This window comes from Centruroides vittatus, unplaced genomic scaffold, assembly GCF_030686945.1.
Source record: "Centruroides vittatus isolate TY-2023 unplaced genomic scaffold, ASM3068694v2 contig_355, whole genome shotgun sequence".
Taxonomy (NCBI): Eukaryota; Metazoa; Arthropoda; class Arachnida; order Scorpiones; family Buthidae; genus Centruroides; species Centruroides vittatus.
Genome location: NW_027122178.1, coordinates 138,336 through 282,514, shown reverse-complemented (window position 1 = coordinate 282,514; position 144,179 = coordinate 138,336). Strand labels below are relative to the sequence as shown.

At 30.9% G+C, this 144,179-nt stretch overlaps 6 protein-coding genes and 1 pseudogene across 6 annotated transcripts; 3 read left to right on the top strand and 4 right to left on the bottom strand.

Annotated features, from left to right (window-relative positions):
- The first annotated feature begins 10,356 nt into the window (after positions 1–10,356).
- Positions 10,357–11,620, top strand: LOC136974749 (uncharacterized). The gene is made up of 2 exons (XM_067269694.1): positions 10,357–10,520; positions 11,112–11,620. The coding sequence occupies exons 1-2, from the start codon at positions 10,429–10,431 to the stop codon at positions 11,437–11,439; spliced, it is 420 nt and encodes a 139-aa protein (XP_067125795.1). The 5' UTR covers positions 10,357–10,428; the 3' UTR covers positions 11,440–11,620.
- A 10,789-nt stretch (positions 11,621–22,409) lies between these two features.
- LOC136974710 (tripartite motif-containing protein 2-like) lies at positions 22,410–47,849 on the bottom strand. The gene is made up of 2 exons (XM_067269652.1): positions 47,555–47,849; positions 22,410–23,280 (listed from the first exon to the last, which is right to left on the bottom strand). The coding sequence occupies exons 1-2, from the start codon at positions 47,741–47,743 to the stop codon at positions 22,597–22,599; spliced, it is 873 nt and encodes a 290-aa protein (XP_067125753.1). The 5' UTR covers positions 47,744–47,849; the 3' UTR covers positions 22,410–22,596.
- On the top strand, positions 34,118–35,086 carry LOC136974748 (uncharacterized). The gene has a single exon (XM_067269693.1). The coding sequence runs from the start codon at positions 34,375–34,377 to the stop codon at positions 35,026–35,028; it is 654 nt and encodes a 217-aa protein (XP_067125794.1). The 5' UTR covers positions 34,118–34,374; the 3' UTR covers positions 35,029–35,086.
- LOC136974735 (uncharacterized) lies at positions 35,337–36,465 on the bottom strand (annotated as a pseudogene).
- Positions 47,850–73,690: 25,841 nt separating the features above from the next.
- On the top strand, positions 73,691–88,134 carry LOC136974747 (acidic mammalian chitinase-like). The gene is made up of 8 exons (XM_067269692.1): positions 73,691–73,780; positions 73,864–74,061; positions 74,638–74,894; positions 75,774–75,877; positions 85,823–85,940; positions 86,479–86,664; positions 86,747–86,869; positions 87,924–88,134. Exons 1-8 carry the CDS (start codon positions 73,735–73,737, stop codon positions 88,050–88,052), a joined length of 1,161 nt encoding a protein of 386 aa, XP_067125793.1. The 5' UTR covers positions 73,691–73,734; the 3' UTR covers positions 88,053–88,134.
- A 737-nt stretch (positions 88,135–88,871) lies between these two features.
- Positions 88,872–118,747, bottom strand: LOC136974746 (Kv channel-interacting protein 4-like). The gene is made up of 7 exons (XM_067269691.1): positions 118,463–118,747; positions 104,158–104,288; positions 102,513–102,582; positions 100,242–100,315; positions 97,030–97,242; positions 93,911–93,973; positions 88,872–89,037 (listed from the first exon to the last, which is right to left on the bottom strand). Exons 1-7 carry the CDS (start codon positions 118,482–118,484, stop codon positions 88,990–88,992), a joined length of 621 nt encoding a protein of 206 aa, XP_067125792.1. The 5' UTR covers positions 118,485–118,747; the 3' UTR covers positions 88,872–88,989.
- Positions 118,748–124,505: 5,758 nt separating this feature from the next.
- On the bottom strand, positions 124,506–142,927 carry LOC136974703 (uncharacterized). The gene is made up of 3 exons (XM_067269642.1): positions 142,762–142,927; positions 135,728–135,952; positions 124,506–125,251 (listed from the first exon to the last, which is right to left on the bottom strand). Exons 2-3 carry the CDS (start codon positions 135,939–135,941, stop codon positions 124,854–124,856), a joined length of 612 nt encoding a protein of 203 aa, XP_067125743.1. The 5' UTR covers positions 135,942–135,952; positions 142,762–142,927; the 3' UTR covers positions 124,506–124,853.
- Positions 142,928–144,179: the final 1,252 nt, after the last annotated feature.

Below are 144,179 nucleotides of genomic sequence, written 5' to 3'. Positions count from 1 at the left end.
GCCCGGATAAAAACTTTTCGCGAGCCGTAGCTGGCCCGCGGGCCGGGGGTTGCCCGCCGTTGATCTAGTCTACTCATGATTCACATAATTGGGCGAGGGCGGCCGAATATCTAGCAGGCAGACGGCTAACAGCCCACAACCGGTCCGGGATATAAAATTAGAAGCTTTATGTGTGAAGCATCCACCAGCTAAACCGGGTGACGTTGGTGCTCTGTAAAGCGCATGCGCCAATGCCTATAATCCGACTGCTTGGAAGTTGACAGGCAGGTGGCTAACAGCTCAGAACCGGTCTGGGATATAAAATTAGATGCTTTACGCGTGTTGCTTCTACCAGCAAAACCGGGTGAGGTTGGTGCTCTGTAAACCGCATGTGCCAATGCCTATATAATCTGGCTGATTGGAGACTGACTCGGTTTCGACACTCCTTCCGCCACTGAATTATTCGAATATACAATAGCAATCTTATCGTTTTTTTCACAAGTAGTATAGAAATTTGTAAAAGATACATAATGCAGTTATAATAAAATATTACTTTTAATTAATGCAAAGTAGGTTAAAATATGAAAATTTATATTTTATAAAATACAAGGGAAGGTCATTGGAAGGTGGAATCGGCGCTTCCATCGCTTCCAATGACGGCACGCCACTGGTCTGTTATATAAGGCCGCGACTCCACTAGCCGTAAAAAGAGTTTCCGTTTCGGTTTCAATCGGATCGGACGCCTTTCTTTTGTCTCCGCTTTGTTTTTGGTTACTTGCGTTTCCAGCCCGCTGACCTAGCATGCTTTCGACGGCCAGTAGAGTTAGTTTTCCTCGCTTCTGTCCTCGCCCCCGCGACAGTCAGTGCAGGTAGGAGTTTTCTTTTCTTTTTCGGCTTTCGCTCAGCGTGGAGGTCTTGCAGGCCTCGGGAGAGGAGCCGACACCGCCGGCCGCGGTGCCAAGCCCTCGTCCACGCTGATTTTCGGTTCTTTTCTCCGCTCTCAGAGCTGGACAAACTCAGATCCATTCATCCAGATTTTCCCCGGACCACCTCTATACCGTCTTTTTGGAGGGACACGATCCCCTCCATCGCCTACGTTTGGCAGACTTGCATGCGGTGCTTTAACCGCACTTCCCCCACCCAGACCTACTCACAGACGTCAGATACTCCCGAGGGGGATTTCTCATCCTGAAGACACGGGACTCCCACACCGCCGAGGTGGCTCTCCAAATCGACACCCTCGCCGGATTCCCAGTCCACAGTCGTCTGGCCCCGGACTCAGCCCTCACGGCATACCTCCTTTGGGGGTCGACCCCTCAATTACAGTACAGGAAATATACGAGGCCCTCACAGCGGCCAATCACCCGGTCATCGAAATTCGCCGTTTCACGCGAACTGAGGACACCACTACCCTCCCAAGTCCCACCGTCTACGTGTCGGTGGCCAGAGCTGCCCCGATCGACTACATGACAATATATTATCAGCGCTACCCCTGTACGCGTTACATCCCCTGGCCGCGCATGTGTGGACGTTGTCTATCCTTTGGCCACTCCGCCCGTACTTGCCGGGGACGTCGCTGCTGTCCCAACTGCGGGGCTGACCACGACCCAACCAACTGCTCCACTACAGACAGTGGGTGCATGCGCTGTGGGGGGAAACACAGCGTCGATTCCCCAAACTGCCCGATCTATCGCCATGAAGCACAACTTCTAAAATTCAGTGCCCTACAGCGCGTATCATATGCCGAGGCTAAGCGAACCCAACGCGGCCCCCCCGTACCTTCGCCCAGGCGGCAACCACTGCCACCAAAAATGCGCGAGAGGTTGGTGGCCAACCTCCTCGCCAGGATCGCGATACAACCGGTTCCTCCAATGGCTTGCAGGGGGACCTAACAACCCTTCTACACCGAGTTAGCCAACTCGAGTCTACCGTGGAAGCTCTCTGAGAGGAGATTCGGAACCTCTGTCAAATTGCCTACCCACAATCACAAACGCCCATCTCGACATCGTCCCCACCTGAACGACCTCTTGGTCCGGAACAGGCAACGGCCACACCAATACCAAACAAACGCCCTTCCCTCACGGTGGAAACAACAGCTGACACACAGCGAAGCAAAAAGAAGAAAGGAACCAAACACAACCCACCAACCACAACAACGACGCCCGACACGGATGACCCATGGTCGGACATGGAATCTCAATCAACTCCAGGTCCATCCCATGCCCCTTCCCACGAGAACCTCAATGTGCCCACACCAGCTGAGTCTGCAAAACTCCATCGTTGCCAACAAAAGACACAACATTCAAATGGCTAATTCTCCGAACAATCAACACACTCTCCGTATCGTACAATGGAACGCGCGGGGGGTTCGCTCAAAACGCGACCTCCTCCTAACCGCAGAGTGGTACAGCGATGCGGATATCATCATCATCCAGGAAACCTTCCTGACGCCAGATATCCCCTTTTCACTCCCGGGGTTCACTCTGTTTCAGGCAGACCGCACTTCGGCCCAGGGAGGCGGTCTACTTACAGCTATAGCCCACCGTTGGCCAGTCCGGTACCGCTCGCAAAACCCCACCATCCAGGGCCTCGAATACCAAGAAGCACTGATCTACGCAACGGGGACGCCCCTCTCCGTCATTAACGTTTATGCCCCACACGGGGACCTTACCGAGGATATGCTAGATGCTCTCACACACAACCATCATCGGCCGCGCATCATCGGCGGAGACTGGAACGCACATCATCCCCTATGGGATGAAGAGTGCGGGCGCCCCGACGGGGCGGGCCGAGCCTTATCCAACTGGCTTTTGACAGCCGATTTCAGCTGCCTTAATACGGGGGAACCCACCCATTTTCGCCAAGGTGGCGCCTCAGCCATTGACATAACCCTATGCTCACCAGATCTTATGGGGACGATTGCCTGGAGCACCAGCGCCGATACACTCACCAGCGACCACGCTCCGGTGCTGCTTAATATGTCCCTACCAGGCACCATCGGCACCCCGGCCGTTTCTCGGATACGCTGGCACACGAATTGGGACAAGTATGCTACTAAAATCAGTCAAAGCTGGACGGAGGGGAGCCTCACCCCAACGACTACCACTCGCTGATCAATAAGATTCGCGCGGCGCTCACAGACTCTACCGAAGGTCGCGCAGCCCCTCCCAGGGGACTACCCCCTTGGTGGACCCCAGCATGCAGCCGCCTACGGGCCAAGAAACGCTGCGCCTTTAGGCAGGCCCGTCAGTTAGCATTGATCACTTGGTGGAATACCTACAAAAAACTGGAGGCCGAGCTTCGTCACAAGGTCCGCCACTCCTGCCGCGAGTGGTGGAACAGAATATGTGCGTCCCCTCCCTCTCACTCTACACTTTTTCGGATCTTCTGCCGGCTGCGAGAGCCCACCTACAACAGCGGATACCCAGAACATCATCCAGTCCCCCACCACCCTCCTAACACCGCTTCAACAGGCGGAGGCACTGGCCGACTTTTTCGGGAGGAATCGCCCAATTGGAGCATTCGCTCCCCTCTCGGCACCCCACCAGCCCACAGCGATAAGCGACGACCATCCTTTTCACATCCGGGAACTGGCCCGCGCATTCCGCCAGGATTCGCAACACCACGCCCGGCCTGGACGGCATCAGCGCCCGGGCTTTAAGGGCGCTCCCGATCGCCGGCCTCCGCTCCCTTCTAGACCTCTTCAACGAGTTCTGGATTTCTGGGACCTGTCCCCATGACTGGAAAACAGCTACAATCATCCCCATCGCAAAACCAGGCCGGCCCGCCACGAGCTGCGGCTCGTATAGACCAATATCCCTGACGTCTCATCTCGCCAAGATCTTTGAACACCTTATTTTGCACTGCCTCCAGGTGCACGCCATGCACACAAACCACTTCCATCCCCACCATTTCGGCTTATTACCCTATCGCGGCGTCCAGGAAGTGCTGATCTCCATACATCACCACATAGCTGTAACTTGGGCACAGCGCCGTTGGACGTACCTGATCGCCTTCAATCTGGAGGGAGCGTATGACTCTGTCTGCCACCATGGCCTTCTGGCAAAGCTGTCTTCCATGGGCGTCGGCGGCCGGACGTCGCGCTGGCTTTCCTCTTTCCTGCTCCAGCGCACTTTCTGGGTTCGCTGGAGAGGTGCGCTGTCGTCATTCCACACTCTTACGCAGGGTGTCCCGCAGGGCAGTGTCCTTGCGCCTTTCCTGTTTACCTGCTACAAGGCTGACCTTTGGGAGGACTTCCCTCCGGGCGTCAGGGCAGTCCTATACGCAGATGACCTCTTTCTTATCGTAACGAGTACCAACCCCACTCAAGCCACCATCCGCGCGCAAAATGCGCTTGACCATTTGACCCATTGGGCAGCCAGATGAAGCCTCTCCTTCTCTGCAACAAAAAGCGCTGTCATGGACCTGTCACCCAAACATAACTGTCCGCCAGTGGCGCTGACTCTGCCTTCGGGGAGAATTCCGCAACGCACCACCATACATGTCCTGGGCATGCACTTTTCTCATATGTTCATGTGGACGGCCCACGAGACCTTCACACACACAAAACTAACCAGAGCGGGATTTTTCCTGAAATTCTTCGCATCCCGCCGTAACGGCGCTCGTACAGCGGAGCTCCTCAGGCTTCTCTTTGTGGTTCTCAGTCCTATGGCAGAGTACGGAGCGCCGCTTCTGGATGGCGCCCCGCCCACAGCCATAAATCGCATTGAGAGACCGCTCCACGCTGCATTACGAACGGCGCTGGGTGTGCCCAAGACAACCCCTCTCTTATCTCTTTACACAGAGACTGGTTATGTGCCGTTACGCACGAGGCTACGCTTCAGAACACTCTCCCATGCGGCGGCTCAAATTTCGAGGGGCAGTTTCAGCCCACTACACTACCTCTACCAAAATGCCTCAAGTTTGGACTTTTATCGTTGGCGCCGTCATATCCCGATACCTTCCCGACGGTACCGGGTCATATCCCGATACCGTCGGGAAGGCCAAATGACGTCACTTATTTATCGCCAGCGTTGCATGCCACCAAGCACTGCCAGCGTCCATCCACACATCAGTCTAGATGACTACCCCACTTCATCCACCAACTCACCAGTTGTCATGAGCGTCCGTTTCCGGAAGACAGTCACCGCAAAATGGCCGGGCTGGCTCTGTCTAGGCACGGATGCATCCAAAACCAGTACGCGGACCGCCCTTGGCATTGTCTTTTCAAACACCAACAAAACTAAGGCCTGGTCCCTGCACAACTACTGTAGAGTCTTCGGGGCAGAAGCCCAGGGCATCCTGCGCGCAATCCACATCAGCGCCCCGCTTGCCAAACCTACCGTTATCTTTTCTGACAGCCGCTCGGTCATCCAAGCTATGGCCAACGTCTCATTCTCTTCACCACCTATCATCATCGATCTCGCGGCTATCGTCTGCGCCCACACGGCGCCCATCATCATCGCTTGGAGACCGGGCTATACCAACATTCCAATCAACGAAACAGCCGACAAAGCGGCCCGCCACGACTTGTTCAGTGGATCCATCTGGAAACCCCTCATGCCACGCGACCTCACCCGGGCCATACGGGACACCACCATCGCCACCCTGACGAGACGCCTGGTCAGCGGCGCTCCGCAACAAAGGCCGGAACCACCTACGCCCGTTTGCCCCCTGGAGTTACAGTTGTGTGTCGTCTCGCCATGCGGAGACGCTCTTGGTCCGGCTCCGGACCGAGACGGCCCCGCTTAATGCCTTCCTTTACTCACGACACTTTCACGACTCTCCAGGGTGCCCCCATTGTGGCACAGCAGAAACTACTCTTCATTACTGGCTACACTGCCCCAAATATGCCTTAGCCCGCAAGGACCTAGGCAACACGATGACCCTAAACATGTCTCTGGTGCGCATGCTGACGCCTATCTACTGGCCGCCGGCCTCCATCACTCCTAGTCACCACGTGGCGGCGCTGGAGCGCTACATTAGCCTCACTGGTCGTTTCGCTTAGCAACTGGCAACGTCGGTCGGAGAAAGAGCCGCAAAGGCTATAATCTCCATATCAAAAAAGTGAAAAAGTGAAAAAGTGAAAAGTGAAAAAGCTGTAAAAAGGCCGTAAAACCCCTCGCCGTAAAAGCTTTTAATCACGTGACCATGATATTTTACGCCTGAGCAGGCCGTAAAACCAACGTAAAAGCGAGTTGAGCAGTGTTCAACTTTCGAAGCGAATACTACCGTAAACCGGTACCATCCACCAATCAGAAGTCAGTTAAATCTAGGTCATCGTGACACGGTGCGAAAATGGCGGAAAACGAGCTTTTGTGTACGTTCTCTCGTGGCTACTCTAGAAGATCTGGAAATATTGATCGAAAACATCCGAAAGTATTCGTGTATCTACGACAAGAGGTATTCCGATTATAATAATGGATGCCTAAAACACGCGATATGAACGGCCAAAGGAAAATCCTTCAATTTAGAGGAGTATATAATAAAAAAGCTAAGCTTATAAATGCTGTATATTATCTTAATAATATAATAATAAAAGTCAATATATGAAAGTAAAGATATTACTTTTGCTATATTTGTAATTATAGTATAGAGAAAACTCGTAGAATATAATTATTGTCTTTATATCGATATATCACGTATACACCGTAATAGTACTGTCGCCGTAAAAAGCTTCGCTAGCCGGACCTCCACCGCAATCCGAGCGCAAACGCAAATAGGTCACGTGATTAAAAGCTTTTACGGCGAGGGGTTTTACGGCTGTTTTGCGGCTAGTGGAGTCGCGGCCTAAGTCAATTATACGAATTATTAATTTGGCTTTTTTTTCTCTTTTGAAAAGTTTCTATAATATTGTGAACAAAAAATTTTTCAGATAAAGTCTCTAAATGTTTAGTAACAAGGTTTTAGAAGGAGTTTTAAAGCACACAGATGGATTCAGTGTTCCGTTTTTTTCCTCGACAAGCTGTATTGACAGGCGACTTTCTCACAGTGCATATGTAGGCTACTTACAAATGTGATTTATTCTAGAATTATCCTTCACGAATCTTTAATTTACATGTCTTCCACACGAATGTATAATGATTACTGAAAACAAAAAAACTTTTACAAAATTAATAAGCTTCAAAGTAAGTGTACAAAATTGTGTTATATGCCTATATAAACAAAAGACAGATGTCAGCAGATCATTAATAAATCTTTATTCACATTGTACAGAATATGTTTATAAGTTACAATATGTAGAGTTAATGTGAATGAATTAAGAAATGTAATTTTTTATGTCAAAAATAGAAAACTATTTCATTCCTAGTAATATATCTCACTGTACTGAATCGAGTAAAATTGTAGTGTACTTTATGTACTGTTAAAGTTAATAAAATATTTGAAAAAGACTACCTTTATCTGGATTAAATTTCTACGGTTATTTAAATGTATCAGATGATAAGCTATTGTTTTCATAATTATATTGTCATACATATGTAATAAAACAAAACAGTAAAATGCAAATTTATTTACTTATTTTACCATTATCTATTTATTAAACAAATATATTATACACAGAACATTATGTACAAGACCTTCATTCACAATATATAACAATATAACAGTTTTAAACATTATAAAAGAGCTTCTTGTTTTGAAAGTTGTTACAAAGTAGTGACGTAACTTAAACACTGGGCGAATTTTTCATCCTTTTTATTCGGTTGGAACGCTTTTTTATTACATAACGCGTTTCGGGCCGATGCCCCTCTTCAGCCAACTTCTAAATCCTGGTAAGAGCTTGTATACCGTTAAAAGCTGGTCCGTACCTCATTCGGTAGTTTAGACGGATGTAATAGTCCAAGGGTACGAATCTTTTATCCTTTGTTGGTATTTGTTGTCTTGGTATTGGGCCATGTTCTTCTCTTAGGTGATGATATTCGCCGTTTCGATAATAATACAAAACGGCGAATATCATCACCTAAGAGAAGAACATGGCCCAATACCAAGACAACAAATACCAACAAAGGATAAAAGATTCGTACCCTTGGACTATTACATCCGTCTAAACTACCGAATGAGGTACGGACCAGCTTTTAACGGTATACAAGCTCTTACCAGGATTTAGAAGTTGGCTGAAGAGGGGCATCGGCCCGAAACGCGTTATGTAATAAAAAAGCGTTCCAACCGAATAAAAAGGATGAAAAATTCGCCCAGTGTTTAAGTTTACGTCACTACATTGTGTCTTCGAAAGAAAAGAAAAGAAACGAAAATACAAAACACGGTTTCCTCAAGATAGAACTAAAATATTATTATCGAAACGGCGAATATCATCACCTAAGAGAAGAACATGGCCCAATACCAAGACAACAAATACCAACAAAGGATAAAAGATTCGTACCCTTGGACTATTACATCCGTCTAAACTACCGAATGAGGTACGGACCAGCTTTTAACGGTATACAAGCTCTTACCAGGATTTAGAAGTTGGCTGAAGAGGGGCATCGGCCCGAAACGCGTTATGTAATAAAAAAGCGTTCCAACCGAATAAAAAGGATGAAAAATTCGCCCAGTGTTTAAGTTTACGTCACTACATTGTGTCTTCGAAAGAAAAGAAAAGAAACGAAAATACAAAACACGGTTTCCTCAAGATAGAGTTTTAAACATTATAAAAGAGCTTCTTGTTTTGAAAGTTGTTAAAACTAATAACTTAATAAAACCCGAGGCAGGCTTATAAAGTAAACCGTAAAAGTTTGTAAATTAAACGATTTCGAGTTCGTACATACCTGGTACATAGTCGGGGTCTCCTGCTGCCCCTAAATTTTTCTATCTGGTCTCGTCTTTCATCTATTTAACTCCGTTCTCGAGATAAGGAAAAGACAGGCGGAATTTTCTTATTGCCGCCCAATAAGCGTCTAGTTTGCTTGTCCTATTATAATTACGTAGCTTAACAGTAAAGTAGAGAGTGTCAGTAAACTCAAACAGTAAACTTATCACAAAATTCCCCTAAAAACGGTATTGAACTTATAGAAAAAATAAACGGTATTGAACTTATGTAAATATTTGCTTTGTGCAATAATCATTTAACGAACTTTTCATTTTCCAATTTTACAATCAGTCTTAACAGAAAACAGAGTCTAACGCATAGTTTAACACATCTAGAATGAAGTTTCTAATTCGTCATAAATGCAAAAATAAATCGTTCTCAAGAGGGATGTTTAGTCACTTAATAGATGTCTTAATCTTTCGTATATTTCAGAACGTAACGTTCTGAAATATACGAAAGTAGTCCGTAGATAGAAAGTAGTAGATCGCTCCGTAGTCCTTATCATGTATAAGCTTTAATCTGTAATATTCAGACACCTCGATTTAACAAAGGTTCAATCTTATTAATAGACTGTATAGAGAACCACTCAAGTAAATCACAATATGATAGATAAAAGGGGGTTACTGGACTTGAAATCTATTCTTTTTTTCATTCGAAGGATCATCATAAAATCGAAATTTTTATTCGTCTTTATATAGACGCGAAACACGAGAATATTACATTTTCGAATACATATTACCGTTAACATGAATGTATATGCAAGGAATGATCCACGGTAATCCGTCTCTTCAGCCACAGAGAGGCGGAAAAGTCACGAAATTCGGTCAAAAATCCAAACGTTTTACATTAAATTTCGACGCGATGAAACAATAAAACTCTGACGATTTGTTGCGAGCGGTTGTTTATTGTTGATGAGAGCGGCCGAATTTTCAGTGAGCGAGATTTAAAGTCATTGATTTCAAGCGTTTTTCTGAGTTTTGCATCATTTGCAGTTATTGTATTGGTAAGTTCAGACTACGAACTTTCTAAATTTAAATATTTTTGAACATTGTTAAGCCGAATATCACAATTATTGGCTATGATTTTCCGACAAAGATCCACTTAGATAACAATTGATCGGTTTCGTCACAGAGACGACGAATGGATCTTTTCACTTATTTTAGGAGATACTTTTCACCCTCTTTATTGTTAATATTCGTTTAGCCCAGATTTAATCGAATTGTTAGAGTTCTTAAAGCAAAATGGAAATAAATAAATACATTAAATTGTTAATTTTCGCTATGGTTTATATACACATTATATCTCATATGAAATTCACACCGCTATACTCTAAACTTTAAAGCGCCCTCCAGCTGCTTAACTAAATTACAAAGGTAGACAAAATTGGGGTTTCTATACTTGAAGTTTATTGTTTTTCCGGTTGTAAGGGACATGATAAGATCGAAATTTCTATTCATCTTTATACGAGAATATTAGGTTTTTGCGTACATATTGACGTTAACATCAATGTACGAGTATATGCAGGGAAAATCACGCAATTTGGCCAAACTCTTAATATTAACTTTCGTGGCAACGCAACAATAAAACTCTGTGTACTAACAAATTGTCAGAGTTTTATTGTTGCGAGCGGTCGTTGATTGTTAATGCGAACGGTTGGATTTTTAGTTCGTGCGGTCAAAATTTTCTCGTTTCGAGTGTTTTTCTCAGTTTTGTTTCGTTTGCGTCGATTTTATCGGTAAGTACAGACTACGATGTTTCTAATTTTACGTATTTTTTGAACATTGTTAAGCCGAATATCACAATTAGTGCCAATGATTTTCCGACGAATCTCTATTTCCATAACAATTGATCGGTCTTGACAGAGACGACGGACGGGGTCTTTCCACTCATTTTCACTCTTCGTTAAGCCCAAATCCAATGGAATCTAAATTAATAAATACATTACATTGGTATTAGCACGCTATAGTTTATATACGCATCATATCCCATATGATATTTGCACTGTTATAGTGTGAACTTTAATTAAACAGAATAATTCGAAATTATTCGTCTAAATTTTCACAAATGTTTTGTGTTAGGCAATGGACAGAACTGTACAATTTGTAGAAACTGATTTCTATAGCGAACATTAAAAATCGTTTGAAAGTTAAAATTACTATATTTAACAGAGATTTTATTATAATATTCATTTGTGACTTTTCGTTATAATTAAGACGATATTTTTAAAATTATTTTTTTCATTAGAAATCTTACAATTTACATAAAATTAAATTAACAAAACGAATACGAGTTGTATTTTCATAATAGTCGTTTCTTTCTTTTGCAGAATGGAAAATTTCAAGCAATTAAAGAAGTGGCGCACCTCGGCAGATGGTGAGGAGGAGGAGGAAGGCTCTTCGTCGTCTTCCGTTCCGTTTCCGGTGATTCGGGTGCTCCCGAAAGATGTCGAGGAGAGCGGAGAGTGCGTCAAACGGGTGGTCGTCATTACTCCCGACGATAGCGCCTCGACTGTGGTCGACTACCTGGGACTGCGATACCCGGAAGTTGCAGAATGGACGGTGGAGTGTCGAGGGGAGTCCAAAGTGGTCGTGGAAACATCCGTCAAGCAGAAGAAACCTTGGTGGAAAAGGCTCTTCTTCTGCTGCATAAAGTGAACCCTCTCTCTTCCGAGGTCACTTCCACCCACGTTCCACTTTTCACCGGATATGACTCTGCCACCCGAATACGACTTTGTCACCCGGAAATGACGTTTCACCCGGCTACGACTTAATTTACTGGACTTGACATTTCATCCCGGATTGGGTTTCTTCGTTTTCAATTGACGGACAGACATTTCTGCACTGGTTGTACAACTTACTTCGATTAGATTAAAGTCTGATTATCTGCAAAGTGACAACCAAAACATAAAGCAATGTTTTTACCAGCTCAAAGACTCTGTTAATTGTCTATAAATGGACAAGGCAACTTATATTGTACGGACATTCACACTGTATTTAAACCGGTGTTCGACTGTCATTGTAGTCCGAACCAGAATTATAATTACTTCAACAATTAAATTTGTAAATCGAATTGTCTGAAGTGTATATAAACTTTCATATTTAATAAATTTTAATATGAAATTTAATTTTAAAGATTGGCTATTTATCAAAATAAATATTAAAATTGCACACTTTTAGATTCATTAAAACGTTTCTACTTTTATCAATATTTATTTCCATCCTTGTCATCGTTTAGGTTTACAATAACGTGACTATTTTTAATATAGAAACGGGCGATAAAGTAATTAAAATGAGTACCATAGTTTTGCAATGAATTGGAAGATATCGGGAATTCACCAACAAAACTGCTCTCCCGCTTTTACAACGCCGAATTAGTGAATTCCGAAGCAAAAAGGCCGTTCTGCAGTATCACACACAGCGCCAAGTGGAAAATTCACTGATACACGAATCAAAATTGCCGATCTTTCCCTCTATTAAACGTCTGTAGTAAATGTGAATATCTCGTTCGAAAGATACTTGTTTTCTTAGATAGCGTGCAAAATTTCGGGTTTTTCTGTAAAGGGATTGCCGAAATATAACCAGTTGAAAAGTGCAAAGATCTCCATAAAAGCTGTAACTTTTCTCTTTCTTATTCATTTGGCGGTGCAGATGCTCCTAGAGAAAGAACACCGCTGGCTCTAGAGAGGTCATATTTATAAATTCGGTCACCGCTGGTCCTTTTCATTTATAAAAATTCAATTTCTTCTCTCAATTTCCAAAATTTTTTAAGCATTTTCCACCACTTAATTAGCAAAGATAGCTAAACAGAATAACTTTATTAAAAATGGCTGCCAGGTCAAAGAAAACAAAACCAGTAACTAAGTCATCCGATTTTGAAATGACTTACAGAACATAACCGTTATATGAGGTGCCGCTCTGGTGGCTGACTAAAATCAAATAACTTGCACAGTAAAACATAATTAAACTGGTTAACAATCTAAACACGGAATATTTTGAAATTTTAAATCTATATACACGTGTAAATGTGTAATTCTAACTGAAATTTTATTAGGCTTATTTCCAAAGAATTTAAAGAAAACAATAAAATTTCTTATCGTTTATTGGAAGCACAGAAGACCGTTGTAACTTAAGAATGTGTCTATTGTTTGACGTTTATTACACATATAGAGTAAATTTAAGGAAAAATAATTTCATTATACCAAAACACCAATTTAAAAATATTTGTTGTTGTAAATATACTGATTAAATATATTTAGTCTGTACTCTACCTACACATATATGTAATATATTTGAAGCTTTGTTAAAAAAATTTAATATTGTTTTAATTTCTGATTGTACGTGATTAAGTGTTATACATTATAATATAATGATTATATTAATGTATTTAACTATACATGCGATATTTCATTGTAATAAAAATCTATAAAAGATAATTACTGTTTTAAAAGGGCCGCACAAAAACATTGAGTGTGCCGCATGCGGCCCGCGGGTTGGACATCGCTGTTCTAGCTAATGACTCGAGATTCAGAGTTGGCGAATGCCAATTTAGCAATAACTCGAGCAATTTAGCAATAACTCGAGAGTTCAGCCCTAACTAATTCTAATTTGTATTGGTGAATACGGGGGTTAGTGTAGGTACACAGTATAGAAAATTTCGATGTATGGTTAAAGAAAACCAGTAAATTAATCCTATGAAATCAAATTTGAAAAGAAAAAGAAAAGAGATGCTCTCATCGACGAATAGTGCTTGATCGTTTTTCGCTGCTTTGAATCAACATATTTTAACACAGGGATTCTTGCTATAAAATAATAAATAATTCTAAAAACTAATTAGTTATTAGTTGTGTTTTATTCTTCCTGTTATTTTTATTAATTTCTTTTTAATGACGGCCATTAGTTCACCAGGTTACCGGAGTGACAGTCCAATTCTGCTTTCAATATTTATCTACATGCTTACAGAAAAATGTATAAATTCAAAAATTTTGATATTAAAGCATGTGTCTATTGGTCACGGCAGATTCTAATAGGTGAGCGCATGCACGCAGGCGGCCAATAGTGCATTTTAAAAAACAAAATTCAAATATAATTTATTATTATTTGAATACAGCGGTCGGCGATGAAACAGATTGATGTTTGCATGACGACTGATGATATAGCTGTATAGTTTATGGATATATTAATAAATGTCGCCGATGCATACGTGTTAGGTGTTTACATCAGAAAACTTAAAAAGTGTAAGCAACAGGTGATGTAAGATTCATCCGTTGAAATTCAGAGAAAAATTCGTCAGTAGGAATTCTATAACCACTACGATTGTTTCTCGTTTTAATTCACGTAAAAAACATAAAAACTTGGCATTTGTAAACTTTTAATTTAAAGTTTGCAAATTCCAAGCTTTATTCTAACGTCTTAGGTAAGTGCAACTTTAAACTTAATAACTCATTGTCAATGGTTGCATTAAATAACATAGGAGCAAGGTTTTATGTTTATGCTTTATTTCATTGTGAATGGACTTTTATTTCCATACCGTTAATCTTAAAGCGATACTTACACCATTGTTTTAATTGTTAACACAACCAAAAATATACTTAAATGAGTACGAACGTTATTAATATAAATATTCATATTTAATTTTTATATACACATACGTATATACAGTATACTGTATTTATATATTAAATAAGAAAAATTTCAATTTAATTTAAATTAATTTCACTTTAATTTGCAAATTCTATACTTTATAGAAGCACTAAAATATAACTTTGAACAAAGGCGCTTCTTATCCAGGGGCGGCTTAATAATTTGAATAAAATTAAAAGATATCAAATATTTTTATGGTTTCTTTTTACCCGTCAACTATATGAATCTGTCATAAAACATACCAGTAGGCTCTCATGGGTTGGGTTCGGTTATGAATTTACTCGCTATTAGTATTGATACCGGGAGGCCAAATATATATATAACACGGGCTGCTAAATCCAAAACTAGCCATGCTCTTGATATATCTATTATCACTAGAGTTGATGCATTTCTCACATACAACAGAAAAAACAATTACGTAATTTTCTCTAGTGCATTTATTTCTAACTTAACACTTTATGGCTTTAGTTCAAATTATGAATATCTTTATAATTAACAGGGTTTCCATCTGCACTTTAATTATCATATTTGTACGATTATGTCAGGGACCGTACGATGTACGATAATTTCAGAAATACGCCTTACTCTCAAAATAACCGTTAACTATTGATACTAAATTTTCGGAAGTTTTTACTTAGATTATTCTGTATATTCTCGATTATAAGGCGCACCTTTTTTCATACTTTTCGAGACTAACTGCTATACTTTTAGACCGACCGATAAAATGCTGAAATTATGTAGGGGAGAGCGGGGCTACAAGTTCCGTTTTTTAATCAACCTTATATTTTGTTAAGGAAACACAATTCTAGCATAAGTATTAAGAGATTAAAATTTAGTAATATATCTAACTTTGCTATAAATACAATTTTTGGGGTTGATTTTTTGTAAGTTTTTTTATAATTAATAATACAATACCTAAAGTCGGAAAGTAACAACTTACCCCGGTTCGGGGCTAGTTGTTAACAGGGTGGGGCAAGTTGTTATAAGATCTATGGAAGGTGTAATATGTAAAAAAAAAAACAATAATTTATTTAACTAAGTATGTATTTAAAGACTAATCAATAATATCTTATCAATAATTAGTTGTTTTTCTTAAATTTATTATAAAGAAAACATTTTTACGTTTCAACATTTATAACTTTTACTTAAAGAAAAGGGGAGAAAGGAACATCCTTTCCAAGTTCTTGTATAACACCAGAAGTTGCAGGCAAATTTACAACTCCTGATGACCCTGGCTGATCCAGGATTTGTCTTTCGTTAGTAAAGCTTACATTTAACAAATACTCTGCTAACTTGTTTTCCTGTTCTTCAATAAAGAACAATCTTACTTTTTTGTAGCCAACCGCAGCGTTTTCTACTCCAGATTTCAACTTCTTTACAAATCTATATAACGTCATATGACAAATATCTAATTCTCTGGCAACAGTTTTTATTTTTTAACCATCTTTAATAACTGCATCTGCAGCTCTTTGCATCAACTCCTGAGATACAGAACCCCGTGTTGTTTTTCGAATATAAGTCCGCATACTGCAAAAGGAAAAAAACATTATTTTTACTGCATTACCGGTACAGATGAACTGGGGCAAGTTGTTCCAAGGTAACAACATGCCCCCAAAGAAGGGAACATCTAGCCCCGGAAACACGTGGGTTCAAAACAGCAACTACTAGATTAGGTTACGAGACATATACGGTTTTAGCGTAGTATATCAAGATACTCGATATATTTTTGAATAAAACTACCAAGCAACTAATCGCTAATTATTTAAATTCGCCAGATATACCAAAAATATCAAACACGAAAATATTTACTTATGTGGATCAGCGATGTACAGGCTCTCTTTCCAATGTACCGGTAGTCACTGGCCTGATTAAGATAGCTGCCGTCGGTGCGCAGAAACGTTCGATTTCATGACATACTTACTAATTATATACAGCGGTGCCTCATATAACGTACTTAATCCGTTCCAGGTGCACGTCCGTTAAGTGAAACGTCCGTTATACGAAACGCATTTTCCCATAGAAATACATGTTAAAACATCTAATTCGTTCCGCAGCATAAGATAACCGTACTGTATCATTAAAAAAAATGAACATGGGGTGCGTTCTTTTATTCTCTCCGCGTAACTCTGCGCGAGCGACATCCGTTTAAAAATTCCTGCGGAACGCGTTCCTAAATTCCGGTGGGAGTGCGCGCTGTCGAACGGCAAAAACGGCCGCTTGTATCAGTAGTTTACGGTGCCGGGTTCGAATCCCGACGGGTCGAAAAAAACTCCAGAAATTTTTCGGGGGTTGATCCGTCCGGATTTGTCGGTCGCCCCCATTGTGGGCCTGGCCGAACCCATAATGGCTTGCAAAAAGAGGCCCTCTTAGTGCCCACAGGGCGGAAAGAGTTAAAAAAAAAAAAAAAATAGTAGTTTACGGTGGAAAGCAACATGGCGTCCTCTATGGCTCAGATAGTTTCGTTTCCGGGTCCATTATGTGGTTTTATGAATGAGAATTTAGAAATTGTGAAAGCGCGAGTTAGCGCACGCGGTGATGTAAGTGTCTTTACGAATTTGTTTTTAGGCTATTTTGAATGCTCTTTCAAAAAATAATCCATTTTATGGTTAAATTTTACAATTGGGACCCATCTTTTGCCTTTTAAAGCTCTTATATTAGAATTATAGATTCCTCCATCACGATACTATCGATAGTGCGGGCGCCGCCATCTTTCTTTCTTTCACAGTCGTTCCTAAATGCCTACAAACAGCAGCGCACTCCCGTAATAGCAGAGACGCAGAGCGACCGCTATTAAAGAACGCACCCATGGAGCAGTCACCAATTATGCCGGAAAGTCCGCTGTTCGCAGCCAGTCCGTTGCTCGAGTCACTTAACGGCCAAACAGAAAGTCCGTCGTTCGCAGCGTCCGTTATTCGAGGCGTACGTTATACGAGGCACCATTATATATATTTTTTCTTTGTGGAGCTATTTCAATCGGAACAACTTACCCCGGGAACTTTTAGCCCCGCTCTCCCCTACAAAGAAAATTCGTGCAAATAAACGTTCTGTCGAAATGCCATTACACTTCTACTTGTACAAAATATAAGTACTACATTAATACCTTTATTACAGAGTAGTTTCCATCTAGTGAGTTTTCTAGAACTGAACCTTTCTTGACACAGGGCAGCGTTTCTTAAACTAAGAGGTCGCAAGCACTTGAGGGATAGGCTAAAAATTTTAGAGTCGCAAAAATTTGGAAAAACTAAGGTTTTACCGTAAGGTTTTACATATTTACTTCATATGTTCAAGGTTTTACATATGAAGTAAGTACGGTATATAAAAAAATATTACATATTTATTAATAATTATTTGTTAAAGACAAACTTCAATTAATGAACACCAAAACATACTTTACCAGATTTTTAAAAAAAATTTTTGTATTCTTGAATTTATTTCTCACCAAGGCTATTTCGTCTAACTTTTAAACACTCCTTTACATTATTTAAGTTAAATTATTTTTACTAAAGTTAATAGTTAAAAAAATTACGATGAAAAATAACATACATTTACAATTTAAATAATTTCATAAGGAAGCATAAATTTTTGAAACAAAACAAGTTAGGTCTGGATTCTGGTAATTAACTCTGGCTTCCTTATGCGCTTAGCCCATCAATGGTTGAGTGGTTAACCGCTTTCCTTATCTGATATCATTAAAAGAAGGCATCATCTGAAAACACTAAAAATCTTTGCATTGTGATAGTGCTGAACAGTACCAAATTTTTATATCCAGGTATTTGAGATAATTTAGATATCAGAATTCTCAATAGTGTGTGGTTCACAATCTCTGTGGATCTGCAAATATATTGACAGGGATCCTGGAGTCATAGAAGAAAAATAAGCATATCATATTGTACAAAGTAAAAAAAAAAAAATAATAAACATTCCTTGTAATATTTACCCTTAATACACACAACTTGACACAAATTTAAATTAAAAACATAAAATCATTTAAATTAAATGTTTAAAACAAAAACATTATTTTAATAAATACTTATTAACATTTATATAAGTTATATTTTAAAATCTACTCTAGGGAGTCTATTGGAAGAGGAAGTTTGAGGAATACTGAGTTAATGCATGCCATTGGGGTGTTTTGTACTTAAAGGTATGTAGTTTTTCCAATTTTTCAATTGCATTAAGTTTTTTCTTAAACAGATACACTGTTGATAATAAGAAAATTGACACTATTAGTGTGTGAGGCTCCAGAAGTGGCCTGAACCACACATACAGAAAAATTAAATTTCTTTTCTTGTGTAAAAGGAAAATAATAATAATTTTTGTAAAAAAACAGGCAAAAAACCAAAGGGAGAGGAAAATAGAAAAATTTCATGTCCATAAAAGGACACGTTTGATGAAAATCCTTAGAAAAACGTACTTCTCAAATTACGACAAAAGAATAATGTAAGTGCTAAGATCGAACATCTTCGATGGGGATAGAATTTTCAGTCGGTGTTGACTCATCCCGCGATGTGGGTTCTGATCTCGTGACGTTTCATAACGAGATCAGAACCCACATCGGACAATTGGAAAGCGGAGGTGAGTCGGAATCGACCTATCGGAATGTTAGATCTGGAACCCAAAACAAAAGCTATAAAAATCCGAATTCAGGGGGGAAAGAGAGCTTCTTTCTCGTGCTTTTGAATGTGCTATTCCTGCGTTTAAAGGATTATTCTCGTTGCGGACTATCCTTTTTGAACTTCCCAGTTACGCCCGGGGCTATCGACTCCTGAGAAAACATCGGAGAACTTTCCTCTTTGGACTTGCGTCATCCGGAAATAGGGACCCAGAAGATTTGGCCTCCTCCACCCGTTAAAAGTGTATTATTGTTGTAAGATACTTTTTGTTACAATAAATCGGGACAATTATTCTTTTGTAACTGGAGAGAGTTGTCTCTGTGTCCAATGCTCCCATTCATGTTCGACACCGCTCGGGCATCCTGTCGATAAGCACGGTTCGACGACCTTACACAGTGAAATATTGACTTTGTGTGTGTATAATATAAATGTGATGAATACACAAGTGCTATTCATCAAACGTTTTTATTTGTTACTATACTTAAAGACCAGGTTCTTAAGCAGTTTTTTAAACTTTGCACAACCATATCAAATCAGGTAATTTTAACTTTTTTTACAATTTTAGATCTAATAAGTTTTACTTATTAAATCTAAAATTGACATTCTATTGCATTGTAAGATTGTATATTAAAATCACTCAACACTAGATCTTGTAAATTGTGTATTTTTTATTTTGTTCAATGTTCAGACATCTACTTCTTTTACTGATAGTGCAGATTACTGTAATTTTAAAAACCAATATTGATTATGTGAAGAATTATTATAAAATGCAACAGGGAGCATTGCAAAATGCCAGGGAACAAACTAAATCCCAGATATAACATAGAGCAATATCAATTGTCATTTTTAAATTTTAAAACACTTGTAGATTTTAAAATAGCTGTATTAATTATGCAGTATTTTGAATTTGAGAAAAAAATTTATAATACTCTTAATAATCTAACATTAATAACATTAAAAAGAAATATTTTAACTCTCTAAATGCATCACAATTATCATTTACATCAAATTGAAGGCAGGTGCTAATGAACTGATAAAAATGTTAACAATGTACAAAAAATGTTAAATAATAGCATTTAAATTAAAATTATTTATCATTTTAATAATTTTGACAGCACAACAACAATTTTTGATTTTTTTCCAGTTTATTAATATTTTATAAAGCTCAAGAAATTTATTAAGAAATAAATTAAATAAACCTATATAATGTGTACAAAAGGATATGATTTGTTAATGAATAATAAATTTTTTATTTTTTTCAAAGCTTTGTAGATTTATGGTTGTGGATCAATAAGAGTAAAAACTACTGTAATTTAATTTAATGAAACATTTTACTTTTAATAATAATTCATCAATATTAAAAATATATATAGATGTTAATTAGAAAAAATAACAGTAAATAAATAACTAAAAAGTTGGAAAGTAACAGCATAGGTGCATAGTAAGTCAAATGCTGTTTTATTTTGTCAATGTGCCAAACTGTAAGGGATGTGAGTCAGGAAATTTGTAAAAGGTTGGTCAAGAAAGTCAGGAAAAGTCACTGAATTTAAACAACACTTTGAGTAGGAACACTGAATTTTAAATTACAAGTAGTGTGTCATGTTGGTTAAATAAAAGATTAAATGTTTTCCTTATTAACTATAAAATTTGTTTCCCGTTGTTAATTTTAAAGCTTATCTGCTGTACACAGAGGTGAGAACATACAGTACATATGCAAAGCTTTCAGGTTAATTTAAAAAGTTATATATAATTTATTTGAATTTTAAACATCAAATCAACCAACATTTAAAGTCAAATTTACATTATAATTAACAAGAATTTCTTTTTAAGAACATCAACTATTTTTACCTAGTGAATTGAATGTATTTATTGCATATTAAATTTGAACATATAATTGTTTCTTTTTACAATTATTGCAAAAATATTTGTTTTGAGACTCCAGATTTAAAATTTAGACAATGGCCTACAAATGATTCATAAAATATTTCATATTTTTAACCTGAGCTATCATATTTCCATATAAATATTTCAAAAGTAAAATTATGTTTTTTGTATAGGCTATGTATCAATATAATTTTACGCATGTTTTTTAACTTTTAAAAAATTACTTTTATTGTATTTTATATATATAAAATGGGCCAATGTATATCTTATGATGGAAAAAACTTAGTTTATTACAAATATAACCTGACAGCATTATATCAGTGCTAAGGGCCTTTGGAGGTGCCATTAGATTGGTATGTATGTCCTGATGGCTGGAAATATCAATTGTAGGGGGACTAAATTAATGGACAGAAAGGGAACAAAGAGACTAGAAGATGACTTACACTGTAAGAGAAAAATAAAGACTATCACTTGTATTAAAAAAAATGGCCTTTCTTTCATTATATTGAAATCTTACATTGCAATTGAAAAACCTGCACTATCGTTGACAATTGGCTTACTATTTGGAATATATAGGATGATCACAATATCTTATTACTACTATTAAATTTTCAGCTAACGGAAGTTTGTTTTATTTGCAGGTATGATTGTTGATTACATAAGCATGTGGTCAGACACAAAACTCAGGGTTAACAAGAGGATGTAATGATATTGACAGATAATTAATCTGGATGTGGTTTTTCTAATCAGAGACAATCTAAACATTTTTAAATAATAATATACTTTAAAAAAGCAAATAAATATTCATGCATATATGCTAAATTAAACATTCTATCATCAACTATTATTATTTAATGTTTAGCAAAGGCTAATCAATGCTAATTCATTCAATATTGTAAGAAATTATGAGAAAAGAATGAATTAAAAATTGGTTTCTGTCTAACTTTTGTAAGTTTCAAGAGAGAAAGAGTGGTATTTTCTTGTTTGAATTATGATGCAAGTTTTAAACTTTTCAATTCAAGAATTTAACACAATATAACTTATTTAAAATATACATATTTTTCACTTTATTTGCAATCAATTATTGCACCAAATTAACACTTTTAATTTATCAGATGTACAAAAAAATAATCAACATCAAATCAGATACTATTAGTGGCACAATTTGTGATAAAGAAATGAATAATAAAAAAAACTTGAATTAATTATAATTATTGCAAGTACAAAAAATTTGTTGAAAAATTTATAAACTTATATGATAAAATATAAACACTTAATTTTGTTGAGTAATTAAACAAACATGTATACTGTATACATATAAAATCCTTTACTTAATACTGTAAAAGGTACATTACGTATAGAACAACCACATTTTGATTTTGCAATAATATAAATCAAATTCCTGACAAAATTAAAATAACTATATTTATAATTAAAATTTTATTTTAATATATATGTAATATGAATAAATTATTTTATTCATATAAATCCAAAATTTGATTGTATGCTGTCATATAGATGGGTATATTAAGGAAATTCTAATACAATGATATTACAGTTGTTGCAAAAATTTTTAGTGCATGTCTCTTTAGAACTGTCAGTTTCTATATTCATAGTTACAGGCTGACAGCAAAGTTCACCACATCTTATACAATAAATTCTTCCATAATCAAACTTAGTTTTCTGGTCTGACAACCGAAACAAATATTTTACTTTTCTGAAGTATTTTCATTTCTTCTAATTTTTGTTCAAGAAATTCTTCTATGCTACAATAATATGTCAGAACTTCTTCCAAGTGATGCTTCATTGTTACCAATGATTCTGGATTACATTTAAATTTTTCCGACGAGCAAAACTCATTAACCGAAGCCAATATTTTTTCTGGATTACGCGATTCAGTAAAAATATCTTGAAAACATTTAAAAGGTGTTTTATACATGCCATGTAAAGTAGCTACTGCAGTTTCCATATTTTTGTCTGTCATTTCTGCCTGAAACTGTAATTCTTGAATTCTGGAAATTTTCAATTTAACACCTCTGATACTCATTAACACATCATTTTGAATACTTTTTATGGCTTCAGTTAAATCTTTTACATTGTGACCTTTAGCCACATTATGATCAACACCCAAACAATGAATACAAATCTTCCGACTACATGTTACACACCAAAAATATTTTACAGTATTACCATGTTTTTGACAAATTTCTGGACTAGATTGGTCTGATGACGATGCATCTCCTTGGTCAAGTTTCAAATTGTTCAGCAGGTCTGTAAACTTGTAAAGGTAATAATTTGTACTTAAACCATCAATTCCTTTCCTTCCAATTCTGCATTCTGCAGAACAAACTGGACATATCTGTAAAAAAAAAAAAAAAAGAATAATTTGCTTACAAAGATTTTCCTAATTAAACTATGTGATTTTCTATAAAATCATATGCCATAACCAAACAAATGTTAATAGCTGAATTTACTTAATTATAATTAATTTTAATGAATTTGGTTATAAATTCAATAATTATTACTAAAATTATTGGATGTATAACCAAAGAGCTTGTTTGAAAACATTAAAATACTAATATTAAATATTTCTAGGTTGGTTGGTTGGAGTTTGTGGCACAAGAGCCTAGATAGGCCAAAGACTGCCAGGTCTTTTAGGTCTTAATATTTAAGTTCTTGAATTCTGTATGTAAGTTTATTGCTTTTAGATATGCCATTGTAGGTTGAATTTGTTGGTTATCATCTAGTATATTCTGTAGAGCTTGGTCATCTGAAGAAGTGTTGTTGAAGGTAGCATTCTCTGACTGTTTTGTACTGAGGGCACATTATTAATATATGTCAGATAGTAAGTTGGGTTTGGCAAGTTGAGCACATTGGTTGGGTTTCCTTTGTTAATAAAGTTGTGTGTTAATCTTGTGTGTTCAGTTTTCAATCTGGCAAGTAATATTTCATCTTTCAGGTCGTCGTATATGTACTTGTTGATACAGCTGTATAGATCTTTATAGTAAGGTCTGAAAGTTCCTGCTTGGTTTCTGTTGTCTTGTTTTGTGAGTTTATCTGCAGTTTCATTTCTTTGGAATCCAGTATGTCCAGGCATCCAATAAAAGCTATTGTATTTCCTGCATGTTTAAGATGTTGGAGTAGGTATTGTATGCTGTTAAGTGCTAGGTGGTCTATTATCTTACAGTGATTAATTGCCTGTAGTGAACTGAGTGAATCGTTATATATTATAGTCTGTCTGTGGTTGTGTCTTTGTACATGCTAGAGAGCTATGAAAATTGCAAACAGCTCTGCAGTATAAACTGTTGTTTCTGCAGGGCTGCCTGCAGAAACAACAGCCTCAATACAGACAAAAGCTGCTCTTACAGTTGTTGATTTTGAACCATGTGTATATATGGGTATTGTATGACTAGATGAGATCAGTGCTCTTTGAATTGTGGCTGTTTGCCATGTTTGTTTTTGTATATAATTGTATATAGGAACTCCTTTCTTCTTTCCTGTAATTCTTCTTCCTTCTGTCTTCAATCCTTTCCTGTCACATGACAGGAGCCTTACTATTTGTGGGTCCTGATTGTCCAGTATGCAAAAGGGAAAAGAAAGGGTCCTGCTTGAGGGGGACCTGGGTAAAATGGGAGTTAAGGAGAGTCACTTTTGAGGTTGCCACCAAGAGAGAGGAGCTCAAGTGAGAGAGACCGAGTGAGAAGCGACCAGGATTCAGGCCTAGAAAGATAAGATCGATTTTATGCACTCTTTGATTCAGTGTTGGAATTCCTGGACAGCAAAGACAATGATTTGAGGTTCAATTTAATTAATTCAAAAAATGACCTAGCATATATGACTGACTTATTTGCCAAATTTAATGAAACCAATTTGAATTAACAAGGTGATCGATTAAATTTAATCAAAACCAGAAGTATAATATCTGTGTTTGTTGCAAAACTTTTTTTATACAAACAAAACTTGGGGAGAGAAGAATGCTCTGTTTCCAAATCTTTCAAAATTGCAAAAATGAGATGATGATTTGCTTGTTTATTGTCAACACTTAACAGCTCTTCATTCTGACCTGAGCCAAAGCTTTGAAGATATTCTTCACTTGGGCATCCCCGATTGGGTGTTGGACCCTTTTGCAAGTAGACCACAAACTCAGATAAAGCCATACTAATACAGGAGAAACTTATTGAATTATCCACAAATGAAGAGCTGAAACCAATGTTTGAACAAGGATACCACAAATTCTGGTTACAAAAACAGATATCAATTTTAAATCCTGCATTATGGTCCACTGTAAAGAAGCTGTTGATTGCTTTTCTGTCTGCCTATTTAGTAGAACATGGATTTAATGCAGTTATGAACCTCATTACGAAAAAAGGAAATTGACTGCAAATTAGCACTCGCGGAGACTTACGAATGTTACTCACGAACATCGAGCCGAACATAAATAATCTCATATCATCCCATCAGATTCACTCATCTCATTAAAAAATAATGTGCTTTTGTATTTTAAAACAAAATTTATAATTTGAATAAATACTATTTTAAATATAAAAATGTTTTATTTATATTTTATTTTTATGTCACCATTCACCATCCAAGACATCAAAGTTAAATTTGAAATTTTGCTATAATGCAGTTGTATAGAGTTATTTCACTTGGAGTTCATGGTCAGGTTTTGCTACGAGAAGGGGTTCGTGGGCATAATAAGTTTGGGAACCACTGGTGTAGACCGTGTGCTAACAGTGACTTGAACTAAGTGAGTGAGCCCTTCTGTACAAGCTCAAGGAACCTTCCTTGGCAATATTTAATGATAACTGGTTGTTATTACCCCAGATGTGAATGGATTGAACATTCACCACCCACAAGGAGACTATAGTCCATATTATCCTGTTATCAGAACCCCCAATCTAAGCTACTGGTACACTATCCAACCATCCTTCATTCTTCTTTCTCCAGCTAGTAGTAAGTAGTAATAGTATTAGGTTTAAGTTGAATTGTAATAGTCTTGGTTTTAAGGTGAACTGTATAATAATTAATTGTTGCGGGAAGATCAAGCGAGAGCAGGGAACTAGTGTAAATACTATAACTGTTGTTCAATAAAAATTAAAACAATGGGATCAGTAAAATTTCTATAAAATATTTGTAAATTCTAAAAATAAAGATTATTCTCAGATTAAAAGTACGAGTAAGAAACTACTCTTTTATAACTGATTTCTAGTGATTGATATTAGCAAACAGATGATTAAAAAAAAGAGATACATTACTTCAACCATAACCAAATTCTTGTTGTTTATTAAATTCAAAAAATCTAAATGCATTTTGCTATTGTAGCCTCATCAGTGGCTAGATTTCTAGTGATTGATATTAGCGAACAGATGATTAAAAAAAGAGATACATCTGTTCGCTAATATCAATTACTAGAAATCGATTATAAAAGAGTAGTTTCTTACTCGTACTTTTAATCTGAGAATAATCTTTATTTTTAGAATTTACAAATATTTCATAGTGTAAATACATTTTTGTTCTCTATAACGAGTAGACTGATATCTGTTCAGTTATTTTGATTTAAATAAAAATGCGATTTGACTGATATTTGCCATGTCTCATTCTAACGCGTTTTCACAGAATAATTGTTGGTATACAGAATCTGGAGGCATTGCTCTAAGTCGAGATGTATATCAGCAGTTGGATAGAGCCATGGCAGGATATTGAGAGTCCAGGGACTTGGATGTACAAGTGGAAGGTTTATTGCTTGTAGGTTGGTATGCAAATATATAAAAATTGGAGGTTTGTATGAGGGTTGCTGATTAAAGAAAGCTTTTGGAATTGTTGGGATTGCTAACTGATGTGAGAGGGATACCTGATGGTTTTAAAGTTTCAGGTATAATTATAATGAGAGATGTAATCTTCTCAGAGACAAAAGTAGTTCCGTCGATTCTGCGTATAAGCTCGGTATTGGTGCAGTTCAGAACAATCCTGTGCAATTATTCCTTTATGGTGAATTGGATCAAGCAGATGTAGTCTTGATGGACTTGATTATATACTACATACACTTCCATAATCTAGTTTTGCCAGTATAAATGCCTGATAGATTTTCTGCATGGTTTTCCAGTTGGTTTCCCAAGAGGTATTGTATAAGGTTTTCAATATATTCATTGCATGTGTATACCAGTCCTTTAGGTGGGTAATATGAGGTTTAAATGTAAGAGATTTGTTAAAGATCATACCCAAAAATTTGGTTTCTGTTTGTATATCTCTGAGGCAGATTGACAGATCTGGATGTAGTCCTCTGATTATACAAAAATGTATGCAAATTGTTTTTGTTGTTGAGAATGTAAAATCATTTCACTGTACCCAGGATTCCAATTTATTTATTATCAGTTGTAGTCAGCATTCAATTGTGGTCATACTTGCTGCTGCACAATGTATTTGTAAGTCTATATATATTGACCCTTTTATATGGGATGTTATCAGTTTTAACATTTTGTTAACTTGTAAAATAAAGAGTAATGGTGAGGGGATGGATCCTTGTGGCACTCCTTGTTCTTGCTAGAATGTTTTTGATGGGGTATTTCCAATTCAGACTTGAAAGGACCAGTTTGTCAGGAATCCCTTTATAAATGCAGGTAGGTTCCTTCTTAGTACAATATCATATAGGTTTGTCAATATGCCATGCCTTCATATTCTGTCATATGCCTTTTCAATGTCAAAGAACACTGATACCAAATGGTGACAATGAAGGAATGCCTCCTGAATGTCTATTTAAAGGAGCTGTTCTACTGTTGAACAGTGTTGTTGAAAACCTCCCTGTATTGGGGATAGGATATTATATTCCATCAGGTACCATCTCAGTCTAGCATTTAACCTCTTAACAGTGAGGGATGATTATAATCGTCCAAGGCGATCGTGTGTCAATGTTGAGGGACGACTATACTTGCTAAATTCTTTTGGGGGTATCGCCAAAAACTACCGCAAAAAAGAAATTCACATAAAAAATGAATTATGTAACAATAAAAAGACTTTTCTTTACTAGACAGAACTGTTTACAAAATCTTTTTTCGAAACAGTAATGAGAAAAAACGCTTGAAAATATACTTTAAAAATTTCCCACATTTCTTCTCCACAACTAAGTGGGAGCCCCACACCTGACTGTTCCACTGTTGAAAGGTTAACATCATCTCCATCACTTTACTCATACAACTTTTTAGGGCTATTGGCCAATAATTCTGTGCATTTGTTGCACATTTATTTGGTTTCTGGATTGGGATTATTATTGCTTTCTTCCAGGAATGTGAGTATTTCTGTTCTGTCCATATTTGGTAAAATATATCAAGTAGCAACAATTGTGCTGTTGACAGTAAGTTTTGGAGCAAGGCATAATGGATTTGGTCTGGACCAACAGCTGTATTCTTGGTTTTCTGTAAAGCCTATTGTAATTTGTATATTGTGAATGGGTTGTTATACGGGTTGGTTGGTATGTCACCAAACTGTGTTAGTATTTGTTCAGCTTTCCCTTTCAGAATCTGAAATGATTGGGTGTAAATAGCTGTGCTTGAATTGTATGCAAATGTTCTGCCCAAGCAGTTTGCTATTGCTTGTCTGTCTGTTATAACATTGTTGTGTTCTGTCAGAATTGAGATCTGTGGGGGTAGAAGAGTTTCCTGTTATTGCTTGAATGCCTTTCCACAACTGTCATTGGTCTGCTGTTCTTCCTAATGATGTGATAAACTATGCCTTTTTCTTTTCTGATAAATCTTCCTGGCATTTGCTTTCGCCTGCTTGAATCTGATGTATTTTTCTTCTGTTGAGTGGCTTTTGAACTTGTACTAGGCTCTGTAGTGCTCATTGTACAATTATGCAGTCCCAGTTCCACCATGATTTGTACTTTTAGAATGCCAGTTGTGTTCAACATGGAATTGACTTCTGGGTTGCCTGCAGTGGTGATATTCGAAATATTTAAGGGGTTCGCTAGCAGAAAATTTTTTCCTGACAATCACCGACAAACGAAGTGGAAGTTTTAGATAGAAATAAATACAATACCTTTTCTTGCGATATATCTAACAATCAGGGACGTATTTGGAACATAACGAGCCCTGGGTGAAGATGTGAAGACCAGGTAACAATAATATTTTAGTGCTGTCGACTTTTTTTTTTTTACGCAGAGAAATTCTTTACCGTGAAATGGCATTCCTCATAGACAGATGTCATCATCTCGAAAGATACATTATCCTTTTTCTTTCACTGTCCATAGCCCGACACGTGTTCCACAGCCATCTTGTATTGTCTCGCGCGCGTGACATTTTGGGATCTCTCTTATGACTGGATCTACTTTCAAAAACTCTCTTGAATCGATTGCGATTAAACCTCGTTTCGGTCGAGAGAGATTGCACCAAGACATAGTCCCCGACCTTGCTCACAATCTAGATTGAAATGCTCAGTGCAAACAGGGTATAAGGCCCTAGTTTAGTAGTATTACAGAGTATTATACGTATTACGTAGTATTATACGTATATTTTAATATATTTTTTAAAAAAACAAACCCACTGAGAAATGTTACGTGTGTTTAACAAGGTTCGGGAAACTGAAAATTTTAACAACGGGTTCGGGCGAACCTGTGCGAACCCACTGAATATCACCACTGGTTGCCTGTAGTATTGTCTCTGTGACATATTGTATTTCTTGGTTTATTGATTGGCTCCTGTCTGTAGTTATTGTGAAGTTAGCATGTTTGGTGAATTCTTGCCAATAGATCCATTGGATTATCCATCTGGGAGCTGTGTTTTCTAGTGGCTGATCCTATATATGGCAGAGGATTATAGGTAAGTGGTCACTGCCTCTGAAATTTGGAAGGACTGTCCTCTTCCAATTTGCAAAAGTCTCTAGTGTGCTAATGTGAGGTCTATAGGATAGGCTGTCACTCTTGGGTCTAATATGTGCAAGGTGTCCATTAAGGCTTGAAAACATGTATCTAGTTTTATTGACGGATATAGATTTTCGAAGTCCATGATTGAAGCAATCTCTTCGTCCATTAAAGATACGTTTTGGAGCTCATTAACTAAGCTGTGAGTGACAGCTTATCCTGAAGATATAGGGCTACTTGCTGACTTGATATGTTACAGTGAGGTCTATAGCCAAATATGAGCAGTTTGGATAGTGAAAATGAGTAGGGATGCTTGCATTGTACAAGAAGATTGTGCGTGTGTGTATCCAGAAGCATTTCAATAAAATAATTGTCCTCTATAGTTCCAGCTTGAACTGTGGCTGTTAGTCCCCCAACAGTATCCAGGATTTTGGTTAGAATCACTTAAAACTCAAGTTTGGTTTGAGTGATTCTAAGTTGGTTTGTTTAACTGTCTCCTGGCAGGAGATAATACTGTTACTAGTTCCTGATGATGAATTTGGACTGCCACAGTCTGGAGCAATGTGGACAGAGGAATCTTTCTTACTGGAATGTTGAGACCAGAATTGCCATTCCACCACAAGCATTTTGTATGGAGTGGTGATCTTTGCATAAGACACTGTAGTGTTTAAATTTAAGATTGTTGATTGGTTTAACCTTTGTTTCCTGTGGGCATATACAAATTGGGCCTTAAGTCTCTATTAAGTCCTGGAGTTCATCAGTTTTGTATCGTATTCCTTGACAATTCCATTGGAGTATTACCGTAAGCATGTTCAGAGAGGTTAAGAGGATACTGTTCCTTGCTGGATAGGTTTATTTACAGTTTTGTCACTTTGATGTATGTTTTATGTTGTTTCATGGTTGCTGTTGGCTTGCTGTCCTCGTTATGAATTTTGTTTTTGCAGAAGTTGGTGTTGGATGGGATGACAGGACAGACATTTTGTGTTCAGTGTTTTCAGTTTTATTGCTGAGACTAGCTGGTTTTGTTAACAGTATAGTGTAGTGCTTTTTGTTGCTACATTCTTCTGTAAGGTTTTGGTGGATTCCTTAGGAGACAGGCTGAGTTTTGTTTGAACTTTCTATGAAATTTTCTGCATAAGTTTATTGGTATATATGGGTTTAATATCTCCATTTTGTCTCTATATAAGTAGTTCTTTCTATCATTCATATGCACTGGATTTTTCTGCTGTCCATTTTGGGCATCTTATGGAGGATGCTGTATGAATTCCCCCTCAGTTTGGACAGCTTGTTTTGCTCTAGCAATTGTATTTGGTATGTCCATATGCCTGGCAGTTATAACATCTGTAAAGATTTGGGATATACGGTCAAACTGTATAATTTAAGTATGCTATTTTGATATCCGTAGGAAGGTTATAATTAAATATCATGTAGGAATTGCTTCCCCGTTTTGTTTTTGGTTGATCCTTCTGACTGCTAAAATTTCCTCGGTTTGCACATCAGAAGGCTTGTACTCAATAGTAATTTAGATATCCATGTGGAGTTATTGTACTTGGTATTCCTGTAAAATTGGTTATTGCCTGGAGCTGTTGGCTGTTTTCAGTCTTTATTAGGAGATCTCTTGATTTGAGTTTTTGTACTATTTTTGGTGGTCAGCTATTTGACTGAGGGTTCTATAAATCATAAAGGGTGATAATTCAGATAGTTTCTTTTCCATCTTCTGTGAATGGATGATCAGGTATTGAGGGCTAATGTGTTCAGGTTGCTCTGGACAATTTGTTTTGGGGGAAGATTGTGGTCTTTCCAATGTCCTCCAATGTCCCTAATTTGGGAGGTGTTGTCCTTTCTGTTTCCATATTTAATTTCTTAAAATTTACTATCACTTTACTATCTCCAGTCCTACTATGACCCCAACAGAGGGGGAGAGGTTCACTGCAAACCCTTAAGACACTGGCTTCCCCACCCAGGGCTTCAAAGTGAGTATAGTCCAGTAACAGAGTGACCAGGCAGAGGATGCCTTCCAGCTTCCAAAACCCTCAGGGTTCCTCCCCCTAAACAATTATATCTCAGGCTCACCCAGCTGACAACATAGCAAGATGATACGAGAGCAGACGTCTTTGATGAGCAGGCTGGGTTAGGCATGGCCACCTGTCTACAGGGAAACAGGGGCCAAAGAGGTGTATTGAGCATGGTCTCCATTTTGATCATCCTGGGAGCCATGACTTTAGCCTCCAGGATCCCACTTTCACTCATCCAACATACAGGTAGGATCAGACATGTGAGGTACTTAGCAGCCTACTGTTAGGCATAAGCAGAGGGTATTCAGATAGTTCACCAAAGTTTAGAATATAACACTCTGTACACTTATGTTATTGTCCACCACCGCTGTCAGTGTCAGGCATCTTGGGATACGACCAATGGCTTGGGCTGTAGGGGTGTCACAGGGACACATGCAAGGGAACAGTTGTTTGCACAACAGTCCCCTTGTGTGGCCATGCTAATTAGTGTACAGAAAACTGGAAAACATAGCTAATCCAAAATAGCCTTTTAACTATAAAAATAAAAAATAAAAAAACCACTACTCAGAAGTTCTAAATGTGTGTATCCAGAAGCGTTTCAATAAAATAACTGTCCTCTATTCATTGTTATTCATAATTATCTCACATTTCATCACTAAACAACACACGTGAAATGTGAAAGAATTTTCATGTTTATTTCAAAAGATTGATTCTGGATTTCCCAATCATTTTCTATTCTTAAGATTGATAAATATCAATTAATTATTAATTAATGAATGTATCGTGCTCATAATGTAAATTGTTAATTTTTCTAAACTAAGATAAACTTAAGAAAGTATTCAAGAGAACCGGAATCGTATTGGAATTGGAACAAATTTTGGTATTGTCCCTCACTCGTGTATACACAGTTCAACTCCATTATAACACAATGCGAGTGCAAGTCACAAGTTTCATAAGCTGAAATGTATATTTAGTCAATACACACAAAATGTAGATTCCTTCTATTTTCAAAAATATTGTGTAAAAATTTAAATTTTACATTTTCTATGTATAATTCTTACATTTTTTCAAATTACCATATTTTAATTTTGAGACTTGTAGGATACTTTTTCAAATTTGTTGTTTATAGTATCAACTTTTTCTACTGCAAAATAACATTCCAAAGCTAATGACTCATCTCACTTCTGACACTTAAAATTTTCATTGAAGGAAGAAAGAAAAGCTAAACATTGTTTATAACACTTTGTCATTTTACAGTAATCTTAATGGTGCATTGATAATCTGCAAAACAGATAATCAGGAATTTGGTGTAACTATTGTGTGATTGGGAAGCAATATAATTAGTGTGTATTAGCCCTAATGAGAGCAAGGGCCACACTAGAATTCCTAATGGAATGCAAGCGAATAAAAGTTTATCCCATGTCAATATATAGGATAAAACTTCCAAAGGGATATGAATCCCTAATACTGAAATTGAGAAATCTATGCCTTAGGAAAGCTATTAGGTCATTGAGAAGAGAAGTATATTCTATAGGCAAGCACCAAATCCGACAGAAGATGCTGTTTTTCATCCAAGATGGCTGCCGAAACAGGTAACCGTTGTGTTCATTCCGAAGAGAGCATACAAACATCGAAAGTTAAATCGAAAAGCCACGCTATGTGTTGCGTGGTAGGTTGCACTTCCAGAGCATTACCTAAACTTGTAAGCTTACATGTATTCCCGAAATGTTCAAAACTAAGAAAACTATGGGCAATTAAATTACACATTGGTAAAAAGATTAATGACAGAATGTTGGTGTGCAGTAAGCATTTCAATGACAAAGATTTTTTCCTACCACCACCAGGTATTTTATATTTCCACATCGTGTATCTTTATTTTAATTTCTTTAATAATTGTTTATTACGATTTAAAATTAGAATTGGTTGCCATTAGGCACTGATTAAAAAAAGATGCAGTGCCATCTCAGAGCATACCAAAACATTCTTTAGAGAAAACACTACCCTCAACAAATGTTGATAAAAGGAGTGCTTGTGCTGCAGCTCGAGCAGCTTCAGGTAATGTTGTTAAACATCTGTTAACATAGAATATGATTTACATAAGAGGAGTTGCTCATTACTTAACTGGGTTTTTTTACCTGCTAGCAGGAGACCCTGGGAAGAGCACTGAAGAGGCTGAAAAAGAATTAACAGCAACTGAAACGTTGTTAAAGCTGAGCTTGGTTAGGGAACAGTTAAAAACAGAAGAAGTGTCGTTGGAACTAAGCCCAGTCAACAAAACGTCGGAGGAAGATGTGGAGGTGGTAAAAACTCTGGATTGTCCGTCACATGAAGTTTCGCCTAATATTGTGTTAAGTTCAGAACAACCTACACTTGGCACCATGATTCAAACACACAGACAGCTCTGTGCATTTACTGGAATACAAACATTTTACTTGTTGAATGCTATTGTTAAAGCTGGAGAACCCCTTGACAAAAATCAGCAGCTTTTATCATTCCATGATAAAGTACTGCTAACTCTTTGCAACTTAAAATTAAACATTTCCTTCATTTGCATAGCCCTCTTATTTAAAATTCCTGAAAGTACATGCAGGTATATTTCAAAGAAACATTAATTGTATTGGAGGCAGTTTTAAAAAGTGCAATATATTGGCCTAGCAAAAGAGAAGTTCTTCAAAATTTACCATTAAGTTTTTCCAATTATACAAATGTTCGAATAATTTTAGATTGCACTGAGTTTGCAGTTGAAAAAACAAAGTGTCTAAGGTGCAGAATCCGCACCTACTTGCATTATAAAGGGGACAATACAATTAAGGCCCTCATAGGTGTGTCTCCAGCAGGACTGATTACATTTGTGAGCAAAGCTTTTGGTGGAAGAGCATCTAACAAAGCTATCACAGAACAGTCTGGTGTGTTAAATAAACTAGAGCCATTTGTTGATGCAGTAATGGTGGATAAAGGTTTCCACATTGATAAAGCTTGTGCAGAAAGAAACATCCACCTCATAAGACCACCATTTTTGCGGATACAAACTCAGTTAACACATGAACAAGCACTGGAGACAAGTCAAATAGCATCGACACAGGTACACGTGGAGCGAGCTATTCAAAGACTGAAAAACTTTCAAATTTTGTCAACAAAATTAAGTTGGACCATGTTGGGATTGATAGATTCAGTTTTGTGCATTACTGCTGGTAGTGTAAATCTAAGTAGTCCAATTCTAGATACTGAAAGATTTTAAAAACCTAAAATAAAAAAAAAATAAAAAAATCACAGATGCCAAAGTCAGTGACTTACATATTTTTTCAAATATCAATTATGGTAGCTGTTTTTTACGTTCTGGAAATATACTGTGATGTATTAGTGAATGAATAAATATTATGTTAAAGTTTGTATGTATTCTGTATAATTTGTTAAATAATTTGCTTTTTTGCATGTAAATAATCTCTCAAACTGTTACAGACTATATTACAGTCTTAACCCAAAAGCTGTTGTGATAGTCTACCGAAATTAATTTTTAATTTGGATTAAAGAGAGATATATTTACATTTACATATTTTTATTAAACATTTCAACAATGGATGGCAATATATACAAAAAGTACTTTTTTCTGAGATTTTCAAGCATATCATTTATAAATTCATTGTCTTTCTTGACTTGAATAATCAGAGCAGATTCATGCTCAATGTAAATATATAAATGGCACATTTCCATGTTTAACAAAGCCAAGCCCAGCTGAACCTGGCCTTAATATGGATTTTTCTTCTTTAGCTGTTATCCATTGTGGTTGTCATCTCTTAAATAGTTTAATTTTTTATTTGTTATTAAATCTTCAAATGATGAAGTTGCTGCAAGAAGAGGGCATTTTATTTCAAGAAGATGTGATGGTTTGCCATGTTAAAAAGCAATGCCGTCCAGTGAAAATGCCAACCAAGGCAGTTGGGGTAAAATGAGCAACCCAACCTCCACTACATTTGTCGCAGTGTCCTTCATATATTTTTCTCGAGCAACATTTTCATGACTCAATCCATACCTTGAAGCTTCATTTCCAGTAAATGAACTAAAATATAAGAAATGGATTTTTTTAGTCCAATCTTCAATGTTGTTTGAATTAAACGTGTACAAGGAATAGCATTTACTGCCTGAAATCCTAAAACTTCGCTCAGTATTCCAAATAGAGTCACCCTGCACAATGTTTTTAAGCATGTTAAATGCTTTACTAGTGTCAACACAGACTTTATCTTTGTAAAATTCAAGTTTTTGCTTGTTTAATGCAAACTTTTTAATGCACAAGTGATCTTCTGTGCAACAGCTATAACTAAAATCGGTACTGGAATATTTTTCAGCTATCAGATTTTCTGTTTGCGAAATGGAAATAATTGCTTCCAATAACTTAACTTTATTGGAAACTGCTACATCTTGTTCCTAAATGACTTTCTTTTGCAAAACTCTTCTTCCAGTAATGTGCTTTGCAAGGGAGCTGTTTGGTGCTCCACTAAGCAGCTGTTCACGAATTGATTCAACATTCAAATGAATATTCTTTAGTGGTAGCTTCACATGGCAAAACTCCTCAACAGGCTTGGGAAAATATGTTGACTCTTCATCATCTTTTACCTTTCCCCACTGTCTTTTTAAGTCTGTACAGGTTGCATCTTCTAATGTATGAACTCCAACTCTAAAACCAGTTTTAATTATTATGATAAATAAAACTGTTTTTATATTGGAACATGGTTTATATTGGAACATGTTGTAAACATGCTACCACATGTTTACAACAACCAGACAGCCCTGCTTTTCACGTGCATTCTCCCTGTAATTGAGATGTATTAAAATGATAATATCTGAGATTAAATGTTTTAATTATTATTATAAAGTATGACTTAAAGATTTCATTGGTAGGAATACAGGTAAGTTTATTTCGTGTGGCTTGTTTGCCGGTCTGCTGCTTTGCAACACTAAAGCAACAACATGAACTTCAGTGTTGTTGTTGGAGTATAATCCACAAAATACGATGTGTCCAGCATCCAAAACTGCTTCACCTTCTACAAGACAACGTTTCCTGTTGTCAATACAGTCTAGAATTTGACAAAGTCAATGATTTGTTCTCCAATTTGTCCTCGCAGTGGTCGTCAACGATGGAAACTGAATCGACTAAGGCACCAAACAAACATGTGGTCGTCTCCTTACCTGTTTCGGCAGCCATCTTGGCTGAAAAACAGCACCCTCTGTCGGATTTGGCGCTTGCCTATAGGAACGTGTTATAGCTGAATGACCTTGGCTTAGTAAAAACTGTTTCAACCATTTTGTTAAAACCCGTTTTGTCTAGTTAAAACTAGTTTTAACTCAAATTCATTTTTGACTATCAGTAAATTCTAGTTATACCAATGACATCTAGTAAAAACTAGTTTCAACTAGTTAAAATGCGTTTTAACTAAAAACAGGTTTTACTGTAACATATATAAATATGAATATGATATTTTATCAACAACAGTTTAGTTCCGAGAACCTTTTTGCAGTAAATACGACTGCACGTATTTATCTATATTGTTACGATAGGTTCAGTGTTTACATTGCATGTGCATTGCACTATTAATGAAAGAACAAAAGGCCAAGTATCGTATTTAATTCCAAAAATCCAAAACGAATTTATTTCTTTACTAGCATCTAAAGTTCAAAACAAAATTATAAATAATATATAGACAGCAAAATATTTTAGCATAAAAATTGATAGTACTCCTGATATATCTCATAAAGAACAAGTATGCCAGATTATCAGATATGTCAAAATTGAAAATGAAATGGTAACTATGGAAGAGAGATTTGTTGATTTTGTACTATCAAAATGTAAAATGAGACAAGGACTTGCAATTGAAGTTTTGGATAAGTTCAAAAATGATGGTTTAGATTTTAAAAACATAAGAGGACAAGGATACGATCACGGAGCAAACATGGCCGGAATATACTGATATAATGGCATGCGAGCGCATATAAATGCATGCACGGCACAAGGAACAAATTTGGCAAGATCGTTTGATCTTGACAAATTTGTTCCTTGTGCCATGCATTTGCTTAATTTAATTGGACTGCACACAGCAAGCATTACCGTGGAGATGGTTTCATTCTTTTGGAATAATCCAGAAATTGTTTAATTTTTTGCTTCTTATACCTGAAGATGGGAAAAAATTACATTACTAAAGGACTTAGCGACACGAGATGGTGTTCTAAATCATGTTCAGTAGATGGAAGTTGTATAGACTATTCCCCATGGAATTTCGGGACTTTTAGTACGTGGTACGATCCAAAAGTTTGGGGAATGCAGTAATCTATGACAACAAAAGCATGTATTTGAAGTTACAGCGTATGAAATGGTTTCTACCAAGCCACCTCTACGTGTTCAGGTTAATTTCACCATGTCATGTGATTAAACCGCGAGCACTGCTGTTTTTTTCCGGAGATAGTTACCTTTGTCCTGCGATGTAATCAAAGTGGAGTTTCAAGAACAACCTCCGACATTTCGACTTCACCGTGACCTTTTATCGTAGAATCACCGTTCACCTTTCTTAGCAACTTTAAAATCTCTGTAGGTGTTTTACCTAACGCTGACAAAATTTAATGTTGGAGGTTGTTCTTCAAACTCCACTTTGATTACGTTGCAGAACAAAGGTAACTATATCCGGAAAAAAACAACAGCACTCTCAGTTTAATCACATGACATGGGTGAAATTAACCTGAACACGTAGAGATGGTTTGGTAGAATCCATTTCATACGCTGTAACTTCAAATACATGCTTTTGTTGTCATAGATTACTGCATTCCCCAAACTTTTGGATCGTACCACGTATATTTCTGAACTCGAGGCAGAGACAAGTTTAATGGTACCCTCGTACCATTAAACTCGTAGAATGCATTGTTAAAGGTAAGAAATCGTAAATATGATAACTCTTATTTTTCGTTTCCGGTCCAAAAGTAGGGTATCGTTGAACTCTTCTCGATTCCTTGAGTTCAGATATATACTAAAAGTCCCGAAATTTCATGGGGAATTCTATACAACAGCTGTAAGTCATTTAAAATATCAAATTAATGAAGTTATATAAGTTCTTAAAGAAATATCGGAATATTCTTCATTTGGAGATGGTGTCGTCACTACAGCTAAAATTATTATTAGACATATTCAATCATACAATTTTATTTTTATGTTAATTATGTGGGAAAATATTTTAGCCAAAATAAACGTTGTAAATAACCAGTTACAGAATAAATCACAAGACAATTTTCGCTCTTCTGAATCATTAAATGAATTAGTATCTTTTTTCAACATTTTAGAAATAATCGGTATAATATTATCTTGTTGGAATGCAATAAAAAATGTGAAGAGTTGGGAATTGATTCAATACCCAAGATGAAGCGAAAACGCAAAAGAAAACTGTTACCTGGAGAAACAGAAGAAGGAAGTATACTTTCAAGTCAGGATGAATTAAAACATTTGTTTTATGAAGTTGTTGACAATATTATATCCCAACTAGGTGATCGATTTAAAAATATGCATTCAATATCTTCTATTTTTGATTTTTTAAATGGAAAAAATGTGGTTACCATGCCATTGGTAGATTTTAAAATGCTGCAGCCGACTGTTGCATTGTATATAGTGTAATTGGATGCTTTCAAAGTCAAGCAAAAATAATATTTAATAATTTGATATCTTTACACCATTTACAAATATTAGAGGGAATGGCCAAGTGGGATCTCTGTAAGTCTTATCCTGACATCAGTATTGCATTAAGGATAATGCTTACTCTGCCCGTGACTGTTACTTAAGGTGAGAGAAGTTTCAGTAAATTAAAAATCATTAAGAACTATTTATGTTCTACAATGTCCCAAGACAGATTGAGTAATTTAAATTTATTATCTATAGAAAATGATATTTTTAAAGAAACTGATTTTGAGGACGTTATAGATGAATTTGCAAATATGAAGGCGAGAAAAGTTCATCTTGTTTAAGTTTATTTTGTGATGGTTATTCAAAAGATATTAGTTCATATTGTGAACGTTTATCAATCTGATATGTTAATTTTAAACTTTTATTTTTTATGTTTATTACTAAGTAATTATTATTTTTGTTTTGTTACCAGTAACATACCAATAAAGGGTTAAATATTTATTTAATTTTGACATTTAAAAGTGATATTATTAACTTCATAACAATGTTGATAAGCAGCAGTATATATGTTGGAGTCATTTGCCTGTGTAACAAAGTGAAATCGATGATAGTCAAAAAAAGGTTATTTATAAAGATATATTCTAAATTATTTACCGTATATATAGTTGAAAAATATATTGAATGCCATTAAATAATTTTTTTTTAGAATAGTATTATTTTTAATAACAATAATTAAAAAGGTGCCATTTTTACTCTTGGCCATAGGTGTCTAAAATCCTAGTTATGGCTCTGCTTATAATTGTAATTTACGAAGAAGAAATGTGCATATAACAGTAACTGTTATAATATAACTTAGAATAAAACCTATGTTTACATTATCAAGCAAATGCTCTTTATCTATTGCCTACAGTTCAAATATTGTTAACTAATATATGAGGTGCATTCAAGTTGTAAGGTCTCCTATTTTTTCTCTAGGGGAAGGGAACAGGTAACAACAATGCAGTTTTTTAAAAGAAGCAGACACTGTTTGTGGTTGCATAACAGAGAGGGTAGCACTGAATGGCGCACGGAAGTCTAGCAGTAGCAGTTCAAGTGAGAGGCATTTTTGATACTTAAAATGGCAATGTTTTCATTACAAGAACAATGCGTAATCATTCATTTTCTGCACTTGTGTGGAGTTACATACAATGAAATTTATTGCTAGTTGAGTGAAACATGCGATGATGATGTCATGGATGTGAAAAATGTGCGTTCGTGAGTGCGACAGCTCAAAGAAGGGTGAGCATTGTGTGACAACAAACTAAAACTTCTAAGCCCACGAACCAGCCAGTCTGACAACATGAATTGCTTCCTGCATTGCAAGAAAAATGGCTGGAAAAGGCTGCACATGTGCTCTTTCATCAAGACAATGCTCCAGCTCATCAGGCGATGTTAACACAGGAGTTTCTTCGTGAAAACAACTTTGAAGTGGTTTCTCATGCTTCCTACTCACCTGACCTTGCTCCTAGCAATTTTTAGCTTTTTCCAACAATGAAGGAAACACTCTATGGTCACACATTTTCCAGGTCATGCCACTCTAGCATCAGCAATTTTCCAGTGGTCAAAACAGACCCCTAAAGAAGCATTCACAGTGGCCATGATGTCATGGCATCAATGTTGTGAAAAATGTGTATGTCTGCAAGGAGATTATGTTGAGAAGCGACAGAAGTTTCAATTTGTTTGTGTAAGTATTTTGTCAGAAAAAAAATAGAACTTGAATGCACCTTGTAATTCTAATCAATTAATGTAATAAACTTTTCGTACAATTGTAGTCCAATCAGTACTGATTTAAAGATATTCTGTTTAAAAAATTTTGATTGTATTTCAAGTTGACAGGCATAGAATGAAAATTTATAAGCCAGAACAGATTATAGATTATGTGATGAATTGTATTTATTTGATGTACATTAGGAATGAATAAAAGGAAATACAGAACACAAATGATAAAAATGAAAAAGAAGACTGAGAAAAAGCCAAATGAATCTGGTCAGAGAATTTCTAGAAGGATCTTGAATATAACAAAAATTATTAAATAAAAAAATTCAGTGATATGCAATCTATATGTAATTTATACAAAAAGTGTTATGTATTTCATAAATTAAAACCAACACATACCTAAAGTATAAAAAGTATACAGACTATAATATGATGTGTTTTAAAATTGATACTTAATTACACAAAAAATTTAGAAAATAAGTAAATAAGATGTATTCCCATAATTATTAATTAAACAAGTCTTTATATGTATTTTAAGTTTTGTTTACTTTTTATTTGTTTATTGTTTTTCTATTGGTTATCTTACTTTCTAATGCTTGTTGTAAGGTTCATTTAAGATTGAACTAGCCATCATAGTTAATTTCAAGAAATACACCTTTAACAAGGTTAAGGTCATAGAAAATATACAGAAACAAAACTGGCAAATTTCCATATATCTTCAATTTTATATGCATGCATCATTTAGCTATTTTTAAGAGCATTTTTCACTTTTGAGTTCTGTATTTATCGGTCAATTTAAATAGTTTTAGCATTAAAATACATACAATGAGTGTATAGAATGGTGTTCTGCTGTCAGCTTTCCAAACAATAGTAGCAGTGGCATAGCAAGTGGCACCAGCTATGCCACTCGCAGAGGGGTGCCCAAATGGTCTCCAAGACCAACTATATGTGTTTCTGGATGGGTGGCGCCAATAAAGTGTCGGGTGCCAGTTATGATCACTATGCCACTGAATAATAGACAGGAAAACAGAAAAAGTTTTTTCCCTTTTCCTAAAGATTCAGAAGTGAGTGAATTACTTTATCCATTACTGACTGATTTACTGTTAAAAGCTGATGTAACAAATTATGTGGGAACATATTTTACAAGCAGAAATAAGAAAAAATACTATATGAAGTTTGGTTATAAATGCTTTATTACAAAATTATAAATGAATATTGAAATGAAACATGAAATACATAAATTTTCTATTGCAGAATATGAAAAGTCAAATGTGTTTATCTTACTTATGTATTCACATCATGTTTAATATCTTCAAATGATTAAGTACAATCACTCTTCATTTAAAGACCTACCATTTAACAACCACTTGGACTTTTAACCAGCTCTTTGTTACAGGAAATCACCATGTTTAATTTTAGTCATTAGTTTTCCTCTAGTTTCTGAAGTCAGTGAGTATTCAGTACACAAAGCATTCACAATTTCCAAGGCTACATTTCATTCATAAATTTATACTTTAGTGTGAATTGCATTTGAAGAATTTGATGACTAAAATATTAATCTGTTTTTTTTTTTATGAATAAACTTCAATCTTTTTTTGGCACATTATTTTTATAACTTTTGCTGATTGTATTTTTACTTTCCCAGCTGTTATATATAACTTATATAAAGTACAGTAGACCCACCTATAACACGAGTTCATATAACACAGCAAAAAAATTGCAATCATGTTCGTATAACACGCTAAAAGACTGGTATAACACAGTAAAACGTCATTGCCAACTCATGTTGAGACAGGATTGGTTGATTCTGGACCAATAGTGGACGAGCAGCCGAACTACTTGCTGCCATCCAGTGCCAGGCGTATATACAGAGAGTTTAGGCGGGAAAGTATTGATAAATTTTTATACAGTTGTTGTGAAAAAAACATTTACAGTATTATTCAACAGCCATAAAAAATTATATTTCTATGTCTACTCTAACAACGTTAAACAGCTTCACAAAATAGTTAGCCACAAACGTTTTCGGTCCCCTAGGACCTTCTTCAGGTGGGATCTAAGTAGAGAGTGACCTTTTGTTCTAAACTCCCGTTACGGATGCATTCCAGATCCCACCTGAAGAAAGTCCTAGGGGACTGAAAACGTTTGTGGCTAACTGTATTTTGCGAAGCTGTTTAAGGTTGTTAGAGTAGACATATTTATTGTCGCTTCGTTTCTTAAGATGGATTTTAATTATATTTCTATTAATGATGTCTCCAAAGTTCAACGAATTCTTCGCAGAAAGAATAACTTATCAGGAAACGCGCCCACCGTTCGATGAGCCATTCTGCAACAAAAACAAGCTTAGGCAATGGCGTCTTCAAACGGTACACACTCGGTAAGTAATCCTACAATTTTTTGTTTATAGCATAGTTTATATGGATTATTCCCAAATAATTATACGTGATTTGGAAATGTTGAGTCAAATTAGTCTAGAATCAATTAATTTTATGGAAGAAAACCTTTCAAACAGCCATAGCCCCTAAACTGCACAAGTGCCGGGCTGTGATTGGCTAACGTATTTAAGTGACTCGTACAACACGGATTCATATAACACGGAACATATCTACCGTGTTATGGGGGGGTCTACTGTATAGCAATCAGTCAATAAAATGACACCCAAGCTTTTTAGTTTTTTTTGGACTCAGAACCTTGAAATATTTAGAAATGCAAAAAAATGGATGAGGGTGTGTGCACGATTTTGTTCACCCATTTTGATGTTTAGTAACTACTGAGATTTTTGTTCAAAATTTCTGGAATTTTGTGTATTAGAGAGATTGATGCTATGAAATTTTACTGGTTAAAGGTGAAAGGATTGAGATATAAAGAGGATCATGTGTCATATCTCAAGTGGAAACAGAATCGTAATTAGCATTTACAATTTTTTATTTTATGGGTAATAAAACCCATAAAATAAGAGTCCACCAGTGACTAAGTGAAAAAAACCACCAAACACTTGTCGTTTATCGCAGTTTATGCTCGACCAACAAACTAACCACAAAGCTTTATGGTTTGTTTTTGCATGTATAACACACAAATAGGGACTAGTTTCCAATAGAAAGACCTCGTGAGTGGTATTCTTGGCATGTGTTGTGCTAGCATATCCAATTGAACCTATAAGGCAGTGTTTTTCAACCTTTTTCATTGAGTGGCACCCGATTGAAAAATAAAAAATTGTGACACCCTTGACCAGCGGTGGATCTAGAATCTAAATAAGGGGAGGCTAATGGGGCAGATGAACCTTAATTTAAAACATTAATTATATTTGGTACTTTTTGAATATTACGTGCAACACTGGGGTGAGGTCTGGGGAGGGGACTCTCTCCCAAAGAACAAAAATTTTAAAAATTGACAGTTTGAAGTAGCATTTTAATGCAAAAAACGCATTTCTAAGTGTTAAAAATCAAAATTTAAGTCCATTGAATTTTGTTGAATTACCTACATGTAAAATAATAGTCTCGCTATTGTTTTTTAAATCTACTTTTGTTATCGGCCTAAACTTTGTGACACCCCAATCGTGGCGCCATGGCACCCTGGTTGAAAAACACTGCTATAAGGTAATATAGACTGGATTCAAGCTCAGAAGTCTTAAGAACAGCCAATTGGCCAGTCAACATAACTGATTATTAGTTAAAACTTTAAAACATTAATTATATTTGGTACTTTTCGGTTAATGGGATTACGGCACGTACGGCAACGGGTAAGATTCAAGCTCCGAATGAAGGGTTTCACACCACCAGAACTGTTGACCCTTTGCAAGATATTTGTCTCCAAAGGTCAGTTTTTAATACGAATCAGTCCATCACCTTTTCCACACACCTTGCACATAGACACGTGCCTCAGTGCTCGCTATCATGCGCACCTCAGTGCCTGAGTGGGACAAGTTCCCACACCCCCTAAAATTATATAAACATCAAATACTCCACAAACAGTTAAGTGGGCTACTCAAAGTTGGCAGCTAAATTGTTAAACACAATAGTCTTCTGGCATCCCGTTAACCGAAAACAACCTTATATTTACATGTAAGTTATGTATGCGTAAACACCCTATATGCATATGTATACAAATACACGCACACAGGGGGTTCAAAAAGTCTCTCTACAGTGGGTATTGTATGTCATAGTTGCTTCTTTCGGTTCATTAAGTGATTTTTGGATGATACTAATACGCCAACACTCACATACCAAGCAACATTTCAAGTCTGTTCAGCTATTCCACCTCCGAATAAAAGCAATTGCGGCTGTGCACCATATGTATTTCGTAGTTATATGCACATATTTTACTATTATTTCTATTTCTCTTTCTCTTTCATAGCTTTCCTCTTTTGTTCTATTGTCTATCTTTTCTGGAATTTCCTTATTCAAACTTCATTTCCTTATATGGGCATAGTGAACCTTGTGAAACAATAGAAAGGTATGTACCCCAGAGGGCAATAGAGAGGGAGTGAGGACAGTTGGAGTTTGAGCCATGGAAGAGACGGATGTGGGTGTCCACTATTCTGATACGTTTTGGCACCATGCGGAATAGACAAGGAACGTAAACTACTGAGGAGAAAGCCATTGAGAAGCCATCAGACAATCTAAGGAACAAAAACGTGAATATTAGAACAGAGTAATTAATTCTGAAGTGACAAGAACAGTAACCCCCGATTTGACATCAAAGAAAGATCCACACACAAGTGACCACCTTAAGAATTCAGGTACGGAATGTTGGGTACCCATTTCTCTATTCCCTCAATCTGTCCTATCCTCTATCCTATTCTTTAGTAATATAATTAGCTACAGGTTTTAGTTTTAGCTTATTTTATGTTATTGTACGCGTGTTATACCCTGTGGTCAGTGTTGAGATTTTCGCCAATCCTATAGATTTTGTCGCGCGGTATGGTTTGGCGATTATCTGTTTCTAGTACTAATAATTAATATTACAAGTGTCGTGTGTCGGAATCGAGACTGCCTGGCATCTGGTATACAAACTTGTACATTATCTTAATAGTACAATTAAAGCTTTCTTTGTTCATCTATTATCTTTGGTTATTTGTGAAACTCCTTCATTTTAACACAGTTTAACGCATTTCAGCCCTATGCCCGAGATATCTCGGGCAAGTTGTATAGCGTTACAAAAAATGGGGTCCTTTAGGACCCCTAAAAAAATTTTTTTTTTTTTTTGATTTTTCGGATGTTTTCTAAGTCTCCAAATTTTTTGAAAAATTTTTACCCGCGCGAAAAAATTTTATTGCGAGTTTAATTAACCTTTAATGACACGCAATTAACGCTTAATGGTTTTTTTATGGGATTTTTTTATAAAACTTATTCATCTTTCTAAAGTTCTAGTGCGTCGATTTTACTTCGGTAAAGTTATTTAAAGCTATTTTCTGATGTCAAAAACAGCATCCAATAGTTTTTTAATTTTTTTAATTAATAGATTTTATTATATATACGTTTAATTAAGTCGGGGGGGTCGGAAATTTCAATTAAAATCGTAATTTTAAAAAATATTTAGAAATATACCGCCATCTAGTATTCACCCTACTTTTTACCCTTCTCCTCCCGAGAGTTTCATGAGAATGTCCCGCGAAAGACGACACCAGCTGTTCTCAAGGTCATCCAGCTGTGTAAACAATGACACATCGGTGTCAAGTTTCGCGCTAAGGCGAGACAAAGGAAATTATACTTTGAAGCTTTTTCTTCAAAATTAACACATTTCTATAATTTTTTTTTCGTTTTTATGTTTAACTACATTAAAATTAAAAAGTATTTAATTCGCCGGAGTCCCAAGGAGTTAACATATATTTGCATATGCACGACATCTTGGTTTAGTATACTCTACACCAGTGATTCTCAAAGTGGGAGTCGCGACCCCCAAGGGGGTCGTGAAAAATATTTGGGGGGCTCGCTGAAAAATTGATGCCAGATCAATTTTTTCAAATATTTTATAAATTTACTATGGATTCATGTTTAAAAATAATAGAAATAAAAAATATATAAAATAATTTTTACTTAAATAAATTGCATATATAAATAACAAAAATAATATAAATATTTAAATACGAGCCTAACCCCCTCCCTTCGGGATGTTTTTTGACACATACTTATTCTTCGGGGGTCCTTTAAAATTTTTAAGTGCAGAAGGGGGGTCGCGGTCCAAAAAGTTTGAGAAACACTGATCTACACTACCAACTGCAGAGGGACTTTTTTCAACATCCTATATATGCTGTATGTCTCATTGGACCTGCTGTATCTCTACGTGTAAGTCATTAACTTATATAAATGAACAAATAAAATTACACAATCGAAACAATTTCAATTTTTAATATACTTACCAACGTATTCTGGTTTTGTTCATGAAGTATGGAGAGACATTTGCGACAGAAAGTATGATGACAAGAGAGTAATTTTGGTAAATATTCAGCTTCGTCAAACTGATTAAAACAAATTGTACAACAGAAAAGATCTGCCATCGACGCCTCCGAGATCGAACATTCAGCAACGCGATTTATCAAACCAGCCATATTAAGAAAATGACAGCTTATGATAAAAAAATATATAAATATATATAACGAAAATAATTAGTTTCGCTTTTAAGTTGTTGTTCTCCTACTGGTTGAACCAACTTTACTTGTGTTTGTCCTGTGTTATAGGTGGCGCCGTATCGGTGACATCTTGATCAAGGTCTATTTAGACCTTGATTATATACCTTCCAACATAAATATATATAACGAAAATAATTAGTTTCGCTTATGTCTATTTAGACCTTGATTATATAGATCTTGATTTTGATAAATCAAAATGTAATCGATATGGCGCCCTCCTTCGGTCACTAATAATTTTTTTTTCCGGGTTAGAATTATACTATATTTACTAAATAATACTTACGGAGCCGCAAGTCGGCGACTTGAGTTATGAAATATACATTTTTGAAAGTTGATCCTAACACGTGTTTTTTGTTTTTTGTGAAAACGAGTTCATTTGCTTAATTAAAGGTGCTGTAATAAAATACACTGCAATTCAATTTTTTATTATTAATGTTACAATAGTCGTAATTATAATTATAAAATATAATTATTAAAATGAAAAATAAACGATTTTAAGGATTCTTACATATAAATTAACATTTTTTCATGGCCACACAGTATGATGGGATTTCAAATATTTTATAATATATTTAACTCGTATGAATAATAAAATTAAAATATATACTTCGTAAAAATTAAGAACAGTATAGAGTTTCTAATGAGATTTTTGTTGCTGAATTTCTGGAGAACGTTTGTCAAAATTCGGTAAATGTGACGTTACTTACATTTTCAAAAAAGACTGCAGACTCACGCTGTTCAGCCGATTCCTTAGTTTATTTTTAATAAAGTTTATGTTCGAAAATGTCTGTTCGGAAAATTACGTCGATCCGAAAATCGATGCAAGTCCAAATGCATAAGCTTTTAATTGAATATAAGTATCAGGATAAGATACTTGGCACACAAACTGTTCCAAGTATCAAAAACAACTCGATCTTGCCTTTTAAGATTTTCCTCGGACCATTTGTGTTGTGCAGCAAAAGTTGATTTCTGTCTCTCTAAATTTTTTAATTCACTTTTAAGATTAACAACGTTTGAACTCCACAATTCCTTGGTTTTAAAGCCGGTCGTTCTAGTTGAAAAACTGCTCAATCAATATCACTAAAAGGTAAAAAACTCAAATCGGTAGAATTAATTAAGAGTGGTCTCGATAAAAACGCATTAACACCTCTCCTCTTTTTCTTTCTTTCTTTGACTGATAGAGGAGTTTATTGCTATTCGCTTATACTCCGGAAGAACAGGTGGATGATCGCTCAGCGACCGAAGAGTCGGCCTTATGCAAGACGGCCAATCCGGGAAGACAGAAGAGAGGTCACGGACGCATCAAAGCCGGCCTTATAGGAAACGGCCACCGCGAGAAGGGGAGAAAGAAATGCCTTCCGGGAGGACTTGGGGGGAAGCTGGCCCCTATTCAGGCGTCATTGGCAAAGAGGAAAACCCGGAAAAACTCCCGCTGCCAGCTCGTCCGAGTGAGGCACGAACCCTTGATCGAACTCTGGTGTTTAGGGAACACCTTTCCTCTGGAAAGCCACTTTACTTTATTGTGTAAAAGATCAGAATATTGGCTGTTGACATCATTAAGAAGTTCACAAAATTGCCGATGATATAGTGGTCTTGCCATATTTTTGTTCAAAATTTAATATAATTAAAATGTATAAATATATTCATGGTGCGGTTTTACTCTTTTAAAAACCTTTTTAAAAAATTTAAAAATATTAAAACTTTAAAGGTTAAAAACGAAATAGATAACCGTTGTTTTTTTTATATCTATTTCGTTTTTAACTTTTAAAGTTTTAATATTTTAAAATTTTTTTTAAATTGTACAACCAGGTTCATGCCTAATGTTATTTCCTTCGGAAAGGTTTGTGAGCAAAGAGCCCCTTGATGGATTACGCAGTGAAAGGAAAAAACGTCATGCAAAATTTGTTTTTTTAAACAAAAAAAACTTTCTCTAACCTTCATTTGGTTTATTGGTTTTCTACACGTGATAGATATCACTAGTCTGACTACTGGAAGAAGAAATCTTCACTTATAACTTTTTATACGCTCTCCAGCCCGACGAAATAGAGTCCGTCTTCTTGAAGTTAACTACCGTCCTTTTCCCGAAAGTTTGTACATTTTTAACCTTTCAAGTTGTTTCGGCCGAGGTACTATTTTCTCTCGATTGTGTCTTTTTCAATTCTAAAAAAGCAAGAAATCGTAGGGTTCTTCTAAAACCCTACAATTTCCTCTCTCCTTAGAATTCTGTGCTTACTACACCGAACCATCTCCTTATAGATGGAACAGAGAGTCTTCTCGTAGGTTACTACCACACGGCCCACCAGTGGCCAAGCGGTCTTCGTACAACGAACCTTGGGAGTTCGGTCGTAGGTTTGCGACTCGCTCGGACGGGCTGGCCACGTGGAGTTTTCCGCGTTTTCTCCACGTCTGTAACGCCTAAATAGGGGTCTTTTTCCCTTAAAAGACCTCCCGGAAGGCAGATCTCCAAAGTGTTCCGTTGCCATAACTTCACAAACAAAAACTACCGCACCATGAGATAGAACTGCCTGGGCTGAAACATTCAGAAAGGATAGATATCTCGGAATAAGGACGGTATGAACATACAAAGTCCATTTATATGTTACTATAGGCCTATTACCATACAATTTATCGCTGTAGAGGAAATTGCCATCAACTTTGATATTAGAAACAATAATGTAACGAAATGATGACGTCATCTGTTTGTATCAAAATATATTTTAAATTATCATCATGTTACTGAACTAGTAAAATCGTTATAAAAAATTTTAATTGGCATAAATTTGAGCTTTTGTAATTTTTTGAAACATTTTGAATAAAATTCATTTGTTTTCATGCAATTTTCTTCTTATAAGCATAAAATTAAGCCGTAAAACTGAATTAGCTTTATGGGAAACCCCGTAAACTTACTTATCGACCCGGAAGTTTCGCCAGTACCTCTCATAACGAGAGAGGCTCAAGCTTTTAGGCCCAGTGGTTTCTCTCTACGAGAGTCTGCAGCGCTGGATGAAGAAAAATGAGAAGGAATACAGCTTTTTTGCAGATTTTTGCACTTTTCGGTTGCTTATATTTCGGCAACCGCTTTATAGAAAATCTTGACATTTTGCACACTACTAAGAAAATAATTTTCCTTCGTAATTACCATAGGTGTTTGAGAACGGAAAAATCGACCCCGAAAATCGGAAACTCTGATTCCTGTAAATGTAGTTAGTCACTTTTTTACTTGCCGAAGAGTCTTACCGCGACTCCTGATATAAGAAACTAGATTATTGGATCAAATTTTCCGTTATTATTAAATACAGAACGTCCTCAATGTACAGTACTTAAGTTCCTAAAACGCATTGTGAACGAAATGGTGTCAATTTCTCATCGAAATAATAATTAATAATTTAAGTCAGGGATATGGTACTGTACATTGCCCAGCAACTAAAAGCAATTTATGGGCAAGTGTCTAGTGTACAATGAAAAATTGTTCATTTGGAAGTGTCGCTACTTTCAAGATTTAGTATAACAAGGTGACGGCTGGATGTTTCAGCGGTTAAGACTTCAGCCTATCGCTCTGACATCGAATACTTAATACATCAATAAAAGCTATTTTTTAATTTTATGCATAAAATTAACATATTTTAGGCGTATATTTATATTACAAACGATGATATAATTTAGGAAATTACCTAATTTGAGCCTCAAAACTAGAAAAAAATCCTTAGACCTAGAAATCCACGAATATTCAAATTAATTTCGTAATTATGTAGTCATTCGATGATGTATAAAATTAGATAAAATTGCAAAAAACCTCGTAAACGACCGTATTTTAATATTCTTAAAAATAAAGATTATTTTTTTTTAAAGTAGATAAAATATAATTATCTTTTTCCTTTAAAAGTACTGTATTTATATCTGTGTGTAAACATATATACTAAATATTAAGTTTATAAATAATTCTGTGTAAATTAGAATTAAATCTTTCATTCGACTCGAAAAATTAATTTGTTATTGAGAAATACAGCCCAATATTTTTTTATAAATATTGAGTTTTAATCTGAGAGCGTACTTTGAAACCACTGCAGTAACACCTCGATATAGTGACTCTAATTAGCGTTATCCTCGTAAACTTCCAATGAGTACTTTTGAAGGGATCTTTCACAAAAATATTAAATAGAGAATTCTTCAGTATCTATGAATTAGGCTTGCTAAATTTATGGTTTGCATTATAAACGATAATGTTATCATCAAATCACATAACTTTCAAATGTGAAGCTCTGAACAGGTCCGAACCTCACTGAAATTCGCGTTAAAATCATTTATTTTTAAAGACGAAATTATCTTTTTTCGGGAAAAAAAATAGAAGTTAGAAATAGTTTTTCTTAATGAAAACGACGTGAACTTTTAAACAATAGAACAATGGAAAAACGAAGTTCGACTATCTCCGGATGGGAATCGAATTAAACTTCGATTTTGACCTCTCCTGCGCCTCCGAAAGGTTTCGAATTGTCACCAGGTGACGAGGAGAGACCAATCGGAAAGTGGAATCGGAGGAAATCGGATAAAACCTGAAAATTCAAGAACGCAACGGCTTCTTCTACCGAAAGTTCCAAGCGACGGATCTATCGTTGTGTGTGTCTCGTGCCCATCTTCGTCTCCGTCTCCCGACCTCGGATCGACATCTTTCCATCAACGGAAGTCGACCGCATCGTCCCAGAGTCGTCGAGACGTCGAGGGAACTGGCCATTCGCGACCCAGGGACACTCCTTCAAAATGGGACTATCTTGGAAAGGAGAGGAAGACCCAGAGGCAGGCCCGCCGTAAGCAGGCGTGCAAGACGTGCACCGCGTGCGGGCGGCACGTCCAGGGGGCGGCAAATTGGTATTGTTGGCAAGCTCAGCGTAGGTAGTCGTAGTTAAACAGGGGCGGCATAATCGGTATTGCACACGGGCGCTCAAACAGCTGCTGCCCAGAGGCCGCTGCCGACTTAGAACTTCCAAGATCGCGGAAATCTTGTAAGCTTCTTTCGTGTCAAATAAACGGTTTCTTGTAACCGCAGAGTCTGTCTCAGTGCCGAGCGCCCACATACGACCCTTCGCGACCGCTCAACCGTCTTGACATTTATGCACGATGACGGCAACCCTACACAAACTCTCAAATTCAAACTTGTGTATAGGCCTCGTTATTATACAGGTATACCTCGCCTTACGTCGGTAATTGGTTCCAAAAGAGGCGACGTAAGTCGAATTTACTTGTCTCCGAATTTACTTGTCACTACCAAAACCACAAATTACCATTCCCAGTTCTGTATTTTATTTATAAATGCATTTTTCGAAGTATCAAACACAAATTCGTGTTAATAACAACCACTTGGCTTTTTTCCACCTTTATTTAGTATGATCAACTAAATAAAGGTGGAAAAAAGCCAAGTGGTTGTTATTAACACGAATTTGTGTTTGATACTTCGAAGAATAATACAACACGGTTTCACAAAAATCAACAAATGCATTTTTAATAATATATGGTTAATAAGAATCTTTTTTAAGCTTACAAACAAATAAATTTTAGTTTTTAATACAGTACAGAAAAAAGTAATCTAAATTTACGAATACATGTACAGTACGTACAGTACAGTACATACTTTTAAATGTAGGCCCTACATGTTTACAATTTGGTGATGTTTACAGTAAAGGCTATAATCTCCATATTAAACTGTGAAAGAAGAATAAGAAGAAGAAGACAACACAGAAACCCAGATGTTTTCATGTTTCGTTCTCTAGGATTTATGATGATTATATTAACAATTACTGTAAATGTACATATTTTAATATGATTTTATGTGCTTTTAATGCTTTTCTAGTGATATTACGACTTCAATATCTGTGGCGGACGGATGTAAAGTCGAATAAAATGACTTAAACTTGATTTTTATTATTCCATATACTTTTTTGACAAACGACGTATAATCGGGAACGACGTAACTCGAGGTATACCTATATCTAATTCTTATTGTTATTCTTAATACTTCAATTTAACGCCATACTCGATTTAGTACGTTCAGTGGCATGTTGTGAAATTTGATGATAGGAAGCTATTTCTGTGAGAAGCCGACTTCCAGGGGCAATTAGTTAATAACGCGTCAGTGATGATCTTGGTTCCATTCGTATTGTTTGTTCGATAAGCCAGTAAAAACCGTAGACTTCTCTAAATGTATTTTTAATATCACAATTACATTCTGAATCGCTACCCACGATATAAGGGCTAAAATTATAAATAAAATAATAAAAACTTACTTGGTGAAATAAAATGTGCGGTGGATATACATACCTGGCAGCGGCGTGCCGTGACATTTGATGATAGGGAAACTGTGTTTCTGTAAGAAGCCGACTTACAGGGGCAATCAATTAATTGCGCGTCAGGGCCCGTTCGTATTCGTTTGTTCGATAAGCCAGTAAAAACCGTATACTTCTTTAAATGTATTTTTAATAGATTATCTGACGTACTTAATAAATAACAGAAGTAATTATATTGAACTTTCTTATTAAATTCAATAAATTCCCTATGCCCTCTAAATGCCAATTCTTGCTTTGAGAAAAAACATATAACATCTATTAATTTAGATATATCTATTAATCGTAATTATCTCGTTATAATTTTCAATATTTATTTTATATTGTCTACCATTGTTAAATTCTATTCCTCTTTGATTTCCAAATTGCTTCAATTTTACGAAAGAATCGTCATTCGTCATAAATTTTATCGTCAAAATGTCAAAATTCTTTTGTTGACGTATTTATATTTAATTTGGGCATTGGTCTTTCTCTTTTAATAATGTTTTCTTTTTCATTATATAGTCTTAAGCCAAAACTTTTTTAAATTAAATTTTCAATATCACAATTACAGTCTAATCGCTAGCCATGATATAAGGGCTAAAATTAAAAATAAAATTATTAAAACTTACTTATTAAAATAAAATTTGTGATTGATATACAATTATACATACCTGGTACAAAATATTCAATTGTATGAATATACTTTTGCAAAGAAACGTATATAAAAATAACAAAATATTCTTTACTTTTTAAATATTAAAACAATCCACTTAGTTAAAATTGCTCCCTGCGAGTGGCTCATGAATGGAAACAGACGATTTTGGTAGGTGTACAGTGATTGCATGCATGACAAATCCCGAGGGTGCCGATACCGGTCAATGTCAAATGTCTTTTTTGTCGCGTCACTAGTATATCTCAAAGGACGCCACAGGGCTGTTGTAAATTTTAAACGTTTCTCACCATATGTAAATATGTTTAACTTAATAGTTATTTGTTTTCTAACTACTGTAATTCGTTTTAGTACCAGGTGTACACGGAAATCAGTTCCCAACTGTACTGAGCTAGTAATTGGTTCGGTTACGCTTTTGTTTAAGTAAAATTCTGGCTCTTTCGGCAGGGTTTTATTTATGTCCCCATTCCCTAGTCTCTTAATTATTTAACTACTTCTTAGTAGAAATAAGTCGAAACCAGTTGCTTTGTACCTGAATATCTGTAGTCTTGGGAAAACAGTGGAAAGACAAATTTTTATGACAACGGATATATAAATCGTAAATTTAAGGAAAATAAATTCTAGACCTTTTTTTTTTTGTACCATTGTACGTCTCATTCATTAAATTTGGTTGTAAATGACGCTGCCAAAGTAACAGTTAATTTTTAACACTGTACTAGAATTGTACATGTTCTTTCTCCATCCCCTTACAGATGGGACATACTAAATTATAATATCACCGGTTTAACATTGAAATCCGTAAGTAATATAAGATGGGAGAGTAGAAAAAAATATCAAATATTTTAATGGATTTTTTTAAACTCTGTCACCTATACAAAACTATCATAAAAACATCATAATGATAAATTTACTTTGTTTTGAAATGCAAATTTAGAAAAGAAATTTGGAGATATTTGTTAAAATAAAAATGTGTTTCATTTTCTATATTCTCATGCACTTTTACATTACACAAACTGCAAATAGGAGCTCGAATTAAACGTTTTTATAAATCAAAATTAGATGAAGAGAAAAGAAAACCATTCTTACAAACTTTATATATTATGTAAAGTAAATCTTCGAAAGTACTTGCAAGAGAATAATTTTCTTCATTTAGAAACTTTCTTATGCATATAAACTAAATTTATTTATTTTTTATAGAGAATTAAATAAGTAATTTATAAAAATTTATTAAATTGTAGACAATACTAACAAATAGAAATATCAACTTCAACTTTATTTATTGTTTATTTTATAATAAAACTAGCAGGTAGGCCCGGCGTTGCTCGGGTAAAAGTAACGATAGCGAAGAGTAAGATTATTACGTTATAGTCACAAAAGAAAAAGTGTAATTTCATCAACGAACTAAGTTTTTCTAAAGATAGGTTGAATTTGAAAATCGAATGTTCTAAATATTGTTCGATTTTCACGACGTGTTCTGATTGATATAATCAGAACACGTCGATTGTTATATCATCGAATGTTCTAAAGAAGAAAAGTCGAGAAAAACCGAACTAATGTGTTTAAATTTGAAAATCGAATGTGTTCTAACATATTACTCTTTTTCTTTTTTTCCAGAGCCCGTAAATCTTGCACGCCGCTTTCTCTTGTTCTCCATTGTTATTTAACACTTCCATTATTACTTAACACTATCATTGTTACTTAACACTTTGGTACTTAAATTTGGTACCCTAACTCTGTACCAAATTTCAACTCCTAACCGTTTTAGCGAAAATTAAGATTATTACGTTACAGTCAACCTTACTCGTTTTCACAGAATGCAAGAATTGGGCCCCCCGTTTCCGGACTAATTAGAGAATTTTTAGATGGGTCTAAAAATATGTTCGATTTCCCGAAGAAACGAGAAAAACTGCATCTGCATCTTGCACGTCGCTTTCTCTTAACAATTCCATTGTTACGTAACACTTCTATTGTTACTTGACATTGTTACGATTACTTCCATTGTTGATGGAACTAAAACGTTCACGTACTAAAAGTAAAGTGAATGGTACAATTTCACTTATAAATTAGTAATTTTATTGATGTTTTGTATGTAACCGATATTTTCCAAAACTATCCATCCCAATATTGACTAAGGATCATCACAGTTCAAAAAATTTATGTACTAAAACATTAAACACATTAATAGCATACTTTTATTTCAAATACAATAAGGAAAAAGATACATGTTTACTAGTCAAATAAAAATTTCATATTTTCAAAAGTACATGTAACAAAATAATAAATTATACAAAAAATTAACTTTCTTGTAAACTAAAATTTTAAAACTTTTTTTCTTGTAAAGTTTTAAAATTTTAGTTTTTTCCTTTTTCCAGTGGATGTTCTTTCTGTTTTTAGTGCTAAGACGACAGGAATTTTGTTAGGAGATTTATTCATTGGGCAATATTTGATTGTATGAGCATGGTCGCCACCTTTATTGTTGCATATAGGACACGTATACGCTCTTAACACTGGACAGAGTACAATACCTCTTTCGTCTCTTAAAATATGATTTTTATAATGATGAACACTTTCGCCGTTGTTTTTACAAAATCCACATTCTGTACCGATTTTTTTCTTCTTTGTTTTCCTATTGTGCACGTTTGCTTCCGGACAGTACTCCACGTCTTTACCATTTCTAGCGAAGTCGTCATCGTCGTCGTCATCTGAAACATTTTAAAAGAAATTTATTAATTAATAATTTTTAATTAAAGCAATTGAAAATTTGTTCATATTCAAAATATTTTAATTTTTTTAAAAATGTAAATTTAAGTATGTAAGAAGTATAACAGCAAGAGGGCGAGAAACACGAGTATCTCACAATGAGGGAGTTAAGAGAAGTGAAGGGGATGCAGGGATGTAAAGTGGAGTTGAAAATATTTTTCTCCTTTTTACTTTTCCAGCTGTAACAGTGCATAAAAATTCGAGGGTAATTTCTGTTTGTATGGATGTTTGTGTGTGGGGGTTGATACGATTTTGTTCACCCTCTTTGAAGCTTAATAACGCCTGTGCTTTTAGTCAAAAATTTCTGAAATTTTGCAGAGAGGTTTGTTTATTAGGAGGATTGGTGCTATTAACGTTTCGGGGTGGGAAGATAATGGGGGTCGTGTGTATCTCCAGTAACGTGAGGAAGCTCCCTATACGAACCGAATTTAACCCTTAACCCGTGAAGTGAAAAAAAATACGCAACCCGTGAGGTGGGGTCACTCTGCCCCAAGAACTTTTGTTACAATTTGTGTAATTCAGAAAAGAAAGAAAAAGAAAAATATAATCATAAAATAATTTTTACACTTTATTTAACACACTAGAAATATAAAGTAGAATTTTTAATAACTAATTAGGATTTTAAAATATCTTTAAACTTTTAGAGTACTAATAAAGACGTGTCGGATCAAAAAGAGCGAGAGCGACAGGCGGATTCCGACTTTCCAGGTCTGTACAGTTGGTTGAGGTTTTTTGGCGCAAGGGCCACGTAGGCCAAGGTCTGTACGGACTCCGTATATATGTAAATTACATAAAAGTAACTTCTACCGTAACTAAAAATTACCTAAAACGTTACTTTATCTGTTTGATACTCTAAATTTAAAGTATAAAATAAATTAATTTACCAAATTTGTTGTTTTGGACGCCTACAAAACGTTCGGGTGTTGAGAGGAGCCTTACGATTTCATCCGCTAAAGATAAATTAAAAGGATAAAGCGAAAGCGCATCGAGGAACATCTTATTCTCCATGTTGAAAGCAACTTGACTTAAAACTGACTTTATTGGTGTTTAAAAGTAAATTCTGGGAAATGTTTTACACCAATAGGAAAAAGGATAGGAAGTAAGGATAATTTAAGAGATTCTATTGGGTAGACTTGCGTATGGCGGTTAGTTTTTGAATTATATTTTTCCTTTTACGGAGAATTTTTATATAAAAAATGTAATATTTTGTAAAAATTAATTTAAAAATAAATGCGTGATTTTTTTTTGTAACAAAAAATTATATATTTTTCCTAATACATAACTCCAAATTATAGTTAATAAAATCACAAGAACAAACACGTCACAATATCTACGTCAATTTTGTGTGACATCACAGTAGATCCCACGTGATATTCGAGTCGTGGGAATGTTTGAATACGCACGTTCCCACGCGAAATTCAAATTGTTCAATAACCGAATTTATAATTATAAAAAAAAATTTAATTATTTAGAATAAAAATTAATCAACGTAATAATAAATTTAATTCTATCAATACTTTTTATTTATAAATTTTTAATTTTTCAATAATATTTAACAAATCTTGGGCAATCCTCAATTAAAAAATTTCCCTAAACACTTCAATTTTCAGGGAATTTTTAAAGGTTTATAACAAGGGTGGGGGGAGCAAGCAAGAGTTCAGTGGGAGCCAAAATGTAGGTTTTGCAAAATGCATGGGAGCCGCAGTTCTGTACTGTCGTGGCGGATAGTATGGCAAGGCGTGCGATTTTATTATATAACTAGCTGTTACCCGCGGCTTCGCTCGCGCGGATTTTGCAAGCAAACCCTATTTACATTCAATATTTCAACATCATAGTAATTGTTATTTAATACATACCGCTGAGAATGATGACAATTGTTGAGAATCAAACGAACTGTTTTTAATTTGATCAATTTTCTGGAACGTTTACAATCGTTCTATAATCGAACCGATATGCAATAACAAATTCGAATTTAAAACGGCTCAAACATTTGGTTAAAACATCGAAATATATAAAAATATTTATAACAATGTCTGAAATGTTATCAATTTAATGCCCCTACTCAATGAAGATTTCAATGTAAAACGTCTTTGTAATCCAAAAAATTATGGTAGACGGTCTCACAGCAATTCTCGGTTAGAATTATGATTTTTGGATTACAAAGACGTTTTACGTTGAAATCTAACACAGCAATCCAATTATATTGTACTCAATGAAGACTAAACGTAATTAGAAACAAAAATTCGCATATAAAATAGTAAAGTAGAAGCCGTTCTTCAGGTTAAGGGTTAATTAATGCTCTCCCTCTCCCCTCCTGCGGGGGGGGGAATTTCGAAAAATCTCTTCTTAGTGTGCGTTTTCATGACGTACCCTAACTATGTACCAAATTTCACCTCTAGGTTCTGGAACTTTCTAGGAAAAACTGGAACATTCTCATTAAAACGTCACACATTTTCGGAGTCAACCACTTTCAACCCCCATATTTCCCACACCCTTATAGCTATCGAGACGCAACCACCATAGTGCACGATGGGATACTTGGGGCTACTACCACACACAAACACCATTCATGTGCGATGTGTAGTTTTGGCTGTAGAGTGGAATATAGGCACACACACGTCCATTTATATATAGATTTATATATATAGATATAAATATAAGATAAAACAAATATTGAATTTTTTTAATAAACATATTTTCACAAATTTATAAAAATAAAATTGTAAAAATAATAAAAAACAGAAATTAATACTTTTAGCAAGAGCCGCATGTAACTCAAAAAGAGCCGCATTTGCCCGTGTCTGGTCTATAAACTGGGTTAGGAAAGGTTTGAAATTTTAATTACCTTAAAATTCTCGGGGATTTTCTAGGAATATCCTAGTGCAATATGGCCCACTTGGGGATAATCTCGGCACGGTCAAGACCCGGTACTAGGATGCTTTTTGCACCCTTATGCAAAAATTTGTATGACACTCTAAAATTATCTTTAAAGGGATATTCATAAATGGCATCCACACTGGAAGGGAGGGTAGAGTTATGACAAGTCGGTCAAAGGGGGAGAGGGGTTGACTTTAATGGACGTCCGTTTTATTTCATTAAATTTTGCAGTTTATATATTTTGTTACTCGTAAAGTGATAAAGATTTTGAGGGAGTTTGAGTTTTATTGGATTTCCGAAGAGGAAAGAGGTTACGAAAACTTGGACAAACTGGGACAATGGGGAATGGAGTAAAAATTCGAAGAAAAATGCGGATGTAATTTATGGACAGCTCTTTATTACAGTCAAACCTGTCTATAACGCAACGTGTTTATAGAGAAAACTTGTCATTAACGGAAGATTTCTTTAGTTTCGTGAATTTTTTGCAAAAATCAATATAATAACGGGAAATTTGGTATTCTCTTCGGAAAGTATTATACGTATTTTTAACAGTCGTCTTTACTTAACACAGATATGTGATTTAATTATAACAGTTAACTCATTATTGCTAATGTTATATTGTATTCTTTGTTTAGAAGCTTTATTTCAACTTTTTACATTACATTTTGTTTGAATAAAATCAAATCGAAATGTCTGCAGATAAAATGCATATTGTGCATGTGTGTTTTTTAAAGTTTCGTAAAGGATAGAACAGTGATTCTTAACAGGGGGCCGCGGCCCCCTGGGGGTCCATAAGAAGTTTGCCGAGAGCCGCCAAATTATGCAAAACTTCCTTCAGAATATAATAAAAAGAAAATTGATGTATAACCGAATATCGTATTGAAAAGCGAAATAAGAAAGATGAAGTTTTCCTATTTAGTTTTATTTATTTATTTATTTTTTCCTACATTCAACTTTGTTAGTACAGAAGAAATAAATGCAAATATGCTACTTACACCGCAGTATTTACTTCTATTATTCAAAGCAATTCTAAGAAACTATTAATGCTTGGAATTTTAAAAATAATTAGGAAAAATAGTAGGCTTAGTAGTAGGCTCCGAAAATTTAAATATTTTTGCAAAAGATATGCAAAATCTTCACCACAAGTTGTGGGTTTTTAGTTTTAGTTTAGTTTTAGCATCGACTTTGGATCGATTTATCGACATGTTTCTTATTTTATTTTTTGTTAAAAATCAATGAGTTTTTATGTTTAATTGTAAAGTTTATTATTTCATCTATTTAAATAACATTCAAAGTTATGATTTACATTTATATAAAAAAATAAAGCAAAAATAGAAAACTCAATTTATTATAGATAATTTAACAAATATAAATTATTATTAAAAAAAATGGGGGTCACAAAAGATTATGAAATATTTGGTGGGCCGCGAGTATAAAAAGGTTAAGAACCACTGGGATAGAATGCTAAAAGTAACAAATAGTAAAAAAAAATACTCGTAGTGCGTATGGGAAAGATGCTCCTAAACTTCGAACATGTGGGTCATCCAAAACAGTCGACGAAGAGAAATTGCGATGCCTTGCATTAGGCTGCTTGTGAGTTCTGTCGGCCCTGGGTGCCTGCCTAGTCTCAAGTCATGTGAATAGTCACATGACAAGAGTCTATATGTGTGAGAGTGCCACTTAATACCAACTCGTTCAGTGAATGGTCTCGTTGAACGGGTTGGTACTACGTGACACTACCAACACATTCGTATTGCTACTCACACGATTCGAAACTAGGCACCCTGAACGGGGGGAGTTGATGGAGGGTACACATTACGTAATTTTGGAGGTATGTGCGACGGCGTTACGGGAAATGGGATGGAAGTTGTAAAAAATAGCGTTACGTAATTTATGGATGATCCCTTTGATGAAACAGCTTGAATATCACTGTTTCACTCTAAACCCTCCGTATTTTGTGCGGACAGTCAAGGGTTCTGTCTGCGTGTCCTCTTTGTTTGGCATTTGTCAGCACATCCTCCCAAAATTAAATAACGCGTATCCTCGAGCCCTTAATTCTGCTAAAGAATACGCAGTACGAGGTGCTGAACGTTACATTACTCTTATTAATTACATGTATAACGTACAAAGTGGTGACATAAATAGTACGGTTCCCTGTGCAACACTTCAAAAACAAAATAAATCATTCCTTCAACTCTTTCGTTACGTAACGTTTTTGTAAACACATCCATCTCCTTGTAACGCATCGTAACGATTACTTACATACTCCACCCACCCAGGACCGGCTCTACATTTAGGCAAACTAGGCAACCGCCTACAGCGCAAAATTTCAAGCTATGCTTTATTCACACTTCACTAAAATATTAAATTAAATAGTGATATATGATTTAGGTATCGGCTCTTTTTTTCTTATTCCTCAAACATCACACTTTTTTTAGTTTAAATTTTATTCCTAAGTCACCCACGGGAAGCAATAACGCCTTAGTGAGTAAAGTAGGAACATTGAAAAAAGGGCTTGTTTAACTGTTTACGCTATTCAAATACGTTAAATGTGTTCTGTCAAAGTTAAAATTTGCTTGTTTATAAATTTATGCACAATACTTTTGAAGACTGAACTATATAAGAATAAATATTATAACGTATAAGGTTTCTTTTTATAGTTATTGTAGCATGTAGCATAGAAAATTACGATATTTGCTGTGGTGCATACCATAATTCACTACAAAATAAAGCCATCTGCCGCTGGTGCTCCTATTTTGGCAACATTTTAAAATTATTTTAAGCTTCTCGCCACGGATTTTGCATGTTGCTGTTTGCTAAATGACCATTCATAATAATTTTTACTTGTCTTAATGAGTTATCAATGGCTGCCTGATACAAGTTAATGTAGTAATCCGTAAGTTTGTTGGTCTTTCATTTACTAAAACTACAATAGAGAATTGAATTACACATTCATCTCCAAGATAACCAACAGAAAGGTTAGAACCACTGCCTTATTGTTTACATTTCATTACTCCCCAGAGGCTTCGATGCTCACAACACCCCCTATAATTACTCCACAGAATGTCACGATGGTCGGATGGCCGAGCAGTTAATTAGAATATTTTTGATTTGTTTTATAAAACCGTGTCTTGTTCTATAATTTAGACTTGATAAACACTAATGTTGTGTGTTTTTTCTTCAAAGACACTTGGCAAGTTTTCTATCAGATATCTTTATTCGTTCTCGTTGATTCGTTCAACGAGAACGAATAAAGATATCTGATAGAAAACTTGCCAAGTGTCTTTGAAGAAAAAACACACAACATTAGTGTTTATCAAGTCTAAATTATAGAATATTTTTTTTTTTAAATAAACGGAATATCAATACATGATGTTTTTATTTAGAAGTGTTGAACACAAAATCGTGTTAATAACAATCACATGGCTTTTTCCACCTTTATTTAGTTGATCAACAGTTCTTTATTTATAAAATCATCTTATGTAATAAAATCAACAATTTTTATTTATTTATTTTCTTAACTCTTTCCTCCCAGCAGGCACTAAACACATAATGGATTAATGGGGAATAAGACAACGCAATACATGGGCGATTGCCAGGGGAGGATGTCTTCCCGGAGGACTTTCGATGGAACTGGGCCAATAGAATACCGTTCTGGGATACCCGAAGACAACAGAAAGTTTACATGGGCGTGGTTTGGACTCCTTCCTCACCGATCGCTCTAATATAGGTCTGACCAAAGTTACAAGACCTACTAGTAGCTAAGTGGATGAAACCATTGAACACTAGTAGTTGCACCCGACCACGTGGCGTTTTCTTGGTTTTCTTTACGTGTATAACACCTAGTTAGGAGCCGTTATTACGTAGTAATTCATCCAGGAGGCAATATTTTCTCGGCAGATCGCCATATTCCCTATCAAACCAATCCGAACCCATAATGGAAAATGGCTTTCTTCGTATCTATAGAGTGGAAAGAATTAAGAAAAAAGTTATAAAAACGTTATAAAGTTAAAAAGTTATAAAGTTAATATCAATATCAATTTTTAATCGTGGTATCATATTTATTTTTTGAACATTTATTCTATTTAATGTACTGTATTTGTATATTTATTTCATTTTGTTAAAAATATTTAATCGTTAATTTAAACAATTTTTATTTTATTTTTCGTTGGCGATTATATTAAATGTATTATTATATGATTTAATTTATCTAAGTGCATGTCAGCTTAACAACATAAATTATCTGTTTAATAAAACTACAGTTTTCACTAATTATGATCTAATTACGTTCACCGCATAATGTTACCGCTGGGTTATTATTAGTAGTATAGGCTAGTCTCAAAGTAATTCCAATAAGCGGCACCTAATAAGCGTTGTGCTATTCTGACGGTTAACCGTTATCGTCTATCAATGGTAAGAGAACGTAGTTATTAATTAATGGCTTGGAAGGGTTCGTCTTAAAGCGAGAAATCTCAATTCTTGAATCAATTATAACAGGGCAGACCTGTTGATTGTGTTTTGCATGTTTTGTTTTCGTGTCTCGGAAAATATCATCTATTATGTAATTTAAACTTTTTAAAATAACATTTAATTGCAGTCTGAGAGATCGAATTGCTTTTATTTTTCTCTCCCATCTTGTACAATTTTTGTACAATGTTAAAAAAAATTGTTACCCTGTATTTACATCACATTCGGTCGTCAATTCAACACAATTACTATTTTATAAATTATCATCGTCACAGCTCGATTCAGGCACTGATGTTTCTAGTCATAATTTCAGATTTGTCATTTGATTTTTCACCTTCCATTTCGTCATTATTATCTGAAATGAATTTCAAAGTGGCTGTTGATGCTGTCGACTCAGCATCGTCCAACTTTACAGCAAGGATCCTTGAAGTTTTCTGTTTTTCCTTATCGTGTTCATCTTTCCGCTTGCCATAAAAAAACGCACCAGACTGACGTTTTGATCTCCTATCTGACATACCTGAACGTATCTATAATAGTAACAATTGTTTGCTTACATAAACTATATATATTTTTTTCGAATATGTAAGAGACTGTCCATAAATTACGTCCGTATTCTTCTTAAAATCTTTACTCCCCCATTGTCCCAGTTTTCCAAAGTTTCTGTAATCCTCTTTGGACGTCCAAGAAAACTCAACCCTCCTCTCCTCAAAACCTTTATCACTTTATGAATAATAAAATTCATAAACTGTATAAAATTTAATGTAATAAAACCATTGAAGTTCAACCCCTTCCCTCCCCCTGTCCGATTTGTCTTAAGAGATTAGGTAATTAGACACACAAATAAAACTCTGCTGGAAGAGCCGGAATTTTACTTAACTAAACCGAGAACAGTGGAGGCTGATTTGTTGGTAATATTAGATGTAATAAAAACAAAAATTTTCCAGTTTAATGAGAGTGGCTGAAAAGTAAACTTTGGAAATTCCCGTGAACACCTGGTCCTAAAACGAATTAGTTAGAAAACAAATGACAGACAATTTATTAAGTTTAACATATTTAGATTTTTACAGCTATGGTGAGAAACGTTTAAAATTTACAACCTGTCGCGTCCTTTGAGGTATACCGAAAGTGGGATTTAACAATAGCGAGATTGCAGCTGAAGTTTTCAAGGTGAAAACGTGAAAGTCGAACTTTCAGCGCTGTCTTCCTATAAGCCAGGGGTGGCCAACAAGTCGATCGCTAGCGATGTCTTGACTTAATGTATTATATTTGTAACCGAACGCAACTGTATGCATGCAGTTATGACTCGACTCATAAGCAGTGAGTGCAGTTCGTACTGGAACACAGTGTATAAACATAGTATGTATTTCACACTCCCCCCTCCCCACTTAGACTATGCCTATGACAACAAATCGATCGCGACACATTTTTACGATAAAAAGTAGATTTTATGTGCACAAAAGTTGGCCACCCCTGCTATAAGCCATTGTCAAACTTCTAGAAGTTTGACAATGGCGTTTGGAACGTCAGTGGAATCATGCTCGTGTTCCAAACGCCGTTGTCAAATTTCTAGGCTTAGGGGAGAGTAGAGTAATGGAGCCCACCTGTTTTTTGGCTAAACGGTTCAGAATTTTCAATCCCAACAGATGCTTGCATCTAGCAGCTGCAGTATGGTGGCTGTTCCGTGCACATGCTTGATCGTGTGAGGAAAAAACAGTTTCGTGCATCTTTCTTTTAATTGGAACACTATCATTTGTTCGACTGTATGTACTGTACGCTTGTATATAACTTATTGTTTCAATAATATATATTAAATACTAACTATTCCCTCAACTAGTAAAATACATATGAAGAAAATATTTCACTTTATCCCTTTGTGTCTAGTCAAGTTAGAAACATAAAATGGCGTAAAGGGATAATGGGGCTCAACGAGGAGAATCAAATGATAATGAAGACGATGACATAAATGCAAGCAATGCTAATAATACCTTCATCATCTGTGGAGAATTTGGTAGAAACAAAGAATTGGGGTACAGATTCTCCAGATGATTACATTTGTGATTATTGTATTAAGTGATTAAAGTTTTTAAAGTGCTTGAACTTATCATTAAACACGCAAACTATTTCGAAAACAAAAACAATACATATACAAAAAGTGGTTAATGTTACCCTTGGTGGCAAGATGGCCGCCATAGGGATTTTTCCCTACATTCTACACGGCGACGGGGAAATTTTTTCCTCTGATCACGTGACCGATGCGTTTCCGGTCGCCGACGTGGCCTTCTATGGAGACTGCGCGTTACGCACTGTATCGTAATAACACGACCTAGTAACTCCTATACTATAATAAGCTAATTCAACCCTATTTTAATAGAAATAAAAACATTTTTTTACTCACGTTGATTGTCTGTCATTTCCCTTTTTTACTTTTCTTCCGGCCTTTGGAATTTTGATCTTCGTTTGTTATAGATCTTTTTTTTCCCCCTTTAACGGCTTCGTTTACTACTGTCGATGACTTCTTATTTCTTCCTTTTTTACTCGCGGTGGACGATGTTTCATTATCCTGATCCTTCTCTGATTTCTTTGAATAATTCTTCTTCTTTTTGTCGACGTTTTGAACGGGTGCAGACGGAACCGTCTCGGGTTCAACCCATTTCGGAGTTTTTCCTGTCCCTGGATAAATCATAGCAAGATGTTCGATGAAAGTTTGAAATCTTTCTCCGGCAGTTTTTTTAGGCCAGTCCATGAACTTCTTGTACATGAACAGATACATGTATGAGTCCGATAAATCGGTTGTGTAATGCTTTGGCAGGTGTTTTTTATTTTTTAGGTATCCCCATAAGCGTTCTATGTTTTGAGTGTGGTCCCCTGTCTTCGGATTCACGAAGTTTTTCGAGTGATTTACAGTTCTATGCACTACATCCACGCCTTCGATGTCGTCAATGTGGTTGTACCCCTTCCACTCGTCGGTTATTATCAAACTTCCCGATTTGACGTATTTGTAAACTATCCAGTTTAGAGTTTGTTCAGATCTGTCGTTTACCTGACAAATAAAACAGTTCCCGTCCTGTCTACATATGCCGCCCACAACCCATTTCGTTGATTTCAATAACCTGCCTTTTTCGTACTTCCTTTTGCAAATGACAGTTTCGTCGATCTCTACGATCTTATTCGGCCCACCTATTTTGAAGCTCGTCATGTTACTTAGTGATATCATCATTACTAGACGTATGTGATTCGACCAATCCACACCAGCTTTTCGAGATATCCCGGATGCTAAAGCCGAAATGGTAGCTCCACATTCTAGACATAGGTAGTGCCATATGAATGACAAGATACATCCCCAGGAAAGACGACCGCACTTGCTTTTAAAAGTCCCTTCGTAAACTGAATATTTAACTCCACACGAACTGCATCTTAGAAGACATTCATTTCTTTCTCTTCTGTAATATAATTTGCATATCTTATCGCACGCAGAACACGTCGACTCTATCTGCTGTATACCTAATTTGACCGCAAATTTGAATGCATTATCAATTGCCGGGTTCAATCCCAATTCAGAATAATCTGCTTCCATCATTTTATAAAACTTCCTTGTAGTACATTTTGCCCATAATTCCTTCGAACTGAAATCAACGTCGCCCATGACTAGCACAAAATTAGTAACCGCCTTGAAAAAAATATCCTTAGTACCGAAGTTACTAAAAAATAAAAAAAAAACAATTTAACAAAACAAACGCGCAAAAAGAAAGCAATTTCGTATTGTTTGTACTTGTAAAAAATATAAATTACCTCTTTAACAATTCGGAAAGAACAGATATTGTAAAAAAAAAAATTCTATGCCAACAACGAACATGCACCACACCACTGTCTTCTACACTCCCACCAAACAAAATTTGCATAATTCGACGATCTCGGCACCAACACATTACGTCACAACATTTCGAAAGAGCTCCCTCTCACGTCACAAACGCGAAATCGCGCGTCTCCGTTTCGAGGTTACAGGAAACGCGGTCGCCACGTCGAACGCAGGGAAAAAAATTTTCCCCGTCGCCGTCTAGAATGTAGGGAAAAATTCCCCCGGCCGCCATCTTGCCACCAAGGGTAACATTAACCCAAAAAGTTAATAATTCATGTGTAAAAACTTAGGTTTTCTAGTTATTGAACGAACATTTCTAACGTTTCAGTCATTTTTCAATGTTTTTTATATGATGGTTCCCGTTACCCCACATAGTTGGGTAATGGGGCTCAATGTAATGTTTTTTGTTTATTTTTGACACATGCACTTTATTTCTTACAGTACACTGTTTGCACCATTAAAATAACTTCTCACAATATTGTTAAGTTTTCTTAAAAATATGTAAAATACCTTAGGTGGGCTCCATTCCCCTATTCTCCCTTATAGGAAGGCTGCGCTGAACGTCCGACGTACACGTTTTCGCCTTGAAAACTTCGGCCCCATGCTCCCTATTGTCTAATAATAATCTCTTTGTGTTAATTCTCATTTTAAAAAATAGACAAATGTATATTTAATTATAATTTTTAAAACTTTCAAACGATTTTTGACAGTAATTTCCATACAATTTCGTGGCTTATACTTCAACATTCTGATTTATGAATGTAATTAATGCGATATACTCGACCGTGTTAAATTGCATATTTATCTGACTGCATTTAACGAATGGTTTAGAATAATAAGTCTCATTTAAAACAGATATATTTTACGAAAGAAACAAAATATATTATTTAAACATTATAATTTAAAATTCTTACATGAAATTTATAATTCATTTTATTGTTAACAGATGGCGACATATAAAAATCTCATTTAAAAATAAAGTTCTTTCTGTTTTAGTTTATTTTTATTACGCTTTCATTTAATATTTTATGTTTTAAAATAATAATATTAACAAAATTTTTCCATTTAGTGAATTAAAATGATAACTTAAAAAAGTTACAATATTTTAAATTTGACTATGTTGATTACAGTACATTATTTGTCTTATATTAATAATATATACGTTAAATTATGTGCAATTTATGTTTATAAGTTTTAAAAATGCGCAATTTAAATTTAATAAATATAATTAATCATCACGAATTAAAATGAAATTATATTTAAAATGCAAGATTAATATTTGAATAATTACTAAAATATGCATTTTATTATATATATATATATATATTTAGTTTTTTAAAAATCTTTTTAAACAGATAAATTAATTTGATATTATAATGACATAATATATAAAATTTAAAGTTATAGTTCTTGTAATTGCTAACAGATGACGCTACATAAAAATATCTTAAAAAGTTCGTCTGCTAAACAATTTATTTTAAAAAATTTTAATAATAATATTTTCATTTACAATTTTATATTAATAATTATTACTATATTAAATTTCTTAATAAAAATTTTTTTATTAATTTTTTATTTATAAGACATTAAATTATTTCTTAAATTTTAATTATTAAAATTATTTTGGATCATATATATAATAAAATTTTAAAATTATTTAGAATTTAGTCGTGATATTTATTAATATACAGGATAAAATTTATTCTATTTTGTAAAATGTTTATATCAATGAAATTCAAATTGGCAAAATGCCAGAATAAAGATAATATTGTCATTTTATTTTTTTACAGAAAAACTCCTATTTAAAATTAATCATAGGCCAATAGAATAAAGGAAAACATCTCTTTATCGGATTTGTTAAATCTCTGTTTTTTTTCTGAGATTGAAAAGAATAAACGAATATAAATAATTTCGTTATATTCAATTGATTGACAGATGCCAAATGATGCAATTGATGATGTATTAACACTGAATTTTATTTATTTATTTTTAATATATATATTTATATATAAAGCGATTTATATTTTCATAAAAATGATATAAACTCAAATTTAGAAATAATAAAATCACAATTATCTTGATAAGAATTCGAAAGTAATTTATATCTAGAAAAATTTGACAGTTAAATAATGGCTCCACCCTAGAAACGCCCACTTTTTGAATTTAATGATAAGATTAATTGTTGTAGATAACCAATTAGGTGAGATTATAATTTTTTTAAAAAAGATTCGAATAAAAGACGTGCTTACGAATTTATTATTTAATTTTATGAATATACAAGGATTTTTAAAATAATATTTCAAGTGTTTTTGAATTGTTTTGCTCTGATGACTTGCAAATGAAATCACCAAATAAAAATAGAAGTTTATTTATTCAACTAAATGCTAAACGAAGTAAAAAAAAGAAAAAAAATTATATATATATATATTATATATTTTATAACCTTAATAACTTTGTTAATTATATAAATTTAAATTCTAAAATAATAATAATAATATTTTAAAAATTCATTTTTAATTTGATACATTTTTAATGAGAATTAAATTTTATTAGATAAATGGAAAAATAAAATAAAAATTAAATCTGAATTTTTCTTATTAAAACAAAATATTTTAGAATTAATTTTAATAAATTAAATTTTTTAATTTAAAAACTTTACTGTTCAATATTTTATTATGAAAATTGTTAATATTTATGAAAATTTGTGTATAAAAGTTGAGACTTTTTATAATGAAAAGTATGAAAATTTAATCACAAAAATGTTATTTTTGTGATTAAATTAATTCAGAAAATATTAATTTCATTGAATAAGATATTTATTTACATAGTATTTAATAACTGAAATTTTTAAAAGCAAAGAAAATAAATTAACTGAAATATTTGAGAAAATTAATTATAATTATCTATTAGATGTATTCATTTATTATGCCTAGAGGTTATGCAAATTAATTTTATGTGAAGATAAATTGTAATTCATATTTTTAAAAATGCAGAAAACAAAATATATTTTTATTTTAGACATGTACTTAGAAAAAATATTTCAAAATAGCTTAATTACTGTCTTTTCTTCTGTTAAAATTCGCTTATAAATGAATAAAAATGAAATATTTATTTTATATAAAATAGAGTTTAAATACAGTATTTTTAGAAAATATTTAAAAATATTAAATTCCTAATAATGTTTAAGATGTATAAACATATTTTAGATTTAATTTAACCTTTGTTTATATATTTAAGTGTTTAAAAATAATCATATTTACATCATCATGAAGTTTTTTAAGGTAATATCTATATTTAAACTTTCCTTGGAAAAAACGATTTCGTAAGTCTGAATTCTCCAAACTGTAGATCACGAACTCCGAGAGACACTATTGGATAATACTACGAGATTTCCGACTAGAAACAGGTTGAAAAATTAACATAATTGATTCTGGAAACTGACTTTAAAGCTTGAATAAATTTATTAAAATTACTCAACCAGTTTTTATTCGGATATTTCAATATATTATTCAATAATTCGGTTTAGATTTCCTTCTGGGATCGCGATCTACAAATTGGGAAATGTAACGTTAAGAAATGTTAATATGTTTCAAGCGAATTTAAAAATGAATATAATATATATAATATATATATATATATATACTGTATATTAAGTCAGTAAGATTTAAATTTTCTTAAAAAAATTTTTAATCTATATTCCCAATCTGTAGATCGCGATCCCTAGAGAGAATCTGAATCGCATTATTGATAATACAAAGAGATCTCTGACTTGGAACAGGTTGAGAAATTAATAAATTCGGTTCTACAAGCTTGGTGGATGTCGACTTTCAAACTCGAATAAATTTAAATGTGTTTAATCAAGAATAAAAATTCTTTGAAAATTGCACAAAAGTAGCTTTCAATTCAATTAATTTTTTAAAGAATTTTTTAAAATTAAAACGTATTCTGAGAAGATTTATTTACATTTTGAAATTGCGAATTATAGTTTACTAGTAAACAAGAAAATTTTTTAAATACAAAAAGTTCAAAAACCTTTCCAAAATGAAAAAAAAACCGCAAAGAATTTTATTAATAAAAAATTTAAACTGAATTTTTAACGCAAAGAAAACGCGAGGACATTTTTAAAAATGAAATAAAATAAAATAAATTTTAAAACGGTAAAAAATAATATAAAAAATGATGCAGAATCTATTTTAGTTTTAAATATTTTATTTTTTAAATTTAATTGAATTCAATAAAATATTTATTGATTATTCTCTAAGGAATATCGATCTATGAATATCTTACAAATAATTTTTTAAAACTTATTTAACCTTTTAACCTTTACAAAATTATATTAAGTATCAACTTTAAATCGATAAATAAATGCCAAAGTAATTTTTTAATCGGTTATTTTTCAAATTGTTAAGCTTTATTTACTTATATAATTTCATTATATATTAAAATATAAAATCAAGCTTTTAACTTAATTGTGTAATTTCCATATACAAACATACTGAAACTAAATAATTAAATATTGTATATACGTGCTTAAATTCTATTAGTTATATTTAAAAATTAACTAAATATTATTTCAACACATTTAAATATTAATCTTTACATTTATCTATATTTAAGTTATCAAATTTAGATGATAAAATAGTATATAAATACCTTACAGCTGCCCCTTAGCTCAGTGATAATTGACAGTTATATTCTATATAATAGGCTATTAGTAAGGTAAATAATTTTAATGAATTAATTGTTCTTTTATAAAATTTAATAAATTAAATAATTATACTTAAATTTTATTTTTTATACTCCATATTAGTGCATTTTCTTGTTTAGATTTGAATGTAAGAAGGATTTCACTATTGACAATTAAATTTATGAATTTAATTATTTAAAATCACAAATAATTAATAATATTTAATGAATATAAATATTTATTAGATGTTTCTATTAAACTTTGCTGTTTGTTTTATAGATGAAGTTCTATTTGATAATATGCTTAAGTTTACTACTTGGTACAAGTGAGTATAGAGTCTATATTTACTCATTTATTAATTTATTTTGATGTAAATATTCTATTAAATTATACGTTTTTAATCTTTAGAAGTATATTCAAAAAGTATCATTAGTTGTTATTGGAATAGTTGGTCGGTATATCGTGTAGGAAGGGGTCAATCGAGCGTAAGAGATATCGACCCCAGTTTATGTACTCATCTTATATATAATACAGCTACAATTGGAGGGCGTAATGAAGTCACTCCAGCGGATCCTTGGAACGATTTAAAAGATGGTGGAGGTAAAGGTAAGTTAATTAAAATGTTACAATTTGTAAAAATTTATTCCTCTTCAACGCTCTATTTCTCTTGAGATATTTGAAATTCTTTTCTTACAATATGTAAATTCTTCAAGTACTATATAGAGAACGTAATTGGAAAAGTCGAGTTTCTATGTTGATTTTTATTATTTTATAAATTGATTGAATAGAAAATAACTTAAGCAATATACTGACTTTAAAAAGCGGTTATAATTGTATAAGTTTTAATTATTTTTAAACATTATTATAAAGAAATTGCAAGACGTAGAAAAATTTCTAGGGTTGTTTACTTAATTATATTAAGCAATTTAATATTAATAAAGTTGTGTTATATATTATTATTATTAATAATATATTAAAATTTAATCATTAATACAAAGAAGCAAATTAGTTTACAATAAATTGTTTATAAAATTTCTCAATTTTTCAAATTCTTAAAAGTTTCTAAAGAACATGTGGATGAATTTTAACAACTTTTATTCATACGATATTAAATGCTTTTATTATTAAAATTTTATTGAAAAAAAAGAAGAAACGATATTTTATTATTAAAATTTTCTTCAGGAAACTACAAAAATTTCATTGAGTTGAAAGAATACAATAAAGACTTGAAAATATTAATAGCAGTAGGAGGATGGAATACAGGATCCGTTAAATTTTCAAAACTGTCTTCAGATTCTAAAAAAAGAAAAGTTTTTATAGATTCTGCATTGAATTTAGCAAGAAAACACAATTTCGATGGAGTTAACATCAATTGGCAATTCCCTACAAGAAGAGGTGGAAACCCTGAAGATAAAGAAAATTTCTCACTCTTAATTAAGGTAATGTTTTAAAAAATATTAATAATTAAATAATAATTAATATTATGTATAAAATAATAAGATATTGTAGAAAACATTTTCGAAATTTTTTGATGAATATTTATTGACATTTAATGAATAAAATTATTAACAAAAGTTCTCTCAACTGGGGATTCGCGATCCACTTGATTATCTTATAGCTGTATTCGTGAGTGATGTTAGGATTTTTGTACTTGTGAAGGTTGAGAAGTAATGATTTAAACAGTTTTTATGAATACTTTCGATAATAAAATGAATAATTTTAAGTTTAATACGAGTATAATTTATGAAGATAATCAGGAAAATTTGATATTATTTAAGGAAATATATGAAGTGCTATTATAACCAATATTAAATAGATAATTAATTTAATTAATTACAAAATGTACTTTAAAAAATAAATTTCGCAAGTAGGGGTGCGCAATTGTCTTGATCTTTAAATGATTCACGAGTAATGTTAAGATTTTCGTTCTTGAAAAGGTTGAGAGTGGTGATTTAAACAGTTAAGTTAAAAATAATTTTAATGATATAATTTAAAAAGGATAATAATAATGTAACATATTCTAATGTCAAAATTTAATGAGGTTTTTTTTTACTAAATATAAAAAAGTTTTTACTTATATATTTAAATAATAAAAGTAATTACTGAAAAGTAATGTAACCTGAGTTAAGGTTTTCAAGTAGGAGTTCGCGATCCCCTTGACGATCTTTAAGATGCTTGAGAAAGTTAAGAAATGATAATTTAAACAGTTTTTTGCGAAAATTTCGATAATATAATTCAAATAAATAAACAATATAAGTTAAATACGAATAATAAAATATAATTTATAAAGATAATCATCAAAATTTGATGATTTTTAGGAAATGTATGAAGTCTTTAAATCAAATAAATTAATTTTGACGATCGATATGAGTGCTTCTCCTGATATTATTGCTGATGCTTACGATTTAGGTGTAATTTCTCGGTAAGTCATTAAATTTTTTTATGAATATTTAATAAATTAATGATATATTCATTCATTTTCCCCCCGTATTTTTAATATAAGAAATTCCTAAACGTTTAAATAATATTAATGGTAAGAAATGATAGTTATTGAAATTTTCATACTTTGAAGGGCATCTTCAATGTCACGAAAATAAGTTATAAAAGCGTTAGTTCTTGAATTCTTCTTCTCTTTTTCTTATTCTTTGTTAAAAGATAAGATCAGTTCGATTGATCAAATAGAAAAGATGTCGCAGATCAATATAGATTATTGGGTAATTATCACTGAAAAAAAGGCGTAAAGTTACTTTTTTTTTGCCTTCGCAAAAGTGTATTTTTTATAGATAAATTCATTAAGAAATTACAGAAAATTGGGAAAAATACATGGAAAATATTCTTAAAGTCAAAATTGTAGGAAAATTTTAATTTAACGAAAAGTTTAAAAATGAATTTTTAAAGAGAAAGGGGAAGGAAAGAGTGAAAGATGAAAAATCGATATTACACTATTGCAGAATATCGATTAAACAATGTAATAATAAAATTTGTAATTAAGCCATTACAAATTGTAATTTGACAATGAAGCTATAACAATCTGTCAATTAATATTTGACATAAAATCTATCAAATGACTCAACGTTAATTATACATACATATATATATTTTACATTACATTTTCATTCAAATCACTACTAATTAATCCTTATATATATTTTTAAAATCTTTGTCCTTCTTTTAATCCCTATCTTTCGAATGATATCTTAATTTTAATTATCGCAATTTAATTTATTGTTGTTCAAATTTAAGCATTCCATTTTATAATATCGGCTTATATATATGCATATAGAAGAGAATATCAGAGTATAATGATATCACTAAGTAATTGAAAGGCTATTCTATACATTTAATTAATTTTCCAATCTTAGTTTGGAATGTGATTTAAGGATACGTTCTCATTATACAATTTTAAATATTTATTTGATAATTAATAACAATATAATAGCGAATTTTATTATACAGGATGGCCCAAAATATGAATTATAAACTGAGTTTAGAATGTAGTTCTTTCGTACAATTGTTGGAAAGATATATTTTTATTCGAATAAGGCAAAAATTTAGTTTTTAAAATGGTTAACTGACTCATGGACCACCTCTATTTTATCCAATTACTTCTATGTAATCATTTGAATATATTGAATAAAGAAAACTGTAGAATGTTACATGGAGATTTTTACAAGAGGAAATGTAATTATTTAGGAGAAAAATAAGTAAATTTATGGTAAAGAAATAAAGATTTCTTTCTAGTTTCTTCTAGAAAACTAAAATCTAAAAAAATAAACAAAATCTGTAACAGAATGTATTAATTTCCCAAGGCGACGAAAGAGCAATCATGTTTTTTGGAATTCAAGAATTCGAAAAAAATGGAGACAAAGAAAATATTATTTCGTCTTTTATGAAGTTATTGATCATAAAAGACGTAATATAAGTCTCAAAGACTAGAATGAATACAATCAGTTACATATACTGTACTATATAATTTTTAAAACCATATAATAAATTTACTGTTTATACGATTGACAACGTTTCCAAACACTGTAGAAATGATAAACTAATACAATTGTACAATGGTAAACCAACACAACTGTTAAAATAGTAAAAATACTCAAATAGTAAATGACACAAATAGTAAATATGCACAATTGTACAGACTGTAGATGAGACAGAGTAAATTAACGCAATTGTATAGCCAGTAGATAGCACAGACAGTAAATCTGCACAATTGTACAGCTAGTGGATAGCACAAATAGTAAATCAATACAATTGTATATAAGTTAATATCCGATATAAGTTGATATAATTTATATTGAATAGACAAAATAGACTAAAATTGTCAAATTTATTTTAATACATACACTTAAAAATATATTTTCTATTTAATTACACGCTCAATACTTTTAAGTATTATTTCTCTAAGCATTGTTATGTACTGTACAGTCACATAATATATAACATAGAAGACATTCGGAAATGTGCTCTTATAGATATCCACTATTATATACTGACGTTTGTCTGATAGTTCAGGATGGAGACTCTCCTGACAGGATGTATCTGATAGTTATGGACGTATGATTGATTTAGGAGAGACGGTGCCTTCAGTAGATAGTAGCTTTAACTTTACTCTGCCTTATCAATAAGATAATCATAGTTCAAAACAAGTTTAACTAGGTTTATTTAAAGAATTAATTGATAAACCTATCATACTATGATCGATTCATAGTCAATTGAACGTTCTATATAATGATAAAATATATGAGGTGAAATCTGTAAATGTAGATAAAATAGGCATCTGCTTGAAACTCCACTTATAGAAAGCCCCAGAGGAGGCCCTTCCAAGCGCTATTGATTTTAAATAATTCTGAATTCGAGGGCCTCAAAAATGACTGGTGCAATAGGACTCCATAAACTCTATAACAGTCGCTACATTCATTATTTACAGATGTTTTTTAAATATTTATATAGATCAACTGAATAATAGATGTTTATAATCATTCTAAATATATATTTTTAATTAAAATTAAATATTTACTTAACATTTACTTTAAATGATAAAATTTTTATTTGTATAGAATGCACATTTGTTTGCTTTTTTTACTAAAATTTTGTACAAGATTCTAAAGGTTATATAGATTCAATAATCGTAACCTTATTTAATTCCCATAGTACCTTATTATAGTAAAGTATAACCGTATTATAACTCATAATACTATTCAAGATTGATGCAATGCTCCAAAAATTATCCACAATATTACGAAAAAACTAATAAAATAATTTTTAAAAATACTCAAATTATAAGTAAAAGTTAATGTGATATCAAAAAATCATTCAAATTGTGTAGTTTTTAGGGACAGCAATAATTTTTCTAGTATAAAAAGGAATCCAGTAACGAGTTACCCAACTTTCCCGGCAAAAAAATTTAAAATTGTGTGTGGTGCCATCTGTTATGATATTTGATTTAAAAGCTTTTTATATTATTAATTACTATAAAACGACGAAAAGCTTAATTTTGAAGGTAGAGATGAGTTTTATTTAAAAAAGTTTATAAATGCTAATAACGAGAAAAATCTTTAAGTCCGACCCCACCTGAGATATAACACGTGATTCCCCCTTCTATCTCCCCATCCCTCGACCTTTCACAACAAAATTTAGTAGCCTCAACTCCTCTAACAAACCTCCTGCAATATTTCAGAAATTTTCGACAAAAGGCACAGGAGTTATTAAGTTTCAAAATGGTGAACGAAGTCATGCCCCAACACACACATAGGCCTACACAAACATCCATACATATATAGAAAAGAACTTTTTGCATTTCTCGGAATTTGAACGTTAACTGAATCCATTTTTGGACTCAAGGAATCTTAATTTTTTTATCTATCATCATACTTTCCTTCTATTATATATAACAAGCGGGAAAGTAAAGGTAGTAAAAAATTTATATAGCAATTTCGTTAACCAAAAATAAACATTCCGAATCAATAATGTCAGACATTTTAATTGATTCCATTTAAACTAACTAAAAATTATTAGATTATTTATAAAATCGTATCGTACCTCTTATCTAATGTCTACATTTATCATTAACTTTATAATTAATTTTATCAATTTAAATGTGAGTCACGCATGTTTAATTTTGCTCTTTTCTCACGCATATTTTAACATTTCTATTGATAAAGTTGGCCAAGTATTTTAATTTGTATTGTTAAATATTTAGATGAAGTTAAAGCTTTTGTTTGATTCTTAAACAAAAAAAAAAAAAAAAATCGATTTTAGATAACGTAAGGCCCTAGAATAATGAGCCTTCTTTTATTAGGTTCTTTAGGCCCGACTGTGACATGAGCTGCACATGTGCAATTTATAAAAACTGCTCTACAAGATATACAAGGTGCCCCGTAAGTCTGAAATTATAGGTGGAATGAGGCGAAGCAACACATGGGCGATCTGCCAAGGGAGTGTTTCCCGGGAGGACTTTTTATGAGAAACTAGACCTTATTTACGTGCTACACACACGTAAAGAAAGCCTAGAAAACTGCATGTGACCAGCCCATTGATGAGGCGCAAACCCGTGACTAAACCGCTATATAGTTTGAATGTAGCATGTTAGATGTAGCTTGTAGCATGCAGCATGTAGAATGTAGCATGCAGAATGTAGAATGCCCTTCGGCAACTTGACTCGAGTCTCCACCATCAAAATAACTTAAATTCTTTCCTCCTTACTCAGCGCCGTGCTTTACCGGTAAGATCAACATAACCCCTATGATTCCAGACTCATGAGACATCCTGTACAATGGGCATCTTATAACGCGTAATTAAAGAATTTCGAAGATACAAATGCAAATTTTAATTTATCTTAAAAAAAAAATATAAAATTTTTTCAATTTATTTGGATTCAAATCTCCAAACAAAGGGTTGGATATTTTTACGTATTTGAATTTCTTTGAAACTTACCTTTAAACTGTGGATGCGTTGATATTCGCCATAAACTGAAAGGCTTATATGACTCGGTCTACACTAAAATCATTTTTAAGATGTGAATAATGGCCTAAGTTAATTAAAATGTAAATAATAATAATATAAACACTTACATTCAATGACAATTTACATGTAATTTAACTTCTATTTTTTAAATTAAACTCTGTTTAATAATATTGTTGAAGTATAACAGAGTAATTTCTCTAGTTATTAAACGAAACTGAAGATGAAAACTTTGCCTTTTAGTAAAATATAAAATTTAAACTGAAATTATAAAACTAAAAAGGAAACTTTTAAAGTAATTTTTAAAAATAATTTAAACAAATTAAATCATTTTAGTTAGAAGTAATATGGATTATAATATGGTCAAACCTCTGAATAACGACCACTGACACGACCGTTGTTTAGAGGTTATTTTGTATGCATTTTCGTTTAAAAAAGTTTTATTGACTCTAATTGTTTTATTGCTATTTCATTCTTTTTTGCGTATTAATAAACTAGTAAAATATTTATATGCATACGTTATAAACATACTGTATAAACATATACGTATACTATCCGCTGGCCTACAAATTACATACTGTATTTTATGCTAGAGAATAATGAATAAAAGTAAGAAGAAATTCATTGATTCTCCATAATGGCTTATCTTGGTGATCATTCAGATAACAAGCCATAGAAGATACTTTCATGGAGCATTATCAAAATGATTATCAGGATATTTAATATAATTAAACTGTAAAATAAGAACATTATCACCGGAAAGAATCGGAAATTAACTCTCAATTTTTAAAGTGACTTAGTTGCTTAATGTATTTTTAAAATACATGATAATGGATAAAATGGAGATGATGCTAATTTAGGACAATGTTAACTTTATTTCTTCTTTGTTAAAGGAGTAAATTGTACGAAAGTAAGTAGTAATGATGGTTAAATTTCAGAAAATTTTAATAGAATAGTAAAGAAACTTACTGATAAAAGCTGATTTACATTTTATCTTCGTTAATTTTCAATATATTTTAATAGCAGATCCTCAACTTCATCTTTCTATTAATATAGAGGACTTAAAACTTTCAAGTAATTAGTTCTACTAAATAATTTACATGTGAATGTGTGTAAAAATATAAACTAGCTCTCATAATTGTGTATATTTCTCAAATATATTGTAGAAAAATATAAAATTCGATTTGAAAATCGATACTTATTGATGGAAACACGCCTCTCCAACGTGATTTTATATCGAAATGATGTTTCTATACGTCTGTATAGTTGTATATGAGGTTATATATTATAAACATAATATGTGAAATATGGAAAAGCATAGAAAAATAATTTTAAAGTGAAAAAATTTCTTATTTTCACGCGACAACATCTGTTCCTCTTACACGCATTCTAAATTATATATTTAGAATTACGAGATTTATTTTTCAAGCCGCAGATTTATCTAATTCATAATTCAATTTTATTTATAAGAAATAAATAAATATAAAAACATAATTTAATTAAAATTTCTTTAATTAAGTTTTAATTTAATAAATTAATTTTTGGCTTTTAAAAATTTCGATTACGAAACTATTCTCTCGTGTTTTAAATCGTACTTTTGCCGATATTTCTGTTGAAATTTTTTAATTTTTTATAGGAAAAAATAAAAATAAAATAATATTTTAATTAAATTCTTTAAGTTTTTAATGAAAATGTTACCTTTACAATGTAAATTTGAATTTATAATAAACTAATCATTATTTACAGCAGCCCATTAGTGTCCACGAATATGTTATCAATTTAGATTTTATGAGAAATTTTAATTAATTAATTAATAGATTTATAAATTATATCTGATATAACTAATTATCTTCCTTATCAACAATTTAATTTAGATTCTAATGGTAATCAAAAACATTTATCTTCCAGATAAATATTTTTGACATTTATCTGAAGATTTTCTAAATAAAACCGTAATTTTTATGTGTAATAATTTGTGTTTTTGCTGCATTGTTTACTCGTAAGCTTATATTTGCTAGTAAGCATTCGTCTTCAGCACGAGACATCACGTAGAAACCAGTATCACCAATGAAAAAAGCAAGGAGTAGAAAATGATCAGCAAAACAATTTAAAAAGTATGTTTACATTTACATTTTCTGTTATTGTTTATTATTATTTTATGAAGAAATACTTAGTTTACATATTACAGTTGAACTTGGTGCATGTAATTCATGCACCAAGTTCAACTGTATTTATTAATTGTTTTGTAATTGTTCTATTTTTTTGCTTTCTTTTATTCGTGATACTGGTTTCTACGTGATGTCTCGTGCTGAAGAAAGATGCTTACTAGCAAATATAAGCTTACGAGTAAAATGCAGCAAAAACACAAATTATTACACATAAAAATTACAGTTTTATTTAGCAAATCTCCAGATAAACTTTACAATTAGAATCTAAATTAAATTGTTGTTAAGGAAATTCATTATGATATAATCAGTTTCATTCAATATATTATTTTTAATATATCAAAAAAAAAAAAAAAAAAAAAATCCAGCAACGAGTTGCATAACTTTCCCGGCAAAAACACAAACACATACTAGCACAAAATTGAAATTGCCTGTGGCGCTATCTTTTATGAGATTTTGTTAAAAGAAAACATCTTTTATATTAATATTAATTATTACAAAATAGTAAAAAACTTAATTTTGAGGGTAGAAATGAGTTTTATAAAAGTTGTAATTGCCAATAATCATTAACATCTTCGTTAAGTCCGACTCCACTCGAGATATGACGCATGACACCCCTGTATCTCTCCACTCTCTCGACCTTTCACCATCAAAATTTAATAGCATCAATGCCCCTTATACAAAAGCCACCACGCCAAATTTCGTTTCTTAATCATTACCTCATTCTAAGATATTAAACGAAATAGATGCCAACGCACACATCCACGGAATCCCCCCTGTTTTTACTTTTTTGGGGGTGGAAGTCTCAAGACAGAGATTTGCAGAAAACTCGGAGGGTTAAATTTGATACTATTCCAATACTTTCCATTGTTAGGCATATATAACGGCCGGTAAAGTAAAACAGTATATTAAACGTTTACATGTACAGTATAAGACGGTTGAAACCATTGTGAAGAGTACAGTGTGGTCCAAAAGTAAACAGTTAGAAAAGGCTATTATTTTTCTTTACATCAATTTAAAATTAAGAAACGAATAAGAAAATACGTAAATAACTAGAAAACTTTTATAAAATTTTTAATTATAGCGTAACTAAAATTCTGTACACGTCATTTTGTAATTTAACAACCACAATTTGTTATTTGAATAGATTGAAATGAAGCTTAATATTTATTTAAAAACAATTAAAATTGTATATTGTAATTTGTTAAATTACAAAATGACGTGTACAGTTTTCATATTTTCATATAACAAGCATAAGTTTTATCTTACCATTTCCATTAGGTCAATGTAACAATTGCAAAAATTCAAACTTTAAAATATTACTTAAGATAAATCTATTATTAAAATTATATAGAATTTTATGAAACAAACTTCATTATAAATTATTAAAATTATAAATAAAAAATGGATATCTTTATGTGCATAAAACATGTTTATGAAATTTTGGTAACTACGAAATTATTTATTTAAAAAATGAAAAGAAATTGATGTTTTGTTTACATTTTTTAAAGATTTAATGTTGAATAAATTCTTCTGTTTTTAATATTTTTATTGAAAATTTGTATATTTTTGATATAAATTTAGACAGAAAAAGACGGTGTTCGATTTTCTATGAAGTTTCTACAACCCAAAAATGAAAGAAAAATAGAAGAAAATACAAATAAAAATCGACTTATTTCTTTTACTTATTTAATTTCATAATTCATAAGCAACTTAATGATGATAATTCGAAACAAAATTACTCTTACTTTAAAATATATTATTATTTTTTGAAAAGAAGAAAAATTGAATTTTTTCTCGGGCAACAAGTTGTTTTTCCATTAAGATAAATTTCCAAAAATTAATGAAACGTGAAATAAATGTAAATGATAATGGATATGGAAAAAAATCTTGTAGAAGAAAAATGTTTCTCGGAGGACATCGCTAGCAAATGGACTTTTATTATTATGCCATAAATATGTTCTATAGATAAACACAAAGGATGGATCAGTGGAAAAGTTTCTCTTCTGGAAGGGGTTTTATGCCAGTTTCTAATTCATATTTCCATATTTTCATATTCATATTTTCTTAGTTTTTTGCTATTAATTTCATAATTTTAAGCAATATTTCTGTTCTAGTTTCATGTTCATAGGTTTTTCGTGTCTTTCTCATATTCACAATTCTGTAGTTCATGTTTATAATCGAAGAATCAAATGTTATTCTCTTGATCTTTGCTCTCACTTTATTTAATTTTAATGGCATAAATTTAGATTATTTTATATTAAATATTAGCGAGGTTGAGGCCGAAGTTTTAAACGCGAAAACGTGTACGTCGGACGTTCAGCGCCGCTTTCCTGTAAGCCTAGAAGTTTGACAATGGCGTTTGGAATGTCGAACACGATTCTACTGACTTTCCAAACGTTATTGTGAAACTTCTAGGCTTACAGGAAAGCGGCGCTGAACGTCCGACGTACACGTTTTCGCGTTTAAAACTTCTGCCTTAACCTCGCTATTAAATTTGATTATTAATTACATTAACTATAACACTGTACAACAAATAGACAAACTTTTATAGATTTAATTATATAATTTACAATATAAGTTTTTTGAAAAGTTTTGAAAAATACTTTGGTAGAAGTTAAGAAAAAGACAAATTTGGCAGAATTTCAGCTTTGTCAATTGTAGAAAACCAATGATATGAAGATAATGTATAAAAATGCCAAATTGTTGTCTATATCCTTTCAAGTTTCATTCTTTTCTAAAGGATTTCACTGAAGAAATCCATGTCCTTTAGAAAAGAATGAAATTTGAAGAAAGAAATTCTTTTCACTGTAACTAACTGAAGTTTATTTATATATTTCGTTAATTAATTTAATCAGTTTTGTATCATTAATTGGATTATATATACGTTTATACAGTAAAAACACAAATTTAGATCTGCAGAGAGAATACAATGGAAATTCGTATCTATACAAAAAAGTGCCGATAGAATAAAATAAATAAATAACGATTTTCGTACAGTCTAGACATGTATAATTATACACAATTCTTATAGACCTATATAAATTCCATATACAGTACATGATATATTATTATTATTATATACAACAACGCAAATTCTCTGAATATTTTAAGATTTTTAACATTAAAATGTAAATTGATACAAAGTAGAAAACGAAAAACACGCTGTTTTAAGTTTGTATACACGTATATAACTTTTTACTTTAATTTAAACTTGTACAATTATTGTTATACAGGAATGTCGACTTTATACACGTCACCGCTTTTGATTACTGGGGTTATTGGGAACCGATTACTGGATTTCCAGCTGCATTGTTCGCTAGAGTGAAAGACATCGACGTCAGATTGAATGTCGTAAGATTCATCATCATTATTATTTAATTACTTGAATTTACTTACAGATATATCTAACTTTACATTTAAAATGTAAACAAATCAAAAATTTCTCTCTAGATTTCCATAATGAATGGCATTCTTTTAAGTGAAATTTAATATTTTCATATTTAATACGCTATAAGTATTGTAAATTAATAATTTAATATACATTTACTCGGTCTCGGTTTACACATAAACTAACCAGCTTAGGAAGTCGTGTTTTTAAAGTTATTATTATTTTTTAGAGGAGAAAGACCCGTTATATATTATATTTAAGCTAAAGGCCTTACATTATTTACATTTTTTTATTATTTGACGGAGAGAAAGGGCCTCTTTGAGTCTAAATCCGGCATTTATTATAGGATAGATATATTATAAAAGAAAATTAAAGTTAAGTTATATTTAGTAGTCGCAACAATGAAATTCATGCCTTTAAATGAATTAAAAAGTTTTTTTTTTCATAATTACATTTATTTATAAGTAATTTGTGTTAAGAATTTAAATGAAATCTTTACAGAATTATACGGTATCGCATCTAAAATCGTTAGGAGTCGATCCAAAGAAGATTGTTATCATCGTATCATCGACATCACAAACTTGGACTTTAGACGATTCGTCAGATACGTCTGTCGGTGCTAAAGCTACAAAACCTGGAAATAAAGGATCCTATACGCATCATCCAGGAATTTTATCATATTATGAAGTAATTAAACACTTTTGTACAGTGATGAAGGAGATAAAATAATCGATTAAAACAATTTATCTTTCTTCTTTTTTTCATTTAGACTTGTAAATTGTTAATGCAAGATGGATGGACAATTAAATACGACCCCGAAGCTAAAGTTCCGTATGCTTATCGTGGAGATCAGTGGATCGGATATGATGACGTCAAGAGTGTTTCCGAAAAGGTATGTTTATGATTCTCATAACTGTTTATAAGTCTACAATTTAGGGCCTCACGGTTCTAACTATAGACTTTTAAATTATTCGCTGAAGGGGAAGGCCTCTTATACCTTCGGGCCGCAACGAGCTCAAATTTGACGCTACTGAGTACTAATTTGTAAATTAGTAGATTGTTTGTAAATTTGTAAATTGTAGATTTTTATCACTAGGAATTTCAATAAAATCATTATTTCTCATACATAGGGTAGCTCAAAAGTCAGTTTATTCAAGCAATTAACTATCAAAACATTAAAAAAAATTATATAATTTAATTTGTTAAAGCATTGTAATTTGTGTTTGAAATAAAAATCTCTTAGTTTTATACGTTTGTAACTAACAAAGTAATTAAATAAGGCAACAGTTAATTGACTTTATTTAATATAGGCATATATATTTGTAGTGTGGCCCCACACTACAAATATATAGGCCTATATTAAATAATCTTTAGCTAGTATTTATTCTACTGTTTAAAATTACATTTAACATCAGTTGTTCATCGGGTATAGATGATTAGGAATGGTATGGTTCCCTCAGATACAGACATTTTCCAGTTGGTTTGACCAACTAAAGAAACGTTTTCTATCAATTTGGGAGGAGAAAGATCAATTTTCTCTTAGTTTTCTCTGCAAGTTTTCTCAGTCAGGAAATGAAACTAATCAAACAAAACATCTCCATGCATGAGGTTCTCTATCAGATCAGAGCGCAATCATTTCATTCTTATACCTTATATAGAAGTGCAGTAAGATATACATTGATTAATTAACTAAAGTAATATATAAATTATTTAATTAAATTTTGCCCTATAAATGTGGGGCCTGGTGAACCTACTGGCCCCCTGTAAATGTGAAGCCTGATGAATATGAGGTCCTCCAAATGACTCCACTGCTGACATCTCCGTGGAAGGCCTGATAATTATTACATATAAATATTACATATAAATTATTCTATAGGATTTATATTTATAATAAATTTGAAGTGTAAAATAATGTTTATAATTAAGAATTTTAATTTTTTCTACAGGTTAAATACGTTAAAAACGGCGGATTAGCGGGCCTTGGTCTAAATTCTCTAGATCACGACGACTTTCGAGATTTATGTGATAATGACATTTACCCGCTTTTAACAACAATTAACGACGTTCACAAATAAATTTTTTATTTTCATTTACTCGCTTTAACGACGATTAACGAACGTATAAAATTTGACATTAAAATAATAATTACGAAAAATAAAATAAATAACCTTGAAATAATCCTCTTATTTTTCATATACTTTAACACACACGTACCCGCTTTTAACGACAATTAATGACGTTATTTAACCGAATTTTTTAAATTTATATTTTTACTCGATTTAATGACAATTAACGGTGTTTACGAGTGACTTTTTTAATTCACATTTTACTTGATTTAATGACAATTAACGATCTTCTCCAGAGAATTTCTTCATATAAATACTTTAAAAATTCGATTTTTAAATTATAACTTGGGAAATAAAATTAAATTTTGAAACAATTCTCTTATTTTTCATATACTTTGACAACACACACACATTTTTTTCCTATAATTTAATCCGTATGAAGCGGAATTTGATATCGAATAGCAGATGATACTGTCAATCACAATAATCGATCGCATTTTTCTAACATTCTTAAGAATATTGAATTTAAGAGAAATATATATTTATTTTATTTATGTATTTATTTATCTATATCCAATTATTACAACATAAAAAAGAACAGAAAAAAATCTATTAAAAAATTCTATTTACTGTAGATTTTATTGAATATATAATTAAATATATTAAAACATAAAATATTCTATCGAATATTTTACATGAATTTCAGTTAATTTTGGACGAATATCTACAGCATTATGGAAGGAATATTTTTTGTTCTTTTTAAGTAATCATCTAAAAAATTAAATTATTTATTAATTCTATAGGTCTTTATGTCTTTTTTTTAAAGTTTTTTTTTGGATTGAAGAATCATTTATTTGTGCGAAGTCGGCAGAGAATGCTTCTGCAAATCGATTATATACATATGGCGTCACGCTTCTTCTTCCTCCTCATCTTCTCTTCGTTGAAATCACAATATTGTATCCAACATCAGCAAACTCCTTGTTCGTGCTTCATCCTGTAAAATTAAATTTACTTTATAATGTATTATTATATAACGAAAAACCTGCGCTACGTTATTATATTATCATTCAAACAAACAATATTGCGGGTACTTTTTTTCCTGGATATCAATCTCTAAGATGTAATTTAGCATTTGTTTTCTTAAATTTAAAAAAAGTAAAGCTTAAAAAGTAACAAAATTAAGAAAAAAGTGTGAAAAAATAAAGAAAAATAAAGGAAAAAGCTCTCAAAGAAGTGATCTATTCAGTGAAGTAGAAGACAAATATCCGGAATTCTAGGAACTCCAATAATAGTTTCGAGTTCTAAAGATTGAAATGACCTATAAAAAGACACAATTCCTATATATTAATGCCTTGTAGTGCTATAACTATTTTTATATATTGCTGAGTAAGAAAACGAAATGAATATCCGGAATTATATCAGGGAACACTTTGATGTTTAAAATGTTTATAAAAAAATTAATTTAGTTTAAAATATTGTTTTATTTCACTTGAAAAAGAAGGAAATATTATCGGTGTAAATCATCTTTCCTTTTTTCCTGTGAGGCCTTTAACTGAGGCGAGGCCCTAAGCTGAGGCTCGTTTGTCTTACGTACAAATTCGGCTCTCACGTTACATACGAATCTGAAAATTTGATAATTGATGAAAATTGAACAATTTTACATTGATTTTTCCGTTTACTTAGATGTAAATTCTTATCATTCTTATATATAATACAAGAACGATGAGAAATGGATCACCATTGTTATTATTAGGGGGTAGAGTTTAATCAAGGATCTAGGCTGAAGGAAGGAGGAGAACTAGATGATGAGAGAGAGAATAATAAGGAATCAGAAAGGATGAAAATAAATACGAAATTTGTTGAGAAATATTTACATACCAAACAAGAATGACGAGAAATGATGAATTTATCCTTTCTTCTACGGTACAAGAATTATAAGGATTTACGTGTAAAAAGTAAAATGTGCACATTTTTGTCTTACTTGTTAGACACGTTATCACGGTTTCAACTTGTTAGATACGAACAAACGATTTAGTATAGATTCAAATACAGTCTTAGAATACGAATATCTTTCTATTGTATTCCTCACTCGAGAGGTAATGCTTTATATTTCACGAGCCAAAAGAGCATGGAGTGACATATAAATAGAAACTCGATCCACAAAGCGAAGATTTAACTTGTTATTTTCTTTTAAGTCGTTCAACCATGCAGCATACGAATTTCTCGACGGACGTGTTAAACTATATGTTTCCCTCCTACTTCTATGACAAGTACACCATTTTATATCGAGGGGGTAAATTTTTGTCCAAGCTTAAACTTAAAAAACAAACATCGAGCAACGCTTTACAATTCGTCTGATACAGATTTGGAATTTTAAAATTTTATATATTTATATTTTTAATCGATATTTTGTATTAAAATATACAATAAAATACTTTTAAAAATTTATTTTTCTTATAGTTTAGTATTTTAACAATTGAATTAAGTTATGAATATTACATTTATTATTGCTTAGTAAAGTGAATTGAATTGTAATTACATTTATGAATTAACAATCGCTTCGTAATGGAAATTTTAAGTAATGTTCTATTATTAAATTATTCCGAAACCGTGTATTTTAATTATTCTTTACTTCACAACTGGGTAAATAGGTAGACTCTGGACATCTTTAACATCACTCTTTATTCCTACATATCTTCTATCTTATTACTTTGTTCAAGCTTTATTTTTTGTATTCTCTTTTGCAATTTTTCGTAGCTTGGAGATACTTTTATATTTACTTTGTTAAATCTTTATTCATTTCTTCAAAAAAACCTTTGATTTATTTAAATATTTGTTGTAAACGTAATTACTTTATCATAAGTATTTAAGTATTTGAATAAGGATTTTAATCTTTACAATGATTAACCGACTTTTGGGCCGTTATTTATAATTAGTTATTATATAACATTATAAGCAATAAAATAACTTTTTTTTTTAAATGTAGAATAAATAACCTGGAAAAGGTGTTTTTAATGTTTTAAAAAATTTTTATATATAAAATATAAAAATTTCAATCGAATAAAATGCAATTTGTGTTATTTAAAATGGGATTTTTGCATAAAATATAAAATTCATATATGAGTTAATTTTATTCTAAAAAAAATTTATTTTAAACAATCAAATTGTAATTTATTGATTGATATTTCTGCATTTTTACCAAAAAGGTGAAAAAGGAAAGGTCGGGGAAAGAATTTCAAAAACATTAAAGTTTAAAAACTGCAAAAAACACTAATGCGAAAAGGTACAAAAAAAGAAAAAAATCCAGAAACGAGTTGCGTAACTTTCCAGGCAAGAGTTAAAAGTGTGGCGCCATCTGTTATGAGATTTTTATTAAATTGTTTTTATATTATTAATTATTATAAAATGGCGAGAAGCTTAATTTTGACGATAAAAATGAATTACAGTAGAGCGTCGATAAGTGGAACGTCGGTAACGGGAATGGCCGGAAAGTGGAACGATTTTCAGTCGACTGTGTCGTGCTGAATCGAATGTTTTTGATACTAAATTTACTTCTAAAGTATAATTTTCATGTTTTTTATATTCTTTAATATATTTATTTTGTTTGTACAAAATGCAGAAATAATTTTTAACGATACGATAGCCTCGATGATTATTATAAAAATTTTCGTTAGGCTTAAAATCGACGAAAATTCAACACGAAGCGACACGCAACGGAGAAAAATTCAACAGGAAGCGATACGCAACGGAGAAAAATTTGAACATCGGACAGGTTAATGTATTTTTTCGTACAAAGTCGGAAACTGGAAGGACCCCAGTCCCCAATTGGTTCCACTTTTCGACGCTCTACTGTATATAAAAAAATTAGAAAAATGTTCATTAACTCAGACACCTTTTGAGATATGATACACGGCCTCCTAGACCTCTAACCACCAAAAATTTAATATCATCAACTTCCCTGCAAAATTTCAGAAATTCTCGACAAAAGCACAGGATTAAAGTCCAAGATGGGAGAACAAAATCGTGCCCCCCACACAGAAACATTTATACACACACTAACACATACAAAAAAAACTTTATTTATTTTATTTTAGTTTTTTATTTTTTGTATAAAAATACAATTTGTAAAAGTAAACAAATCTATTTATTTCCACTTTTAATCTTTTATTTATTTATTAAAATTTTTTTTTTGTGTATTACATTCGAAAAATACCGCAGAGATTATCTGAAATAAAGAAAAAGTTGTTCTTAAAAATAATTTTTTCTTTTTTTTTAGAAATGGAGTTTTGAAATTCAATTCTTGTACTCTTTGGCCAAAGAAAACAATTCAATTTAGTTTTTAGTATCAATTACCTGAATAAAAATACTCTTTTAACGTATCCATTGTCTTTCTATTATTGTGGATAATTAATAGTTTACAAAAAAAAAAAAAAAAAAAACTCACTGTAAATATATTTGAGGTTAATTATTTTCATTATTTTCTCTTCAACTGAATAAATACTTGGCAACTTGCGTAGGTAAATTGGCACGGTGACAAATTTGGAGCTACAAATTTTCTCCACTAATCTCTTTCTACACATGAAATTTATGTAAAAATAGTATAGAATTGTATTATTTTAGACATAAAATAGGTTTTCAGATTAATGTATTTATTATTTGAGAAGTATTTATTCATAAATATGTACTGTACAATATAGATACGTGTCCACCTTTGGAAATAAAGAAGGGACAGAAATTTATTTCATTAGATGACTATGAAAAGGTTTTTCAACTTGCTACATGTAACTATAGTATTAACAGACAACAACCATTCTTTCACAGACTTATACTGTATTGAAATATATACTAATAAAAACCATTAACTTCGAAAATTTCCGTGTTTCCAGACATACGTCTCTCTCTGAACACGCGCCTTTAGATAGAGGAGCAATAGGAGTGGTTCCCTTTTGCTCCCGGATCCTCCCTTAGAGAACATTACAGAGATAAATGGTAAGGACATCATAACGTCACGGAAGAACAACGAAAAGTAATACTAGCTAGTCGAATTTCTGTTTAAAATATTACATTTTGCTACTTTTCTACGTTTTACTCACCCCACAACACGATAAATTTATTGTTGTAAGTTTAATTTTATTATATAGATGTCGAGATTAACAATTTTCCAACTCCTTTTTCAAGGAGAAGCGAGCTATCACGACCATTTCTAGAGCGAGGGATTAATTCAACCAATACGAAACTCTGCACCATAAAATTTCTTGCACTATAACCCTCTACTATAAAAATTTCCTAGAAAATAAATTAATTTTTATATATATAATATATTATACACCTTAAAATCATTCATTGCTCAGTAAAATGTTACTTTGAGTTTTGGAAATTTATGTGCTGGATTTCATGCCTTGGGACTGGCTTAGATACAAATAATACCTTACACACGCCATTTATTTTGCGATAAGAGCTTGATGAATATTTATAGTGATGTCGGACGAGTTTAAATTGTAGAATATCTTTCAAAGCTTTGTGATATCCTCAACCATAAACTTTATATCGAAATCCAAGCTGTTATCTTACTTAAAATTTAATAAAACAAAATAAAATTATCGCTAATTTTATCAGTTTACATCAATTCTTCTCAGTTTCCTTTTAATTCGCTTCTTCTTTCCAACATTACTCGTACCTCTCTGGGGATCGCGAACTACTTGTTGATAATTAGCGATTTAGAAAATTAACAATTTAATTACTATTAAATAAGGTAAAAAAAATAAAAATAATTTCCAAAAAATATCAAACAATATTTATAATATTTTAGAGATAAAACTATGCAAATTTTTCTAAAATTTTTATTTAAAGATAAAGAAAAAGTTTACCTTTTGGCACCAAGCCATAAATTCGTCAAATGTGATAACTCCGTCTTTATTCGAATCAATTTGCTGCAAAGTAAAGCATTTATATGTATATATAAACGTTAAATTTTATAAATTAATAAAGAAACAATCAATTTTTCTAAATGAATATTCTAGAAATCATCATTTATTTCAGCTAACGGTTTATCTCTAGAATAAGGAAGCAGATCAGGAGCAATAGATGTAGTAATTTGAAAAATTGCTTTCAGATTAGATTATTCGCTTTATGGTATATAGAAGACATAAGAAATCTTTTATCTGTCTTCCTTCGTATCTATTCTGAAGCACTAAAAAATGTATTCAATTTATAGAAGAAGCGAACTGAGTAAAGTTGATATCGCTAACTCCGAACAAATAAAGTATACATTTCATCAAATTAAGCAAACAGGAAGCCAGGGATGAAAATCGATAGTAAATTAACCATAGAAGAACAATTTTAAAGTTAAAAGATATCGAGAAATATCATACGATAAGATAAAATCGTGAAAGTTTCAGGTTACCAATACTGGCGCCATTTTTTTTCTTTATTTTACTCGAGTGATGAGATGAGAATTTGTCAAACGTCTCTCATTTTATGTTTCGTCAACCCTACTAGAAATATAAAAAGGGTCAACTAGGCCCATGATTCAGAGGCCCATGTTCCAGGCCACTTCAGGGAGAAATTCACAATACAGAATTAACATTCTATATTCGGTGTTTGTTTAATCGCTCTTTGTTTTTTAATGATCCCAATCGGTCTTCTCCTTTCCTAAGACTTGGCTTAGGGCCTCAGTTTTCATTTATAACAGGAAATACTTCACCAATTTAATGAGAATTATCCATAATTTAAAAGTAAGCAATTGATGCACATTGTATGTTTAATGATCTCAATAAGACATCTCCTAAAGGCCTATCATCACCGCTTACATCTTTCATCGAAATAAAATCTTAAATAATATCTACAATTTTGACTTAAAGATTAATATTCTAGAAACTAATTTTTCTTAAAAAAATAAAATAAAATCCAAATTTATCAATCGAGTCATCGTATATATCTGGTGACGTTCCAAATGTTTCTTATTTCTTATCTAGGTAGTATCTTGTCGATTCATTAATCTTTCTAGAACCCAGTTCAAGTTTTTTTTATATATAAAGTTATCGTAGAGTCTGATAGATGATTTATCTTAGATATTGTTAAAGATTATTTTCTTTTGACTTCTACAGACTTACAAACAGACTCACGTTTCTTATCAATTTTCATAATAATAGTAATAACGAATTATTGATTAATATTTATAATCATTAACTACTTATTCAATACTAGAAATAATTGATTTATTTCGGGGGGAAATTTGGTAACTTTCCAAAAAATATATTTAATTTTTATATATTTTTTTCTTCCTTCTTCTCAGAATTTTTTTATTAGTTTTAGAACAGATTTTATAACGTATATTAAGCGTGATTAATTAAGGAACCACAAGTAAATGTTTTTGTATACATTCAAAAAAACTTTAATTTATTGTAAACATTGTTACTGTGCGGTCTGCTTGATGTAATGAAAGCCAAATCTATTCAATTTACTTAATATATAGTGATTAATGATTTTCATTAGTGATTTTTTACATTCTGTATTCATGTTCTAATAACATAAAAGTTTAGAGAACTTATAAAAATTTATTAAAAATCAGTTTTTAGCACGATCATTAAGCCAAAAAAAACAGCTACAAATCTAATAAAAAGTGCAATTTTTAGCACTATCGTGAAGCCAAATATATGGAGAACTTCTAAAAATTAAAAAGCAGAAAATTGATTTTCTTTTTTTTTAATCTTAGAAAAATCAAACAGGTTTATCCATTTAAGTAATGACACTTATATAAGAAAACAAGAGCTTTTATTGATGCCAAACTGTATGTCTGACCTTCCAATGATGAAGTTAATTGAGACAATGATGTGATAAACTTCAAGAACGTTGTAAATCCTACTGGAAGGTAGTAAATCTCAGATTATCGTTGTTAAATAACATTTTAAGTCAAATATATATATATTTGAACTATATATATATAATTATAATTAAAATTTAATGAATCTAAATCTCTACGATTTAGGATTCCACATTATTCAGAATATATTTAAGATACAATATTCAAGATTTGCATATTCAAAATCCAGGCTTCTATATCTTGAAGATTATGCAGGATATAAAGTCATGGCATCGAAAATTTTCTGCGGACACCCATGCATACAGTATTTAAAATCAGGGCCGGCCATCGGGGGGGTGCGGCGGATGCTACGCACCGGGGCCCCGCGATTGAGGGGGCCCCAACATTATCAAGAATGCAGTATTTTTAGTAATTTTTCTGAAGTAATTAATGTATTAGCAAGAACAAAATCACGCTTTAAATAAACATGCATTAATATATGTTCGTGTTTGTAAATTTTTTTATTTTAGAAAAACATTTGGGCCCAAATAGTTTCTTGCACCCGGGCCCCTTTATCGAGAAGGCCGGCCCTGTTTAAAATCTAGGATTATAGATTCTGAAGATTCTTTAGAATGTATTCAGAATCTAGTTTCCAGGATCTTCATGTTTAGAAAAATCTAGGATTCTTCAAAATATATCCATGAGTATACAATATCAATGCGTGGGCAGATCCGTCTTTTTGGGATCATCTCACTGCTTGTTATTGATATTTTTTCATTCTATATCCGTACCCGTATAATGCCTCTATATAAACTGTTTCAGAGGCCTTAAAAGTGCTTAAAACGGCCCTCTTAAGATCTTACTCAGAATCCAATATTCTATGCTGTAAAGAGTCTCCAGGATATATTTAAAATTCAGGATCCTTACATTAAAACCCTAAAATTCTAGAGCTTAAGGATTCATCACAATCTTAAGAGTCTATGCCTTAAAAATTTACCAATGATTTAGATAAGCAATTCTCAACCAGTGTTACAAGTACAAGTACTCCTTGGGATACGGATCGGTTCATGCTGTAAGTGTATACACAAAAAGCTCAGATGGTACGCGAGTGATAAAGGTTGAGAACCTCTGATCTAGAGTTCATTTTAATCAAAAACATAAAAAAAGAGAGAAAGAAATGCTTACATTGAAGACCTTTTCAACATGTTCCATAGCAGAATATTCATCAACAGCTGGATCTGTATAATGTCCTAACATGTCGTATATAGCACTAACAATATTTAACATTTCTTGCTTCGTGATATATCCATCACCATTGATATCATACAATCCAAACACCCATTTTAATTTTTCGTTCACGGTCCCACGTGAAAGTGACGATAAGAGATTTATAAAATGCTGTGTCAAAATAGAAGGAAAAAGAAAAAAGAATTACTGTAGTAAGCATCCTATTGATTAATGACACAAAATAGTACTTAGAACTCTAAATGGATATCTTGATTACTCTTCGCATCATCACCTTCACTGTTCTTAATGATCCAAAATGAATCTAGTCTATGATAAGTGGAACATGGATAGAAGCCATTTTAAAATATATTATCAGCATTTAAAAAAAGACAAATTTTTTTATATTAAAATTGTTATTTTTAAAATAAACAATTTTGCTATTTTTCTTTTATTTTATTTAGGAAAGTTTAAAATTTTAATGAATTTAAATATATATATATATATATATATTTTTTTATTTACAAGTAAAATGTTTCAATATAATTAAACTAAGAACATTAAATTGCAATCTCTTCTGACTTTTTCCTCTTGATTTTATTTTATTTTTTAAAATAAAAGTTCTTTTTTATAAGTAAAAGTTTAGGGTTTTAAATTTATTCCTTTAAACTTTTTTAAAACTAAATTTATATATAAGTGCTTTTATTTACAAAAAAAAAAAAAGAAACAAGGAAGAAAAACTTAAACTTTATTTTATTGTCTATCTCAGTTTTGTCAAATGTGTTTTCTGTAGGATAATTTGTCAGAGTTTCTATTTTTGTAAGAGAAATAAAAAGTAAAAAAATTAAATCTAAATTTTAAAAGAAAATTATAAAATATAATTGTACATTTTTAAATTTAAAATTGTTTATAAGAAAATTAGATAGAGAGATAACCTAATAAATAGGATTTAACAATTTGGAGGAGGGCTTATCACACCAAGGCCGACAGAAAGAAGGACCAGATTTTTAAAAATTTTTTTGTAAAAGTTAGTTTTTAATAATCATATTTCAAATTTAGGTAAGGATGCATTTCGGGTACAAGGACCCCTCATCAGCTTACAAACACATGGCACCAACATAATAATTATAACACTAATAGTTAACCAATACAAAGGAATATCTAATATATATAGTGCACTATATTTAAAATTTTAATGCCTAATACAAATAAAGAATAATTGAATTGAATTGAATATTTAAAATTTTTAATGTAACCCATATACTAAAGAACTAAAACTATGGAGCATAAAATTTTTCAATACAATGACAATGTGATATATCATATTATTTGGGACCTGTAAATGTCTTATTTTCTCCCACATTTTCCAAATTCTGGTAGACGGTTTCACTATTAATAATAAATATTGTTAAGTATATTAAAAACAAAAAATATAGGGCTTACTTAATATACTTAATATATTTGTATTGGTTAACTATTAGTGTTATAATTACTATGCCATGTGTTTGTAAGCTGATGAGGGGTCATTGTACCCGAAATGCATCCTTACCTAAATTTGAAATGTTTTTGTAAACGATCTGGTCCTTCTTTCTGTCGGCCTTAGTGTGATAAGCCCTCCAAATTGTTAAATCCTATTTATTAGGTTATCTAACTCTATCTAATTTATAGTCGTGGGCTAAAAGCGTCGTTTATTATTATGTTTATAAGAAGATACTGCCCCTAAAAAATTTAAATAAAAAAAGAAAATTTTTGAATTTATTTTAGTATTTTTTATATTGGAAAATTGGTCTTTTATATTGAAAAAAATCAGTGTTTATTGAGGTTCTTTCTATTGAAAAATAGTTTTATTGGTAATTTTATTGGAAATAAATGCTTATATTGGCTCCTCATATAAGAAAGAAATGCTTATTTTGGCTCTTTATAAGTTATTGGAAAATATGCTTAAAATCTTTATTAAAAAAATCAGAAAAAAAGATGGTGAAATAAACTGAAAAATCTTCAAACCTCAAAAAATAAAAAAAGAAATTGCAGTTTTTTTAGAGAAAATTATTTTGAGTAATTTGAAACTTTTGGTTTCAAATTCCTTATTCACTAACCTGTCATCATATACAAAATAAACTATCCAGTAAGTTACAAAAATCAAAATTATTTTTTCCTTTATTTATACAACAAACTTGACAAAAGAAAAAAATCCATATTTTTTTTTTTTTTAGAAATATATAAATAAAATTATTGTAAAAAATTACAATATACAAATTAAAAATGCATAAGAAGTAATATGTGAAAATATTAGGAATAAATATGGAAAATTAACTTTTAATTATAAAATAAATATAATATATATATTAAATTTTTGAATTTAAAGCATTTAAAACTTTAAAAAAGACAATTAAATTAAGCTTAGATGTAAAAGAAATTGCAAAAATGTAGAATAAAATGTATAAGAAAAAGAAAAAATTAAAATTTAGACAATTAATCTACATATAAATCAAATATATTTAATGTTTTAGATTAAATAAGCTGAGTATAAGCTTTTAAATTGCATTTTAAACATTTAAGAATTTGAATAAAATTTTAATGTTTTTTTTTAAAATGTTAATGCATTAAAATAACAATATTTAATATTAAATAAAAATGCAATTAAGTCAATGAGGAACTATTAAGATAAAATATAGAAAATTAACCTTTAAATATATAAAATATATTTATTATATAATTATAATTATAAAAAATGGGTATATTATTATTAAGATTTTAGCTTAAAAACTATTTAAAAAGTATTAAAATTTTAATTAATCTAAATAGAAAACTGAAAAAATATGGGATAAACTAATTTATGCTCCATAATAAAAGAATTATAAAAAAATATAGAAAATTAACTTGCAGTTAATTAAAAAAAAATATATATATTTATTATAGAATTATTATAGAAATTATTAGAGGTTGAATTGGTATATTGAGTAAGGAGATAAAAATTACTTTCTATAATAAATTATCTATCATGGATGTTCTTTCAACAAGCCATTTACTCAATGAAATGATTGTCAAGAGAATTGTTCGAGTAACTAACGATAGATCTGATAAAACTACGAAAAAATCATGCTATTTTTTACATATACAGCTTTAGTAATGTGCTTTTTTATAGTTTTATTTAAAAAAATATAAAAACTTACCTCGAAAGTTAACGTCTTTTTATGAGAAATATGCTTGAATGTATTGAAGACGTAATGAGCATATTGAGTGGCATCTGTAAAATTATTTATTTATAAATAATTTGTTATAAAAATGAATTATATGGTTAGTATATTATCTGTAGAATTTTTTAAGGTAAGCTTTTATAGTATTTGTTTACTTTTCTCCAAGAATTTTTCGAATTCTAAGTAGTTTGGGGATCGTGATCTACATACATATCCTCATACTAAAGTTGGGTTTTTATAAAATATAGTTATAGTATACCTTGTTAAGGTTATTTATATTTTTAAGAAGACGGTATAGAAATTATTTTATAAAATATCAGTCGTAGAGAAATCGCGTTGTGCTAGATTGCTTATTCGAATTGTTAAACACAAGATCGTGTTATTAACTCAATCACTTGGCTTTTGACTCCACCTTTATTTAGTTGATACGGTAACTAATTTTACACGTTTTGGGCTTTTTATATTATACGGTAACTTATTTTTATAAAATATATTAATATAAAGTATATATATAATATTTTAATTTAAAAAGTTATTTTATAACATAATTTATATATTTAATTAAATAAAAAATCGACATATTTAATTATAAAACTTTAATTTTATTAAATAAATTTCGACTAAAATTAGACTCTTGACATTAAAAAAGCGTATTTGACGTTAATTTTGACATATCGAATACTTCAAAAACTTCTAATATCCCCATTAGGCTTTTGATTTCTTTGAAAATTTGACAACATACAAGTGCACTTGTGCTTTTCACGATTGAATGGAAAGCAATTTTTTTTTTTTTTTTATCTTTAATAATATCCTGAACGATCAGAAACAGGAGACTATTGCTTACCCACTCAATCTTTCTCATCCAACATTTCACTTTTTTTTTTCCACATTAACTTGGCATTAAACACAGTTTGCACATCAATGACTGCAAATTTAACCATTACACATTTATTTTTCTTTGTAAAAAATTCAATTTTTATTAATATAAAACGAAATTTTTTAGTTGTTATACATGACACGTTTCTTGAAAAATAAATCAAGAAATATAATTAAATAGCAAGAAATATAATTAGCAATTTTCGTGTAAATAATAATGCATCATTAAAATAACACATTAAATATATTTTCTAATTATTTCCGTGTTTCATAATCATCATTATCACTTCTCAAGTATTATCGATTTAAACTAACAAGTTTATTCCCAAGACTGCAACTTGAACAAGACTTCTTGGGAAATATCCAAGAAAAGAATAGTTGAGGAAGTGTTAAATACTTGGTATTTGTTTACAACATAAAACAAATTGCTAAAGTATTTTTTAAAGTTTTATTAATAATAATAGAGTAAAAATAATTTAAAATTAAGCTTATTAATATCATTATGTTGTAAAGAAAGAAATATAACACATTGGAGGTATTTTTATAATATTTTTCTACCTTTCTAATAAAAGAAAGCTATTCTTTCTGAAAATATATACAATTTCCGATATGGTAAGTTGTAATATTTTAATCAACTCCACCCATCATTTAAATTATGAGCTTAAAAATCATTAACTTACAATTTTTTACGTGCTAGTCACACACGTAATTTTACATTCTAACAAGGTTTCTCAACGAAATAAAACGTTAAAATTACCAAATATATAATTAAAACCTTAAGAAAGTATATCATAAATATGTTTTAAATTAGTTTTTATTACAATTTTTAATAATAAATGAGATTTTTTTAGTGTTTTTTATAACAGATTCTGATACTTCATAACGAAACTCCCGATATTTCTTTGCATCAAATAAATGCAAATTTTATAAACTTCTTTAAATATTTTAATATAATAAACTAAAAATATATAAAATTTTAAGATAGGCGAGATGAAATTAAATTTTTTTTTGTTTTAAAAAATAAAATTGTATATTAAATGTCACGCAAAGTTTATAATGAGAATGTAATAACACATGCGATAAGATATTTTAACTTAAACATCGATATTATAAAAATCTCTTCTTATAATTTAAAATTTAAAAAATTAAAAGGTTTTTGACACATTTTCTTACAAAAATATTCAAAAATTATCAGATAAATCCGTTAAGATCGACTTAAATTTTGATGTTATAACTTTACGACTTCACTTATGTTTAATTACGTAATTATACGAAAATTAAAATAAATAACAGTGAAGTTCTTTTAATAATGTTAAATGAACTAAATTATTTTAGTAAAAGTCTTGAAAAATTAAATAAAACTTTGCTTACCTCCTTGTGGAAAGTACTGAGAAAATACACCTTTAAATGTTTCTTCCGTTACGATACCAGAGGGACATTCCTGGAAATGGTTTTTTAGACGTAATTTTTTTTTTTTGAAAAAAGTATCTTAAACTAAATAAAAATACACGATTTGAATTTTCAATATTATTTCTCCTTATTCTACTCACGTAAAGGTCGAAAAAATCATTTAAACATTTGATCCTGAATCATTAATAAATGAATATAAATCACCGTCACATTGCGTATTTCTGCACCGAAATTGATTCCGAACAAGTTATTTAAAGATTAAATGAACAAAATTTGATATATTTTTAGTTAAATTTCACAGAAAATGGTCGACTCACATATTTTTTAACGTTTCTTACACACTTTTATGCTTCTTTTTAATATTTTTACAAGGCTGTAATTTGCTGTAAAATTTATATTTATGAACTTTTAGAATCATTCGTACATTATATTTTCTTCTATAATATCAATATTTGTATGTTAGTATAATAGTACACAAATATATACCGTATTTAACTTATTCTTTATTGTATGATACTCATTTGTGTTCGCTCAGTACGCATTCGTATCTTATAAATGACTGAAAAATACATATTTGTACGTATACATATTATATTTAATTTGTTCAAACCTTACATATTATATTATACCTGTATTAAATACATTCATACCATATTATATTTAAGACATTCATTCCTTAAATATTTAGTAGCGTAACTAGAATCAATATTAGGGGGTCCGAATTAGAACGTGCAAACCTATTCTCCCCCATACCATTTTGTATATAGCTATGAGTGAAGAGTAAAGATCAGATATTGTACTGAAAATATATTTAAATATTTTAACAACGCCTGCAAATTATATACTACATTTCTTTACCCATTACAAGACATTGGCACTTCAAACTCTGTTACAAAATCTATATTTTTGTACTTCAAAAGTCACTTTTACCTTACACGTGCCAAAAACAAGAAGCTCTACAACGTATATTTTTACAGCTTCTTGTATTGAAGCTACTCTAAAAAAAGAAAAGAAAATCTTGCAACATTTCTTTCTACCTTTTTCATATTTTTTAAAAAATATCATAAATCCTAACGACTGTTTACAAGATTATATATATTTAACCTTTATCTATTGATTTTTCTTGTAGAGAAAGAGGAAGCAAGGGAAAGTGGATTGTTTGAGCAAATTACTCTTTAGCTAAACTGTCGTTTCTGTTAGAAGACAGGCTATTTACTCATCTAATTCTGAAGGTATGAAACTATTATTTTTTCTGTGTATTACAGAGACCAAAAAAAAAACCAAATTTATTTACTTTTTAGATGAAATTATTTTAAATTTTATTCTAAGAAATCATATTTACAGCATCTTTTCTAAAAATATCTTTCTTCATCTTCCTTTCATCCCTTTGCTCTTTCGCATCTCTACCTAAAGAAAACCTTTCTAAACAAAGATTTTTTAAGATAGAGATTTGTAATTTGTACATGGAGATTAAAGATCATTAACATTATAACTGAATGAAGCGTAATTGTAATTGAAGCATATCAAACTTTAATTTAATTACATTTCTTTAAGTAGCTTTAACATTAATTTAATCATTTTTAAATATAAAAATTTAATATTTTACCTGTTTAAATCCTTGATACATAATTCGAATTTCGCTTTTAGTGAAATTAGTACTTTTACATAATGCATCCAGTCTTTCTGGTTTATGTCTTGCTGTGAAATTGCTTAATAAGAAGTCAAAGTCGTTTTCGGCTATGAAAATAATTACAGAAAAATAAATAAATTAATTAATTAATTCCAAAAATAGACACAAATTAATGCCAAAGTAATTAACCCATTAATTACAATTAAACATTGACAATTATAAACACTTAATTAGAAGATAATGAAAACGCCATTATGTAGAAATTACCATATAATTATATTAATATTAGTTATAATATAAATTTTATATAGTATTTTATTATTTTACATAATAATAAAAAATAAATTTATTAAATTAATTTATTTAATAAGAATTACTTATTTTTGTAATAAAAGTTCATAAAAATTGTAAAATCATATTAGTAATTAAGTTTATTCCGAAAATCCATTAAATATTCTTTTTAAAACTACATTAAAAATTAAGAAAAAATAACTTTAAATAGAAATTTGGATGAATTTTATTGATTTATTTACACGAAACAGAGAAAACTTTAATTATCATTTCAAACATACTCCTTAGTTACATGGCAGATGAGGAAGATAAAGCTTCCTTATCTTTCATGTAACTTTGAAGTACAAATGAGGAAGATGAATCTTCCAAAACGTCTTCATCTTCTATGTAACTGAATAGAGAAGATGGGGAATTTTTATCCTCCTCACCTCCCATGTTTAAAGTTATAATTATTAACTATTGGATTTATAATTTTTCGTTGAATAGAAAGTGAGGAGAATGCAACATCATCATCCACGTTTCAAGTAGCAATTATCATCTATTGAATCTGCATTTAAATATATTCTGTAAATACACTAACTAAAATAAAGCATAAACATTAATTAAAGATTCATTTCTTTTTATTATATTACTGAATTACAAATTAAAGTAATCATTCTTTCCATTTAAATGATCTTTACTTAAAAAGATGATTATTTAATCATCTTTTTAAATTAAACAAATATTTTTAAATAACGATAAATATGTAATTAAAGTAATTTAAAAAGACTTTTTTTGATGATACTCTTTAATAGTTTGATAATTATATTCAAAGTTTCTTAATTTATATGTTCAAATATTTAAAAATATTATTTTAATGTTAATTAATTAATTTACAATTTAATTTTAATTTTAATCATAGTTTTATTTTGATTTTTTAAGAAAATTTTTGTGATATTTTACGTGTGATTTTTTTACAATTTTTAAAGCCTAAAAATTACAAAATAGTATCTAAAAAATGTTTTCTAAACTTTATGTTAAGATAATAATTATAATCAATATTCAAAGAGGCAATTCATTTCCTTAATTAACGAATATAAACAGAGTGCATTCATCCACTTCTATTGATATCTGATCTTTATGACCCTCTTCCTCCATTACAAAGATTGTAACTCTACTGTTTTACTTCAAATTAAACACAATTTAATTAACAGGATTATCAGCAAATGGTTTAAAATATCAAAATTTCAATAAATTTAATTTGTAATTAAAAATCAACACCGACAAAGTCCAAAAAAGAATAAGAAATAAAATAAAAATGACTTTATTTTAATTTAAATATTGTAGAAATTAAATTAAAAATATTCTAAATAATAGTATTGTTTTGTTTTTAAATTTTTCTAATTGTTTTGAAGCTAAAAATATCTGTAATTGAGAATAGTCAGCTTGTAAAAATTAAACGAGAACGTAAGTTAAGTGAGTAATCGATAAGTTTTATTATCAAAATGTGGGTTTGTAGTCAAATTTTATGTACTTGTACAACGAATATCTAACAATTCAGTGTACAAACAAAGCCAGTTTGAACGAATAAATGGATAAATAACTTACTTTCACGCTATGGCAATGGCGCAAAAATTTCCTAACGTTTTCTGAAAGCAATAAAATGGTATTTTCGTGTAACATCTGTTTTTTTTTTTCCTTTTTCGTATCTATACATCTCCGGGGATATAAAAGCGCATTTGGGTGTCAAACATGACTCCTTTTTTAACATAAATTTGCTTTAAGTAGAGTCTAGGACGTGCTGCAAGTAGTATACAGGGTGATCCAATAGTCATTTAACCACCGTGAAGACTAAATTATTAACTTAATGTTTTAATCATATGTTTTTAAAATAAAAGAACACATTGTTCCGAACTCATATTCACGAGTGTAGCTGAAACACGCAAGAACAAAATGCGGATTAACTGATTGTTGGGCCACCCTTCAGATATTTTTATCAAAAGAGAATTTTTATTCTTGGAATTATATAACTCAAGAGATTCATTTTTTACCCCCTCTAAAGTTATGCCTATAATAAAATTTAGTATAAAGATATTCAGTGTTACTTGAAACTGGTATCAAGAGAATATAGATTTGAATATGTGATGGCAACTATAAAGTTTATTAGATTTATAACCATATTTTAACATTTTATAGCTTCATTTATGAAATTATATGCAAAATTATAATTGAGTTTTTATAGAATATAACTTTATAAACTTTTTAATAATTTAAACACAGCAAATTTTATATTACTGTTTATATTCTCTGTTCCTTCATAATTAAATGTGGATAAGAAAATCATAAATTTATTAACATTTATGTCATTTAAACCTTAAATAATTAAATGCGAAATTGCATTTTCATTAATTATGATTAAAAGAGATTAATTAACATTAAAACGTTTACTTTAATTACTTATTATTTTCATAAACGTACTTTTATGTAAGTAGAATCATAAAGTATAATAATAAATCTTAATTAATATACAAATTAATTATGTTATTGCAATTTTCATTCCTCCGCATAATGTCGGATATTCTGTGGAGGAGTGAAGATATTCCAGACAAACCTTATCTTCATAGAATATAATATAAAGCATTTTTTTAAATTTTATTTTATTTTTTAGTCGCTAAAACCATATTTAAAATGAAAACGTAGAAAGGAATCATCGTTTATGACATCTTATTCCTTTACAAAGCATTTACTCTTCATTGGATCCACTTTTGAATGTAGGTTACATTATTATTCTGAAAGCTTATGCAGTAACAATGGATGTTAGCATTTAAATAGCATATAATATACATCATATTCACCACTATAAATTTCGTATATTTTGATGTTCCTGCTGAATAGATACTTCCAGAATCGACCATTTCATAGAAATGATGACGGGAAATTGGACTGTATAGAAAAAATAACTGTAAAAATCACTACTAGATGAAGTTACACAACTCCAAATTGACAGAAAAGTTTTAAAAAAGTCAGCATTTCTACTCTTCTTGTACAAATTATAGTTAAGAGGAAGATTCTCTTCTTATACGCCTATACAATTTTTCTCATCCTGAGAGTGCAGCACACTTATGGAATATCATGTTGTAAGTTATTATATAGTGTAGAATGTCATGAGAAATCTTGCTAATGCGTTATATTTTCTCATTTTAGACTCACCAAACAGCGAGTATAATGTTATTAATAAAGCCTAAAGGCAAAGATTTAGAAATTCAGATGGCATAATAATATGGTCACGATGTATTAAAACGATCAGTTAATTATTGTTATCTGTGAAACCGCGAAATAATTGTTTGACTATACATAGAGAAACATCATTCTGCACGACTGCTATTATATTGATGCATTGATATTGCTTAAGAGCTGACACGACAAGAAGTATTCAAAGTGCTCTCCATCAACTTTTCAGGAGGTTGATAATAAAAGATAAAACCAATAATGTTATGGATTTTTATTAAAATTAATGTTCTTCTATATCAAATATTGATTTATCAAGTTTAACCATTAAGCAATACATGAAATATTCTCAAGTAAGTGGTATTGCCCTATAAAAAGTATCGACCAAATCACACTTCTTTATTGTTTCCATTCAGTTTCATTTTGTCCATGAAAGATTTTCCATCTCTCTTCATGTGAATACAACAATACCTGCAACTGACATTCACTATCAACATCCAAGTAATTAAATCAATAAAATAGTACGAGAACATTTAACAATGGTAATTCTATGTTATAAATAAAACTGAAGATAATTTTATTGAAAATTATTTATTTATTCGATTCGATTTAGGCTACTAAAATATAATTACAAAATAGAAATTTTAACAATAAAAATAAAGTATATCTTAACAGATCTCCAGAGAGAAATTGCAGGAAAAAAAAAAAAAGTAAGTTTAACTTCCCACTCATGTTTTATGTATTTTCTAAGCTGGTTTACTAAATTTACTTATCATCAATATTGGAATTTTAAAATTATTTTTTATATTTTTTATTATCATTTCTTTGAAAAACTTGGTAAAGCAATTTAATCTTCTATTGGAAAAACTTGATTTCTTACGATTTTCCCCTCTCGTTTTCTTTAAAAATATTGCATTTTGTTGAGATATTCTTATGAAAATCCTTACATTTTTTCTTTTATACAAGAATTTAATTCGAATTTTTAAGAATTTTATATTATTTTCAACATTTATTTTATCAGTAAAGAGCGCGTGTTATATAAATTATATTTAAAATTCCAGAATATTTAACGTTTCTTAGTATAAAACTTGATGTAAATAGCTGTATAATTCTCCCACTTAAGAAAGAAAAACCATGCAATTTCCTGTATTTTTTGAAAATTAAATAAAATGGAACGATAATAAAAATGTACAGTTCATAAATTTAAATGAAGTTAGAGAAAATAGGCACTTATAATATATTGCAAATACTTTAATTTAATAAAAGAAAGGTGGAAATAAGAATTTCAGATAACTCCACTGTTTAATAAAAGATAAACAGGAATTCTGTCAAAGTGAATAATGGTATCTCCAATAGCAAACATAATTCTATTTGGCTTTAAATCACTTAGAAAATTCTAGATTAATTCTGGTTAAGGTGCATCGATAATGGTTGAAGAATGATGTTGGTGATAACCAGTCGATACTGAAAATGATAAACAACTGATATTGATGATGAACAATTTATGCTAATGATGAGTAAATGACACTAATAAAAAGCAAGCGATGTTGAACAGTGATGATGATCTTGCAAAACTGATGCTTATGATTAACAATTGATGATAATGAAAAATAAATAACACCAATGAGGAGTAATTTATGCTAACGACGAGCAACTGATACCGATGGTGAGCAATTAAGATTGATGATGAATAATTTATTTTAACGATGGACAAATGACTCTAAGAGTAAGTGATGTCGATGATAAATAACTGACACTTATGATGAACACTTCTGATAATTAGCAATTGATGCTGATAGTGATTAAATAAAAATAATAGCGATTATAATGAATTTTATCATTGGCATCAATTGAAGAATATAAATCAAAATTAACAATATTCAGAACATAATTATGTAGTAAAATAAATCAATTTAGCAAAATACGTTAAATTATAACACACAGATTTGAAAATTACAATTAATTTATGTAATAAAAGTTAAAAATACAGTTTAAAAGTATAATTTTAGAGAAAAATATAATTTTCAGTAGTAAATAAAACTACGAAATTATAATTAAGCCTTTAATAAAGCGATCTAAAAATCATCATTTAAATTCCTTAAAGGAAATTATTTAAAAAAAAAATTAATTAACCAAAAAAAAAACACTCAAATCATCATTAAATAATTAATTATAATCGAGAAACAGATTAATTTCTCGAAAAGTAATAAACATTATTGCCATTTAATTAAGAGCAATTTACATTAAATAACTTAAAACAAATGAAATTTTGCACGTGAAAATTTAATTAAAAGACCATAAACTACACATTAAAAAAATCAATTTAAAAACATGAGAAATGAACAATTAAAGAAACAAATTAATTCCAAAAAATACAGTATTTTTCCATTTTTAAATTTTGAATTTCCATTTACGTTTAATTAAGCTTAAAAAAATTCATTTAGAAAATAAGAAAATGCATTTTTAATAGTCTCAATCTTTGGAGAAAATGTTAAAATCTGTTTATAGTAGATTAAATACACCTGTTTGTAGTAGAATTGCACATTAAATTGAAGAGATACCAGTTGATCGGATGTGGCACGGAACATCTAGTCTTACTAATCTGATTAACTTCATCTTCCTCCTCCTCCTCCAGTCCTTCTTCATCTTGTTTTTCGTTGATTTTTTTTTATAGCAATAATGAATGTCCAACTTCGGAAAAATTCTAGTTTTATTGATTACTTTCAGTACTTAGTATTGACTAGCACTCCATTTTCCACGCAGTTAATCGTACCAGTTAATTCCCTAGACTTATAATTTGAGTGAAACTAATTTACTCCTTTTAGAAAAGAATCTTTCATGCTAAATAATTCTGACTTTTATAAAACTTTTATTTCTTTTTATTTTCCTCGAAACTTTATTCTTCCTTTTCTTAAATTTAATTCTCAAGTTAAATGCCTTAAATTAATTAGACCTATATAGGGAAGGCAATACTTAATTTAAAAAAAAAAGTAATATCATTATGAAGTAGACTGATGTGAAACGATGTAAAAATCATTACTTTTTCAAAATAGAAATTAATTAGAATGAATAGAAAAGGATTTTAATTGTCGTTTACGAATCTTTTAAGATTTATTGTAATGGTTTGAATTCGTTTATAATATGAAATTTCAATTATTCATGTTCATGTTAATGTTATTTCATGTTCATGTTATTTCATGTTAATTTGGCTTTTTAATTGTGTTTTTAATATTATTAAAAGTTGTTTTGATTTATGTTTTTTAATGTGAAAAATAATTCTAATTGTGTTTTTTTAATGCTAAAAGTAGATTTTAATATGTTATTTTAATGGTTAAAGTATTAACAGATAGACATATATTGTTATATAGAAAAATGTAAATGATGAGAGAAGTTATTGTTCCTAATTGTTTAAAATCGATGTGACATGTTGAATAATTAATTAAATTCATTTATTTTAATTGTTATTAAGAGAAGAGATGTATTTAGACGTAATAAAAGGTTAAAGGTTTAACAATTGTATTTAAAACAATTGCTGTCATAGAAACTAGTTAAAACTTTTCTAAAAGGAATAAAAATAAAATTTGTAATTTAAATATATTAATTATTGTAATTGTGAAAAAATAAAATTAAATAAATAGCAATTTTGTTTTTGCTTTCTTAATATAACTTTATTGTCTTTCTTAAGAAGAAAAATTCAGTCAAAATATTATTACGAGAAATTATTATGGTAAATTATTAAACAATAATATAATAGAGTTGAACCTCTAACAAAGGCCACTTTTAAACAGCGGCCATGTTTTTAGGGATTTTGTTTAAAACAAAAATACATATACAAATAAGCTCCGAACAACGACCATTTAATATTTCCGTGAGTGGCCGTTGTTCAGGGTTTGACTGTACTACATTAAATAATGCAAATAATAATAATAATTTAAATGTTAACACTTTTGATGAAGATAAATATAAAAGAAGTTCATAAACATTAATTTTTTGCAGAAAAATTCGAGTAAAATGCCTTTTTCTTCCATCTAAAAACTAAGTAGCATTAAATATATGCTAGTATTATGGTATTAGTGCTTCCTACAATGTTAGTACTTCCTGTGGTTCCTGCTTAAAATGTTAATGCTACTTATGATACTAGTACTTTCTATAATGCTAGTGCTGTTTGCAATGTTAATGCTGCTTATGTTTGTGATTTCCAGTGTATTTTCCAGGTTCAAAGAAAGACAAAAGGTGGTCTACCCCTTTTGTCTTTGAACCTGAGAAATGAAACAAACGAAACTACCTCTCTACCCCGGGCTACATACAAAGCTTTCTACGGCCCTAGCACTTCCCAAAATGTTAATGATAGTAGTTCTGCCTATGACATTAGTTGTTAGTGACTTTTATGTTAGTCTAGAGTTGCTTATGATATTAGTGCTGCCCTTAATCATATAATAATTTAATTTAGACATTTACTTCATATGTTAGTACTATTTAAATTCCTTAAAATTTAAAACAAAAATATTATTTTAATTGAATTTCCAATTAATTTTATAAGTATATAATCGAATATATTTACAAAGTTTTATAGATAATTAAAGTAATAAACAGCGTAAATTACTTAATTTTACAACTTTAACCATCTTCCACTTCAGTAATATTAAAGAATAAGAACGAAAGATGATAAACGAGCCGCATTTTATTCACATTCTTAGAATAATTTTCGCAAGGGAGTAGATCTATTTAATGAATACTTCCATATATAAATCAATAAAATAAAATATTTTAGGTATAAAAATGAATATTTTTTTATTTAAAAAATATATTAGAAACATCAATATTCTTTTCAAAAAATAATAAACTCGTGTTTCCTTTTAGTAAGTTATAAAAATATGTTCATAGTTAGACAAATTTAGATGACATCCACTTTGAAATCGTATTCTAAGAAAACCATTCAAGTTGGAAGGATGAAAATATTGGATGATGTAGAAAAAATGTTAAAGAATATAACAAAAAAATCCATTTTATAAAATCGATTTTTTATTTCTTTATAGAAAAATATCAGAATTTTTCATATTTAAGATTTTATACAAACATATAAAGTCAAGCAAACTCGAAACTGGATTCATCAGGATTTATGATCTTGTAAGGTTCAAATATCTCTCAAGAACAGATTCAATTGACTTATTCTTAATGATTCTTGATAAAAATAATAATATAAACGTTCTAGTTGATTCATCAATTAGATTCTAGATACATAGATTTATCAATCTTAATGTATGGGTAGTGACAAGTTGAAGTTTTATTTATATGTGGTAGGTTGCTATTTTTATTTATGTTAGGAAAGTAAGTGTGATATATTGGAACAAGAACGTTTAAGACACCTTAGGGATGTTAAAAGTAAGGAACACTTCAAGAATAAGTGAAAAGTCATACATCAACATAAGCAAAAGAAAAAAGGATTGTTACAACTAAGACTACAACATTTATGATACCATTATCAATTATTGGATTCTGTGTTTTTTATCCAATATTTATGACATTTTTTCAATAAAATACAAAATTGATAAGTTATTTTTTTAATGAAAAGTAACTGAAAAGTTTGCGTAATATTCACCAATTTGATACGTGTCCAGATAATGCATTTTTTCTGATTTTTCCCAAAAATGTCAGTTGAGATTTTTAGAAAAAAATTCATTTATTAAATTAAAATTAAGAAAAATAACAGTTAAATGTATATTATCGCGACATTGTTATCGTGCCGGCTGCAATTTTTATAATCATATTTTATTTCATTTTATTTAAAATATATGCTGTCGATTTTAGTAGTATCTTACCCCTGTACATCATACTTTTCCCGATAACAATAGAGTCATGCCGGTCAGTTTTATTAGAAAAATTTAATTTATTGAATTACAATGAACAAAAAATAAGGAAAAATTAGTTCACGTTCATTATTTGTCTTCTTAATTTTTTATTTTTGTAAATTATTTTTGATATTTTGTATAAATACAATTGCATTTTTATGCCATTTCTTTTCTTTTCCAAAAATTAAATTGAGAATTTAGTAACATAAAATTAGGGTAAAATTTATTATTTATTTATTTTTAAATAATAAATTTATTTATAAAACAGATTCTAAAAGTGGACAGCATAAATTCTAACTTATAAAGTGCAAATAAGTTAAAAAAAAACTTAAATAAAATTCCGATTTACATTTTTAAACAAAAATTCACATTAAAAATCTGTTTAACGCAAATTCATTTAAAAATATATAAAATTATAAAATAAATAAATACATTTTAATATTAATTACTTAAAAATTAATTCCTTTATTATTTTTTATTTTAATATTAGAAAACGATTTAATTCCGTTTAAAGGAATAAAAACAATTTATATTATTTATTTAAATATTATAATATATTTAAATGATAAATTTAATGCTTTAAATTAATAACTCAATTATAAATTACATCCCATATTTCATTAATTATTATTAAGTTACTTAATATAAATGCAAATTTCTAAATATTACTACTAATAATAATAATTTAAATAGTTTTAATTACTAAACTTTTAATATAATTTTTTAAAGATTTTTTTTATTTTTAAAAACTTATTTATTCATTTTATCGTTATTTTATAATTAATTAAATAATATAAAATTAAAATTAAGAACAAAAGTTATAGAATAATATAACAAATTATAAAGTTTTTGGAATTTTTTTTTAAATTTTTATCTTAAAAATGTATATCTTTTGTTAAAAATATCATATTTAAATATTCTATAACATATATCATATATTTATATTATAATAGTTATAAATCACTTCTTATATATATATATATATATATAACACATATTTAATTTTAAATAGGTTTTATAGATATAAGGAGTTAATTAAATTGAAAATTTGAATCTTAAGATACAACAGAATGATTAAACTCAATGATTTTTAAGTTTAATTCTTCGTAATAAGTGACGTTATAGTTACAATTAAGTATTATAAATTATTATGCCAATAGTGCTGAGGGTTATCATTGTAGACAGTTCTTTCTGACAGTTATTATGCTGATAATAACACAAAATACTGATAGTCCTGATTGTCTACTGTGCTGATAACAAATTAATATCAGTACTATGAACTACGCTGATAGTCTCATAATGCTGGTGGTTCGTATGCAGATTTGATAGTTGATAACGTTGATAGAATTTTTGCTGCTAATTCTGACTTTTCTTTAATAAAATGCCAATAAAATAACAGTAATAACATTTATATTATTAATAAATTACGTTTATATTGATAATATTTGTAACAATTGTGGTTAAAACGCCGTCGATATTGTTGCATTTTCTACGATAAAGTAAATAAATATATCTACTTATAGTCAATATTCATAACTAGATGCGAAGAAATCGATAGATTCTCATTAATATGATATATTGCCGCATTTATGTCTGATCCTGACATTTTTCTCGTTTGCAATAACAATGACAACTTATTGAATTCCTAGATTTGTGCCTTGAAATTCAATAAGTTGTCATTCTTATTGCAAATGAAAACTTAAGAGATTTTCAGTACAAATATTAAATGCAAAAAGTTAAAGATAAACATTTTATATTGTTTAGAAAATATATGTTATCGGAAATATAAAAATATGATTTAAGTATGTTTGCTTTCTATTTTGTTATACCGCAATATGTTTGAAATAGAAGAAACATGTCATCTAATGTTACAAATTTTAGAAATTTTTTTATTTTCTCATGTGGTTTTTACAAAAAAAATATGCTATATTATGTACAGTACAGTACAGTGCAAGCTGAAGATAGTATTTTTAGAATATGAAGATTATAATTTGAGAATTTTGCATTATATTTTGTCGTATTGCAATATATTTGTTAGACGAAGAACTGAGTAAAGAGATCAGGAGTCTTACAAATTTTGGATTACGTTATGAATTCCAGGAAGCTGAAGATATATTGTTTTGTTTTTTATTTTAAATAATAAAGAGTAATTTAAGTATTTTGCGATACATTTTGCACTATTGCAATATAAGTTGGTCCCTGATCCAAAATCGGTTCCTTTACTTATACGATTCAAGGAAAATTGTGTTATGTAGAGTAAAAAATATTACAAATCTTCAGATTATATTAGTTTTTTTAGAAAATATACAATATTATCTATCAAGCTTAGGATAGTTTTTAAAATATAAAAATATAATTTAAATATTTTGCAACGTTGCGATAAATTCGATAAAAAAGAAACTCTTTATCTGGTTTTTACTCTAGATAATTTTTTGTGGTAATTTTTACAAATTTTAAAATTATCAAATATATATTTTCCTTTTTAAAGCTGATATTTATTGTAAATTAAGATCTCAAGCCTGTATAGATTAGCGAAATTGAGATTTTGTGTTATTGGATTCGAGTGAACTACATATAGAATAATCAGTTGTTTGTACTGCGGATGAAATGTGGTATTTTGAAGCTTATCCAAATCTTGACATACGAGAAAATCCTGAAATTTAAGCCTTAAATTTATTAAAAAATCGCAATTTCACGTATCAAATTCATAAATATACAGTTATTTTTTTAAAATTACATTTCCAATCTAAAAAAAAAATCTGTAAAGTGCCAAGTCTTATACTTCCATTAAGTGTAAACAGTACACAGGCTATTATTTTTTAATTAAAAATAAATTAAATTTTTATTTCGTGATAAAATGTTGTAACACTTTAAGTAAACATTTACTTTATTTATTAAGAGAAAAACAACCGTAATTTATGGCTTTACAAATCTCATTTTTAATGGGGTTTACAGTAGCTTACTGATTGGAGTTTATACATAAAATTTTTAAAAATAAAAATTAAGAATTTTCTTTAAAAATATACAGATTAATCTATTATTTCGGTAAAATATTTATTTATATTTCATAAAATATAAGAATGTTTTATTAGTTTATTTACGAAAAATTTCAGTATAACGTGTTTAGTCTATATTATCTCTATGCATTGTATTTATAAATTTCGTTTCGAATAATTTATTTTTAGACAAATTCCTTTCGAATAAATACATTATTTGCCGTTTTATCAAATTGAAAAACTGTTTTTTTATACATAAAAATATATATATTTTCAGTTGTAAATTTTTATAAATTCTCGTAAAAAAATATAGCAAATTTAAAGATAATTCCCATCATAAAACAAATATTATGAGCTAAAATACCTTAAAAATGTCGTCAATAAGACATTTTCATTGTGGGATTTTTACGAAATTTTACTTTATCTTTTCATTTATTATTTCTTAATTTTTATTTAAATTTTCATTTAAATCATAATTTTTAAATAAAAATAAGCTTAAAAAAGTATAATAACTTTTATTTATGCTATTTTATTTTTGATAAACTGTACTTTTTCATTAAAACATTACAGTTTATAATATATATATATATATATAAAATATTTAAAAATAAAAATCTTTCATTCAAAACTGCTTATGATCTTGTTTTTAAGCTACTTTATTTTAAAAATTGACAATTTTAATAAAAATAACAAATACATAAAGATAAATACACAGTAATTTTAGTTAAAATGATATTTCTTGATTTTCTTTCATATTTTCTGTTGATTTTCTTTCACGTTTTATGTACTGTTTACTGCAATTTTTTAATAAAAATTTCATAATAAAATCTTCTTTCTTCTTAATTATTTACTATTAGTTTCATTAGAAAATCTACATAATATTTATTAATGATGATGATAATGATAATAAAAACTTTACAGTTTAATATATAATTTTCACAAATAAACATGTTTAATGTAATTATGTAAAGAATAATATATAATTTTTAAAATTATTTTTATACAAGAATCTTATCTGCATCATGATAAATCCATGTTTTAGTATACAAACACATCAGACCCCTATTAATAACATAAAAATTTTTGTTTAGATTTTTTGGAAAGTCTCCAAAATATGCTTTGTATATACAGTATTTTAAATTATTTATACGGTAAATTTTAATAAATTAAAAGAAAAATATTTATACGAACATATACAATTTCTAATGCATTTAATTGTATATGTACTTAGTCATTTAATGTTTTAACACAGAAACAATTCTATTTTATGACTTGTGTTCTACTTTCATGTATCCAGGGTTAGATTATTTTTACGAAGATCGTGTGACTGAAATAATTCTATTTAAAATCAATGTATTTAATGTTTATTAATTATTTATTTATCAGGTTAAACGAGTGAATTTTTTCGTTTTGTAATGCATAACGTATTCAATTTTAAAATTGAAAAATTATATACAGTTTAGGCTAAATACTGTAATTGTATACTCATTCATTTAAAGTACCTTTAAGGTATTTTAAAGTAACAAATATGATACTAGAATTTTAATTTTTTCTTATAAAATGTCATAAAAATATCGATTTAAAACCTCATTAAATGTCGCTATTTTTAAAATAAACAACAGTGAAACATTTATGTATTTTCCAAAAAAAAAAAAAAATAGTGCAGAAAATGATATTATGCAACAAGACTAGCAGCAAAGTATAGAAATGAAGTAAAAGGCAAAAAAAAAAGGTCGAGCAATCATCCACTAATTTCCAAATATAGCAACAGTTGTTCGTCAACAGTTACAAACAGAAAATTAAACTCGATTACCTTAAAATATATCCAAGAATTATTTTATAAGATACTAAAAATTTTCGGGCGGAAAAAAATAATAAATAAATACAATTAAAGAAAATGTAAAAAATTAAATAAGGGCATTTATAAATGATACATACTTTTTTTCTTGCCACCAAACATGCTGCAAAGTGATAAGCTCGCTGGATTGATATAGAAGAGTAGCACTTTCAACACCGGCAACAGCCAGCTTGGTGATGCTGTTACGATCGAATGGTACAGAGCTCACATAGCCTCGTCCTCAGGCCGAGAGAAATGATACTGACGAACACACTCACTGCTGCTGCAGATCTTACAGATTCGCGCAAGTTGCTCCACTTTGTAGCCATCCTTTGGACAATTTAAGAAACTGACAAATAGCGCTAGGAAATGTCTTCTCGAGTTAAGAAGTTGCGCCACTGACAACAGGTTTTTTTCTATCTTTCATTTATTGTCTTTTTTTTTTATTTATCGATGAAGTATTTTTCCTATCTTTACTTCCTCATCAATTTAAAGGGTGTACAAAAGTTATAATCATTACTTTCCTCCTCTCTTGAGTGGTATCTTACATACCTCCATAAGCTATAAATCAAGTGTAAATATAATAAATTTTTTTCTTTTTTAAAGAAAACTGTGTTTTTTTTTATTTAAAAATCTAACTTTATTAAAAAGTTAATAGATCTATATATAATTATTTAGAAATTGAAAACAATATTTCACATCATCCAGCATCTTTGTTTATCTGTTATTCATTGAGCCAATGACAAATTGAGTTGATATTTCAGGAATTTCATTAAAGATTTTTCACATTTTTACATAAATTTTATTTATAAAAATGACAAAATTAATTTTAATTATATATTTTTATAATTTAAAGTGACTCTTGATTGTCTTTTTTTAATATAAATTCTTAATGGTATATTTACTTTTTAAATGATTAATTGTAAAGTATACAGCATTTAAAAGCAGAGAAATCGTTCTAGAATTCGGGACAACCGACATTGATCCAGGAAACAAGTAACAACATTCATTAATAACAAATTTTATGGACTGTTCAAGATTTTTCTAAGAAAATTATTATTGTCAATATATCATAAAGAACAATTACTGATATTTTTAAATGTAAAGATAATTTTTATATTTTTTATTTTTAAAATTAAATAATCTTGTTTAATTAATAGACAAAAATATTCTAAAAAAATATTTATTTTAATTAAAATATTAAAAAGAGTAAATTAATGTATTAAATTCTATAAAAAAGTTGTATATTTAAAAAAGTTTCCTTGCTTTTTTTTAAATAAATAAAAAATAAACTAATTCATTATTTAAATTTGCATATTTATAAATATTAAAAAAAATATTTTTATCTTATTTTAAAATGATAAATGAGTTTTTAATTCTAATTTAATTTTAATTAAGTAATAGAGAAAGTAATGGAGTTTATGTATTTTAATTAATGATAAATTAACTATTATTAATATATGGAAAGTTTTATTTAAATTTAATAATAAAATTTTTAACATTATTAAAATAGTTTGTAAAATACCATCCTTTATTATAAATTATTATATTCTTCATTTGATGTTATTATTGCAGAATTTTATGAATTTTTTTAAAAATTAAATTATTAATTTTTTTGATAAAAATATTATTATATTTTAACGTAAAATAAAAGATAATTAAGTTATGTTTTTATTTACTCCACTTTTTAAAAAAAATTATTAAAAGAAATAGGTAAAAACGGTAACTTTTCAACCTCTGATTAATAAAATTTATAAGACAAGATATCACATATTCTCTCTGGGTTCGCGAGCTACAGGTTGAGAATTAAAAGTGTAAGTTGAACATTTAAAAAATTTTAAATAAATTAACGTAATAATAAAGAAATATATAATTCGCTCAAACGTTGATTGCCTTTCCCCTCTGCAAGAATTCTCATTAACAATTTGAAAATGTTTGCAAAGAAAACAAAACTGGGCTATTATCTAGATAAAGTTAATATTTAATAAAATAAATATTTAACAAAGTGGAGAAAAATAAACATTTTTATTAATTAATTATTAAACTCTTTTTAAATATTAAACCAAAGTATAGTTATTATATTCTACATTAATTTTAAGCATGAGGCTTCTAGAAAACCAGAGTTTTTGAATGTTTTTTCGTACAAAAATGTATTTTAATTACTTAATTTATTCAGCTGAAACCTCTAAAAAATCATATTTATAAAAAAATTTCTCTAAAATTACTTTATTAACTTTACGAACAAATATAAAATAACTTAAAATTTTTTGGAAGTAAAATATAAAACATATGATTTTTTTATAAATGTAAAAAATAAACAAAATATTCTGTTAGAAGTAAAGAAAATGACTTTATCATTATTTCTTTTAAATCGATTCTTTGATTATTATCATAAAATTGATTTCGGAAACAATATCAGTTATAATGTCAAACTGATCTAAGAAAAGTTGTCATAAATAATTTATTTTCTATCAAAAATAAATAAATTTTTAAAAAAATCTCCCAAACATCATATAAAAACTTTTATATTACTACATTATATAAAACTCTCTAAAAATACATTTTAATAAATTGAATGAGACGTTTAAAAACTATAATTTTACTAATAAAACTTTCAATAAAACCTTCTAAAATTCTTATATTTCGTTAAATAAAACTCCAAAACCTCAAATTTTATTAATAAAATTTCCAATAAAAAAAAACTCTCCATAATTTTTAATTTTATATAAAATAAAACTTTAAAAAACTTTCAAATTATACTAATGAAATCTTCAATAAACCCCATCCAAATCCTTTAATTTTATATTAAATAAATTCCCCCAAAACTTCAAATTCTGCTAATAGCGTCTTCAATAAAACCTTCAAAAATCTTAATTTTTTTCTAATAAAGATTTAATACTTTCAAAAAACCCGTTAATTTTATTAACAAACTTTCGAAAATCCTTTAATTTATTAAATTAAACGAAAAATTACCGATAAATCTTGTAGTTTTTCTACATTAACATCTAATTTGAATAAAATAACCCCCGATAAAAACTTTCAATTTTTAATAAAAGAAATACAATTAAATTGGTACTAATTTATTGCTTTTGCTTTAGTTAACGCCAACACAATTAAAACTTGTGTAGTAGAATAAGCACGAATTAAAATACACTTTCGAGTCTCACAAACTTGATTATTATAAAATAAGGATCGGTGAGAAGATTTAACATAATATTTTACATGATTAATGATCTTGATATATCATATTTATGCTTGACCTCAAGAAATGTTGTATAATATTGATCCATCTCCGGGGATTTTCTAACAAACTCCATTCTTGACACCACAAAATCTTCCAATAATTTTATTCTTATTGAATATATATTGATATTTAATTAAATATTCTTTTATTTTCCATGTGTCATTAACACTTCTTAATTAAATATTGAAACAAATTTTCAGTTTTAATGATTAAACTTTGTTCTTTTTCTTTGCTGTAAACTATTTTTAAAATTTTAATTACTTCAGTTTGTTATATGATAGTCTTTAGTTAATATTGTATTGTAAGTTAGCTAAACTATTACAGTAGAGAAACTCTCTCTCTCTAAACAATATACTACAGTACTGTAATAGTGTAACTTGCAGTATCAAACGGTTATGCGCGTGATGTTATAGTAACAAGTGTACTATAACATGCTAATGGATCTAGACTTGTTATAATGCTATTATTAATATATCTATGTATACTGTGCTTCTGCTATTACTATATTCACGTCTACTATACTAACACAATGTATATAGTACAGTCATACTGTAATAATATATACTGTCATTGCCCCCTGTGTACAGTACATCACGATACTGTAATAACATATATCATAATTAAGTCTATAATCCATATAATGCGTATAACATATATATTTATATGCATGCTAAAATGTAGCATAGCAGATATATATAAATATAATAATAGTATATCATTGTGTCCACACTTAGCTTTATATATTACATTCCTACTGTACTATAATATATTCTATTGCCTATATAGTTTCCGTCTACACTAATAATATTATAATATAAACCATTATATTATACCCTATAAACATTTAGGAACTGTTAGGTGTACAGTACGTACATATATATATGTACAGTAATTATGATACTGCTGTTAAAGACAGTACACGACCAACTTTGACAATAAAATATTATTATAATATTTTAATATTATTTTATATTAAATAATTAAAAAAATTATATTAATTAATCATATTATATTATATTAATTAATTAAAAAATTATATTCAAACCCTAAAATGTAAAGTGTTTACGTATAGATATCCATCTAAAAATATTCAGTAACAATGTAGAAAATTCCAATTTTTTATAATCGAAGCAGATATCGTGATAACAGGTAGACACTGACTTTAAAATAAATTTACAATTACATCTAAAAAGTCAAAATAGTTTATAAATAGAATTTTATAAGTAATATAAGTAAGAAAATACAGAAAATCTAACTGTATGGCTCTTATGATCGTACATATCACGGTAACAAACAGACTTTAAGGATTTAAATACGTAGTAACAGCATATTTATATATTTTAATTAATTTATTTATAGCTAAAAATTCCAGAACGAGTTGCTTAACTTTTCCGGCAACGTTTGGTGGCATCTGTTACGATATTTTATTAAAAATAACTTTTTATACTTTTAATGATTATAAAATAACAAAAAACTTAATTTTGAGGGTAGGGATGTGTTTTATATAAAAAAATTGTAAATGATAATAACGAGTCAAATCGACATTAAGTCCGACCCTACTCGAGATACGACACGATCTCCTTTATCTCCCCACCCGGTCGACCTTTGACCACCAAAATTTAATAGCATTAATCCTTCTAATAAATAAGTCTCCCTGCAAAATTTCAGAAATTTTCCACGAAATGAACAGGAATTATTAAGCTTCAAAGAGGGTAAAGAAAATCGTGGTCCCCCCACACAAACATCCATATATAGAAATTACCCCCGAATTTTTATGAATTCCTCGACGTTTCACGGTGTCCCAAGTCCAAAAATGTAAAAATTTCAGAGGGGAGTCATTTTTTGACCTATCGTCATACTTTCCCTCTTATATAACAGCCGGGAAAGTAAAAATCATATTTAGTAAGAAAAAATTAAGGATTTTATTTATGATGTTTAAAACAATAATTATTATACGTAAAAATTCCGAAATATCGTTTATACATAGAATTTTAAGTGTAAAAAATTCAGTAAGACATTAAAATTTCCAATATTCTAGCTCTTATAGCTCGACGAGACAGACATCAGACAGACATCGCATTTTTAATTTCGTAAAATTTTATCTCGTCGACATCAACATTCGAATATAAAATATTTAAAAAATAAATGAAAAAAGTTATTTTTAGTTTAATTATGAATATTTTGAATATTCTCTGTTGAATATGTTGTTGTATTATTATTGTACTATTTATACTCGAGTACAATTGATCGATACAAAACAATAAATATTTGATGTTAAAGCAAAGTACCACGTGAATAATAAACTAGGTCATATTTATTATCCCCTTATCAATGTTAAAGGACAAATGTTTCCTTTATTTTCAAATACAGACATTTATTTATTTTAAAACCGAAAAATTTAATATATTACACAGTCGAACCTCCACTTCAGACGGGCCGCCATCTTTTCAGGAACTTTTTAAAAATATAATACATGCAAATTAAGGACTGAAAATTTTAAAATTGCAGGAAGACCCATGAGAATTTAATAATTCTTTCTGTTACTCTCATTATATTGTTAAGTCGCGAGTTCGAATCTCGTTTAACGTTTCTTTATTGTGACGTTTTGACGTCATACTGGGTTTAAATTCTCTCTTTTCGTGGTTTACGAGTGATTTTACTCTACTCGAACTTCGATGTCGTTAACATTAAATAGGAATAAAATAATAATTTTTCGACTTATTAAGACAGAAGGCCTAACTTTACACTAAATTCGAAGTTTCCTGTATTAATTTTTAATATTATCCTATACAGATGGCGCCACATTGCAAAACTACATCCTCAGTGAATCGTGGGCTACCCGTTGAGGAACAGTCATTTTTACATTGTTAAAATTTGTAAATAATTTCAAATTTGACAACTTTAAAATATTGCTAAAATTTATTGGTGTGTCAATCTACATATATACATAGATTTTATTTAATGTTATATTGAGTATATATATATAATGAATTTCTTTATGTAATACTTTTAATACATTCATCAAAATTATGTTTCTAGGCATTAAAGTCTCTTTTCGTACTATTTAAAATAAACGAATGAATTAATTTCAACATTTAATATATTAATTTATACTTAATTTCACACTTTATACATATAGCAGCAGCATCTTTCCATATTTACAGGGATAATAATGAAACTAGACACAATTAGAATGCATAATATTCATGAATATTTAAGAAAAAAAAAAAAAAAAACATTGGCTCCGTTTACCAAGAGGTAGGACTGATGGCATTTATTTCGAAATTTGAAACATTGCATTTTTTTTTAGATTTTATTCTGTTGGGTAATTTATCCACCCGTTTCACGTCGCCGTCGGAGAAGTAACTTTTGTAAAATAATTTCTTTGCATTATTTCCCAGCATATCTTTTGTGATGTCGGAGTTGCCGTCAATTAGGTTTCGGCGAAGCATCATCGGAGAGCCCTGTGGAGTCACGAAAGGGGTGGTGTCCGTCGAGGAACTCGTCTCGTCGGTCAGATTTTCATGCAGCAGATTCGAAACTTTAGGAACCAAAAAGTGAGGAGATATCTGCTGGTTTCCTTGATGTGAATGGATGTTCAATCCCAAATCGTACTTATGATCATGCATTGCATTCTTATTCTCTTCTGAAAAAAAAAATTGATATTGCCTTTAAAATACTGAACTTTAAATTTTATTTTATAATAATTTACAAATAAAATCAAAGCTTAATTATATAAAACTGATTGTATTTAATGATTAATTTATTATTTTAATAACTAAAGTAATTTAAATGCAATTTTTTTTTTAAATTTGTTTTATGATGCAATACTGATCATTTATGATAAAAATGACATGAAAAGCATATAAAATTGAGCAAGAAAAATATTGATAGAGCTTTTTAATGCACGTAATATTTAAAGTCAATAAATTAAAGTTGTTTTCAATATTTTGTATATATATACACAAAATATAAGTATTAATAAATAAATAAACAATTTCAAAATTATATTTTATACAAATATAAACTCCCAAACCCAATAGTTATATATTAAAGCCAGAGAGATTTGTGGTTCAAGTCACACTTCAAGACTAATTATTTTCTTCCAGATCCTACTAAATTAACTATTAAATGTAGCAAGAGATGGCACCCAACACCTGCCTCTAGTGCCATATAACAGCATTTAGTTAATAATAATAGTAGTAATATAGCCCAATATAATTTGGCAATTGTTTGGCTTTAGTTAGTTTTTATAATTGAAAAACTACATTTATTTGAATTGATTTGTGTATTTTTTAAATAAAATTAATATTGACAAAATAGAATAGCTTGTAGTTCATAAAATTATTCATTTTTTAAAGAAAATATCTTAAAAATAAAAAAAATATTGCTATTTCCATCTAGTGTTTTAAGCCTCATCAGGGTCTTTGAGGGTAGACAATTAAAAAGATTTCTTCCTAGGAACAGAGAAAACTTATAGGAATAGTAACCATTCTGTATCCCTAAAATAAATGTTAATTTTAGTAACAAAATAAAGTATTTAAGCCTGCTTTTCATTATTAAAAAACATTTATATATTTTGTTTGTTAAAGGGCTAAAGGGGCCCACTATACTGCTAGGTTCCATAAAAGATCTTCACTGTCTTGCAAATATGAGGGGGTAATCCCAAAATTAAGGTCTCCTATTTTTTTAAAAAATACAAAGGAATGTTTATTTTCAATAATGTTCATATCATTTTAAAGCTTAAATATTTCTCTATTTTTCTACATAATCCCCATTTCAGTCGATGTATTTTTATATGCGCTGTTTCAGTTTTTGTATGTCCGTGTCATACCAGCTTGTCACCATGTCGCTGAACCCATCTTGCGCACACCTTCCAATATTGCAACTTTTCTGTTAAAATACTATGATGGTGCTTTTGGGAAATCCCAAGAACCAAAATAGAGAGATCATCCAGAGCGATTCGCCGATCTTCACGCATGGTTTGCTCAACCTTCGCGACAGTCTCTCGCTTCTTTCTTTGTCATGAATTTTAGTACGATCAGCTGCAAATTCCCGAGGACATTTTTTGACATCTATGCACGACTCACCATACACTTCCATCAATTGGTGATGAATTTCAATCAGTATAACGCAACATGGCGGCGAGCTGATATGACACGGGCATACAAAAATTGCCACAGCACATACAAAAATGCATTGACTGAAATGGCAATTATATAGAAAAATAGAGAAATGTTCAACCTTTAAAATGATATGAACATTATTGAAAATAAATGTTTCTTTGTATTTTTAAAAAAATAGGCCTTACTTTTGGGATTACCCTCGTATTTGTAATGTCTAAAAATTGTTTATCAATTATGAATATTACATATCTATGTTCTTTTTTGTTTCTATATTGTCTACTTGGACTTTGTTAATAAGACTTATTATACTGGTATGGTTTCTGATTAGCAAAGAAAGGATATCTTTGACAAAAGTCAAAACAAAATATTTTTATTTTCACCTATACACTTTTCTTTGTGTGTTTCAAACCTGAAGGCTCTCTTCAGCTGGTTTACAACATTCTATAACAATTGTATAAAAACTTTTTAAAACAATATAACATTTGTCAATAATATTTAAGATAAGTTAAAATTACTTACATTTTCTTTATTGTTCAATATTAATACAACACTAATACCGACATAAAGTATCCAAAAAACAGAGTGTAACATATAACTATTTACTTATAAAATGACAAAAAATTTAAGTTTTATACAAAACTTAAACTTTTTAGTTTTGTCATTTTATACAGGCATAAATTAAAAAACATTAAGATAGGTATGTTAGGCTCTGTTTTTTGGATACTTTTTGTCAGTATTAGTGTTGTATTAATTAATATTGGACAATAAAGAAAATGCAACTTATTTTATTTTATCTTTGATATTACACCCAATAATAATAATAATTAATTTTAAAAAGTTTTTATACAGTGTTATAAACCTGCCAAAGAGCTTCAGATCCAAAACACACAAAGAGAGCATACAGGTGAAAATAAAGATATTTTGTTTTGACTTTTGACTAAGATTTTCTCTCTTTGCTAATCAGAAACTACACCAGTATAATAAGTCCTTTTAATAAACAAGGTCCAAGTAGGCAATATAGAAACAAAAATGTAATAAAACAGTGAGGACAGAGGCAAAAAATATTAATATCTGTATTCTGTATGATTGTCTAAAGCAATGATGTCAAATGTGGCCCATGACCCTAAGCTTGAACATGATGTTATTAAAATAATAAAATAGAATTTTAAAAAATACAAAATAAATCTTTAATATATTGCAAATTAATTTTCAAATTGGTAACTAAAAATTTTATTGTTCCATATAAATTTTTACTTTTGGCAAGTTTTTACTCAAAGTTGATAAATCCACCAGTGGCTGAATGGATAAAACCACTAAACACTGGTAGTTGGTTATGGGGTTCACGCCTTGCCAATGGGCTGGCCACGTAGAATTTTCTGGGTTTTCTTCTTCATGTCAATAACATCTAAATAAGAGCCAGTTGCCCATAAAAGACCTCCCAGGAGGCATTCCTCCTGGCAGATTGCCCATATGTTGCATTGCTTTAATTGAATAAAACTAAAAAAGTTGACAAGTTTTTATCTGAAAGATGAAAGTTTACTTTATTACACAGAAGTTGGCTTTCCTTTGTTAAATGGGCATTTTTTAAAATCATTATTTTACAAAAATTACACATGATATTGATAAAATTGTTTCTGCTAGAAGATACTAAGTTTCTAGTAAAAAATATTAAATTTTGTTGTAATGTTTGCTAATAATACATAGAAGTAATATATTTTAAAAAATTTATTAAAGAAGAAATATATTCAAAAATTATTAAATTTTACATTTAAGTAAAAGATCTTTTTTTGTGTCTGTGGCCCACAGACACTAAAATTGTATTTGATGGCTCATGATCTTGTATAAAAGTTTGACACCACTAGTCTAACAAAATTATTATTACGCTGAGAGATTACTTTTTGTAATTATGTCTCTGTTTTACATATATTATTTAATATTTATTTATTTTTTTGAAACACATATTTATCACCATCTAGAATATAATCATACAAATCTTAATAATTATTTCTATAATAATTTATAGTATTAAGGATGATAAATTAAGTAATATTAAAAGTAACTGAATTTTTTGCCCATCAGATCAAATTAAATTTTTTCATTCTTATATTTGTATTTTTACTTTTATATGCTAACAAAGAAACTTAATTCCAACCAACCAACTAAATATACTTATAAACTTTAGAATTGTATGATTGAGCATATAGCATGTCCAAGAAAAACTATTGTAGGCTGTGTCTGATTTTAGTTGTTATATAAATTTGAAACTTTGGGAGTATTAATAGATCTAAAAACTGCTTTTTCGTGCTATTTTGATATTTTGACCTTTTTTAAATGCCAAAACATTTTTAACTTAAAAATTTTAAAATGGTAACCTGTATCCTATAGCACATTGTAGATATACTCTTTTCACTCAGAGTATTTTTTCCCCTCAGCTCTACAAAGTTAATTTTTAACATTCAAACATTTAAGAGAACAAAAATGCTTGCGCTGTATGTTTCGCATATATTTCCCATCAAAGGTTTCTTTGTATACATAATGTATAGAAGCTCTTGACAGATAAATGAAAGTGAACTAGGATGCTGCTAAAAGGTAGACAGAGCTTTATCTTAAGAACAGTAGAAAAAGAGAGTCAATTTACAATGCAAGTTTAAAAGTTGACATTTATGAAAATGCAAATTAAATTCTGAACATCTAAAAGAGATTATTGGTGTATATTATGTCCAAAGGGATAATATAAATCTAAATTTATACTGTAATGTTTAAAAAAATATGTAAAAACAATATATTAGTACTAGAAAATAATATAAAAATCAGAAGTTTAAACAAGAAAGCTTAGTTTTAAATATATTATAAAAATATTTTTATATGTTTTAGAATGCTAAAGTTTGATTTAAAATTTAAATAAAGTTCAAATGCAGGCACGAGACATCTGATAATTTAAGTATAATATTTATTCTGATAGAACATTTTGAATGTTAAAATTTTTACTAATGAAAGGCTATCCTAAACAATATTTTTATTAAGAAATAAATTTGAATCTTTGACAAATCAGCTTAATCAAAACTATTTTATCACCATCTATCTTTTCTCTTTATGAATATCTGTATTTCATTCATTTAAATCAAAATTAATTAATTATAAACAAAATCCAGTAACAAGATGTATAACTTTTCCAGCAAAAATATTTAATATGGAAATGTTTGAAAATTGGATGGAGCTATCTTTTATGAGATTTTATTAAAAGTATTTCTTATATTATTGATTATAATATAAAAGCAAAAGGCTTAATTTTGAAGATAAAAATGACTTTATTTGGTAAACTGATAAGATTTGTATGAGTAAAAAAATTTCATAACTTAGAAGCTTTTTGAGATATTAAGAGGGTGGGGATATATCTCCTGAACATCTGGTCCAACTTTCCTGAGAATTTCTAGAAACATTTCCCTCTAATACATAAATTTCCCTGCAAAATTTCAGAAATTTTTGACAAAAAGTACAGGAGTTATTAAGCTTCAAAGTGGGTGAACAAAATTATGCAATCCACATACACAAAACAAACATCATACAAAAAAATCCCCAACACTTTTGCATTTCTTGATGTTTCAATGTCCTTAGTCCAAAAATGTAAAAATTTTCAGTCATTTTTTTTACCAATAGCCCTCTCTCATATAACAGCTGGGAAAGCGGTAATTAAATCTGATACTTTCCATTAACCATAAAAGATTTACATAATTATACCTTCTACTTCCAACTCACATCAACCAAACAGACTGGATGAATGTACTTCTAATATAACCTTAATCTTTCCAGTTAATTTCTTTCACGTTTGTTCTAACGTTTTCGGCCCACCCTGGGCCATCTTCAGGAATACAATGAATGAACGTGTAGACTTAGAACGTATAAATCGAATGCCGCCCAATTCAAATTACTGTGAAACGGTTACATTTGTTGAAGGAACATTCTCTCGTGCTATGACAATAAGGCACGTGAGAAAATCTCGGTGTAAATTTACTACATAATCGTTAAAATGAATGCTTTACGACTCAAATATCGTGCGATTTCCCTTCATAGCAGTATTTCCATGCTTGTGAAATGCTAGCCGCATCTTTATAGTTAACGCATGTTTTTTTCAATCCAGCCTTGTAAATTTCTAGTGTTTCCATTATTCTAAGCTGATCTGTGCGGTGGGTGAGTCTTATGATACGAACATTTTTTAGATCCACAGTGATACCCGGTTCCGTAGTTGCCCGCGCAAGGGCGGTGGTATATTTGCGTTTCTCTATGTCGTACTGGTGTTCCTTCAACCGTTGTTGCAGGGAGCGTTTGGTAGAGCCTACATAGACCATGTTATTATTAAATCTGCTGTCCCACATAGGGATCTCATACACTCCTGGAGCATGATTTAAGTCTATTGGGTCCTTTCCATTGCGGAGTAGGTCATATACCGATGGTGGCCTACCATGATGCAAAAATACATGTAATGACACGGAATGTGAAAACATTGATGACGGATTCCTACAAAGACTACAAGCAAGGGTGAAGCATCTCACACAAACCAATTTTGCTAAAGAATGGGGATTGCATAAGGCGGTGGTTGCTTCTCCGGCCATCCCTAGGCTCTTTGCCTTTGCCAAAACCCACAAGGAGACTCCTTACCTTAGACTGATACTAGATAAAGCAAATTCGCCTACCAAACCATTAGAAATGGCGGTACATAAAATCATACATGAGCGCATAAACACGTACCCCTGGACCATCAAGAACTCTTTAGAGCTAATCGACACATTGAGGGCAATCAACCCCACGGGCACTACATGCATCACTGTCCTAGATTTCAATGCCCTATACCCTTCTATAAAAATACAACCTTGCTTCTGCGAGTTAAGGGACATTTTGCTTAACCAGGCTGGTACCTCAGCACACCGCAAACAAATCTTAGAACTCACAGACATACTCTGCTTTTCATCATTCTTCCGTTTTGGTAATAAGACTTACCTACAAAAACGAGGGGTTCCAATGGGCAGCCCCCTATCCGGGGACCTATGTGAACTGGTAATAAGGAAACTTGAACATAAAGTCATTCCGGCCTTCAGTTCCAACATCCTACTTTATAAGCGATATGTCGATGATATCATCATCATATGGAAGGATGAACCTGACATTAATAGGTTCCTAAACACAATAAACAATAACCCATATGGCTTATCCCTCAAACTAGACCAAAAAAGCGACTCATCGGCACATTTCCTCGACTTACAACTACAAATACATAACAATGAAATCTTGTTTAAGGTCTTCTACAAAGATTGTTACGTACCGTTATTCATCCCCTCCAACTCGGAAGATCCGTATACATACAAAATCGCGGCCTTCCGAGCCTTAACAAAACGTGCATTCACGCACAATTCGAAGTATGAGGACACCTTAACGGAACTCAGACACATACAACAAATGGCAACAATGCATGGGTACAGCAAGAACCTAATATATAACATCGCACGCACGTGCGCGCAGGGGAACAAAAACAACAGGCACGCAGAAGTGGTGGGGCCGGAGGATAACAACATAAGGAGGAAAGTTGTAACTTATAACAGCCACCTTGATGGAATATATAGACAAATTTCAAACATCACAAAAACCAAGATGGCATATTGTAGGCCACCATCGGTATATGACCTACTCCGCAATGGAAAGGACCCAATAGACTTAAATCACGCTCCAGGAGTGTATGAGATCCCTATGTGGGACAGCAGATTTAATAATAACATGGTCTATGTAGGCTCTACCAAACGCTCCCTGCAACAACGGTTGAAGGAACACCGGTACGACATAGAGAAACGCAAATATACCACCGCCCTTGCGCGGGCAACTACGGAACCGGGTATCACTGCGGATCTAGAAAATGCTCGTATCATAAGACTCACCCACCGCACAGATCAGCTTAGAATAATGGAAACACTAGAAATTTACAAGGCTGGATTGAAAAACACATGCGTTAACTATAAAGATGCGGCTAGCATTTCACAAGCGTGGAAATACTGCTATGAAGGGAAATCACACGATATTTGAGTCGTAAAGCATTCATTTTAACGATTATGTAGTAAATTTACACCGAGATTTTCTCACGTGCCTTATTGTCATAGCACGAGAGAATGTTCCTTCAACAAATGTAACCGTTTCACAGTAATTTGAATCGAGCAGCATTCGATTTATACGTTCTAAGTCTACACGTTCATTCATTGTATTCCTGAAGATGGCCCAGGGTGGGCCGAAAACGTTAGAACAAACGTGAAAGAAATTAACTGGAAAGATTAAGGTTATATTAGAAGAGGTATATTAGAAGAAATATACCTTCTACTTCAACAGCAAATATATTAGGTTGAGTCATAAATAAGTTCTGTTAGCGAGTAAGTGTAAATGACTGTCAAATACTTGCCAGATGTTGTGTTGCTTCAACTGAGTTTTATTAGTGGCTATTAGCAAATAGTCTATAAATGTAAATTTTAACACTGAAGTGTCAATAATGTAATAAAAAATTATTTTTGAATTCATTTAAAATGGAACATTTGAAAGTGCATGTACGCCATATCATGTTGTGGGAGTTTAAACTCGGCAATAACGCTACAGAAACAACAAAAAAGATTTGCAATGTCTACGGCAGTGGTGTAATTTCAGACAGAGCAGTTCAAAAGTGGTTTACAAAATTTCATTCTGGTGATTTCTCCTTAAAAGATGAAGAAAGACCAGGCCGCTCCTCAGACTTTGACGACGACGTTTTAAAGGTCCTGATTGAGCAGAATCCACGGCAAACGACGAGGGAGTTAGCAGAGAAACTGCACACATCCCAATCAACCATCAATCGTCACCTCCAAAAACTAGGAAAAGTAAGCAAGCTGGGAGTTTGGGTTCCACATAACCTCAGTGAACGGAATAAAGCTGACAGAAGGTCGATAGCTGCTACCTTGCTTTCTTGGCAAAAAAAGGAATCTTTTTTGGCTAAAATTGTTACGGGAGATGAAAAGTGGATCACATACGAAAATGTTATTCGAAAAAGACAATGGGTTGACAAAAATTATCAGCCACAACCAGACCCTAAGCCCAGTGTGCATGGAAGGAAAATTTTGTTATGTGTATGGCGGGATTGTTGAGGAATTATCCATTTTGAGTTGTTGCCACGCAATGAAACTGTTACTGCAAATGTATACATACAACAGTTAGAGCAACTTCGGCTAAAACTTCATGAAAAGCGTCCTGCACTTGTTAACAGAAAAAAGATCACCTTATTGCATGACAATGCAAGGCCACACACAGCGAAGATTACACAAGAAAAAATTTTGGAGTTTGGCTGGTCTGTTTTGCCTCATCCACCATATTCACCGGACCTGGCACCAACAGATTTCCATCTTTTTCGGGCACTGCAGGATGCTTTACAAGGGCAATGCTTCCAAAATGATGACCAAGTCCAGGAGTTCATCCAGGAGTTTTTTTATTCGAAACCACCAGAATTTTATGCAAGGGGAATTGACAAGTTGCCCGAAAAATGGCAAGAAGTCATTAATAATGATGGTGAATATGTGTTAGATTAAAGTCTATTTTTGTACATTTTATTGGCAAATAAATTTCAGTTTAGAAAACGGAACTTATTTATGACTCAACCTAATATTTATAAGAAAACATTATCAATTTTCTTTAATTTGCAAATGTTGATGTATTCAAAATATAAAAGGAAAATGTTGATATGATTAACACTATTATCTATAATTACACAAGGTATATCTATAATATTTATATAAATTTAAAAATGTAGAACAAATATTAAGTTTATGATTGATTTGTTTTTGTATTATATTATGTTTATAAAATTAATACAAATATAATATAAAGAAAAATTACAAGTAAACATGTGTACTCAGTAAAATAATTCCATAAGCTGCATCACACTTTTATATATGTAGGTTTCAAAAAGTCAGAAGTTTATGTTATATCTGTAGGAAAGTGGTCATCAAATGTGTGATTTTTTTAATAGGTAGATAAAACATTATCAAAATTTTGATTGTAGTATCATAAATATATTTGCTATGAGGGAGGAATGCCTAATTATATAAATCTTTCTGTAATTTATGGAAATTATCAGACTTAATTATTTTAATAACTTGATTATTACTAATAAATTTGATTTAAATGAATAAAACACAAAGATTCACAAAGAATAAAGATAGTTAGTTGATAAATTAACATATGATCAAGTAATCTGTTGAACGATGCAAATGTATTTCTTAATAAAAATGTTTTGAATGAACTTTATAATCTTTATTTATTAGTTCTTGTTTATTTTTCTCGAGAAAAACATTATATAAACATAGTTAAGAATGGATTTAAAATTTCATATTAAACAATACAATCTGTTATATAACCAATATACAACTGTAAACATTCAAGTTGCTATGTAATTATCATCATTTGATTAGATAAATTTCAATTTGAGACAACATTAAAAACACTTATTCATGTAAATATTCCTGCCGGGAAAAATAAAATTTTCATTCTGAAGTTAAAACACTCATTTTGAACTTGTAAAGTGTGTAAAATTTATAAAAACAAGCTGTACATAAATACAACATTCATTTCTAAAGACATTATTAAAATAAATTCAAACTGCAAAATATTTTGTAGAAAAAATAATCTATACTGCATTAAAAATTTATTTTATGTAAAACAAAACTTCAAAATAGTATAAAATTCGCATTTCTTTGTTTAAACTTTCAATATAATAATATCACTTTTACTTCTATATATTCTCCAGTAAATATTGCATAATATCAACTAGTTTATTTGACATGATAAGCAAATCTATCTACAACAACTGATTACAGTAGTTTAGTTATAATTTCAAATAATATTTTTCAATAAAATTATTTCAATTTTATTCACATATTCTGAATTTTAAAGAGATCTTTCACACAAACAAATTTCAAGCTTTAAAAATTAAAAATTACCTGTTGAAATCTTAGAAGTTTCTCTGGCAATATTACTTAATTTGTTCTTATTAAATCTAGTAATAAAATAGCTTTCAGTTTCTGGAGGTGACGAACCATATGCTTCAAAATTGTCTGATGTATTCAGTCGCTCAAAATTTGTTTTCATCCAGCTCGATATTCCTGTTTTATAAAGAAATGATTTGGATTCTACATCCATATTTCCTGAATCCATGATTACTTTTCCTGAAATAAAAATAATATATAGTTTACTTTATACATGTAAAACTTTAAACACAGAATCTTTATTATATGCTAATTAAATGACTATAGATGTATTTCTGTGTGATTAGCCAAATAATAGTTGTTTGGCTATGTTTTACATCATCAGTTCAGTTTACAGAAAACATAAAAAACAATTTATTTATCCATTAGTAGACATCATCATTAAGAGACTATTAGTTTCTTTCACCAAGACATCAATGATTTACAACTATTAAGATAACAAGGTTGAATGACAAAAAGACAAAAACTAAATCTTCTACCATAAGCTGGAATTTGTTCTGATATTAAAAAGGATTGCAGTTGATGCTTCTTTTAATTTTGTTATTTAACTTATTTTTCACTTAAGGCATTAACAGCATTAGTCTCCTTCTGGTCAGTCCCTCTGATATGGGATACAAAGTGTATGAAGAACATGATTTTGATTCTGAACTTTCAATTTAAATTCATGACTCCAGATTACTTACATAAAATAAGTATAGAAAATTGATAAAATTAAACACAAAAATGCAAGTTCTAAATAAAATACATACCTAAAAATAAATTCCTAACTTATAATAATTACAAAAGCAGAAAAACTACAATTTTGCACTAATATTTGGAGCTAAAGAATCATGTACAAGATAAAACAGCTTTGAATTTCAAGGAAGAGAATGGAGGAGAAAGAGGAGAGATTTGACCTTTAATACAGAGCCAAAGAAGAGTGGGAATGACCACAAAGACTAATAACAAAGAGGAACTAGGCTGAAGTATCTGAACAAATGGGCCTTTTTTCAATCTGAGCTCTTTCAAAATCCTGTAGGTCCAAATTTAGACACTGTTTTTTTTTTTTTAATCAATACTAACTTGAGTGACCAGCAAAGAAATTCCAAATGGTAGGTAAATTTTACAAAGACTTTATTTGACATTTTTCACTAGGAAAAATCTCTGTAATTGACAGATATATTGTACTTTCTCTCTCCCATGATTAAAACTTATCACAGATGCATATACATTGCAAATTGGCACAAAGTTTCATTTTTCACATTACAGAAAAAGTGTGTTTAACTAAAGTTAAGATGTCTAACAAAGAACAAATGCATGAAATTCAATTATAAATGGAAAAAATAATTTAGTATAAATACTGAAAATAATTATCTTAAACTTCACTGCATCATTGATTGGATGTTGCAATGAAGTTTAAAATAATTTAGTATACATCAGATCAATGATGCAGTGCACGATCTCAGGAAAGCACTTCTGCAACTCCAAAATATTTTAAAACATTGTAAGCCTGTAACTTTAATAATTATAATTTATAAATCTTGTTAATTAATAATTTATCCAGCATATAATAGAAATAACAAATACAAGCAAATTAAACCACTGTACTAGGAGAAAATAACATTTGAAACCAAGTAATATTTATAGTTTATGGTAAGACTTAACAATTGCATATCATCAGACACATGATGAGGCTGACAGTGCAAAAAACAACTAAAAAGATCAATTTACCTGTAGAGTGACAATAAGCAAACTGATTACAATAAAACAAAATTTTAAAAACATTAATGACTGATGACAATTCTGTGATTAAAATAGGTAGATTCCATTATATTTTATAATTATATCATAAACATATATCATTTTGTATTAACATTAAATAGATAAAATTGCAATTAACCATTTTTATATTTTATTCTAAAAAAAAAAAAAACTTATAAATACAAACATTTTGAATGAAACCGCAAGTTATAAACATCTTTTTAATTACAGAATGCTAGTAATTAAATTATCATTGAATGGTGAAGACATTTTAGGCATTTCAATTAGAACTATAATTTTAAATTTAAGCTCTAGAAATATTGAAAATATCTGATTATGGTATAACCCTAAATTTACAAGTGTACATCATTCTTGAAAATTCTTCCATAAGTCAAATCACATAGATGAATTGCACTTTACTATTATAGTCTGGTATGCTATTCATGCCAAATAATATTAATAAGAAGTAGAACTCACTGTGTATGGCATTACAAAATATTTTTCTTCTGAGCGCTTTTGATGAACGTATTTTTATCATCTTCAGGTGAATAAGAGATTTTTATATCAAACATGAACGTTTGAAACAGAGAAGAATACATACGAATTTAAATAAAACGAAAATACATTCGTCAAAAGTGCTTGGAAGAAAAATATTTTGTAATGCATACACAGTGAGTTCTACTTATTATTATTTCTTATGGTTAAAATTTGTATCCTGTTTCAGCCTAATCAAGTTATCCTATCCCCATTCCCCAAATAACATTAAGATATCTTAAAACATCTATTTACTTATTAACAATAATTCTAAACAAAACAAGCAATTATTTATTGTGACATAAAAAACTGCAGCCTGGCATTGTGACAATCATATTTTTAATTAGTTTAATTTAAAGTACAGTAGAGAGTCGTTACTCCGAACCCCAGTAATCCGAATCGCCGGTTATCCGAATGATTTTCAGTCGAACCATGTCGTGCTGAATCGAACATTTTTGATACTAGATTTACTTCTAAAGTATAATTTTCATGTTTTTATATTCTTCAATAAATTAATTTTATTTGTACAAAATAAAGAAATAATTTTTAACGATACAATAGCCTCGATTATTATTATAAAAATTTTCGTTAGGCTTAAAATCGACGAAAATTCAATACGAAGTGACACGCAATGGAGAAAAATTCAACACGAAGCAACACGCAACGGAAAAAAATTCAACATCGGACAGGTTAATATATTTTTTTGTACAATCGGTTATCCGAACACATCACTAATCCTAACAACCCTAGTCCTCAATTGATTCGGATTAACGACTCTCTACTGTATATGTTCTCCACCTCAAATTAGTAGTGGCTTGCTCCTGTACATCATACTTTTCCTTTAACAATAGAGTTGTGCTAGTTCATCTATCTAATACCTTTCATGGGAAAATTTTGGAATTGAAATGACATGACTTCTGGTTTGCATTGGAAGTTCTATATAGTTAATTGGGGCCTCCTGCACCAAGGTTTCCATATCTGGTCTCATCATTTATCTAACTAACTCTGTTTTTAAGATTAAAGAAAGACAGATGTACAGAAGGACAACAGTGAGAATTTATAGGTCTATAATTTTTTCAAATTGCAGCCCAATGGAATTGTTAATCAGATTAGTCACCAATTCAAAATGAAAAACAAACAGCATATACAAAGATACAAGGTCTGATCAAAAAATATCCAACCTTTTTTTTGCAAATATTCGCAAACTGGAGAAGAGATTATGCCATCATTTGACCTTGGACCCTACTGGACATGTGTGAATTTTGGCAAGCTCATTCTACTCTGCAGTCACTGTCAGATAGCCATGACAGTTGCATATGTATACACTGTTATTGTTGCATTAGTGATTTGGCAGAACATGACAGATCCTGATTTCTTGAAGATTATAACTACAGATTAGACCTGGGTTTACAGGTATGATCTGAGACGAAGGCACACAATTATCCCAGTGGAAAATACCATAGTCTCCTCAGCTAAAGAACGCACAGCAATCATGCAGCAATATGAAGGTCATGTTAACTATTTTTTTTGACCACCAGAGCACAGTTTATCATGAGTACACACTTCATGGAAAAACAGATAATACTACCTAACTGTTTAACATCACCTACAAAATGCTGATTCATCACGATATGCTCCAGACATTCTTTGCAAAACAGGATATTGCACAGGTTCAGCAGGTCCCCTTACTCTGCAGACATGGCTCTGGCTGACCTTTGGCTCTTTTCCAAACAACATGCTACTCAAAGAAAAGAAATTTCAGGACAGAGATGAACAAGGCTAACACAATGAAGAACCTAATGGAGATCCTGATAAATGACTTTGAAAAATGCTTCCAATAGTAGAAGCAATGTTAGAAGCACATGAACTCAGGAGGAGCCTATTTTGAAGGGAACTAGTGTTGGAACCATATACAATAGATACACAGGTGTTTTTTTCTGACTTCAGGTCAAATACTTTTTGATTAGACTTTGTGTAATGTAAGAAATGTAATATATCAGAAGTGTGCTTTTAAGGTTAAGAGGCATGCTGTTTTTTATGATATCATTCATTTATTTATCTAATAATAAAAAATAATAGTTAAGATGTACATAAGCTTGAAACAAGTAAAATAGAAAAAATAAACTGTTTTTTTTTTTATTAATAGAACTCATCACCAATATAAAGTTTTTAATTTAGAAATGAAGTGTATTAAACTGCATGAAACCTTTATTATTAGGCTTCACAATGTGTATTTAAAAAAAAAATTTTTTTAAATATATTTGATAATCTAACAATAAAGGTATAAGTGATGGTAAAATTAAATTTCTGAATGAGGGTTTGAACACCAAAAGTTTAGACCACTCCTAGACAAACAAAAATGTCAAAGAAACCATATTTCTGAAGATAGGTTCACATTGTTATATAAACCACTACGAATGAGCAAAACAAACACTATTGTACTATGTGACACAAACTAAGATAGAATGTGATTGGATGAAAGGTTTTTTTTTAACATTCTCCAATTTTAAAGAATTTTCCTCAAATACAAGTATTGTTAAGCAATCGAGGAAATTTTATTTGTCATTATTAAACAATTGATATTTCTTATAGATTAATTTAAACTTTATGTAATCAGTTTAGAAAAATAATATATTACTGTTAATCAAGTAGCATTATTTTATTGCTACATATTTTCAATAATAATAATGATGATGATGATATAATTTAAAATGCTGTCTGATGATCAAATAAAGAAACACTAGATGTGAAAGTTGATTGGTTGAACAAACCAAAGTTTGGTAGAAGTTGAGATACTTTTGACTACTAACATACTGATTGAAAGGTCATTGAACAGAGATGAACTGGCAGTTTATATGCAAAGGTAAACCTAGCTTAATTACGACCCTGGGTGAGAGAGGCTCTACCTGACGAGGCTCTTTTTAAACATGCACTAGGCTTAATGGAGCATGCAATGTCTCTAAACATGCCCAAGAAATAGTTGGTGTAATGGCATTCTTTTAACCACCCACTTCTAGTAAAGTGGAAAACAGTTGGTTTTTAGCATTGTTTTGGGAAATAGTTTCTAATCTGTTTTTACTTTAAAACTTTATGCCCTTTTTGAGTGTCTTCAAAATTCCAGATAGGCTGATTCTGGAAGGCTAAATGTTGGATATTTCTTCCCCATTTGTGAATTTCACTTGTTTCAGTCAGAATGACAGCAAGAAAATGGCCTGAAGATAATGCCCTGTTGAGATGTTTATCAGAATGCCATAGCGTTCATCATTCAGCATAATAGTGCGGGTGGCATCTCATTAGGATTTCCACCTTTGGAAACCATCTTCATTAGATGATGTGATCACCAGGAGAAGGGGAAGGGGAAAAGTAAATGAAAAGATAAACTTCTTTTTTCTGTTTACCACAATTGGCATACCTTTTAAATGCTTTTAACACTGCTATTCCATTGTATTTAACACTAAATGATGTTCTGCAAATGATGCAATAAATTGAATAAGTGTCATCATCATGAATTGCCCATTTCTGAATTCATTCAGTTGAAGCAAACAACTGCATGAATGTATTTTTCAAGAGGAGAAGAATGAGACAGATGTCTAGACTGGTTCATTTTAAAAAAATCAATTTTTAAAACTCAAAACAACAGCTGAGTTAGCACACAAATGGTAAATTCCCCATATAGTAAGAAGAAGAAAAAAAAGAGACTTATCCTTACTTTAATTTAACTTAAATTCGATTATAAATTGAAGCAAGAAACTAAGAATAATGATGCGTTATTCCAATTCCATAAAATCTACATAACTGATGAGATCTAAAGCAAGCAAAAGTAAAATTTTATAAAATATTAATTCTTAAATGATAAAACAATAATCTAAGCAGCAATATAAGTTTAATTAAAAATAGTAAATCAACATTTTAAAAGTTCAATACAACACTATTAGCATAATAAAATGGAGTCTTTATCTGTCTAATGGAGTTAGCTTTAATATTTAAAAAGGATGTTTAGTTTTCTTTAAAAATAAAACTCTTCATTTTTTATATATGTTAAAAAATGCTTTAATACAGTAGGATAAGCAAATCGATGACATAATCCTTTACGGTAGAACAAATTATGTTGTCCATTCGCTCATCCACTCGTACCGAAACTACTTTACCAAGCAACGCATCCAAAACCTCACCTTCATTAATGAATTCCACAATTATTACTAAAAGTCTATCCAATTTGCTAAATCCAAACAGAAGTTATTTCTCATTTTTTAAAGAGTTGTGCATAGAAAAACATTTTTCATTGTAAGAGTATTACCTAGAAATTCTAAGTAAAAACATTATTTTTAGTATCAATTCCTTACCGAAACATCACATTTAATGTAATTACTGGACTTATATCAAATTTAGACGACAAACTAATTTAAAATAGAATAAAACAGTTTAATTAAATGAAAACGGTTAACGTTATCTATGGTTCCAAGATGGCGGCTCGTCTGATTCCAGCAAGGAAACAGTGGGGACGCACGTTCTAACCTAACCTATTCTAATAATTTAGTTGGTAAAAATTATGGTAATTTATTAGAATAGATTAGGTTAGGTTAGAACGTGCGTCCCACTGTTTTCCTTCTATTTGCTGGAATCAGAGACGAGCCGCCATCTTGGAACCATAAGTAACATTAACCATGAAAACAATTAAGCAGGGAAGTTGTTAAATTGCATTAAAACTTATTTACCGGTTTAAGATTTATGGAAGAAGGTTAAATCAGCGATGTTTATTGTATTCTAAATGCTCATTATCATCGTACACCGTCTTAAAATTGATTCAACACGAAAACAAACCATGACTTCTATCGTGACATCAAACACAGTCGATATTTTTAACAAATACAAGTCAAGTGTTGCCAATTTTAGATAATAATTACGTAATAGTTATTTTTTGTATTTGAAAAATATTGTACATTTCAATTAAATTTATAAATATAATTATACCCTTTAAAAATTAAGTATATTATAATAACTATTAAAAAATATCTTTCGTATATGTCTGATCTCATTAAGAAACAGTACCACTTACGGGGTCATCGAGAGAGGAGGACTCCGGAGATTTTTCCCTGGCCTGGAGGAAACTTAGGGGCTTGTAATGGTTCTATCCCGTATAAAATTAACGTCATTTTTACTAACAGAAAATAAAATTTTTAAGACTGCTTTTATTAAAAAAGAAACATTTTATGTATTTCATTTGTTCAAAAAATTAAAAAAAATGGACGCAAGCTAAATGGTAAGTTGATATCTTTACCTCATTAACTATCTGCTCTTTTCGACGGCTGGATGGCCGAGCGGACAAGGTGGAAGCCTACCGCTCTGGGGGACCCGGGTTCAAATCCGAACGGGTGGAAATATCCCCAGGAATATTTCGGGGGGATATGTCGGCTCCCGTCCCTCACTATCCGGCCATCCCATTGTGGGTCTAGCCGAACCTATAATGGGCTTGCTAAAAGAGGCCCTCTTAGTGCCCACAGAGCGGAAAGAGCAAAAAAATAAAAATTTTCTGGTCCCTCATATACCAATAGCTCTAATGCTACGAAAGTGGCGTAAATTCAGAGTTGCCACTTACGGGATAAAACTATTGTATCAGCCCCTTGAAATCATCGCATTTCACTTAAAATTATCGTACATCCATCTCGATCCGTTATACATACGCCCAATATCCGTAGAAATATTAACTATGTCAGAATCTCTTAAACTTTTTAGCCCACCAGTGACCAATCGGTTCCGATCCCTAAACACTGGGAGTTCGGTCGTGAGGTAACGCTTTGCCAGGACGGGCTGGCCCACGCACGTCTGTAACGGCTGAATAGGAGCCAGTTATTCTTAAAAAGACCTCTCGGAAGCAGGGCCGGATTTACATAAGGGCATTTGGGGCCTGTGCCCAGCGCCCCCCAAAAATAGGGGCCCCCATAAAACTAAAAAAAATTATGTTTAAACATAATTTTTTTTAGTTTTGCCTAGCGTGGCCTAATCATGAGGGCAACAGGCAGAGAAAATCAAACCTGGGAAAAAACCTATGAAACATGAATAACAAGACCCTGAGAGTCGCTCGGCTTTGATAGAATTAAAAAAAGAGGTTTATTAATTTCAGCGAACATAAATA

What these genes read in the sequence shown, in the direction of transcription:
- LOC136974749 (XM_067269694.1), top strand. Translation starts at nt 10,429, where the DNA reads ATGCGAACGGTTGGATTTTTAGTTCGTGCGGTCAAAATTTTCTCGTTT. An exon ending in CGTTTGCGTCGATTTTATCG is followed by an intron (nt 10,521 to 11,111) that starts GTAAGTACAGAC and finishes TTTCTTTTGCAG; the next exon opens with AATGGAAAATTTCAAGCAAT.
- LOC136974748 (XM_067269693.1), top strand. Translation starts at nt 34,375, where the DNA reads ATGCAGGTATATTTCAAAGAAACATTAATTGTATTGGAGGCAGTTTTA.
- LOC136974710 (XM_067269652.1), bottom strand. Translation starts at nt 47,743, where the DNA reads ATGGCTGGTTTGATAAATCGCGTTGCTGAATGTTCGATCTCGGAGGCG. An exon ending in AACAAAACCAGAATACGTTG is followed by an intron (nt 23,281 to 47,554) that starts GTAAGTATATTA and finishes TTTTTTTTACAG; the next exon opens with ATATGTCCAGTTTGTTCTGC.
- LOC136974747 (XM_067269692.1), top strand. Translation starts at nt 73,735, where the DNA reads ATGAAGTTCTATTTGATAATATGCTTAAGTTTACTACTTGGTACAA. An exon ending in TCGACGTCAGATTGAATGTC is followed by an intron (nt 85,941 to 86,478) that starts GTAAGATTCATC and finishes AAATCTTTACAG; the next exon opens with AATTATACGGTATCGCATCT. An exon ending in GAATTTTATCATATTATGAA is followed by an intron (nt 86,665 to 86,746) that starts GTAATTAAACAC and finishes TTTTTCATTTAG; the next exon opens with ACTTGTAAATTGTTAATGCA.
- LOC136974746 (XM_067269691.1), bottom strand. Translation starts at nt 118,484, where the DNA reads ATGTTTGGTGGCAAGAAAAAAA. An exon ending in TGTATCAAGGATTTAAACAG is followed by an intron (nt 102,583 to 104,157) that starts GTAAAATATTAA and finishes AACCATTTCCAG; the next exon opens with GAATGTCCCTCTGGTATCGT. An exon ending in TTATGGCTTGGTGCCAAAAG is followed by an intron (nt 89,038 to 93,910) that starts GTAAACTTTTTC and finishes TTAATTTTACAG; the next exon opens with GATGAAGCACGAACAAGGAG.
- LOC136974703 (XM_067269642.1), bottom strand. Translation starts at nt 135,941, where the DNA reads ATGGATTCAGGAAATATGGATGTAGAATCCAAATCATTTCTTTATAAA. An exon ending in AACTTCTAAGATTTCAACAG is followed by an intron (nt 125,252 to 135,727) that starts GTAATTTTTAAT and finishes TTTTTTTTTCAG; the next exon opens with AAGAGAATAAGAATGCAATG.